Here is a 110,876-nt window from a genome sequence, read left to right as displayed (position 1 = left end):
ACTCATTACCCAACTGGATGATGCTTGATTGTCAGCCAAACAGCCTCCCCCACCCCACTACACAACCCCCTCTTCCCCCACCCCCACCACCACCACCATTTTCAAATTTTTTTTACACTTGGTAAAGAGAAATGTTCAAAAGAAATTTTTTAAAAACCACCTTTTTTAACATCCCAAAGATTTTTCCCCAGGGTTGCACACAGCAATGTCCTGGGAGATTAATCTTCAATTCCTGGAGACTCCAGGCCAATCCTGGAGGGTTGGCAACCCTATCCAGGTACCGTGCCCTAAGAGGGCATTGGCGACAATGGACATCCATTGGATTGGTCCTTGATGATGCTTGGCAAAGTACTGCTGTGGTTGGCTGTTGCCTTCAGCAGTATGGCTGGCAGGAAACTCTCCCACTCTGCTACTAGGCATATTGGAATGATTAACAACCTGTTTGGCCACATTACAATGAATGCACCTTCCTTGGCCATCAAGTCCAACTTGGACCCAGAGCTTCTAGCTCAGAGGTTGGAACACTACCCACTGCGCCACAAGACTGTCCTGCTAAACATTAATAAACTACAGTGTACATTTTGATGTTTAACGTGGCTCATCCATGTTGTCATCTTGTTCGTTAAAAAAAAAACAAATTCCCTAAAGAGGAAATAAAAGGAAGGGGTAAATGGAAGTTACATCGGAGCTGCAGAATTCACCAGCATGGAAACCAATTCAAGGAGAGCTGGGAATTTAGCTGTCCATGTCAGTAAACCCCACCATCACCTGATTGTGAAAATAAAAACAGAAGGTTCATCAGAATTAAAATATTAAAACTAAAATTACAAAAAAAAGAAAAAATTTGTATTAAAAACAAATTATGAATAGAGAAGTCCATGATGAAAAGGCCAGCATTTGTTGCCAACTCCAACTGCCCCACCCAGTCAAATAGCTTCTTTCCCCACCCCACACCCCTCTGCCATTTCCAATGCTTTGAACACTTCTGTTTATTAGTTTAAAAGAATTGCCTTTAAAAACCCCTCAATGCCCCAGTGATTATTCTTCTTGCTGTTGCCCATGTCCAAGAGACAAATCTTCAATTCCCGGAGACTCCAGGGAAATCCTGGAGGGTTGGCAACCTTATCTGTTGCCCATCCTGATTGCTTTTGAACTGAGTGGCTAGGGTTGCCAACCCTTCAGGATTGACCTGGAGTCTCCAGGAATTGAAGGTCAATCTCCCAGGACACTGCTGTGTGTGCAACCCTGGAGAAAAATCATCGGGACATTCAAAAAGATTGGGGGTTTTTTTTTGTCATTTTCTTTGAACCTTCTTCTTTACCAGATATAAATATAGTGAAAATGGTTGGGATGGGAGTTGCAGTGGGGAAGGGCTGTTTGGCTGACAGTCAAGCATCATCCAATTGGGTACTGAGTCTCTTTGCTTTCCAATTGGTGTAGGAAGGCAGTGAAGTCACAAGGATGGATGTGTTGGACGACTAATGGCTGGAGCGTGGGGGCAAGTCCACCCTCCAGGAATACATTTAATCACAGTTGGCAACCTTATGAGTGGCTTGCTAGGCTATTTCAGAGGGCAGTTAAGAATCAACCACATTGCTGTGGATCTGTATATGGGGATATTGTGGGGAAAATGGCATTGAGGTAGAAGATCACTTGAACGGTGAGTAGCTTGAGGGGCTGAATGGCCTTCTCCTGCTTCCTATCAAGTCACATATAGGCCAGGTTAAGGATGACAGATTTTCTTCCCTAAAGGAGCATTAGTGAACCAGGTGGATTTTTATGACAATCAGTGATAGCTTCATGGTCACTATTACTGTGACTAGATTTATAATTCCAGATTTTAATCATTGAATTTAAACCCCACCAGCTGCCATGATGGGATTTGAACCTGTGCCTGCAGGGCATTAGCCTGGGCCTCTGTATTACTAGCCCAGCGACATTAACACTGCACCATCATCACTGCTCCCTGTTGGACTTGCAGCAGTCATTGAACTTAAGAACATAAGAAATAGGAGCAGGAGTAGGCCATTTGGCCCATCAAGCCTGCTTCGCCATTCAATAAGATCATGGCTGATCTGATTATGGCCATAACTGCATTTTCTTGTCTGTCCCCCATAACCCCATCCCACTGGTTCTGAAGAGTCGTATTGGATCGAAACATTAACTCTGTCTCTCTCTCCACAGATACTGCCAGGCCTGATGAGCTTTTCCATCACTTTCTGTTTTTACTCCACAACCCTTGAGTCCCCTGTCAACCAAAAATCTGTCTAACTCTGCCTTGAATATACTCAATGACCCAGCCTCCACTGCTTTCTGTGAAAGAGAATTCCAAACCCTTTGAGAGAAGAAATTCCTCCTCATCTCCGTCTTAAATGGAAGACCCCTTATCTTCAAACTGTGACCCCTAGTTCTAGGTTCCCTCATGAGAGGAAACATTCCCTCAGCATCTACCATGTCAAGGCCCCTCAGAATCTTCTATGTTTTAATAAGATCACCTCTCATTAATAAAATTACATTATTCACCTTATTTAGAGTGTTACACTTGCAGCAGTCATTGAGCAGGAATATGAGCTCATCCAAAACTCTGCTGCCATGTGCACCATCTCGCTCAGCGCCCCTTCACCCCTGCGCTCATCGACTTACGCTGGCTCCCAGTCCAGCAACGCCTCGATTTTAAAATTCTCATCTGTGTTATCCAGGCCTCTTCCCCCCTGCCCTCACCCCACCTCACCCTATAACCACTGCCATCTTCCAAGGTCTCTGCACCTCTCCAAATTCTGGTCCCTTACACACCCCTGATTTCTATCGCTCCTCCCCTGGCGACCATGCCTTCCGCTGCCTGGGCCTTAAGCTCTGACATTCCAACCCTAAGCCTCTCCACCCTCTCTACGTTTACCTCCACTCTTCAGATGTCCCTTAAAACGACCTCTTTAATCTTTTGGTCAACTGTCCTAATATCTGGGAGCAAGCTACTTGCAGATAAAACTGTGTCAGAGCAGTGGGGGGCATTCAAGAAGGAAATAGTGTGAGAACAGGGCAAATATGTTCCCGTAAAGGCAAAGGTGGGGGACCAAGTCTGGAGAACACTGGATGTCAAGGGACATAAAGGTTAGGGTTAAGAAAAAAAGAGAAGCTTATGGCAGATACTGAGGGTTCACTACGGCAGAGACCCTAGAGGAGTGTAAAAAGTGCAGGAGGAACTTAAAAAGGTAATTAGGAAAGATAAGAGAGTATATGAGAAAGAATTGGTTAGTAGAATAAAGGAAAACCCAAAGGAGTTTTTTAAATATATAAAGAGCAAGGGAATAACTAGGGAAAGAGTAGGGCCAATTAGGGACCATAGAGGTAATCCGTCTGTGGACCTGGAAGTCCTCAATGAATACTTTGCATCGGTCTTCACAATGGAAAAGGACGATGCAGATATAGACATCAGGGTGGAGGAAATATTAGAGGAAATTAATATAGAGAGAGAGGTGGTACTAGCGAGTTCAGCAGCCTTAAAAGTGGATGAATCCATAGGCCCCGGATGAGATGCATCCCAGGCTGTTGAGGGAGGCAAAGGAAGAGATATCAGGGGCCCTGGCAGTAATTTTCAAATCCTCCCTGGCCACAGGGGATTGGAGGACAGCTAACGCTAATGTCCCATTATTAAAAAAGTGAGGAAGGGATTACACTTTGAACGGTAGGACCCTGGAAAGTACTGAAGATCAGAGGGACCTTGGTGTGCATATCCACAGATCCCTGAAGGTAGCAGGGCAGGTAGATAAGGTGGTTAAGAAGGCATATGGGGTATTTGTCTATATTATCTGAGACATAAAATACAAGAGCAGGGAGGTTATGCTGAAACTGTATAAAACACTGGTTAGGCCACAACTGGAGTACTGCAGGTTCTGGTCACTACATTATAGGAAGGATGTGATTGCACTGGAGAGGGTGCAGAGGAGATTTACCAGGATGCTGCCTGGACTGGAGGGTCGGAGCTATGAGGAAAGATTGGATAGGCTGGGGTTGTTTTCCTTGGAGCAGTGAAGGTTGAGAGGGGATCTGATAGAGGTGTATAAGATTATGAGGGACATAGATAGGGTGAATAGGAAGGCACTTTTTCCATGAGTAGAGGGGTTAATAGCCTGGGGGCATAAATTTAAGGTATGAGTAGAAGGCTAGGAAGGGAGTTGAAGAGAAATATTTTCATCCAGAGGGTGGTGGGAGTCTGGAACTCACTCCCTGAAAGGGTGGTTGAGTCAGAAACTCTCATAACATTTAAGAACTATTTAGATATTCACTTGCATTGCCATAGCATCCAGGGCTATGGGCCAAGCACTAGAAAAATGGGATTAGTGTAGTCAGATCTTTGTTGACCAGCATGGAAATGATGGGCTGAATGGCCTCCTTTTGCACTGTAGACGTCTATGAGTCCTTTTGTGACTCTGTTTCAAATTTTGTTTGCTAATACTCCTGTGAGTACTAGCCTTGGGGTGTTTTACCACATTAAAGGCACCATATAAATGCAAGTCCCTCTTGTAGGTCATTCAGCCCCTCAAGAGTATTCCGCCATTCAATTAGATTATGGCTGATCTATATCTTAATTCCATCTGCCCGCATTCATTCCATATCCTTTAATATTCTCACCAAACATAAACAGTTGCTACTATAAACAGCTTCAATGCTTTACTTCATTTTTCATTTGTTCTTGCTCTTGCCAAGGGGGCATTTATTACAGATCCCTATTTGCTTTAAGGATATTTAGCCATATGTGGGTTAGGCTGGTTGGGGGCGGTGATGAGTTACATTCCTTGGAGGTTGAGCCAATGAAGGAGTTATTGGGAAGGATGCCAATGTGTTTGGGCAAAGACGGGAGTTTTAAGGAGTGGGATGTGCAAAGATGGGGGGTTTAAGGAGGGAACTCCAGAGTGCGGAGCCTAGGCTACTGGTAGCACAGCTGTGAATGGTGGTGCAAGTGTCACCACACTTTTGGAGGGAAGTAAAGCTCCTTGAGAGGGGGCAGAGGAGATTTACCAGAATGGCTCCAGGGATGGGGGATTTTAGGTAGAAGGTGAGGTTGGAAAGGATGAGGTCATTCTCCCCGGAGCAAAGGAAATTGAGGGGAGATTTGACAGAGGTGCACAAGATTATGACAGGCTTAGATAAGGTAGACAAGGAAAAACTCTTCCCATTAGCTGGTGGGACTAGGGGGGCACAGATTTAAGGTTTTTTTTTTTGGCAAGAGATAGAGTGGGAATGTGAGGAGGAACTTTTTTCACACCGTGAGTGGTAATGACCTGGAACTCACTGCCCAAGAGGGTGGGGGAAGTGGAAATAATCAATGATTTGAACAGGAAATTGGGTGGGGGCTTGAAGGAAATAAACCTGCAGGGCTTTGGGTATCGAGTGGGGGAGTAGGACTGACAGGGCTGCTGCGCAGGGGGCTGGTATGGACCCGATGGGCCAAATGGCTTCCTCCTGTGCCATAAATGATTCAATGACACTAATGGAGGGGAAGTACCTAAGAGGCTGCAGTCAGAAGAACAGAGAGTTTGGCAGAGTTGAGGTTTAGCACTGAGATAGGAAGGTATGAGGCTATGAAGAGCTTCAAAGCTGAGGGACTGGGGTCATTGTGAATCATTAAGGGCAAGAGGTGATGGTCAAATGAGACAGGATGTGGGTAATAGAGTTTTGAATGAGCTGATGTTGAGATAGAGTGAGGATGGGATACACCCAGGAAAGCATCAGTATATTTGACTCTAGGGATGACAAAGGAATGAACTGGGGGTCCTGCCACAAATGGGCAGAGGTGAAGACGGGGGTGTTATGGAGATGGAAGTGGACATTCTTTGTGATGGAGAGGGCGCAGGGTGGGTCAAGTAGGACAGCAAGTTTGTGAGCAATCTGGTACAGTCTGAGCTGGTGAGGACAGAGGGGGATGCGGTCAGTCATGAGGGATTTGTGCTGGACACCAGAGAAAATGGCTTTGGTCTTCCCAATGATTAACTCAAGGAAACTGCGGCTCACCCAAGACTTGATGACAATGAAGAATTCTGGCATCAGTCAGGCAGTAGACAAGAGGTGATGGAGAATGAAGAGACATGTGGAAGATTTTCGTCTTGCACTCATCAGGACAATTGCAAGATTACCAATGTCAGGGTTCTTGCGAGAGTCCTGATGAGTGCAAGACGAAAAGCTTCGACATGTCTCTTTTTTTCAGCAACACTCAAGTTCTGTAGTACCAAACGACTAGGTGATGGAGAGGTGAAGCAAACATTCAAATAAATGTTGGCCCTATGTCTGCAGAGAATGTTGCCAGGAGACAACATTCAGAAGGAGAAGGGAGGGGCTTCCAGCTGTCCAGGGGCAGGAAGACAAGCTCTTGGTGGAATAAAAACAGAAAGTGCTGGAAAAACTCAGCAGGTCCAGCAGCGCCTGTGGAGAGAGAAACAGAATTGACGTTTCGAGTCCATATCACTTCTTCAGAGCTCATTTCTGGAGATGCTCTGGCTAAGGTGATAGATCGCTGGGTCAAAATCCTGGAACTCCCTCCCTAACAGCACTGGGGGTGTACCTACACCACATGGACTGCAGCGGTTCAAGAAGGCAGCTCACCACCACCATCTCAAGGGCAATTAGGGATGGGCAATAAATGCTGGCCCAGCCAGCGAAGCCCACATCTCATGAATGAATTTTTAAAAAGTCAAGAGTAGGCAAGAGTAATGTAGCGCATGTGGTATCGATGGAGGTTTCGATAAGGTTCCACATGAGAGACTTAGGACATAGGTTAGGCCGTGCGGAGTCTGGAACCACATTGCAGAATAGATAGAAAGATGTCTACAAATCCAAACCAGCGGGTAGGAATTAAGGGGAGTGTCTTGCCTGGGGAGAAGTAAAAGATGCTGTTACTAATGAATCTGTGCAAGGGTTGCTGTTATATATCATTGATACAAATGACTTGGACTTGGGAGTCGGAGGAATGATGTCAACATTTGTAGGGGGCACAGCTTTGAGGGATTTAGGCAATAAAGTGAAGGGAACCTGGCATCAAAGTCCAGGGGAAGTGATGCACAAGACTGCTGCCTGCGTGGTTAAAAGACAAATTAAATTGGATAATAGTGAAGTGTGAGATGGTTCATTTTGGCACAAGAAATTGGGGGTCACTCATTGGTTGGAAGGTAAAAAGTTAAAAGGGGTGTGGCAGCAAAGACCAAACCCACGACCGATACCATCCAGAAGGACAAAGGCAGCAAGTGCATGGTAACAGCACTATCTGCAAGTGCTCCTCCAAGTCACTCACCATCCTGACTTGGAAATATATCGGCCGTTCCTTCACTGTCGCTGGGTCAAAATCCTGGAACTCCCTCCCTAACAGCACGGTGGGTGTACCTACACCACATGGACTGCAGCGGTTCAAGAAGGCAGCTCACCACCACCTACTCAAGGGGCAACTAGGGGATGGGCAATAAATGCTGTCCCAGCCAGCGAAGCCCACATCCCATAAGTGAACTCTTAAAAATGCAAATAGGACTAAAAGTAGCAACACAGGTTGATAAGCCCATCAGGAGAGCAGCTAAGTTGCCAGGATTCCTATCTAGAGGAATAGGTTACAGAAGCACAGCACAGTCTGCAGCACAAAAAGGATATTGAAGTACTGAAGATGTTGTAGAAAGGATTTCTTAAGGGTGTTATCAGAATTAACAGGATAATCAGGAGAGAAATCGGGCAAGCTTGGACTTCTTTTCACTGCAAAGAGAAGGCAAAGAGGAGAAGCGATGGGGTTCTTTAAAATTATGGAGGGGTTCTCAATAGGTTAAGTAGAGAAACTGCTTCCACTTGTGGCTGAGTCCAGCACAGGGAGGTGTGGCACAATGAAGAGATCGCCACCAACAGGCCAAACAGAGGATTTCAAAGGATTTCCATGAGAATGGTGGGAATGTGGAAGTCGTAGTCACGTGGAGTGGTTGAAGGAGATAGGATTGAGTATCTAACGGGAGGCTAGATACATACGCAAAGGAAAAGGAGAGAGATATAGGGTTAGGGTGGGAAGGTAACTGGAGCAACAGGAGGCTCGTGTGGATCACAAACGCCAGCATAGGCCAGTTAGGCCAAATGGTCTGTTTCCGTGCTGTAGATTCTGCGCAGTGTTGATCACTGATGATCTCCCAAGTCGCCGTTCCTCACACGTGAAATGGGACAGAGTTTTAGACTCCCGGGCGCAGGGCACCCAGTCTCACATCTGTACCGCCTAATGTCCGTTCCCCAGCTGCAATCTCTGGCTAGGAATCAGGACAGAGAGTACAGCTGATGTTTTTTTTTTTAAATTCTGCCTAGCTCAGGAAGATAATGCAATTCTAGGACTGACCAGGGAATCTGGTCTAGATCCAGCAGTGTGCTGCCCAGTGTTATTACCCAGAAGATCAGCGAGAGAGAGCTGGATTTACTCCTTTTTGAAAGGCACATAAGAAGAATCTCAAGTACAAGCTTTTTTTTGGGAGAGAGAGAGTAAACGAAGGGAATACCTTACCATGGTGAAAACATTCAGTCTATTTGTGCTTCTGGCCATATCTTAGCAATTTTTTTCCCAAGCCACAGCTTCAACCTCTGTTTCAGGTTCATTCTCACGTGCAATAAAATGTTACTGTAAATGGCCCTTTGAGCCCAGTGTTACTGGAAGTTTAGCTCCTTATTAAAATGGAACACACTCAACATTTTAGCATTGATTATTCTAAGTTGAGTAGAATCCCATTCATTAGACATTTAATCATTGGAACAAGCCGCTTGTCATTTTCAATCTCATTTTGTTACAGGTTCAAGAGCCTATTTTATTGTGGGCTCCATTGCCTGTCAATACGTAGCATCTAAGACAACATAGATTGGTTTTCCATTAACGTCCTCCTTTTATGACGTGGTACAATATACACACTGTGCTTCCTGCCTTTGTTAATCATGTTTACTTATCCTGCTTGCACAGGCCTTTGTATGATTCCTCCCCCTCCTTCAGGTACCGAACCCAGGAGGGCGTTGGCCGCTTCCACTGGAACGGTCCACGATTATGCTTGGCAAAGCACGGCAGTGCCTTCTGCAGTATGGCTGCCCAGGAAACCCTCCCACACTTGCCTCCTGCCATCGGGCACATCGGAAAGGTTTACTGCCTGTTTGGCCACACCTTCCGTGGCCATCAAATCGCGGAGTTGGACTCGAAACCACATCTTCTGGCCCAGGAGTAGGGCCACTTGGTGGCGTCGGCAGTCCCTCAGAATCGAAGATGACGTCCGTCAGGCTTGGTGAGACTTCAGGTGACTGAGGGGGCCGCATCCTGGATCCACATGTTCTTCCACAGTTGGGGGGGCACGTTGTTGTTCAGGGGAGTGGAAATCGCAGCCCCGGGTTGGCTTCCTTCTCCTCTCTCTGTCACCGCCGCTCTGCCTCACTGTCCAGTCGCTGAGCCTCGAAGTGGCTTGCGCCTTGATGGACCAGGCGGTGCCATGCTGAGCGATTGGCAGCATTGTCCTCCCGGTCAGTGGTGTTAATGCTTTAGAGCAGCCTTGAGCGTATTCCTTATAACTTTTCCTTTGGCTGCCCTTTGAGTGTTGGCCAATGGAGAGCCGTGAGAAGAGAACCTGCCGAGGGAGGCGGTTTTTGGGCATCTGGACTCAATGGCTCGTCCATCGGAGTTGGCTCCACAGGAACAGGGCTTCAATGCTGGTAGACGCAGCTTCATGGAGGACGCTCACGTTAGTCCGGCGGTCCTCCCATTTGATCCCCAAGATTCGATGCAAGGACCGCTGACGGAAGCTCTTAAGGACCTTAATGTGGCCTCGGTAGACAGTCCACCTTTCGTTGCAGTAGAGGAGGGTGGTCAACACAATGGCCTTATAAACCAGAACCTTTGCTGACTTCCAAAGGTCCCTGTTGTCAAAGACACATTGTAGCAGCTTGAAGAAGGCAGCGCTGGCACAGTTGACTTGGCGTTGGATTTCCTCAGCGATGGTAGTCCCCTGGGAGACGGTGGCTGCCGAGATAAGGGAGGTGTAGTAGGGACACTACCACCATGCCACAAGACTTTCCTCACTATGTTTCAGGCTTTTCAAACACATTTCCTCCTTTAGGTAGCCTGACAATGTTTTCCCAAAGTTGGCCAACAACAACTAGGGGAGAGAAAAGACCCAATGTGCTTCACAGAAACAAAAGAAGCAGAGGTGCCAAAGGGGAAAACCTCCCTTGGGCAGTGAGTGGATAGGATCTGGAACGCACTGCCCGATGGGGTGGTGGATACAGATTCAATCGCAGCCCTTCAAAAGGGAATTGGACAAGTACATAAAGGAGAAAAAAAATTGCAGGGTTTTGCAAGGTGTGGACCCAAAGATTTGAATGGTCTCCTTCTGTGCTGTACAATTTCATGGTTCTATAACCCAGGACAAAGCAGCCCGCTTGATCGGCACCCCATCCACAAACATCCACTCCCTCCATCACCTAATAAGAATCAAAATTCTTATTACTCTAGCACATGTAATGAAGATGATGGTAATGAAAATTATATAACGTGTGGCACTGATGGATCAAAACCATCCTTCATGCTTTTTTGTGTCCCTACATTTAAAAAAATTAAATGCAAATGCACTTGAAAAGGCAGATCTAATCGCAAACTGGTCTGGTACAAAATAAAATAGAAGTGTACAGAAGAAATTCTAGGCTGACACACAGTAGCAGCAGTGCGTACCATCTACAAGATACACTGCAGGAATTCACCAAGGCTTCTTAGGCAGCGCCTTCCAAACCCACGACCACTACCACCTAGAAGGACAAGGGCAGCAGGCACATGGGAACACCACCACCTGGAAGTTCCCCTCCAAGTCACTCACCATCCTGACTTGGAAATATATCGCTGTTCCTTCACTGTCAATGGGTCAAAATCCTGGAACTCCCTCCCTAACAGCACTGTGGGTGTACCTACACCACATGGACTGCAGCGGCTCAAAATGGCAGCTCACCCCCACCTTCTCAAGGGCAACTAGGGATGGGCAATGAATGCTGGCCCAGCCAGCAACATCCCATAAACGAATAGAAAAATAAACAAATAGATGTCAAGCTTCACGTTAGCCTTTAGCTCGTGTTCTGGACTTCCCTACATAGGCTCCTCCAGTTTTTCCTTCTCACTTGCTTTGAGATCTAACTCCGAATGAGATTATGGCCCAGCCTCCCAAGGCCTGCTTCTTGGGCTTGGCACCCATTTACCAGCTCAGCTTTTGAGCTGCCCCTTTATCATTGGAGCAACAGAAGAGTCAAGGCTACCCAAGTCAAGGAAGCTTGATGGGGGTACATTGTGTGACTAAAATTTACATAAATTGATCAAATGGCAGGGAACGGCCTATCATACTAACCCAGAGTCTGTAAGCAAAAAAACGAACCCTCTCCCATCACAGTGAAAATGCTTAAGATGTTTGGCATATCTGTTTAATATAGATCAAATTTGTCGTGAATCACACACTGCTTATTTGGACACCCTAATTATGGGCTTGAATTTGTTGAAACGGGACGCTTGGCAGATCACATCGATATTTGGACTTTCCAACTCCCTTTTCATATTGTTCAATACTTGCTGCATAACTTGCTGGAATGTTAATCCATCTATAGAGTGACAGGATCGATGCTGAATCAGGGGTCTCATGAACAGCACAGCCAAGAGCTGACCCCACGAGCAAGAGCTTTGCATCTATATAGCACCACTGGCGTCATAAAATGTTCCGAGGGGTCCCACAGGTGGGTTGTCAAATGGAATATGACACTGAGACATGAAGACAGATATCCAAAAGCTTGGCCAAAGAGGTAGACTTTGAGGAGCGCCTTAAAGTAGGAGAGAAGGGTAGAGAGTTGGAAAGGTGTAGGGAGGGAATTCCAGAGCTTAGGGTCCAGGTAGCTGAAGGCATGACTACAAAAGGTGGAACGATTATAGGCAGAGCGCAGAGATCTCATAGGCTTGTAGGGCTGGAGGAGGTTACAGAGATAGGGAAGGGACGTGGTCATGGAGAGATTTAATAACAAAGATGAGAATTTTTAAATTGAGGTGCTGTGGGGCCAGGACCAATGAAGGTCAGTAAAGACAGTGGAGTAGGGGTGGGGGAGGCACGCAATGAGTGAATGGGATTTAGTGCAATTTAGGATATGGGCAGCAGTAGTTTCAATCATGTTTATGGAGACTAATTACATTGCACTGTAACTACCCAGGAACAAACGACATGAGTCACACCAAGGTGAGGTGCTGCGAGGTGACCGGGTAGCAAATCCTGAACTCATCTTATATTAACTTAACCATCGTGAAAATATCTCTGATGCTCTAATGCATTCAAACACTTGACGTCTGAAGATGGAGCAGGAATGTAAATCGCAATGATCTCGGTAGAGACTGGTATCTGTTAAGAGGAAATTTGAACTTCCAGTTAATAGCTGAAAAGATGACACGAGGTTTCACGTTTTAAGACTTTTATTGTAATGAGAGACTAAAATCTCTATTGGCTAAACACTACCTTTGTACGTAACCTATACTTTAAACCACAAAACAGAACATTCTCTTTTTTCTTTTAGCACAACCAGAAACACACTTCACAGATATACTTTACACAGTAAAACAATCAAGTCAGAGGGAGTACAGCTGCAATAAGCTTCAAGGGAGTAAGGCAAGGCTGGATGGCCTCTACTTTAATGCCAGGAGTATTACAGGTAAAATGGATGAGTTAAGGGTGAGGATTGACATGTGATATAGTAGCCATCAAAGAGACGTGGTTGAGGGAGGGGCAGGATTGGCAGCTCAACATTCCGGGATATAGAATCTTCAGGCGAGACAGGGGAGGGGGTAAAAGAGGAGGAGGCATTGCATTATTAGTTAAGGAGTCTGTTACTGCAGTAAGGGGAGATGATATCTTGGAGGGGGCATCAAATGGAGCTTTGTGGGTAGAGCTTAGGAATAAAAAAGGGGCAACCACATTATTAGGTGTTTATTACAGACCCCCAGATAGTCAGCGGGAAATTGAGGAGCAAATGTGTGCACAATTTGTCGAAGTGTGTAAAAACAATAACAATAGGGTAATTATATTAGGTGATTTCAACTTTCCCAACATTAATTGGGATAGCCATAATGTTAAGGGCTTGGGTGGAGTGGATTTCTTGAAATGTGTACAGGAGAACTTTTTAGGTCAATATGTAGAGGGTCCAACAAGGGACGGCGCAGTGCTGGGCCTAATTCTGGGGAATGAAGCCAGACAGGTGGCTGAGGTGGTGGTGGGCGAGCGTTTTAGTAATAGCGACCACAACATGGTATAGTTTAAGTTTGTTATGGACAAAGAAATCGACAAGTTGCAAAAAAATGTTTTGGATTGGGGGAGAGTGGATTTTAGTAAAATAAGGCAGGATCTGGCCAAGGTAGACTGGGAACAGTTACTTGTGGGGAAATCTACAGAGGAACAGTAGGGGGTGTTCAAAAAGGAAATGGGGAGGGTACAGGCACAACATGTTCCCTCTAGGGTGATAGGAAGGAGTAACAAGCCCAGAGAACCATGGATGACCAGAGATATTCAGGAAAAGAGAGGCTTTTAGCAAGTACAAGGGAAGCAAATCAGCAGAGGCATTAGTGGAGTACAGGCAGTGCACAGTGGAGCTTAAGAAAGCGATTAGGAGAGCAAAGAGGGGATATGAGAAAGCTCTGGCTGGTAAAAGTAGGGAAAATCCCAAGATATTCTATAAGTATATCAATGGGAAGAGGATAACCAGGGAAAGAATAGGGCGCACAAGGGACCAAGGGGGAAATCTATGGGTGGAGCCAGAGGACATCGCTAGAGTGTTGAATGAATACTTCACGTCCGTCTTCACCCAAGAGAATGAGGATGAAGTTATTGAACTCGGTGAGCGAGACTGTGAGGTTCTTAAGCAAATTGATATAGGGAGTGACAAGGTATTGGAGGTGTTGTCAGGCTTAAAAGTGGACAAATCTCCAGTTCCGGATGATTTGTGTCCCAGATTGCTGAGGGAGGCAAGGGAGGAGATCGCAGGGGCTCTGACCCGAATTTTTAATTCCTCTCTGGCCACGGGGGAGGAGCCAGAGGACTGGAGAACAGCTAATGTGGTTCCACTATTTAAGAAGGGTTGTAGAGATAAGCCAGGGAACTACAGGCCAGTGAGTCTCACATCAGTGGTGGGGAACTTATTGGAGAAATTTCTGAAGGAGAGAATCTATCTCCATTTGGAGAGGCAAGGTTTGATCAGGGATAGTCAGCATGGCTTTGTCAGAGGGAGGTCATGCCTAACAAATTTGATTGAATTTTTTGAGGAGGTGACCAGATGTGTAGATGAGGCTAATGCAGTTGATATAGGTTATGTGGATTTCAGCAAAGCCTTTGACAAGGTCCCACATGGGAGACTTATAAAGAAGGCAAAGGCACATGGGATACAGGGTAATTTGATAAGGTGGATTCAAAATTGGCTTAGTTGTAGGAGGCAGAGGGTGATGACAGAAGGATGCTTTAGTGACTGGAAGCCAGTGTCCAGTGGCGTACCACAGGGATCTGTGCTCAGTCCCCTATTATTTGTCATTTATATAAATTACATAGATGACTATGTGGGGGGTAGGATTAGTAAGTTTGCGGATGACACAAAGATTGGCCAGGTGGTTAACAGTGAGGTTGAGTGTCTTGGGCTACAGGAAGATATAGACGGGATGGTCAAATGGGCAGATAAGTGGCAGATGGAATTTAACCCTGAGTGTGAGGTGATACACTTTGGAAGGAGTAATTTGACAAGGAAGTATCCAATGAATGGCATGGCACTAGGAAGTTCTGAGGAACAAAGGGACCTTGGCGTGTGTGTTCATAGATCTCTGAAGGCGGAGGGGCATGTTAGTGGGGTGATGAAAAAGGCATATGGGACACTTGCCTTTATCAATCGAGGCATAGATTACAAAAGTAGGGAGGTCATGTTGGAATTGTATAGAACCTTGGTGAGGCCATAGCTGGAGTACTGTGTGCATTTCTGGTCGCCACATTATAGGAAGGATGTGATTGCATTGGAGGGGGTGCAGAGGAGATTCACCAGGATGTTGCCTGGGATGAAACATTTATGTTATGAAGAGAGGTTGGATAGACTTGGGTTGTTTTCGTTGGAGCAGAGAAGACTGAGGGGCAACCTGATCGAGGTGTACAAGATTATGAGGGGCATGGACAGGGTGGATAGGGAGCGGCTGTTCCCCTTAGTGGAAGGGTCAGTCACAAGGCGGCATAAGTTCAAGGTGAGGGGCAGGAGGTTTAGGGGGGATGTGAGGAAAAACTTTTTTACCCAGAGGGTGGTGACGGTCTGGAATGCACTACCTGGGAGGGTGGTGGAGGCGGGTTGCCTCACATCCTTTAAAAAGTACCTGGATGAGCACTTGGCACGTCATAACATTCAAGGCTCTGGGCCAAGTGCTGGTAAATGGGATTAGGTAGGTAGGTCAGGTGTTCCTCACATGTCGGTGCAGACTCGATGGGCCGAAGGGCCTCTTCTGCACTGTGATTCTGGTCTTTAAGTAGACAGTCAATTCTCCTGAAACCAGGTCAAGGTGATTCTTAGCTCCTCAGGGCTTACTCCTATTCTTTTCCTTATTCAGCCTGGGAACTTTAAATCTCAGAACTGTATTTCACAATGAGGTTTCCTCCTCCGCCACTCATTTTAACTCCTGAGGAATTTGATCGCAAGCCCCCCATCCGCATTCCTGTGTGGTCAACCACAGCCTCTTGCTGCTTTTAGTTGCTCCCCCTCTCCCTGGCAGGCTAACCTTGTCTGTGTATTTTCAGAAATATCTTAGACCCTTCCCTCTCGTAGCCCATCTCCATGGCAATTTGAATCACATGGGCCTTGTATCCAGGTAGAAATGCTGATTCGCAATCCTTGAGACTCCAACTCTCTTTTACCTTCAAAGTAACTGTACCGTTTAAAGCAGAACTGTTTCCAATATGGCATTTGCAACACTTTCCTGGGACTTTGGAGGCTTACAGTCTGCCCACTGTTAGCACAGAGGCTGCAGCCATTGCCTCCAAAATGTAAACATCTTACACCTTCTTCCCAGAAAAACAATCCCTTTAATCTCTAACAATCAAACCAGCCAGGCTTGCTGCCAGACAAATGTCGGAACAGGTCACATGATACCCTTCATTTTACCTTAAATTAAAGGCACAGTCCAGACATAGCAATCTTACAAACCTCATAATTATAACAAAATACATGCAGTTGAATATTAGAGGGCTTTGCACAGATTTTCTCTAACAATGCTGAGGGTGTAGATCAGAAGCAACTTACCCGCGAAAAATCTGGCACTACTGCTCCCATGACTGACCGTTTAGACTCAAAGTTATGGAGTCAATTATGACACAAGAGGAGGCCATTCGGGCCACCGAGTCTTTTGTCAAATTTAGATGATCTTTTAAAAATTCATTCATGGGATGTGGACATCGCTGGCTGGGCCAGCATTTCCTGCCCTTGAGAAGGTGGGGGTGAGCTGCCTTCTTGAACTGCTGCAGTCCCTGTGGTGTAGGTACACCCACAGTGCTGTTAGGGAGGGAGTTCCAGGATCTTTGGTGGGGGTGGGGGGGAGGTGGTGGTGGGCATGCAAGTGGCCTACTCCTGCTCCTATTTCTTACCGTCTTATGTCTCCTCAACTCCTTGGTCGATGGTAGGGATGCTGACAGAGAAATTGGGGTGTGGGGAGGGCGCTCATGTCACCTTCAGTCTCCCTGACCCCAGCCTTGAGGGGGGAACATCTTGAACATTAGGTCATGTGGCATCGTACCTGGGTGGCCAATCACTTCCTTGGTGAAGCGTAGTCTGTGCATGCAGAGTTCTTCCAATAGGGTCTCAAATCACATCCATTCCCCGTACTCCCTCCTACCCTCAGAGTGTAGAGAGGTTGGTTCAGTCTCCAGCCATGGTGCTCGCAGTGCACCGCCTCCCCCTACAGGTGATCCCATAATAATCAGGTACGATGGAACACCCACTGAACAGGCGTTTTGAGCAGGTTCAAGGGGCCATCTGGCCTACTCCTGCTCCTATTTCTTACATCACATTTATGTACAATGCTTACAACCTTCCTCACACGTATAGCTAGGTAAACATAATTGTCTTCAGCTACCAAGAGCATACTGGCAAGAGAGGGGAGGGGAGGAGAGAAAGCGAGAGAGGGGAGGAGAGAGAGAGAGGAGGAGGAGGAGAGAGAGGGGGGAGGAGAGAGAGAGAGAAAGAAAGAGAGAGAGGAGAGGAGAGAGAGAGAGAGGAGGAGGAGAGGAGGAGAGAGAGAGAGAGAGAGAGAGAGGAGAGAGAGAGGAGAGAGAGAAGGAGAGAGAGAGAGACACACAGGCAGGCAGACAGACAGGCAGACAGACAAACAGGCAGACAGACAGGCAGACACAGAAATTTAGGAAAAAGAAACACACTTTAAACAATTTCCACATTGCCGGGCTGCAGCTCCACAGCCTCCACGGTCCCTTTGTTGGCCTCTCTGTCTGAGTTACTTGTTGGCCATAAGTTACGTTATTACTCAGTGACCATGGCCATTATTACTCACTCTAACTGGCTGTGATATGAATCATGGCGTGCATTTGGCAAGCCGGTGATCTCGCCAGATGAGAACAGACTTTTATTGGTTTTGGCAAGGCAACCTCCAGTGTAACTCATTCTCCACTATCTCCTGCTTTACTGGCACGTTAACAATGGTGCCATTGTTACATCACGACTATGACACATATGCAGGAAATTCGGGCCTGGGCCTCTAGAGAGCACCTCAGTAGGACCTTCCTATAAAGCGACCAGCCACAGCAGACTTGTACCGCCAGACGGAACTTCCCAATCTGCAGATCCTCAACACCGATATCAGCACCAACTTGACTCGAAACTTTTTAAACCCGGTTTCTCTCTCAGCCGCCAGCACCTTCTGTTTTTATTTCAGCTCTCCCGGTATCCGCAGCATTTTGCTTTTACTGACTTGCCGAGGGTTTCACCTGTGCCAACTTTCCACCAGCAAGGCTGAAGGAGATCTGTCAACACCATAAAACACAAGCAGGCTTCATCTTTAAAATCAGCCCACCGATGCACTGGGCACTCACCAAGCTAATCTTCTCCAATAATTAAAAGCATTCTCTCATTCTTTCCCCCCAAAAAAAAAGCTGTAGGTCTTGAGGGGTTGTGGAAACCTGGAGTGCTCTCCCTTAAAAGGCTTGGGTGGTGGGAGGGAGGGAGGGGGTCAGTTTGAGGTTCCAGGACACACAGCAGAGATCATACAGAGCAGAGGCAGATTAACGCAGAGGAGGTACATTTCAAGCATGATTGATGACTGGAGCAGGCTTAATGGCCTGAAGAGCCCACTCCCTGTTCCTATCTCCAGGAGCAGAACGGTCCCTTGCTTCAGGTGGAATCCCCTTGCAAAGTACAGAATCAAACACTCAAGGCTTTTTCACGCTGTACGTGCTGAGAAATTCCTTTTATCCACCTTCGTCCCTTTGAAGGAGTGACATTCCTCACTGTGTAAAAAAAATATACAGCTTGAGTATTAACAAACCTTGAGACCTTCAAGGCACGGAGAGATCGGAGTTTGATAGTTTCCAGGCCTTAGCGCCAAAGACTAGGGCTTTTCACATGGAGCTGCCGCTCATTTCGAGGTGACAGCAAGTAAAAGCCACACTTGAGTCTTGATATCGGTCTACAGCAAACATGGCTTCCATAAGAGCTGGCTCACTGTTACATCATACAAGGTGTCGTTGGGCTGAGATCAGCTCACCACCTTCAGGAAGGCACTTTTCTGCTAACTGCAGTGAGACAGTTTCGAGTCATAGAGTAGAACCAGAATCATCGACCTTGACAGCACAGATGGAAGCCATTCATTTCATCACACCGGCACGGCCTCTAAGAGTTCTCACCCTTTGGCAACAACTTGTATTTATATAGCATCTTTAACATAGTAAAATGTTCCTAGGCAGGTTAGAGAGGGTTATAAAACAACATTTGACACCTAGCCACATGTATTAGAGCAAATGGCCAAAAGCTTGATCAAATATAGGTTTTAAGGAATGTCTTAAAGGAAGAAAGAGGTGCAGAGGGGGTTTAGGAAGGGAATTCCAGAGTTTGATGCCCTATATTACAATCTCCGTAGAGACTGATCGAATTTCCAGCCTTTGGCTGAAGGAATAGCCCGACAAGATTTCACGTTTTAAGACTTTTAACTCTTAACAAATGACTTTAAAAAAAAAACACATTTGACTAAACATATTTTCTTTTTTTAGGCACTTATACTTTAACTATAGAAAGTGACATCCCCCCTGTATACTTATCACGCTGCCCACAGAATTACAGTCCTTTTAGCAAGCAGTCCACAGTTACTTCCAGCTTCCAATGGGTTCCCATATCCCTGCTTCACCAAGCAGGAACTTCGAATGGCCTTCTCCAGACACTTTCCTCAGTTTTTGGAGAGCTCCTTAAATCCACCAGTAAAGCCTGTTTCCTATGATGACTCTTCTCTCTGGCCATGCCAGAACAAATCTCCCAGAATCCTGGGAGGCTGCAAAACATGTCGCTTCAACTGGAGATGCTTGTTTCCCAACCGAGTATCCAACTGTGATAGATTGCAAAGCTAAACAGCCTTTTCTGTCCGGTAACCACAGAAAACATCTGCTGTTATATTCATTGATTCACAAGGAAGCCTGTAACCTGATCTCAAAAATGGTGCCCTTTGCCTTCTTCCCCATGGCAATGTGAAACACATTAACCTTGTATCAAGGAAGAAATGCTAATTAGCCATCTTTGATCCCAACTCCCTTTCATCTTAGAAGTAAATGGACCGTTTACAGCACAACTGTTCACAACCCACTACCCACACCACCTTTCTGGGACTATGGGAGACTTAAGAGTCTAAAGAGGCTGCTGTCATTGTCTCCAAGTGTAAATATCTTGCACCTCTTCAGTAAAACCTCAGCTTTCCTTTGATCTCTAATGATCAAACCACCCTGCCTGCTATGCTGTCAGGCAGACTTCAGAACAAGTCACATGACCCCCTTAATTTACCCTAAATTTAAAGCTACAGTCCCCAAACATAATAACCTTACAATCCTCATTTGTAACTGAAAACAAACAAGTAACAATGACAGGAAAACAAATTATTTTGAACAAACCCCAGGGAATTGTCTACACATTATACATGTTGTGCATTTGTGGTAAAAGAGTCTTGCATCAATGCTGATTTACACGTTTCTCTAGTATATACCACTATTAAACAGAACTTCATGTTTTGCCACAGCTCACTTTAACAGCATTAAAAACTTGTTTCTTTGTTCCACAGATGCCTAATCATGGAAAACAGGCTTTATCTCCTTGATTTCTAATTGAACGGCTTAATCTTTGCTGTCATATCCTGCACCATTCAAATTAAAATTTCAATATCTGGATATTGCAGGGCATTTGTACAATTCCAACTGTCCCAATTCACCTTGATAATATACTGAAGTTTTTAGTATTTGCTGAAGAAAAGACGACATTTTTTGTCTAAGCTTTTTGTCTTGCACTCATCAGGACAATTTGCAAGAAAATACCAAGGTCAGGGAAAACATATTTATACTGTATGAAGAGGGTGCTGATTGGTTGGCAAGTGGATTCTGGTTGGTAGAGGCATTGCCATGGAGAATGCACTAGTTGGTGGTGACTGACAGGTAACAGGCAAGCATTGTTTGAAATTTAAACCAACAGCCTGACTCTGATGGGTCAAGACATTGCCAGAGTGAAGCAGCCTGGCAACGCCTCTACCAGAGTCCACTTGCCAACCAAACAACACACTTTTCGTATATGTTGTTTCCCCAGACATTGGTAGTTTCTTGCGAATTGTCCTGAGTGTAAGGCAAAAAGTTGTGACAAAAAAAGTTTCTTTTTCAGTTCTGTACTATCAAATGACTACTAATTTTTGAAATGATGGGTACTAAATACCAGCTTCCAGGGTACTGGATCTCTCAGGGCTAATCAGAATTTTAATCATATGTGCATTTACATTAGAACGCTTATATCTGTAGTGTTTGTCCACTTCTCTATTCACTATATCAATATTGATGTAGTAATTTATGAAAATTTGCCTGTGCAGCAGCTCCTAAGCAACAAGTGTACAAGGGCAATTTCCATTTAAACGTGATAGGAATTTATACGACAGGATGTAGCTTAAAATACTCTTCTCCAATTATCTCGTGTCCCGTAAAGCCAATTTAGTTTATTACACTTAGCAATATAATCTGAGTACAAAGCTGAGAGATCAACTCTTCTCAAATTATTACCGTAAACGTAGCTATTCTGATCTAGAGCAGCAAAGGAGACATCCAGTCAGCCTGTCACACCTGTGTTGTCTTTGAAAGACCAGTCCAATTAGTCCCACACCCCTTCCAACAGGATGATTTGTAAATAGGTGAACACCATCCAAGATGACCTGTGGGCACTCCACTGGTGCGACCATTGCTCAGAAAACTATTACTTAACTGCGGAGACGCTGCTTTAAGTACTTTTCAAAAGGATATTTCTGAAATTCCGATCTACTCCACATCAGCATGTTCCGCTAATATTCAGTTCACCAAATATTTGACACCTGCCCTCCCAAGGCCAGACTCTCAATTGATGTTTAATGCACCCCAATTGCTTTCTGCTTGCAATTTCTTCCTCCACTGCCAATGGGAATGCAAATATATGGTCCCATTTATGCCAGCCTTCCTCCGATAGCTAGCTTGCCTAAATGATCATGGTCAGTCTTCATGCCAACCTAAAGAGCAGGTACCAGTAGGTTAATCATGGCAGGTGGCATAGTTGAGTTTAATCCTTTCCCCAGGCACTTAATTCTGTCACAGATCACTCAACAGCAGATCAGGAACACCTGTGCTAATGCAGAGGCTAATGCCAACCTGCTGCCTTAAGCAGTTAACTTATTTATAGAACCCCAATATTTCCTCAAGTAAGTCAAACAGGGTTTGTAATCGTAATAGTGCATCTTCCCACATCAATGAATGGTTTAAACCAATGTTGCTGCTTCCTCCAGTTCCACCCATTTTCAAGCATCCTAAAATAAGGCGTGCACAGCAAATCTCAATTATCAACTGCTGCATTCTTCTGTTTCACGCAAACATACCAATCATACAAGGATTGGTAGAGTAATTTGGGTTCTTTATATTTGAAGACTATATAAAGACAATGGTAACTGGGAGGCTGTACAGACATGCCTGACCTGCAAGATTGATGCTCCGTTCTGCCTACAGAGTCATGGGATTATACATCCCATCCTGTCTTCTAGTGGAAGAGATGGGCAGCAGTTTCAAGATGCACCCCCCTTAAAAAGGTACATCACAAGGGCAACTGTTTTCTCCAAAAACTGAAGACATTCATCACCCCTAATCATGGTTAACTACAAACCTCAATGCCTGTAGGCTCTTCCCAACATATTAACAGTTATTAAAACCCAGCAGTTCCTCAAGAGGGTAGATAGATTTAGAGACCATAAATCCGGAAAACCAAAGTCTCCTGCGTTAGAGGCATTCCAGAATCATTCCATTTCACCAAATAATCATCCTGAAACAAGACAGCGTTGGTGTTTTTCCTCTCCCTTTTATTTATAAGTTTTAAAATGTACACAAATAACAACCATATTAAATTGCATTGTAAATAACGTTAAATAGTGTCAGGAATAGAGAACTGTACATTAGACATCGAGACGGAATAGTCAGAGAGCACATTTTTTTTTTTAAAAAAGGGGTGGCGGGGAGGGCAGTTCAAAGCACTGAACATTTCGGCCGAGTTCACATTTAGATGGGTTTCCTCGAGAGGAAAGAGACACAATCCCCACTTACACACACAGAAAAGCCTAGACATCATCGCCGGCAACACTTAACGGCCAAGTTACAGGACATTCCCATTTGCTATTTTATTGCAAACATTAACCCCTCCCCCAAATTTAACTTGTTTCTCTCTCCTCAGAGCAGTCAGTATCATGTAAACATGTCAAGCACTCCTCCATTTAAAAATCACCGAGTTTCTAAGTGCACGTGGCCCATGGAGAGTTACTCTGCGTCGCACCTTATAACAGGTCAGACAGAACACTGAAAAAGGAGCGACCACCACATGCTTCACATAGGCCAAAACTTGGGGAGTGAAAGCAACTGAACTGAGCTGAAAGTCTAAGGCCGCTAATTGCTAAAAAATAGTCCCTTCCCCTGAATCTTGTCAATAGCCAAAAAATACACATACGCACGCACATACATTCATAAGATAGTGTGCAATAAATACAATATAGAACAGGGGGGCGTTTTTGCCATTACTTTCACTTGGATGAAGGCTGGCACCAATATCCATGGCACGCACCTGCTGCCAATCCTCAGCAGTACAAACAATAAAACCGTAGCAGCAGCCGCCTTGGAAAGGAAGGTCCGCTTTTCAACGCAACGTATTCAGTTTTCACGATTCCGGCAACCACTAAAAGCATGGGACTTCTCTTCCTTCTCTTTAGGGTTATGGAGCTAGCCAACAGCAATGACAGCTCACGGCTGACGAGAGCTCCATTTTAATTTCGGACCTTGAACCTCTCTGTCCAGGATGAATTTGGATATAGTATTCAAAAAAAAAAGTGGAGGACAGCACAGTTTAAAATTAAAAAACAGCATTAAAAAAAACACACTGCACTACCCAGTCATCCAGCAGGGAGAGAAGAACATCATCCCTCGAGTCCTGGTTGGATTAATACACTGGTCCTTCATAAGGGACAACATTCAGAGCAACAACGTGCTAGAGACAGATGATCTAGTCTGTAGTCCATCTTGCAGCAACTCATGTGAAGGGATACGCCGAATGTTTGATGCTGCCCTCCCCATCTACCCACCCCCTCTTTTTGCACAAATTAAAACTATGTTACACTGTTTGACATCAGTACTAAAGAAGCAACAGTTTTCACTTTACAATCAAAAAACTCGCTATTTACACAAATACAAAAAAATCTCAAAAAAGTTATTTATGAAATACCAATGTTAAAAAAATCCATGGGAAAATAACTTAGGAATCGCGTGTATTAAATATAAAACCGAAAAAAGTCATCAAGGGGGGGGATGTTAGCATCGGTGCACAGTTAATATCTCAAAAAAAATTTGAGGGTGACATTCAAGTTTACAGTACAGAAAAACGAAATGCATTGTGATTATATATTTCCACTCTGGAAAAAAAATGTCACCAGGTCCAAACCAGTGGGTAAGAATCTTGAAACGAGATACTCGGGAGGGGATAGTAAACCATTTTCTGCTTTCAAGCTGCAAGGTGCTAGAACTGGACCCGTCCTTGCCCACCCAACACTGCCCTCCTCCCCTCTCCCAACCCCCACGGTCTGGCCCTGAAGACGTTTGGCCTTCCGTTCCCCGATGCACACCCCGCCCTGTAATGCAACCCCCAGCTCCAGGTTTGCAATAAGCTCGACAGCTTTTGACGCCAAAAATTTGAGCCGCTGCAGAGCTGGGAGTGCAAAATTTTTAAAAAAAAGATACAAGCTTCCCTCTGTTCCTTTCCCCTTCCGAGTAGGTCATTTAAGATGGAACCGTATTCTAGTGGTAAGGAGAATATGCTGCTACATTTTGAGTGAAGGGATACGCTACTACGACAGATCATGGGACACGCAAGGTCACCTACTGCAGTTGCTGCCCAATTCCAAAACGGGTTTGCCTAAAATCAGCCGAGCACGTGTTTAGTTTGCAAACGAGGGAAGGGGTGGCGCTCCACTCTGCTACATCCAAACATCCGACCTCACCATTCCTCGCGGGAATCTATCCCTCCCCCCTGCCCCATCCTACAGGAACGCTGGCCCTCAGAATAATTTGCAATGAGTTCCAGGACCTCCTTCCAATTTCCTGCTACTTTCCACACAAAGTAGCACCAACCCATCTCCGCAGGGACAGTTTTGGAAAGATGATATTGAGGCATTCCACCACCACCCCCTTTTGGTTCCTAAAGATCAGGGGGGTGAGATGCCGGAAAAATTAGGGGATCTCGAGCTTTGCCCAACGGAGCATAATATCACAGCAAGTAACCTCGCAGCTTTTAGCGGAGCATCCCATCAACTTTCTGTCTGCTGAATTCGCAAGAATTTTACTGAACACCTTTTAGAAAAAAAGAACACGCGCATAGAACACACATACACAGTAGTTATTCACACATTTACACCTGGATCGGAAAACTCCCCTTAGCAATTGCCTGGGTCTAGTTAATTTTTTTTTTCAATGTAAACATTTCAGCGTGCCAAAGCTGACAAAATTCAGCACTCTGTACTCTTTCCTCTAAACTTGTTTTTTTGGATGCTTTGGATCTTGCTCTAAGCAATCAGGTCTCTTTGCTACCTCACCGAAAATGTTTAAAGGGCTTTTCTTTTTTTGGTAGGTATTTTGGCAAGTGTTTCCTCTCCACCTACCTCCACCACCACCACACCACCCCCTTTTATTACTCTCTGGGCAATAGTTAGGCAGGTAACTCTTCACAGAACGCTTTTGGTCAGGCAAGCACGGTTGAGGAAGGTGAAAAACCCATCATAAAAGAGGCGGCCCCGCTGATTGTACTAAAAAGCGCAAGATCCGAGAGAAGGCCACTGGCAGGCTGGGAACCTGGCACCAATGCGGAGCACCAAGTGGAACCCAAGCAGCTAGTGCTGCATTTACAGCTCCTCCAACATGTCCCCTCCAAAACCTTGATATTTAACCTTAATTGCAGCAAGTTTGTCCCAATTTTCTGCTCTTTCCTTTCCCACTGCCAGAAACAACCGAGTGGAGCCACCACCTGCACCGTCTTATTTGTGCAGGATAACAGGAGCCCCTTTGGATCTGCCTGAGCCGTGGTTGTTGATAGGGGAGGGGGAGGGGGGTGGGGAGAAGTGCAGCATAAGCCCACGTTGGCAATTTGACAGCCAAAAAAAAAAAAAAAAAGATTTTTATTTGAACCAGCTCACTACAAAGCTGTCTTTCCAGGTCTTCATCTTCCCCTGAATGTCTTGAACGTCGTGCATTTCAGAACTACCAGGTTACAAGGCTCTGCGCGTGCTCAGATCGTTCTCTGGGTAGTTAAGCAAGAGATGCCAGCACATGGCATTAAGCCCCATGCCCACCTGACGTCAGAGGACTCGCCGTCGAGGAAATGGACTCCAGATGTTGGCAAAACAGCGACGAAAATCAAAAATCACACTGGCTCGCCTTTTTTTTTTAAAAAAAAACAACAAAATGTAATATCGAGTGTTGGTTTGGCTAAATGTCCTTAACCTGTAGATCGGCGAGCGGGGGTGGTGAATGGGAATGTGGCACTGAAATGTTAACACCTGGATTAAGAACCTTCATCCAGATTTCCCTGCAGCCCCACCCTCCCCGAAGTTTTTCTTACTTTTTGAAAGGAAACAGGACCAACCGAACACAATAAAGCTTTTAAAACAATACCCTACAAAATAAATATATACACATTCTTCAAAAATTAGCAGCCAATGCGGTTCCAATGCCACTGGTTTTGTCAACACTATATATATATACACCGTAATACATACATATATGATATATTATATATATAGTTGACACAAAAAGGACAAACGGTTCTGATTGGACACACACACACACACACACACACACACACACACTCTTTAATGAGTGTTTGCTGAAAGATTTCCCCACCCCCTTCACACGAATAGTGCTTCTATTTAAAAATCGTGTTGCTCTTTTTCCTTAAAATATATGCAAAAGAGTTACTTTTTTTTTAAAACATGACAGTCTAGTCACCCTGGAGACAGAGGACAGGCTAGGAAGTGATTTTAACACCGACAAGGAGTTGGAAAATTGAGATTGAATTATTTTTTTTTGCAGTGGAGAAGTAGATGGCCTGAAATAAACTCTTTACGTACAGGAATCGCAGTGTTGTCACCTAAGCCAAGGGCGATTCCAGTACCACTTTGGCCATACCAGGACGCTGAAGGCTACAACTGCCCTCAGTTGCAGTACGAGGTGTTGAGTGCCAAGCCACCTCGGGGCTGGGTTGCTTAACTTAAAATTCATGCTGTGGTGGGGGAGGGCTTCCCCGTTTTGTTTTTAATATACAAAAATGACCAGTCTTGGTATTACTGGGACAAGAGGCTACTACATGTCCTAAAAAAAAAAGGGGTCTTGTCAAAGCCATTTTTAATTATTTGCTTCCTCTTTCCTTCACCTCCTAGCATTTAACTACATTTTGGGAGGTGAGCACGCGCTCTCAGAGAAGGGGAGGGATAGCGTTTGAAAGGAGGGGGAAAACAGACAGGCGGCTTCTTTATAATTGGCTGTTTGTTTGGAAAGTTCGAAGTCCTTGACTATTTGAGGGTGGGGGGCAGAACTTCTTTCCGGGGGTTGGTTTGGGGGGGGTGGGGGGGGGGGGGAGGTGCAAAATTAAATCTGGGTTTTCTTCCAGGAAAAGAAAACTTCCAAACAAGCGGGGGGAAAAAGAAAGTATATAATAAATCTGAGGTGATTGACACAAGATCATTGTAAGCGTGCTCAGAGTGAAATGGAGGCCTTGCATCCTCTATTCTCGCACAAATAAAATAGTGGGTGAATACGAGCCCTGTTCTGATATCCTCCCTGAAAGCTCCATCGCAGTGGTCAATGTTGGAGAAATCGCCCCCATCATTGGCGAAAATCAGCGAAGGAATCTGGAGGTGGGAGAAAGAAAGAGTTCACCGTTATTAAAGCGTTATCCCAACCAATGTTTCCTTAATTTGCATTGCTACAGCAATTGGGAATGTGACGGCAGGGAACAAACAGACCATGGAACAAGCAATGTGCCCTTTAAGATGTGTGCATGTGTCAATCTTAAAGGAACCGTGCAGTGCTACAATCGACCGCACACAGTAAACAGAAGTTAGAGGGGACATCGATTCCCCAGTTCTCTCCTTTCACCCTATGAACTTGCTACATGTTTCCTAGGGAACTTGGTACTCATCCAACTGACCTATGGAGCGTCTCAATTTGGACAGCCAGAATTTGCTTAACCACTGATGGCAAAGAAGTGGAGATGGATCCCGTCTCAAACCAGGAGCTTCCAATTGGAGGGTGGTTCATCGGCTACTGTTAGCAGCAATTTAAACCCCTCCCTAAGCCAGGTTGCGATTAGGAACCTGCAACTCTGGCTATCAGTTAATCAAGCCTGGCCAACCGAACCTGCGATCTTTGGCACAAGCTGGATGCTCAGCAAGTTTATCCCATCAGTGCCATACGGTGATATGGAGGCACCAAGTTTCAAACTGTGCGAAATTAGCCAACTGAAGGGTGAGGCACTGCACGGCGCCTGTGACTGGCCAGTGTCTTTTGGGATGCCAAAGTGAAAGACAATCTTCTGTTTCTAATCAAGGCCTGGCGACTCCTAGTGGAGGTCTGGGTGCAGAGCACATTTACACTCCCAGCACCAGAGGCCCTAACAAGCAGCAAGATCACAGAAACAGCATCACCTCCAATATTCTTCCCAAGCCACACTGCGCCCCGACTTGGGACTGGCAGCACCATTACTTCATGATGCTGAGCCGGGACCTGGGATTCCCTACAGTCCAGAACAGCAGAAGCAGAGGACAAGATGAAAGAGATAGCCAATGGTGCTAAGGGGAAGGCCCACTACCACTTTCACTGGGCAAGTTGAGATAGGGCAACAAACGCAGCCATGCTTGCCTCGTCCGAGTCTCAAAAGAATGGCGGAGAAGATTTGGCTCAGCTTGTCCCACTTCCCCCGCCCCAGTCAAACAGCACCCAAGGCTCAACAATGGTCACTGAAATATGAATCCATACTTATGCAAGGAATCAATACTAAAAAGGCAAGGACAAAGCTATCAGATTAAACGTACACAGGTCCATGTGCTGGATGATGTTGTAGCCTCATTAATTGAGTGGTGCACTCGCTCACTAGAACATGAGGGGGAAGGGGAGCTTCTCAAACCAAGTCAATTTTATACAGGCACTTTAAATGACGAACATGAATTTCACTTGGTAACCCCTCACACACAACGAACCGACGATTTATTCCATGTTTAAGACAACCACAACCAGTGCCACCATGTTGGAAATTTGGAACTCTCTTCCACAATTAGCAATCGACGCTAGATTAATTGTTAATTCGGAGATTGGCAAGCTTCCGTTAACCAAAGGCATTATGGAACATGGCTCAAAAACAGGTACAAGGATTTAGGTCGCAGATCAGCCATGACCTCACTGAATAGCAGAACAGGTTGAGGGGCTAAATGGTCTACTCCTGTTCCAACCGAAGCAGAAAGTGGACATCAGGTATCAGAGGAAGTGCTTGTGGCTACACATCAGGGGAGACTACAGATCTGTGCAGGAAAAAAAGACTGAACCCAAAACCTTATGGAGTGCACAGCTTACTAGCAGCAGCATTCACTATGCTGGCAACAACTTCCAACATTACAGCACTCAATGAACATCAGCTGAAATTTATATTTGATGCTACAGTGTGCAACTTGCACCTTATGAGTCCACAGCACAGAAGGCTGTCTACTACTCCATATATATGTGTTTATGCTCCATACAAGCCTCCTCCGACGCTTCAGCTAACCCCTTTGGCATAACCTTCTATTCCTTTCTCCTGCATGCTTATCTACCTTCCTCTTAACTACTGCTCATGAGCAAATATTATAAACATATACTTAAGCATCCATATTAATTTTTATAGTTGTAAAAGGGCAGTTAAGAGTCAACCACATTGCTGCAGGTCTGGAGTCACATGTAGGCCAGACCGGGTAAGGACAACAGATTTCCTTCCCGAAAGGATATTAGTGAACCAGATGGCATCTTTTCCCACCCCCGCCCCCACGGGGATGGTCACTATTATTGAGACTCATTAATTGAAGTTAAGTTCCACGAGCTGCCATGGTGGGATTTGAGCCCATGTCCCTAGAGCATTATAGCCTGGGCCTCTGGATTATTAGTCCAGTGACATTACCGGTAATGCCACCGCCTTCCCCACCTCATCATGCACATGAAGGAAACTGAAGAGCCACTTACCAAACTACCTGCTGATCGAGGGACACTAGTCACTTTGCCAGATGTTCAAAGGGCATGCTGGTCTGCAAAGGAGACAAGAGTGAGATGATGGTTGTAATGATCACCCTCGCAAAACAAAAGGAGTATTAAGTTTACCAATCAATGAAAGAAGTACACAAATTCAGCTATTTTCAATCAGTTCATCAGCTGGAAACAAAACATTGTCATGTTAGTGAGACCAGCCAACTGACTGGCACTCGCTTCCTAAGCACCACCACCACCCCCTGCCCACGAGCCTGACTTCCGATTCTCCTGCAGCCTGCTATTACTTGGGCAGTTTTGTTTTCTCTACCTGTTGAATTACTTTGTGAATTCCCCCAGGCCAAGTATGTGAAGACGCAAAGACAAAGGCGCCCCCCTCCCAGGTTCAGTGCCCAGTCTCTGTGCTGACCACACATGGGGGACGCACTACCACTGGCCCCAGGAATGGGCGAACGGACAGAGGGGAAAAGACTGGGTTCCTACTCCTGCTCACTATCCAATGAACCGTGCCTGAAACATGCACCTGTTGGATGAGGAAAGAATCAGGCTCAGCTGCAATAGCATGCCGGACAGTTGGTTGGAGATGCAGAGGGAGGCCAATCAGTACCCACTGGACCATACTCCAGCAGAGAGTTTATACCAACATAAACAAAAATGCACACACTTTCTATCTGGAGGAAATTTGGGTTTGAAATAAAACAGGGGGAGGCAGGTGTGTGCACATGTGCATACGTGAGAACGAGTGGGAGAATATGAAATCAAACCTATCGGACATCTGGCAACAGTTAAAGCATTTGGGTTGCTCATGATCCAAGTATTTCTGTCTTTGTGTTGCAACAACTTTGGGGTGCACCACTAGAGGGCCCCAAAGAGCTGTATGATGAGCAGCCTCCCTGCTGCGGTACTTTTACCGCACAGGTCTCACAGCAGAGGAATTAACAATACATGCAGTTAGAAGACAGATCTGTGCAGTAGCAGGCCAATTCACATTCTGTTCTGAACTGCAAAAAAAGAAAAAACACTACTTGGAAGGCAAAAAGAAAAACTTGTGACAACAGCAAAACATTGCAGATGCTCGGAAATTCAAATAAAAGGGCTGAAAATACTCAGCAGGTTTGGCATCAGCTGTGAAGAGAGAAACAGAGTTAACCTTTCAGGGTCAATAATCCTTTCCATTAGTGACCTTTCAGCAGAACTGATCTAGAACATTAAACTCTTGTTTCGCTCTCCACAGATGTTGCTTGACCTGTTTTGAGTATTTTCTGTTTTTAATTACCAACTCGTCACCCTCTCTCTGTCACTTGACTGACAACTTGACAAAACTACTTTTTTTGGCCAACTAAAGATATCCTCTTCTCGCCAGAGGAGAAGTGAGCATACTACGGTTAGCCAAAGGCTGGGGAGAAGGTTGTAAGTTAAAGTAGCCATTCTTTGTCAGGCAAAAATCAAGCTTGGCAGTGAAGGCTTCCAGAGTGCAATGGCCTGCCAGCAATCATCTACACTTATGCTAGTACTGCCATCGGACAGCAGCAAGCATTGATGGCACTGCAGTCCAGCATGAGTCAAAATTCGTGAGGCAGAAGTATCCCTTTGCAAAACAATACAGAAGTTACTGGAAGTTACAACACAACTGCTCGATTTCAACAACCCAACAGCTCCCTAACCCCAGACACTCTTGTGGTGATGTGGTGAAGTGTTGTGTCGCAACTTGCATATTGTAGTCTGGAGCTCTGGACAGCGATGGAGACTCCAATGTTCTTGCCATCAGATGGCTGGCCAGGAATCTCTCCCCGCTCTTACTGCTGGCCATTGGTAAGTGCTGGAAGGATTTGCAGGTTGGTACTCAACCTGTTTGGCCATGTTTGCAAATACAGCTTCCACGGCCATCGAGCCCTGGGATGGGACACGGACCCGGAGCTCCTGGCTCAGAGGCGGGGCCACTACCCACTGCGTCACAAGGCCTCCTCCCAGATAATCTACAAAGCTGTGAACAGTTGTACAAAGGGCAGCTTTCTAGAGGCACGAAAGGTGATACACACGTGCCTTTCCACTCCATCACTAAATGGGTCTCAGTCACTTGTTCATCAACTTCAGAGGAACGTTAAGAATCAGCCACGTGTGGGACTGGAGGCAGGTACAGGTCAGGCCTTACAAATACAGGCTTCCTTTTTTAAAAAAAAAGCCTCATGGTCCTTTTTACAGGTTTTTAAAAAATATATAAAGAATTCAATTTGTGGTGGAATTCAAAGTCGATCTCTGCATTAATCCAGGCCTCCTTTCCCGTGACGGAATCGCAACACCGCCTTTCCATGTCACCAGGCTCTCACGCCATTGCTAATCACAAGATTCAACAGCCAACGCCCTCCCGCCCCCCCCCCACCCTGCCCAAAGTTAATTAAAACGTCACGGTGACAAGGAAATGGTGGCAGCCCAGTCAGTACCTGTGATGCTGAAATGCGTGAAGCATCTTGCCGCGCCGTGAGATCAGAGGAAGAAACGTTGGCGGGAGCGCCTCGATGTAACCTCATGCTCACTTTGCGCTCTCTCTCGGCCCGAGAGATGGGTCTCGGTGAGGTATTAGCTGCAACAAAAGGAAAACACAAAGGCACTTTGTTGAATCGCATTTGTCGCACAGGAGGAAAAAAAAGGGTTTGGTTTTCTGTTCGTCAGCAGGAAACACTTCAGAGATGGCGTTTAACTGGAATGCTCTGCTTATCTGTCTCGACAAGGCCAACTTGTACTGAATGCAGAGCCAAGATGAAAGTAACTAAACCACCTCACAACAGTCTATACACCAAGCACAGTGCTGAGCTCCAGCATTCCCCTCAGAATTAAGTCTTCTACATTCACCTTCAACTCCGTAAAAAGTTTACCAATAAACCTCTTTCCTGTTCTCCTGAAGGTATTGAGCTCTGCCACATGGTTGTTTCATACTCATCCTGTTCAATATGCTGGCCAAATAGCCATACTTTTTAGCTGGGATTCTAGATGCCAGGGGGTGGCAGGGCTTGTGACACATTCTACCATGAAAGGGGGAAGGAGGAGCGTTTTGGTTTCTTATCCCGTCTCATTTGACAACTCACCCACATGCTTTTCCCTGCTCCATAGGTTCGCAGTGGGTAGCCATCAGGGTCAGATGGAGATGGTGGCATAGTGGTGATGTCTAGACGGGTAATCCAGAAGCCCAGGCTAATGCTCTTGAGGACATGGGTTCAAATCCCACCAGGGTAGCTGGTGGAATTTAAATTCAATTAATAAATCTGGAATTATAAAGCTGGTCTCAGTGATGGTGACCTTGACAACAATCAGATCGATGACTGATTGTTGTAAAGGCCCATTTGGTTCACACTAATGCCCTTTAGGGAAGGAAATCTGCCGTCCTTACCTGGTCTGGCCTACACGTGACTCCAGGCCCACAGCAATGCAGTTGACTCTTAATTGTCCTCTGAAATGGCCGAGCAAGCCACTCAGTTCAAGGGCAATTAGGGATGGACAACAAATGCTGGCTTTGCCAGTGATGCTCACCTCCCATGAAAGAGTAAAGGTAAAACAAAAACAGGAAAACAGGAATCCTGGCCAATTTCACACGTCCACAGTCCGGGTAACTGATAGAAGCTAAACCAGTCTACTGTTATGGTGGCTGAGATTAGATAATTCAGCAAACAGAGCAAGGGTGGGTCCTGGGTTTGAGACAAACAATAGCAGCAGATACAAAGAGCTTTTGTTGGAAGGCAGAACTTAAAAAAACTAATTTTCACAGAAGAATTTAAATTTAACTTTAAACTGGAATGCTTATATCACTGGAGGGTAATGACCCAATAGGGTTCTGCGGCTGCCGTGGGTCTGGAGTCACACATAGGCCAGACTAGGTGAGGATGGCAGATTTCCTTCCCTGAAGGATATTAGTGAACAAAATGCATTTTTTTTTTTTAAAAACAACAATCAACGATGGTTTCATGGTCACCATTACTGACATCAGCTTTATATTCCAGATTTATTAAGGTTATATCATACAACCTAAGATCGGTTGTCGGGAAATTACTAGAGTCTGTAATTAAGGATAAGGTGACTAAACAGCATAAACATTCAGCTGGTGGGAGAGAGCCAGCATGGTTTTGTAAAGGATAAGTCATGGTTGACGAACTTGGCAATTTTTATTTGAAGGGGTGACTAAAGTAGTGGATTAGGGACATCGATGGGCGTTATTTATATGAACTTATATCACAGAAGGTTACAGCACAGAAGGAGGCCATTCATCCCATCAGGTCTATGCCAGCTCTATGCTTAGGCAAATCACTCTTTTACAGCTGGCCACAGGCATGACATGCCTCTAATTTCCTGTGTTTCTAAGTGCCATATAAATACAAGTTGCTGTGTATGATGGGAGGCACACAATCATATTCAAGTTTGCTGATGACAACCATAGGCTGCACCTCACTCAGCTCTGACCTCATTACAATCTTGGTTCAAACATGGACTAAAAAGCTGGACTCCAGAGATGAGGTGAGTGGGACTGCCCTTGGCCATCAAGACAGCATTTGACCGAGCGTGACATCAAGGAGACCTAGCTCCTGGAGTCAATGGGAATCAGGGGGAAAACTCTCTACTGGTTGGAGTCATACCTGGAACAAAGGAAGCTGTGGTGGTTGGAGGTCAATCATCTCAGTTCCAAGACTTCACTGCAGGAGATTCTCAGGGTAGTGTCCTAGGCGCAACCATCCTCAGCTGCTTCATCAATGACCTTCCTTCTAGCATAAGGTCAGAAGCGGGGATGTTCACTGATGATTGCACAGTGTTCAGCACCATTCACGACTCCTCAGGTGCTGAAGCAGCCCATGTGCAAATGCAGCAAGACCTGGACAATATCCAGGCTTGAACTGACAAGTAGCATTCACGCCACACAAGTGGCAGGCAATGACCATCTCCAACAACAAGGAATCTAACCATCGCCTCTTCACATTCAATGGCATTAGCATCGCTGAAACCCCCGCTATCAACATCCTAGGAGTTACAATTGACCAGAAACTGAACCAGACTACCCATATAAATACTGTGGTTACAAGAGTAGGTCAGAGACCAGGAATCCTGCAGCCAGTAACTCACCTCCTGACTCCCCAAAGCCTGCCCACCATCTACAAGCCACAAGTCAGGAGTGTGATGGAATACTCCCCACTTGCCTGGATGAGTGCAGCTCCCACAACATTCGAAGCTCAACACTATCCAGGACAAAGTAGCTTGATTGGCACCATATCCACAAACATTCACTCCCTTCACCAACGTACGGTGGCAGCAGTGTGTACCATCTGCAAAGTGGACTGCAGAAACTTTCCAAGGCTCCTTAGGCAGCACCTTCCAAACCCACGACCACTACCATCTAGCAGGGCAAGGGCAGCAGACACATGGGAACACCACCATCTGGAAGTTCCCCTCCAAGCCACTCACCATCCTGTCTTGGAACTATATCGCCGTTCCTTCACTGTCGCTGGGTCAAAATCCTGGAACTCCCTCCCGAACAGCACTGTGGGTGTACCTACACCAGAGATTGCAGCAGTTCAAGGCAACAGCTCACCACCACATTCTCAAGGGCAATTAGGGATGTGCAATAAATGCTGGCATGGTCAGCGACGCCCACATCCCATAAATTAATTTTAAAACAACCTTTAGTGTAGGTAAGTGGAAGGATAACAGAGTAATTAATAGATTAGATGAATATTGAAAATATTTCAATACAAGAAAATGTAAGGTCATTCATTTTGAACTTGAAAGGATAGAACAGGGTACTTCTATAAAATGGTGAAAAGCTAGAAGCAGTGGAGGCCCACTGAAACTTTGTGGTTCCTGTGCATAGATCGTTAAAATATCATGGAACGGTACAAAAAAAGCTAGTGAATGTTGGCCTTTATATTCAGAGCACTAGGAAACAGGGGCTAGAAGTCATACTACAGCTATGCAAAGCCCTGGTTAGACCATACCTGGAGTACTATAAGCAGTTCTGGGCACCATACTTTAGGAAGGATATATTGGTCCTGCGAGGGAGGTGCAGCAAAGATTTAGCAGAATGCTACAAAAGCAAGACGCTGTAGATGCAGGGCATCAGGAATGAAAACAGAAAATGCAGCAAATACTGCAGAGGAAAGTTTGCTGAGTATTTCCAGCATTTTCTGTTTTTAACCAGAATGATATCTGAATTCCAATGGTTTAGTTAAGGAGCGATTACACAAACTACAATTGCATTTTCTGGAATTTAGAAGGTTAAGGCATAATTTGATCAAAATTTAAGAAATTAAGATCAACATAAAGGGTCGATAGAGAGAGAGAGAGACTATTTCTACTGGGGAGGCTAGGACTACAGGACACGGTCCAAAAAATTAGAGCCAGTCCTTCAGGACTTAAGTTGGGAAACACTTCTATACAGTGTAAGCTAGTTAACACACTAAATGGCAGCTGAGGCTGGGTTAATTATTAATTTTAAAATCAGAGATTGATATCTTTTAATACGTTTGGTTAACAAAACTATGGGCAAAGGCAAGTATACAGAGTTAGGTCACAGATTAGTGTTAGGAACTAGAATTAGTTTTAAGTTATATTTGTATTAAAAACTTAAAACTATAGCTTATTCTTAAGTTTTAGCTTTAAGTTTAATTTATATGTTTTATTTGTGGGTTAAAAGGGCGAAACCTGGGTCTAGTTTTATTTAGAGTTTTTCTCCAGGAGAATGTTGCCTGCAAGTCTGTGGGTTTGTTTGTACACCTGCATTTTAAATGGAGGTTTTACAACCCTTGAAGTGGCTTAGGGAAGTTAAAACAAAGTAGAGAAAAAAAAACTGTGCTGTTGCCTGGCAAAGGAGGTTCACGTAGAGAGAGAGACAGAGAGCAGAAAAGCAGTTTGAGTTTAGTTGGTCGGTGGATACCACAAGGTGAGGAAGCTAGACAGGAGAGGGAATTGCAGAGAGCAGGTTTCCCCCAAAAGAAAAGAAAGTCCCAGAAACCAGGGAGTGGGAACCAAAGAAAGTCCCAGGAAGACAAGTCACTTACAAGTCAAGGAACAAGAACAGGAATTGGGAATAGGTCCGGTTCAGTGGAAGTGAAAGCAAGGAGCAGACGGAAAGGCTCCGAATCAAAGAGAAGCAGCTGCAGGAAGCAGCCTGCGAGAAGCCAAAAGATCCGAGAAGACAGCCAAAGGCTAGTGACTCCTCACTATGGGCATGTGAAGCAGTAGTGCTCTGTTGGCACAGCTGAGTATCCAAGAGAGAGTGCGTGGAAGGCAAAGCTTGAATGCACGTGGTGATCCAGGGGAGGAAAATCGGAAGGGGAGGTGGAAACCCTGGAGGTGGATCCTTGTGGAAGGCGTCCGAGAGAAAGCTTCGTTTGGGAGAAGTTTCCAAAGCGAGTTCTTCAAGAGTGGAGATTGGAAACCCTCGCGTGAAAGGCAGAGTTCAGTGAGGCCAGGTGAGCTCCCAGTGCGACAAGCATCTGAGGGAAGCTGATGACATCTCCAGAGCAACTGTTTGGGGTGGCATCTGTCACTTAGTTTCAGAGTGTGGTGTGTCTGACCACAGGTCACCTATTGGTTTACATGGACTGTATAAGATAGCTTTTGTAACTTGTGTCATTCTTACGAATCTGTAAATATCTGTGAAGGTATAGTTGTGGGTGAAGGAGTATTGTAACATAGTTCATCTTTTCTTGTTTAATAAATGTTTTATTCTTATGTTAAAAGTTCATCAGCTGACTCCTGTGACTCTGCTCACTAGCTGTCCTCCACTTTTCTAAACAAAAAATAAAAGCTAGGCTCTATCAAGCCGGTTCCACCCCGATATCTTACTTGTCCAGGAGTATCAGCTGCGATCATAACATTAGCCATAACAGGTAACAGGTTTGAGAGGCGAAATAGCCTACTCCTGTTCCTAATTTGAGAATGGAATTTGACTCCACAACCCAAAATCTGCTGCAACAGTGCTTTCAACTGAACCGAGAGACATGTTGTGTTATGCTTTGAAAGAACTCAACCGACTGCTTAGGATCCCTGAATATCAAAAGCTGTGAATTGCTACCATATTGCAATACACGGAGAGAGAATACTGACCAGACTGCTGTGCCCGAGATGCTTGAGTAGGCAGCACCGCGTCTTGTCCATTCCGTAACCGGTTACCCACTGCCCCGGCCCCCGTTCCGGGTGGGAGGACTCGCGTGGCTGAACTGCGTGTCTGCACCACACGCTCTTCCCGTTCATGCTCCCTGCGCTCACGCTCACTTTCCTCTGGGGTCCGCCCTGCGCCCTGCAAAAATCAGGAAAAAGGTCACTGGCCCCATACTGAATGGCAATGCAATGTATTTTGGTGGGTGTGGGTTTGGAGGGAAAGAAAGGGGAAGGAAATCAAAATGTCAGGAAAAAAGAACGCATGTGCCAATTCCAGTTGACAGCAATACCCAGGCACCAAGAGCATTGGTAAATGGGTTTCAAAATCAGTTAGAACTCTTCAACCAAGAGGCAAAGCAACCAATTCACTTTCCACCCAAACCACTGACCATTCCCTCTTCCATATGCTGACTGTCCAGCTATCCCTTTCTTGAACACTTTTTCCAAGTGTCCCATCTTTTGGCTATTCTCTGTTGATCTTTAATAATTAATTCCCTCTCTATTTTGCTGGCCTATTCCAAACAAAAGACATGATTATATTGTAGTACCTCTTTTCCAAGCATGCAAGGCATTCCTCCATCACTTCGCACACAAGGTTGAGTGGGAAAGGAATGGGGGCCCAGAGCTCTGTCATTCCTCAGATATTCTCCTGTGGGGTGTGCAGATCTAATGCCTGGGACCAAGCACTTACTGATTGATGCCAAACATGTGGTTAGTGTAAGGGGTGGGGGGGGCAAGGCTAGCGATGGGAGAATTTGGGATTTTTCCATGGGAAATATTAATAAAAGGGCGAATTTAAAAAAAACATGGGTGCTGTAGGTAAAGGATGGGGGAAAGCTAGTGTTCAGGGCTATGCTGCACGGGGACTGTTGGTCGAGGTACACGGATTGTCAACACTTGAAGTAAAAGCCATTCGACAACGAATCACCTTGAGGTGAATCACCAAACCCTCTGCATAAGAAGCTGAACTGAAGAATTTCACACTGCAATTACTCAGAGGCATGTGACTTGGCAGCTTAACTAAAAATAAACAAGACAAATCGGTGGCCGGTGACCAACGGGGACGAGTTTCTCTTTACTGTTGGGATGGTTCCTTTTGGATCGCAATGGTTGGGCCTCCGGGTATAAAAGTGGGCTTTAACGTATTACAGCACAAAGAGATCCCTTCCCCATTTAAACACATTACTCTGCTTTCTAAATGTAAAGATATCATTTTTCAGCTTTTTATTTATATGGACAGCAGCACTTCAACATATAATTGTCTATTAAAGAAAAGCTTGCATTTGTATAGTGCCTTTTACAACCATAGAGCATCCCAAGGCACTTGATAGCACAGCCACTATGAGCATCGTAAGGGCCTACAATATGAAAACGGCTAGATAATATATTTTTAAAAAACAATATTGTCGGTTGCGTTGGACAGGACATCAGAGAGAACTACCCTGTTCTTCAGTCCGGACCTCTGTTCTGAAGTCTAATTCTAAAAGATAACACCTCAGACAGTGCAGCACGCACTCAGTACTGTGCTGTATTCTGGGCCTAGATTTTGCGCTCCAGTCCCTTAAGTAGGACTTGAACCCACAACCTGACTTGGAGACAAGTGTGCTGCCCAAGCCACAGCTGCCTCATGGTTAAGCATAGAGACGCCTGGAGGTTGCTATAGGTGCAATGTAACTTTATGTTCCTGCCTGGTATTCCTACAGGAGTTGCTGCAGCTCAAAGTAAGCGTGGTGCACATGAAATGCTTCAAGGCGTCCCAAGAAAGGTGTTGACACTATATAAAAGCACAATTTTCTTGCGGTTAACATTCCAGACGGAAAAAAAAAAATCCGCCAAATTTACACACTTAACACATTTAACAATGTGCCTGCACTTACAAACTTCAGCATGTTCCAATCAAAGACGTAGTCGTATGAGAAGCCCTGTCGGTGGAATAAGTTCCTGAAAAGCTGGCGCAGGTACGAGTAATCGGGCTTGTCGTCAAAACGTAAGGAGCGACAGAAGTTCAGGTAGGTAGAAAACTCAGCTAAGAGGGGGAGGGAAGGGGGGGAAAACAAAAAGATTAGGATCACAGAAACACAAACAGGCCTGTGAAGACCACAGCGATAAACACTATGTAAGAGGATCTGAAGTGATGAGCAATAATAGTGGACAGGGGCGGGTAGGGTGAAAGGAATCAAGGGACGTGGGGGGAAAAGAAAATGCACAGACTTAGCCCACAATCTGCAAAGTTCTCTCCCACCCACCCCACAAATCATATAGCAATCGACTTCAACTGAAAAACTAAATGTTGAACAGAAAAGTTGGGGGGGGGAAGCAATGCAAGGCTTCAGAGGATTGAAGACTGAACGGACTTTCTAGTTCAGAGGATCTGGGAAAAGACTGGCAAGTAGGACCAAGCAATCAATCTAGGATTGCACTGCAGGGGCGTCGACTTGCAAGGTGAAGGAGGAAGAATAAGGGAGCAGCACAGAAATCGGGATAGCTTTAAGTAGCAATAAGAAACAACAGTTCAAATCACCATAAATCTGGAGAAACAAATTTATCTTTTGCAGGACTTTCAGCTCTATCCAATCTATAGTAAAAGCAATGCAATCAGGAAAAGGCACTTAAAAATACTCTGAAAACATGACGACAGCTGTAGGACCAATGTTAAAAAATGCAAAAGGTTAAATTCACCCATGTGCATTACGAACTGTATTTACCAGGAAATTGCCTCCTAGCATTACTATGGGAAGTTGAGACATAAAAATTTATAAGTTAAGGAGCAATTCAGAAACTTGCCCCACAGAATCAGAGCCTGCAATCTCATCGCAACACAGATATTTAAGAAAAAAAAATCACAACAGGAAATGCATACCAATATGTAGTTTATACCTATAGCAACCCAATACATCAGGGTAGGTGAAGCCAGTGGAGTTACTATATATTACTCGGGCATTCAAAAACATTGCAATATTTGGTATTAAAGGACAAAAAAAAAAGCACTGGCCAGAAGAATAATACAGGCAGGCGTTTCATGCCAGCTCAGCAACAGTTCTGCCATGTTAGTGTTGGAACCAGGAATTATATGCAGCTTAATTGTACTAACCAAGACTGAATGAGGAGTTCGGTTCGGCACTTCTGGTGTTAAGACGACATCACGTCACCATGCCTTGCATTCACCGACATTATGTCAGGTTAAAAATGACGGTGACTTCCTTACAGCATGCCTGGCATCAATTCAATTAACAGGCTGCCAGACTCAAAACTGGCGACATGGTAAACTCTCTGCCAACATGGGCCCATCTGTCAAACAGCTCAGCATGCCACTGAAAACCTAAATTGGTTTACTTCTGGGTCAATAGCAAGGCAATTCAAGTAGAACAACCTGACTCTGGAGCATGATTTGGAGGTGTGGAGTAACGTGGAGGAGCCTGTGGAGAATTGCATCAGTGCCCCACTGTAGGCTGTGCTAAAGGAAAATTATCGTGTGAGCTATACCCAAGGCACACATTGTTTGGTGCTGTACAAAGCTATACAGGTCAAAAAGATCAATTCCCCCACGTGTGCTGAGTTCAGAGTTATTAGCTGGAGCAGCAATACACACTCATATTTAATGTAAAAATGGAAAAGCCATGCTGACGCACTCGCGGGTTCCAGGGCACAAAGAAAGGAACTGCAGGAAGGAAATGCCAAGGTTTCTGCTTGCGATCGCTACCCAGTGACCGGGCTGCAAAACCAGGCGCAGCGACAGAATCAGGGCACAACTGGGTTTGACTGCGATGTTTTTCATGATTGACAAGCCTCATCTATGAAGGGCAGCTACCTGGGCATGGCATTGGAGGGACACCAACACCCAGAGTGTCACCAGGAGAGGGGTGGAGCATGGCGGAACTAATCCACGTAGATCTTAAAACCGGCTGTCGTTCCTACATTATGGAACAGCAGCAACCATTTTATACAGGAACCGCAGGCACTTACACGGATAGCTCTTGCACAATACTTCGATTGGAGTCGACATCTTTTTCTCACTGATGCGCTCGTACTTCTGCCGTTTTGTGGCTGCTTTGAGTCCCTGCCATGGCAACGAGCCCAAGTTAAAATACATCAGGACGTAACCCAGTGACTCCAGGTCATCACGGCGGCTTTGTTCTGTGGAGATTTTTTTTATTTAAAAAGTCAGGAGCTAAGATTTACTTAGAATAACTAGCAGTGGTATTAAGGGATTACCCCTCTTAAACCCACTACCCCAAATGTTTGTGAAAAAGCATCTCTCAATTCCCCACATCAAACATTTCTACAGTACTTTCTTCTTGTGTTTACAGCATAAAACTTTGAACAAGACCAGTCAGTCAATCCGGCTCGCCACTTCTTCAGTCCATGCATGGCAACAACTGATGTTGGCATGCATGGACTCCCTCACTTCCCCTCCCACCCACCCAAGATACCAATTTTCTCCTGCTAACTTTTCTCATCCATTAGTAGCATTGGAACCCTCGAATCCCGTTTCTCAGTAGGTACTACATTGGTCACACAACAACCACTTGCTCACCGATGCCCAGATGAGTGTTGATGGAGGCGTATCGTGCTGTGCCGGTCAGATTCTTGTTTTCCCGGTACGGGATATGTTGGTGAGTCCGTGCATCACGGTACTTCTTGGCTAGGCCAAAGTCAATGATATAAACCAGGTTCCCCTTCTTGCCCAAGCCCATGAGGAAGTTGTCTGGTTTAACGTCACGGTGGATGAAGTTTTTGGAATGAATGTACTCAATTCGACTGATCTGGGAAAAATAATTAAGCCAAGAGTACAAAGAATCAAATCATTGACTCAATAATCTGCTCCTTAATACATTCGCCTACAAGGATGCACCAACCTGATCCTTACATTAATTTGCTTCTAGTGACAGACTCTCTCTTTTAAAAAAAACTTGTCACAACAGTCTTGGCCCATCGTTTACCAATGTTTCAGGAACTGAAACCTCTACATTTCCTGCAGGTCGACGTGCTTCCACATTACTGGTTCTGCTTGGGCACTTGGAAATCAAGAAGCAATTCTGCATTTCAAGTTTCAGAATGGTTCTCATTTAGTGTTTTTTTTAAAATGGAAGAGTTTTAAGTTATTAGCACAAGGAAGGAGACAAGTACAGTCTCAGCCCCTGGCCTGCGAAGAAACAGTGTCAACAACTTTGCAGCTAGGAGTGTATGAGCAACATGAAACTAGATTCTGATAGGGTGTAATTGGTGGCTGTGACTGCTGCTTTTGCTTTCCTTGCATTCCATCTCCTGTTACTCAGTTCACTGTTGTTCATCAATTATCATTTCTATAGCTTGAATGAACAGATTTGGTGCAAGGATGGTCTGTCGGCTGTTCCCCAGCATCAGGGGGCAAGCGATAAAGACCTGCATTTATATAGCACATTTAAAAGCGGAAGTACTGATAATGCGCTTCACTGGAGCGCAAGCAGACATCATGGAACTACAGAGTTAACTAAAATTGGGGGGTGGGGGTGCAGAGAGAGAGAGAGAGAGAGAGAGAGAGAGAGAGAGAGAGAGAGAGAGAAGTTGAAGGAGGTTGCAGACGTAGGGATGGAGAGTACATATTAGGATTTAAAACAGGCGTTGTCCGGCTATGAGCTGAGCTAGGTATGTGAGGACAAGGGTAACAGGCAACTCTTTTGAGTACAATCACAGTTCTTGGTTTCCGGGAGTGGGACATGAACCCACAACCTTCTGATTCAAAGGCGAGGGTGCTATGAACTGAGCCACAGCTGACACCTCACTATCGATTGTGCAACTCTTTCGAGTTATCAACAGTTCGCATGTAACTCTTTCGAGTACATTCACAGTTCTTGGTTTCCAGGAGTGGGACATGAACCCACAACCTTCTGATTCAAAGGCGAGGGTGCTATGAACTGAGCCACAGCTGATACCTCAAGGGTAACAGGCAAATGGGACAGAGTTAGGACACAACATAATGAGATTGTGCCAGCACAAATACTCAACCACAATGCATTCTACCCCTCCCCATTTTCCAGCTACATACTAAAATTCTGAAAATCCATACCATCTGGTCTGCAAGGAGGAGCACGGTCTTCAGACTGAACTTGCGCGAGCAGAAATTGAAAAGGTCTTCGAGACTAGGACCCAGCAGCTCCATCACCATCACGTTGTAATCTCCCTCTGCGCCACACCATTTAATCGAGGGAATCCCAACTGCAGATAACAGAACCCAAAAACATGCCAGGTTACCATCAGGTACACGTTACAATTGTAAAGGAAACAGCAAGTTAAAAATGAAAAAAAAAAGTGTTCATTAGAGAGCTGCACAACTGCCAGCAGCTACAAGAAGACTTGGCTGCGGCTTCAGTCACTACAGCATCCACCTACAATCCAGTTCTAAACTGCACAACTGACATGGGTTTGGGGGGGGGGGAAGGTGGGGGGTGGGGGAGGTGCAGGGAAGGAAAATGACCAAGGGGTTACTAATGCCCACAGAAAATCCAAGCTTGTCAGACACATTAGCAACCCTTTTGCAATCAAAATTCAGTGCTGAGCACATTCGTGTGTGCAAACTGCAGTTCAGAATGATGTAATTGTGCCAGCTGGACTGCTGCAGTACGGTTTAACAACATCTTAAAAACAAAACACATGCATATGTCACAGAGACCATGTGCCTGGGCATGCGAGGCTTAGAACAGGAAATGACATGCTGAAATATTTTGATCTGGAAACCCTCAGGTACTGGGATAGGCACTCTGAAGGAAGCTCTGCTGTTTTATTGCCTAGTGATGACATTTTAGAAAAAAAAATATTGTTGAGATTAGTTCCTCGGCATCCTGCATCCCAATAATTTAAAATAGTCAGCTAGTGTCAAGTCAACTGTTAGAAACATTTAGCTTCTCTTGTCATTGTTTGATCATCATATTAACCTTGCGCAGGGTTCGACATTTAGATCAAAAAGCTACGCACATGCGCACACACTCATCCCCCTTTTAACTACCAGAAAATCCCATGCATAGGAGAGATATATATCTGCACAAATTGGGGGCGCAGAGGAGAATCTTCATTCTAGCTAAATCTTATTGCCTTCATTATGGTGGATGATTGTCATAATTTCCTGATTGCACCCCAAAATTATTTCGCCAAATCAAAAACATCACTGGCCAACAAACCCTCCCTGCTGACACTGAAGCCAAATGACCTACTCCCGCTCCTATTTCTTACGTTCCTATGTTCAAGAGACACAGAGTCAAGCTTACACACACACACACCCCTAGTCAAGTCCTTTTGTACAACACCACAAAAACTGATACCATCTGGATACAAAGCGAGTTTTATTTTCAACATAAAGTCAATACCTGGCTAATGACCAAAAATTAACACACATGGAAACTGCACAGTTAGCTGAACTACCACACTGTCATTCCCAACTCTGCAACCCATTCTAATTAGATTACAACATTCCAGTCCTACCATACCTGCCTGTACTCCCATACCTGGCCAAGCCTTTGATCACCAGCCGTCTTGGTGTGCTTTTTAGCACTCAGTTCTGTTAAACACTTCTTTTATCCCCCCTTGTCAAAGGCACTTTGTAAATTTTGTAGCACTGACACTGGGGCAGAGTTGAGAGAGAATCTACCTGCTGCTCAACTTTAGGTTTAATTCCCAGGATATACCAATCTTCAGTCTGCCCAGCAAAAGTATTTAAAAAAACTGAAAAACACATATGCTTGACAAGTCACATGCCATTTTTAAAGGGCTCAGATACAAAATACTGTTAGTTAGCACTTTCAAAATAGAATTTCAATTAAACCCCAAGGAGGGATAAAAGCAAATGCTAAAATTAAAGAAACACAGGAAAGGCTGAACACATACAGGGCAAATAACATGTGAACGACTAAAGAGGTGTGCATCTTTCATCAATTCTGAAATTTTTTCCTCTGGTTTGCTGTGTAATTTTAACATGTTATTTATATTGGTCAGGATTTAATGTAGTCTGGTAGCGGTAAAATGAATTTGTGGAACTCATTTTGGTGCTGTTGGAGCCAGTGTGATGGAAGAGGAAATGAAAACCCATTTCTAAAACATTAACAACCCTTGTACATCCATTTTAAAAACCTCACTATCAAATTATGAACAATGCAGAAACTTAAATACTGCATGTGTTGCATTCAGAACTAGAAAGATCATAGATTGATGGGATAAATTACATAGTACTTAGAGCACAGAAACAGGTAATTCAGCTCAAATAATCTATGGTGCTCATGCTCCACATAAGCCTCCACCCCATGAGCAAATCCTTCCATTTATTTATTTCTAACACATTTTCTTCTCACATAGCTCCTGATATAGTTCATGCCCAAATGCAGCAAGACCTGGACAACATTCAAGGTTGGGCTGATAAGTGGCACTGGAAGAAGCAGCTCCACAAATATCCCCGTCTTCAATGATGGGGGAGCCCAGCACTTCAGTGTAAAGGTTAAGGCTGAAGAATTTGCAACAATCTTCAGCCAGAAATGCCAAGTGGATGATCCATCTCCGCCTCCTCCAGTGGTCCCCAGCATCATAGGTGCCAGTCCTCAGCCAATTCGATTCACACCACCTGATATCGAAAATGGTTGAAGGCACTGAATACTGCAAAAGCTACAGGCCATGACAATATTCTGGCAATAGTAAAGACTTGTGCTCCAGAACATGCCACACCCATAGCCAAGCTGTTCCAGTACAGCTAAAACACTGGCATCTACCGAGCAATGTGAAAAATTGCTCAGGTAGGTCCTATACACAAAAAGCAGGACAAATCCAACGTAGCCAATTACAACTCATTCTATCCTTGATCATCAGTAAAGTGATCAAAGGGGTCATCAACAGGGCTATCAAGCAGCACTTGCTTAACAATAACCTGCTCACTGACGCTCAGTTTGGGTTCCACCAGGGCCACTCAGCTCCTGACCTCAATACAACCTTAGTTCAAACATGGATAAAAAGAGCTGAACTCCAGAGGTGAGGTGAGAGTCACTGCCCTTGACATCAAGGCAGCATTTGACCAAGTGTAGTATGAAGGAGCTCTAGCAAAACTGGAGTCAATGGTAATCAGGGGGAAAACTTTCCGCTGGATGGAGTCATACCTAGCACAAAAGGAAGATGGTTGTGGTTGTTGGAAGTCAATTATCTCAGTCCCAGGACATCACTGCAAGAGTTCCTCAGGGTAGCATCCTAGGCCCAGCCATCTTCAGCTGCTTCATCAGTGACCTTCCTTCCATCATAAGGTCAGGAGTGGGGGTGTTCGCTGATGATTACACAATGTTCAGCATGATTCACAACTCCTCAGATACTAAAGCAGTCCATGTTCAAATGCAGCAAGACTTGGCCAATATCCAGGCTTGGGGTGACAATTAACATTCACGCCATACAAGAGGCGTGTAATGACCATCTCGAACAAGAGAGAATCTAGCCATCACCCCTCGGCATTCAATGGTATTACTATTCCTGAATCCATGATCAACATCCTGGGGGTTACCATTGACCAGAAACTTAACTGGGCTAGCCATATAAATACTGTGGCCACAAGGGCTGGTCAGAGGCTGGGAATTCTGCAGAGAGTAATTCACCTTCTGACCCTCCAAAGTCTATCCACCATTTACAAGGCACAATCAGGAGTGTGATGGAATACTCACCACAGGCCTGGATGAATGCAGCTCCAACAGCACTCAAGAAGCTTGACACCATACAGGACAAAGTAGCCCACTTGATTGGCACCCTATCCACTACCTTCAACACGTACTCTTCCCACTGCCAACAGTGGCTACATCTACAAGATGCACTGCAGCAACACACCCAGGCTCCTTAGATTGCACCTTCCAAACCCACTACCATCTAGAAGGATAAGGGCAGATGTATAGGAACACCACCACCTGCAAGTTCCCTTCCAGGCCACACAGCACCGTGGCTCGGAGCTATATCGCCATTCCTTCAATGTCGCCAAGTTAAAATACTGAACCTCTCCCCAAAAGCACAGTGGGTGTACCTACACCATATGGATTTCAGTGATTCAAGAAGGTGACTCGCCACCACCTTCAAGGCAATTAGGGCTGGGCAATAAAAATGCTGGCTTAGCTAGTGACGGCCACATCCCATGAAAGAATAAAAAAATTTAAGGTGAAGCTAGATAAATATGTCTACCTAAACTACTGCAGCAAGTTCCACATTCTAACCACTCTGGGTAAAGAGTTTCTCCTGAATTCCTTATTGCGTTTATTACCATCTTATATTGATGGCCCCTAGTTTTTGGTCTCCTCCCCCTGTAAAGGAAATATATTTTTCCTGATATTACTGTGGGACACTTTATAGCAGGCTTATGTTTGTGAATATGTTCGTGCGCCTGTGTGAATAATTTAAGTAAACTGCAGACTGCATGGCTTAAATCCAAGAGGTTAAGTGTAAAAAAAAACAGGTATTTGAAATGCTAATGGACAAGCTAAGTAAAGGGGGATTTGCATTTTTAGGTAAGTAGAGAGGTTGTTTGATTTTCAAATGGACACGGTAAGATGTTTACAACTAGCAAGGTAAATAAGGCGAAGTTTATTACCTTTATTTTTCCAAAAGTGCTGGCCGCAATGACAACATAAAAGATTTTTATATTCTGGCATAAGTAAATCCCAAAGGCAGGTGGAAACAATGGGATTTACAGATCAAAAAAGGAGGAAATGCATTTAAAGAAAGATGGAAAGCTATATAGAGGTGGCCATGAGAGATCTTGACTGTGTGAAACGGACTTGTGGAAAAAGCCTATAGCTACGCTAGGGAAGTTTGCTGTTCAAGTAACCAAGGTTGTGTTAAAAAGCCTTTGGAGTTTTACTGTCGAGTGAGAAGGAGAAAGCAGCTGTGAAATCCCTCCCAACAGCAACAGTGGGTGCTTGTAGTAATCTTGCTGGATGATTTATAGATCGAGAATCTATTTTGGACTGTTGCCCGAAAGGGTGTGTAGTTGGGAGTCCAGTTAAGTAGAAATTTTGGGAACTGTTATAAGACTAAATAGCTGTAATCTTGTGGGTGTTTAACTTTTCCCTTTCTTTTGTTAATAAATGTTTCAATTTAATCTTTAAAATCTCTGAAGGTAGTGGTGGATTCATTACTTCTGACTTCAGTGCACAAACGTTCTCATAATAAATACGAAACTGCAACATCGGTGTGATAGTGTGACCAAGTTTCCCTTTGGGATTTGATCAGTCTGGCAAATACCACCTGCCATATCATAACATCCCCAAAAAGGGAAACATCTCTATGTCTATCCTATCAAAGCTCTTCATATTTTGAAAGACCCGTCTTGGGTCACATCTCAATTTCTCTTTTCTGAAGAAAGCGGCCTCAGATTGTACACTTCTTTCCGTCTCTGCAGTCAGAGATCTCTTCCCTTGGATTAGACTCTTAAGCTGAAATTTTCAACTTGTGTCAGTGGTACACCACATCACTTACTTTACCAAAAAAAATGTATAATTTTAAAATTTCACCTAGGTAGGGACTGCAGTGAATCACAAAATCAATAGGGCTTTCTCAGCAAATGTGTGCAGCTTCAGAGAAAGATTCACATTTTTAATAGCACAGGTAAGCAGCTTCAAATTTTGAGGAAAGGCTAGAAAAGGAGTGGGTCGTTTCTGTTTATAAATTAGGAAGCGGACTGGTTGAATTTGGAAGGAAGACTTCTTCCACAGGACTTGGGTGTTAAGGCCAGCATTTGTTGCCTATCCCAATCACCCTCGAGGTGGTGGTGATGAGCCCCCTTCTTGAATACAACCAAGTGACAAGTTAGAGCATTTCAGAGGGCAGTTAAGAATAAACTATTGTTTTAGGTCTGGAGTCCCATATAAGCCAGACTGGGTAAGGACAGCAGATTTCCTTCCTTCACATTAGTGAACCAGATGTTTTTCATAGTTGTTATATATTTTAGAATCAGAGTTGTACTGCACAGAAACAGGCCTTTCGGCCCATCATGTCCCTGCCAGCCATTAAGCACCTATCTATTCTAATCCTATTTTCCAGCTCTTGGCCTGTAGCCTTGTATGATATGGCTTTTCAAGTGCTCATCTAAATACTTAAATGTTGTGAGGGTTCCTGCCTCTATCACCCCCTCAGGCAGTCTGTTCCAAATTCCAACCACCCGCTGGGTGGAAAAAAATGCTTCCTCAAATCCCCTCTAAACCTCCTGCCTCCTGAACTTAAACTCCCCAACTGCCATGGTGGGATTGAACTTGGGCTCCTGAATCAATAGTCCAGGCACATAATCACTGTGCTACTGCACTACAGTTCAAAGAAAAAAAAACTTGCATTTGAGAGTCACAACCAAGTTCTGATTCGAGAAAAACTATTTTCACAGATTGGGGAAAATTGCTAAGTGGAGGGAATAAACGTATCAAAAGAATTTATTTATTGCAGGGAAGCTTGGTGGGGCGTTCTACTGGAAAACCAAGGTGTAATGAAGTGGATAAATTTGTGAAGGAGCTCAAATTCAAAAAGGGCATGGAGAAAATCCAAGTGAAAGGGGCTACGTGGAGCAGAAGCATAATGGGCTAAATGGTCTCTCCTGGTTTCTAGTGGTTTTACAGCAAAGTTCATATATTTCCAAAGGCAGCATCAAGAACAAAAAACAGAGTTTCTCGATACAAACATTGCCATGAACCTCTGGTCGATAAAATCGTGTATTCATATAACATTTGTCTCAACTGACTGCAGGACCCTACCTCAAAAAAAAAATAGCAGCACTGATTTCTGCCCAGTTGTTATCTGGACATAAGCCCTCAATTTTTGCACATATCTACCTTTAAGAACTGAAACACATGAATTTCCTGATCTTCTCACACAGGCAATGCCCCTCCTTGCTGGAATATATGAGAATACTTGTCCACCAGGAGGCAGACAGGCCCATCCTACCCGAGTACAGAAAACCCTTTTAGCACGAGTCTGCACCCGATCCCCTTTCCTTGTGTGTCAGCCATGTTTCAGTTGGTAGCACTCTCACCAGAGTCAGAAGGTTGTGGGTTCAAGTTCTCCCTTCAGAGGCTTGGAAACACAAAAAAACAATCAAGACAACACTCTCAATGCTGAACTCAAAGAGAGTGCTGCTCTGTCAGAGGTGCCAACTTTCGATTAGACATTAATCAGAAGCCCTGTCGTTTTCTTGGGTGGGCAGAAAAGATTCCTTTCTTACTAGTTTGAACAGCAATGGAGTTACACCTGGTGTCCTGGAGAATCACAAGAACAGCTTATCTGGTCATTATCACACCGCAGTTGGTGGGAGCTTCCTGTGCACAAACTGACTGCCACATGTCCTACATTACAAGTGACTGCGCTTCAAAAAAACAAACACTTCACCGGCTGCAATTGTTTTGAGATGTCTGCTGGTCATGAAAAGTGCCACAAAAATGCAAGCTTTTCCTCCACACCCGCCCCGCCTAAGGGGCAAATTGTGACAACTTCTGCCGAGATGCACTCATTCAACAGTTTGAGAATTTAACTGGGACCCTTCAAGTCTACTGCACCTCAGGCTCAAGTACATTTGAATATTTGGCAAAATTATTATTTTTTTTTTTAAAAATCTCTCCAGGACCATGCTTTAGGCTGATTACACTTTACAGAAACTTTAAACAATGGGGTCAATGCAATATCACAAGAAAGGCAGAAATAAAAGGATGGAATAGCAATCCTGGAAATCTGCACTCTGTCCACTGATATGTACAATTTAACAGAAATCAACATAACCATCTCAAGCAGAATTAAATAGTTTCATGTTCTGCAATAACCCAATAGCAAATATTAGCATTTTGCAAAAACGAGAGATACATACATTTTACTTCCTTCATCCTCTCCTCTACCCTGTCACACGCTGAAAGATTTAAAAAGCACTTAAGGGCAGAGGACCTTTAAGATTCATAAATCTTAAATTTTACCCCAAATAATGCCAAATGTGCAGGGTGCTGTTGTATATCATACACAATGTTAAAAACAAATCAGAAAATTGCAAGAAACTTGGAGGAAAGGAGAAACCTTTACTGAATTGCTTCAAATGCAACAAATAAACAAAAGCAGCTTAATCCTGAATGAGCAGCAAAAACATTCAAACACTTTTTGAAATCCTAAAATTCAGAATCGGATTTATTCAACAGTGTATTTGGTGTCTGGGTGATTGTCAGGATGCACTGGTTCAGGCTGGAGATTGTCTCCAATCCACAGAGCAAAGGCCAGAACCTGCTTCAACGCTGGACAGGTAGCATTGGACTAAGTCATTCAGTACATGGATTCGATACATTCCATTTGTCCAGTGTTTGTCGGGCAGTTTCTTTCAGAGCCAGAGCCTTCCCAGGAGCACCAGTGAAGGGGTGAACATAATTATTTCACTCAGACCACAGCCTTCCTTGGGTTTGTCCAGAATTCTGCTCGTCGTCGCATATTATGACATTTTAAATGAATCCAGAATGGAGAGAGAGCACGCACACCGTCCAACCTAGCATCACAGCTTAACCGGCTTATCTCTTAGATGCACACTCACATGAGAGTCCCGAGAAAAAAGTGTCTTCCTTGTAAAAATGCGAAAGGTATCTTGGCTGAATGCAAAGTGCACAAGCATTGGTGAATCTGGACTTCTAATTCCTGTAGTTACGCATGAAACTTGACTGGGAGCTCTTTGTATGGCATGATGCATATGACGAGATTTTGATGTGTGCGACCAATGCAGACCTGTATGAAATGTTTCTCTGCTGATTTAATATAAAATCTTAGATGAACTCTTTTCTCCAAAGCAGGGATAAGTTTCTGGATGATGATGCTGGTTACTAGCTCATTAGACAGGTCATGTCGCTGCAAGAATGCCTTGCCCCAGTGATGCCTTAAGGTATATGTTTTCCCTATACCTAAAGAGAGAGCACCACCTCCAAATTCAGTCATGCTGGCTACAGATCCTTGCTCTTTCTCTCTGATCCAGACAAGCCAACTTTCCAGCAGTTCAGACACATCCTCTTCACCTACCCCTCCAACCTACCCAACTTTTTGGTGACATCAGTCGCACATGAGCTGCATTCTGCTCACCCAGCAACTCTGTCCGCCTCTGGATAATGATCAGCTCCTCCATTACACTGCAGCTCTAATGGGAACATAATTGCCAAACAATTCAATAGCTGAAAAAAGTGTGGCTGAAGGTTGATTCGCTTCCGTCCCACCCACCAAAACTTTGCAGTATAAAGCGGCACTCATGCGTTGCATATTATATGTGGGAAAGGGTCGTTACTCTAAGTAATGTTATATTTGGCTTAGACAGAGTAAACCCTAATTTAATACTTTAAAATAAAGGAGGGCCAGAGATCACACAAGCACAAAGAGAGGTCAAATGTCGACAATAATTTTGACACAGAAATGATAAATGTCTGCAGTACCTGCAAGACGGAAGGAGATACAGATTTGAGGGTTACACAAATCACAGCTGGATGCCGAGAGCTGCAATGGAGGGAGGAGCTTCGTTGTATCAAAAGGCCTTGGCCCCTTTGACTTCACCTGTTCATCCCACCCCCTCTGCCCAAAACGATCCGAGAACTCACCTCCTCCTTGCATCATTTTGTAAAATTTGCTCTCGATGTGGAGTTGGGGGTGTTTCGTTTTGACACATTCCAGCTTTATGGCAACCTCCTCCCCAGTGGCGATGTTTGCACCTGAAATAAAAAAGAGAGACGAGATGATCACTTTCATCAGTGGGAACAGTACAAGGGAAAATTATCACCCCGATCGTTTAATACCAACAGTGAAACGGATCAAAAAGAGGGAGGGGAGACAGGGAGCAAAAAAAAAAGTGCAAAGCGAGGAAAGTACTTTAAAAAAACGTCAATTTTCTACACCACAGCTAATTGGTCATAAGTATTAGGTAACATTTACCAATGCAACAGAGTTTTTAAAAAAGGCTGCTAACAGGCTTGCTGACACTAGCAATGCTTGGATTCAATTTGCTCAGTGTGGTACTGAACAATATAAATCTCAAGGCCCAAGTTCTATCCTTGGTCTATTCTGTATTATCTAGGTTGGTGACAGGAACGCTATATTTTGACTCGCAGTCTTGGAACCAGAACGAGAAAACGAAAATTATCTAGTTCCTATACAGGGACTGAAGAACGTGTACGCATGTGGTTACCAGGATTGAGCTCAGTTACAAGGCTAATTACACATTACCTGCCTGGTTGATGCTGTGAATATCACAGTATATCTGGAATTGAAAGCTAGTCTCAGTAATGGTGACCATAAAACGATCATTGTTGTAAAAACTCATCTAGTTCACTAATGTCCTTTAGCGGAGGAAATCTGCCATCCTTACCTGGTCTGGCCTACACGTGACTCCAAACCCACAGCAATGCAGTTGACTCTCAACTGTCCTCCGAAATGGCCCTAGCAAGCCACTCAGTTCAAAGGCAATTAGTAAAACAACAAATGCTGGCCTTGCCAGTGAATGTCACAGCACAGCAAGAGGCCAGTTGGCCCAGCAAGTCGATGCCAGTTATCCAGTTGCTTCAGTGAACACTGGAACCTTATTTAACAAAGCCAGCTCTTGAAGGGTTTTCAGGTGCAGCCCAAAAGATATCTGTTGTTAAGAAAAAGAGCACTGAAAGCAACCACCTTCCTCAATGAAACAGCTATTATGAACGCTACAAGGGCCTAAAAAAAAATAACCTTCTGGAAGGGAATGCCAACACTAAGCACCTCCAGATACAGAAGACATCTCTTTTTGTAACAATCCTATTGACTAAACATGCCAGTGCCAACATGCAACAAAAATCTCTCTGCCCAAAGACTCCTTCATGTTGCATTTTAGTCCATAAAACCCATGTACAAAAAAAAAAGTTTAAAAGTCAATAGTCCTGCAAAAATAGCAAATGGGATGTGTTCTCCATGGCTTCCAACTACCTTCCTATATCCTGTTCCGTTGCCATTTTGTGTATGAGCTTATGCAATAAAAAAATTCTTTCATGGGATCTCAAGGCCAGCATCTGCTGCCCATACCCAATTGCCTTTGAACTGAGTGGTTTGCTAGGGCCATTTCAGAGGACAGTTAAAAGTCAACCACATTACTGTGGGTCTGGAGTCACATGTAGGCCAGACCGGCTAAGGGTGGCAGATTCCCTCCCCTAAAGGACATTAGGTGAGCCAGATGGGTTTTTACAACAATCAATGCTAGTTTCATGGTCACCAGTACTGAGGCTGGCTTTCAATTCCAGATTTACTAATTGAAGTTAAATTTCACCAGTTGCCGTGGCAGGATTTAAATCATTGCCCCCACAGCCTTAGCTTGGGCCTCTGGATTACTAGTCCAGTGAGTGATAGTACCATTACACTGCCGTCTTGTAATATGGAGGGAACTGCTGTCAGGACTAATCCCATCCTCATCTGCAGCGCACAACCCACAGGAAGCTGCCTTGCAACCGATTCCTGCTTTACGGGTTGTACCTGGTTGCTGCGGTGTCCTATTAGGAACAACAGGTTTTCTTATTTACTCAGACTGCAATTAATTAGAGGATGTGTGTTATCACCAAAACAAGATGGCAAGTCTCTGCGAGCAAGACTGGCTAGGTTAACCTTATACTGGTTTCCAACTAAAAACAAACTGATTTTGTGTACAATTTAGTATTGCACCCGATGCAAACACTGGAAAGTGTACCAAGGTTGCTGCAGATCTGTCACAAGTGAAGCAAAGGTAGAGGTTTGAGGTGTTGAATTAAGATCATACACTGGTACAAATGTGATTCTGGTCCTTTTAAAAACAATGTTGCCACCATGTGATCTTTCATTTATACAACATCTATACACACCCTTAAGACAAAGTGCTCCACAAACAATAGATTCATTTTTGAAGTACAATCATTGTTATGTAGACACATGCCAGTCTACACAGGGTAAATCAAACGACCAGTTAATGTTTTGCTGTTGGTAGATACACAGTGACCAGGTCAACTCCCAGCTCTGACTCGAATAGCAACACGTTATCTCTTTGGTCAATCCAATCAAGCAGATCGGGGCTTAGCTTAACTGAAAGGTAGCAATCGTGACATGGCACAATAACAAGGGAGCCCTACAGCGTGTCAGCCTAGATAAAAGATCTCACATCCCATAGTGGAACTCGAACCCAAAGTAATCCGACTCGGGTGGAGAGCAAATGTCAACAGGGGCTGTTTGGGAAGAATGGCCCGAGAATGCTACCAATTGAGTTGTGCTAACAGTAAAGCTTGTGTTGGCAATGGATTGAATGCCTCCAAGGTTCAAAGAGGAAACTCTTTGTTATCTCTCTTACCATTATGGTACTTTACCTTAGGAAACAGGAATTTTATTCTTCATAGCCATGCTTCCCCCTGACCCCACCAATGCATTAAAAATTTGGCTCACCACTTGTGAAGGGACACAGCTTAGCTCACTATTCAGTGACCATACTTGTGCAATTTAAGCTTCGGAACAGGGGCCGATTTGCTTGCCCGTTTTAGGGTCCAGCTCAGCCTAAGTAAAATGCTCCAAAAATAGGCGCATTGTAATAAATTGTCACAGAGCTTGTCAAAATTTCTATCTCCGTGACAACAGAAATAGCAATCCAGACTAGCTGCGTGACTCACTGGCACTCCAAATGCAATTTAAAATCACTAGTTCTGAAAGGAATTAAGGCAGGGAGCGTGTTCTTATGACTGGTGGCCAGTGGCAATGATGTACGTCACAGTTTTACTTATGTAATATTCCAATAGAGTCTCAAAGCCAGGAAGCTAGAAATTTAAACAACTTCTGTATAAGCCTCACCACTTCTCTTTCTCGCCTTAACATGCTCCGTAAAACCTACCTCTTTACCCAAGCTTTTGGTTAACTGCCCCAATCATCTCCCTACAGGGCTCAATGTCAAATTTTGTTTCATAATGCTCTTATGAAGCACCTTCGGACATTTTACCACATTAAAAACATATCTATAAATGCAGGTTGTTGTTAAAACACATGGGGTACAAAGGGAGCACCTGCCAAAGCTTCTAATTTTAATCCTCACTTCATTGCTTTTCTTCACTTCCACCCCACCTTGCCCTTATCATTGGAATTCTCAGCTCAAGAGGACTGTGAGTGCAGTCGTTGAGAATATTTAAGACTGAAGTTAATAGATTTTCTGGCACTAAGGAAATCAAGGGGAATGGGGCAGTGGGGTTGAGGTGAAGATTTTGGCCGACTCTGAATGGTAGAGCAAGCTCGAGGGAAATATGGCCTATTTCTGACGTTAAGGCAATATCAAGCCACAGGTCTGTGGTTCTTGAAGGAAAACAGATAGAATCTTAGGAGCCCTCCAAACAAAATGAAGAAACTCCTGGAATTCTTTCCAATGTCTTAATCAGTTACTACAAGTAAATGACTGATTGGGGGGGGGGGGGGGGGGGGGAGAGTAATCACCCTTTTGTATAATATGAGCAATGGTTCCACAAATTTGTTCAAGGAAAAATAGAATCAAAAAGAATTTGACCATCAAATTCCCACACAAAAACCAAATGATTACTCAGTTACCATATATCAATGGTCTGGTGATGACTCATGGTGGTAGTCACCAGAACAGCCTTGCAGCACCCCAGACGGATACTGTACAAACCCAGGCAGATAATTCGCAGGCTAGCGGAATCTTATCTCTCCACACCAGACAAGAGCAGATCTGCACTATTCTAGCAGGAGTCAGTGGATAAGGCCAAGCAGCAGAACCACTGGTCGATTTCTCTCCTCTCTGGCTCAACAGTAAAGTATCTTTTAAATGCAAGGCTGGCCAACATCACCCAACTGAACAATGATGGAGGTCATTCTCGATGTCTCTATGCTGTATTAGGCAAAACCCAATGGTTCAAAGACAGATGCCTTTTGGATAAGTGAGAACCAATTCAGCAGTGACCAAATGCTCTCAGAGCTGTGTAAAGTTTATAACACAGGTCTTAAATTATCCTCCCTACGAAGGTGAGTGACAAAGTCAAAAAACAATTTGTACCAACCCTTTTCTCCTCTCATTGGTTACTCTCCTGTGCCTATAAAATGCTCTGCGTAATACATTTATTCAATGAGCAAAGCTCTAGTGTGTTCATGACTTGTACCAGTGGGACAAAAGGTAACTTGGAGGAATTTCTGGTGATTGGCGAGGAAGAACGTGATGTAACATCGAGACAAGATACCCACTGGGCCTTTTGTCCTGTAAGGTGACCCAAGGAGGATTGGAAGACCTGCTTTAAATCTTGCATACAAAGTGAAGATGTCCATGCTGGGTGTGGGGGAGGAAGAGGAAAAGCAGCATTCCACACAGCTGGAGGAGACTATTACTTTCCACAGTGGATTCTGATTGCGAGTTGGCAGGGTGGGTGGTGGAAGATAACAAATACAATTTCGCAAAGAATAGAGAACCTCAAAACCCAACATGACGACTGGAGGCAGTGGCAGATGTTTGAAGATTCTGTCCAAAGGCACGGGATGTAGCAAATGGCTATCTGCTTTGGTAGTCCAAATTGAAATACAACAGGGTAAAAACACTGCAGATTTTCGGTATATGATCACAAAAAAGAGAAAGTATTGTACTCACAAACCTACACAATCCAAACTGTGGGCCCCAAAGTCTTCAAACTTTCCAAAAATAATCCAATTCAACTGATGAAGATATGCTTAAAAAAATCCCTTAGCACAGCTTTACAACAAGAATTCCAAATTGTTCCTTCAAAAAAAAACACAAGGATCTCATTCAACTAGGTTTAAAGGAAACCACTAGATCAGGCGTAACAGTGTTATGGTGGGAAGTGGTGGAGGACAACCATCAGGGTTTGTTCTCATGCCCCTCCAAGCACAAACGTAATGACAATCACTACATTTTGCCAGCTTCCAAAGTGACAACTGCAATTCAATGCAATGTCAGAAAAGCCATTTTGATGAAACAGTGAAATGATGCACAACAGTATGTAATATAGTTCAAACGACATTGCACTTCCAAAAAAAGTCAGTGGGAAGCACTTAAGATGCTGTGTTATTTCAAAAAAAAAACACAACTGAAGCATCATCAGAATGAAAAGCTGCAGGTTTAATGTTCTTAATCCTGGCAGGGCCAAAAGCCACCAAGAGAGGGGAAGGTGTACGAACCATACACACAACTCAACAGTAACACCACCCCCCCCCACCAAAAAAAAGGACAAGGAAGTGCTGTGTGACGTCACTGTGTTGCTCAGTAACAAATAAACAAAAGACCTATCCCCTCAGTTAATAATGCATAAAATCCTAACTAATTACAGGTGAAAATCAGAGACTGTAGTTTCCAAGTCCCTCTTTTTATTACTGTTGTTGAACAGAAACTTGTAGGACAAGTTCCAACATGCCTAGTTATAACTGTAGCACTGCAGCAGCTTCAGAAGGGATTCAGAGGCTCTTTACAACAGGCCCTAACAGGCTGTATCAGAAGAGAACATGCAGCTCAAAGGGCAGTCAATAATAAGCCTTCTGTGGCTCCTTCTTAAAATCTAAGCCTCAAAAATTTAAGCAGCGGTTGCGTATGCTGGTTCAGGCTCACGTAAAAGATCGGACACTGTTGTTTGAAGAGCAAGGAGTTTCACCAATCTCCTAGATAATATTTCCCAGCCCCACAACATCACAATGCGACACTGCACTATCTGAAAGGGTTCAAGGCTTCTGTAACAAAACTAAAATTTATGCTACAGAGAAAAAAGATTTTGCTCTTAATTCATTCACCTCTCAAAATGAAGGCTACAAATAGCAAACAAAGGACATGCCAACATTAAAAAAGTAATAAAAGATGTCTAAATCTTCTGAAATTATGTTGTAAACCTTGACAATTGACAAGTTGCCAACTAAAGTCTGTTCCCATGGAACATTGTGACATCCTCTAAATGTTCAGTTCGGAAACATCAGGCAGCTTTCTTGATTTAGTTTAGAGAAACACTCAGTTAAAGCGAGGGAGGATCTTGTAAGGTGGTAAAGCAAGACCACATATGTTTGCTAATATAGCTAACGGCAGATTAGAAACCATAAGACCACAAGACATAGGAGCAGAAATTAGGCCAATCGGCCCATCGAGCCTGCTCCGCCATTTAATCATGGCTGATAAGTTTCTCAACCCCATTCTCCTGCCTTCTCCCCGTAACGTTTGATCCCCTTACCAATCAAGAACCTATCTATCTCGGTCTTAAATACACTCAATGACCTGGCCTCCACAGCCTTCTGTGGCAATGAATTCCACAGATTCACCACTCTCTGGCTAAAGAAGTTTCTCCTCATCTCTGTTCTAAAAGGTCTTCCCTTTACTCTGAGGCTGTGCCCTCAGGCCCTAGTCTCTCCTACTAATGGAAACATCTTCCCCACGTCCACTCTATCCAGGCCTTTCAGTATTCTGTAAGTTTCAATCAGATCCCACCCCCTCATCTTTCTAAACTCCATCGAGTATAGACCCAGAGTCCACAAACGTTCCTCATATGTTAAGCCTTTCATTCCTGGGATCGTGCTCGTGAACCTCCTCTGGACCCTCTCCAGGGCCAGAATATCCTTCCTGAGATACGGGGCCCAAAATTGCTCTCAATATTCTAAATGTGGTCTGACCAGAGCCTTATAAAGCCTCAGCAGCACATCCCTGCTTTTATATTCTAGTCCTCTCGAAATAAATGCCAACATTGCATTTGCCTTCCTAACTACCAACTCAACCTGCAAGTTAACCTTAAGGGAGTCCTAGTCCAGGATTCTCAAGTCCCTTTGCACTCTAGATTTCTTAATTCTCTCCCCATTTAGAAAATAGTCTTTGCCTCTCTGCTTCCTACCAAAGTGCATGACCCCACATTTCCCCACGTTATATTCCATCTGCCACTTCTTTGCCCATTCTCCTAACCTGTCCAAATCCTTCTGCAGCCTCCCCGCCTCCTCAATACTACCTGTCCCTCCACCTATCTTTGTATCAGCTGCAAACTTAGCCAGGATGCCCTCAGTTCCTTCATCTAGATCATTAATGTATAAAGTGGTCCCAACACTGACCCCTGCGGAACTCTACTAGTCACCGGCCGCCATCCTGAGAAGGATCCCCTTATCCCCACTCTCTGCCTCCTGCCAGACAGCCAATCTTCTATCCATGCTAGTACCTTGCCTCTAACACCATGGACTCTTATCTTACTGAGCAGCCTCCTGTGCGGCACCTTGTCAAACCAGAACATGAACCAAACAGTTCTTACAATGGAGGGCCAGATGACCAGTCCACTTTTATCATCATCACTATCAGAATCAGACACAAATTTCCGTTATCATCATGATTTAGAATCATGGACCTGGCACTGATCCTCAATAGTTTCCTTGAATTTTGTCTAACTAATTAAGTCAGATCGTCAGTTTGAGAATCCTTCTTCAGCACAAAAATGCAAGAGTTCGCATCCCGCAGCTTCAAGTGCGCATGCAGGAGGAATCTACCCACATGGCAAGATTGAGAGTTTGACATACTTCGTGGGTCAAAAGGGAAATATATCTGCAAATATTTGCATAAATAGTAGAGGCAAGTGGCATAGATGCATTTAAGGGGAAGCTAGATAAACACAAGGGAGAAATGAAAAGAATGTTATATTGATGGGGGTTAGGATATGAAGTGGAAAGAGGCTCATGTGGAGCATAAACACCAGAAAAGACCTGTTGAGTCCAATGGCCTGTTTCTATGATGTAAATAGTCGACGCCGGCTGTTACCGATTCCAGGACGGCGTCTACTCGGTCACGATTTTGTCAAGGGTCTTCATCAAGTGACTGCAGAAACAGATTCTTGACACTCAAATCTTTGGACAACATGGTTGCACGACGTCCCACAAGGTATTGGGATCCTGAGTGCAGGATTTACTTCCTATTCTTTCCTTCTATGCTACCATTCTGCCTCATCATTAAAGGTGCTTAGACTCAAAATGTGATGCAGATTGATGGGCAAATGCCATTTTGAATGATTGGTAGTTTTTCAGCCATCTGGACAGCCATTGTAGCTGATTTTACAAGAGTTCTGCCTGAACGCTTGTGGAGCTGCTTCAAGAAGGACACACTAGCGTTTGTTCGATGGGCCTCCTATTGAATCCAGATGCAGTGAAGGCCTTTTTTAAATTCATTCATGGGATGTGGGCGGCGCTGACTAGGCCAGCATTTATTGCTCATCTCTAATTGCCCTTGAGAAGGCCATTGCTGATGGAATTACTCCAGCGCTCATGTCACTGGCACACAGGCTCCACAAGCTCTAAATAGTATGCAGCCATACAAATAACACAATCATGCTTTGAGAATTGACTATTTAGATTTGACAAGGCAGTGTCTATGATTAGGTTCCAATTCAAAGTGATGTCATTTTTGGAACTTTTAACTGTTGACAATTTCACTTGGCACTTTTTTCTTAGACTGGATTCCAACTTACAGGGCTAAGGCTATTTTTCCCCAACTACATAGCCTCAACAGCTCGGACAGCTAAAGATAGAGTCTTTTGCTCAATAAATGAAAACTGCTGAAAATGCTGATTCAAGACAAAAAAAAAATCCCAGTTTGTTCTCTTGATTGACTCTATAACTTAGGTCATCTAATGCGCCACAACCAAAATCAATTCTGGCTGTTTGAAGTATTATAATGAAAAGGGCAGTTACGAACAGTCGGAGGCTGTCCTGTTGCAGTTAATGGTTTAAATTAAATTGACATTTCCACCTTTGGGAAGGTTTGACTGATCATATTGGTGTGAAGAATAATTAGACTTATTTGAAAAGGAGGAATGTGCAGAGTTATGGGGAGAAGGGGAGATAATGGCACTAATAAAACTGCTCAGAGCTGGTGCAGACATGATGGACCAAATGGCCTCCTTCTGCACTGTAAATTCTGTGAATCAGTGAATTCAAGAAAAAAAGTACTAGGTAAATGCAAGTTGTGGCGAATTTTCTCTCTTCAGAAAAGCGTCGAAACTGAACAGGATACATTTCTTTATGTTAAACTGATTTACCTCTAGGGCTTAAGCAACTCAAGCAAGTCCCTTCCTTCACCCGATAGGGATCCTAAGCAGCCACTCACATGCCTCAGTATTCTCTCCATGAAAAACATGGTGAATGCCAGTGGTGGTTGTAGCCTGAGTGCTATCGATTTGAACAGAAAAACGATGACGGCATTTTTGACTTCTACTCATTTTAAAACCATGGATACAATCAAAGTTTTGGAAAAGCAAACATGATTACAGTGCCTCAGGCTTCAATCAGTTCTGTCCTTTTTTTTTTGGCTCTGCTGAATTGCACCATCAACACACTTCCCAAAAGCTACACTGCATCTTGCAAGCATAAAACCAGTTCCAACAAATTTGTCCCATTACTTGGGACTGTCAAGTTTGTACGCTCCTTAATTCAAACACGCTCCCCTCGCATCCACCCATCCTTTTCCAATCACTGTCTCTCTCAATAACCTGATACAAAGCCTCACGTCATTCTGCAGCCTACTTTATTTCCGCCCCCCCCAACCCTTGAGCCAAACAATGAAGGTGATGCTTGTTTTTCCTTCTGGTAACTCCAGCTTTACAGGAAAATGGGTGTGATCTCTTTGTGTGTCCAAATTCAAAGATACACATGTATCCAATCTGGCATTCCAAGCACCAAACACCGTCTGAAAAATAACGCCTCCTTCTCAGTGGAGTGTGACAGCCAAAACTGCCAAGTTCCATTCTAATTAACGCACATTTTGTTGGGCTTCAAACTGAACTGGACTGCACTAAGCAATAGAAGCTTCTAGGACATTGTTGCGCCAAACATATCTCCTGTGCCATCAGGAGGTGTGGAAATCAAATATGACTGCTGGATCAGCATCGGACAGTTAACTGAAAACTGAATTAGCCAAATAGTCTTCCAAGCTTCACTGGCATCATCTTCCAAGCCTCAATGGCTTCATCTATCGGAATGGATAGATTAGAAGGAAGGTCATTGATGAAGCAGTGGAAGATGGTTGGGCTGAGGACAATACCCTGAGGAACTCCTGCAATAATGTCCTGGAACTAAGATGATCGACCACTAACAACCACAACCATCTTCCTTTGTGCTAGGTATGACTCCAACCAGCAGAGTCCCCCTCCCCCCCACCCCAATCATCACCCCCAATTCCCATTGACTCCAGTTTTACTAGAGCTCCCTGTTGCCACATACAGTCAAATGCTGTCTTGATGTCAAGGGCAGTCACTCACCTCACCTTGGGAATTCAGCTCTTTTGTCCATGTTTGAACCAAGGTTGTAATGAGGTCAGGAGCTGAGTGACCCTGGCAGAACCCAAACAAAGCATGAGTAGGTTATTGCTAAGCAAGTGCCACTTGATAGGACAGTTGATGGCCCCTTCCATCACTTTATTGATGATCAAGAGTAGACTGATGGGATGCACAATAAATGCTGGCCTAGCCAGAGATGGCCACATTCTGGAAATGAATAACCAAAAAAAAAAAAATTGCCAAGTTGATTTGTCCTGCTTTGTGTACAGGACATAACTGGGCAAATTTTCCACATAGGCAGGTAGATGCCAGTGTTGTAGCTATACTGGAACAGCTTGGCTAGGGCACAGCTAGTTCTGGAGCACAAGTCTTCAGTACTATTGCTGGAAGTTTTGTCAGGGCCCATAGCCTTTGCAGTATCCAGTGCCTTCAGATGTTTCTTGGTATCACGCGGAGTGAACAGAATTGGTTGCAGGCTGGTATCCGTGATGCTGGGGGTCTCCAGAGGAGGCAGAGATTGATCATCCACTTGGCACTTCTGACTGAAGATTGTACAAAACGCTTCAGCCTTAACTTTTGCACTGATGTGCTAGGCTCCCCCATCATTGAGGATGGGGATATTTGTGGAGCCTTCTCCTCCTGTGTGTTATTTAATAGTCCACCACCATTCATGACTGGATGTGGTAGGACTGCAGAATTTAGATGTGATCCGCTGGTTGTGGAATTGCTTAGCTCTGTCTAACGGTTGTTGCTAATGATATTTGACATGCAAGTAGTCCTGTGTCATAGCTTCACCAGGTTGACACCTCATTTTTAGTTATGCCAGGTGCTGCCTGTGGCATGCCCTCCTGCACTCTTCACTGAAGAAAAGTTGATCCCCTGGCTTGGTGGTAATGGTAGAGTGGGGGTCTGCCAGGCCATGAGGTTACAAATTGTGGTTGAGTACAATTCTGCTGCTGATGGCTCATGGATGACCAGTCTTGAGTTGCTAGATCTGTTTGAAATCAATCCCATTTAGCACGGTGGTATGGCCACATAACATAGGTATCAACATGAAGACGATTTCATCTCCCTAAAGGACCAAACAGATGCACCTGCGGCAAGGAGGTTGGTGAGGATGAGGTTAAGTATGCTTTTCCCTCTTGTTGGTTCCCTCACCACCTGCCAGAGACCCAGTCCAGCAGCTATGGACTTTAGGACTCTGCCAGCTCTGTCCTTAGTGGTGCAAGATGAAGTCCGCCCACCCAGAGCACACCCTGCTTCCTTGTCACCCTCAGTGCTTCCTCCAAGTGGCGTTCAACATAAAGGAGTACTGAATCAGCAGCTGATGGGGGTATGCTGTAATCAGCAGGAGGTTTCCTTGCCTATGTTTAACCTGATGCCATGAGACTTCATGGGGTCCAGAATCGAAAAAAAAGAAATAATATAATTAAAACTATGGCTACAGAAACAAAGCAAAATCATATTTTCTTTTGCAAGGCAAAAGGTTGATGTGCTGCACATTAAAACACTGTAGAACATTAACTTCATTTACGTGCAGCGCTATTGCTTTTAGCAATTCCTACAATTTTAACATCTAAAGCTGACATGGCGTTGCACACCTGTCATCTCGAAGGTGTCCGTCCGTCCACCCACCATGAGGTCTCTCCATCTGCTGGTTTTCCTGAGGTGGGGACAACTGCAAGGAGGAGATTTGTCAAGTCAGATCCTTTATTTGGACGAGAATTTGTCGTCATGTGCAATGGGGCATTTCTTCACTTCTATCTCCTTTCAAGCTAGCTTTTGCAAATGTTAACAATGGAACTTACCTGGAATTAGAGGAACAGGCTTTTTGGAAACCATGCAATTACCTATCAGCCGGTCTGACTCACTTACTGTCTGTGGGTTCTTCATCTGTAAATCAGCCCTTACAATTGCTCATGTTTAACAGCAACATTTAAAAATTGGACTAGATGTATTAGGATGCCCTGAGGTGATCAGATGCCACATAAATGCAAGGCTTTTTTTTAAAAACTTAAAAAATCTGCCACCTCCATTCTGCTCAAACAATCCATTGCAGTTGTTGTGTGGTAAGAAAACGGGAAAGAAAACACATGTAACAAAAACAGAATTCAGCTTTCTCGGTTAGCGTACATCAATTATTCAGATTATGACAGCATGTCGTTTCCCGCGCTGCCCCGCTTTCCATAACTAGACTGTAGAGATTTAGGCACCCCTTAGTGAGATGACATTGGAACCGAATGAAAAATCTGCAATCTGAATGCACCAGGATGATAGCAGCGGTGAGCGGATATAGTCATGAGGAGCCATTTGGAAAAATTAGTGTTATGCTAATTGGAGCAGAGAGGTGGAGGTGTGGAGCAGGGAGGTTTGGGAAAGGTAAATAATGAAAGTTTCGCTCTATTCTTGGGCGAATTGGTAACAAGGGGCAAAAGCTGAGTGTTATTAAAAGCATTGAGGGAGACGTCATGAGAATTTTCTCCCCTTACATGGAGAGATTGGTTTATTAGAAAATGGAATGGATCACCCCAAGTGGCTATGAAAGCAGAGTCAATCGGATAGTATTATTTTTGGGCTGGGCAAGTGAAGAGTTTGCATGAAAATGGAATTTGAAAAGGCGCCTCTGATATAAAACCAGCACTGGCTCAGGCAAGAAACGCCTCGGAAACATTTCCGATTCGGCTCCGATGGAACCGCAATGGTCCCTGCCACACCAGCTGGAACAGCCAGAATATTAAGAGTGAAAATTTTAGAATCAAAAAAAAAAGGCAATAAAAATTAAGCTCCCTCCAACTAAAGCAAGAAACTGATCATTCTGACATATCTGAAGTATTAGAAATACAATTTTTCTGAAAAGGTTTAAAACCATTGCAAAAGCAGGAAAACTCGGAACGTTCACTAGTCCTTGCGAGCCAAACAAAACTGGTAGAGCAGGACTGGGCAGCCCACCCCAAAGAAACTTTCAGAAAATCTCTCCATAATGTGCATTCCATGAAACCACAGCACAGAGAAACCTACCCCTCCCACAAGCCCCTGAAAGCCAGCCAGCAGCCATGCGGAAAAGCGTAGGCTGGGATGGAGGGTGGGCTCATGGGAGAAAGGAGTGGCGGAGGTAGAAATGTGCTTAAAAGAAAAAAAAAGAAAACAGGTTCGATCTCAAACGAAACTAGATCCCCATGAGCTTTATTCTGCCCCCGTTTGCGATCTGCACTCTACTGCAAAAAATTGATAAATCGGGGGGCTGTACAGCACAGGCAACTGCCATTCAGCCCACCAACACTGCATTGACTCTTCCAAAGAGCAATCCAATTGGTCCCACTCCTCAGCTCTTTCCCCATATCCTCGTTTCTGCCTCCTTCAGGAATTTATCTAATTCTCTTTCAAAGGTTACTTTTGAATCGGTATTCACCACCCTATCAGGCACACATTCCAAACTCCAAATATATCACAGTGACTATGCTGTGTCTTCAAAACAACGAATCAGCATCGCATGGGGATTCATTCCCACACAAAAGGGATAGAAACAAAGTACAAGAACCACCGTTGGCCAGAGGCATTCAAAATGCCCTTAGAAAAAGAACAGAACATTCCAGCAGATATAGAGAGTGATACACAGGTACTGGTAGGAAAACTCCATTTTGAACTTCGCCAAACAGGTTATAGGAGTGCACAAATGTTTGTGTCACTGTACTATTGCACAGGTCTCAGTCTAGAGGGTAGTTTGCATTAGGGCAGTCACGCAAGATTAATGGAAATTGAGATTTTGCAATTTAAGTGGGAAAACGGACAGCAGACAAGCACCAAAATTGCCCACATGCGCAACTTACTATAGCAATTAACACAATATATTTCCACAACCCGGTTCACAAAGAATCTAGATGCTGCCTGGCCGGCTAAGTACTTCCAGCATTACTGATTTTAATCTAAAGGGAGTATGTTTTGAAAGAAGTTCTTCAGGTTGGCTCTCAATATTTTTTTATAACACAAGACGTGACAGGGTCCATGTATTTTCCATCAAGTACGAAGAAACTCAGTCAGAATGCAAACCACCAGGGTTAGAATGTCTGCAGTCTCTTAACCTCACCAAGCAGCTTTAATGAGGCAGAAACAGCTACAATTTAGGAAAACTAATGCCTGGCATTTGAGCAGGAGTTCTGAGCTTGCCCCTTACCAAAGCCTCCCCATTCCTGCCTACACATCTCATCACCTGCCCTGTTCAAACCTCCATAATGGTGCAAGGGTCTCATCACATTGTCCTTCCTTATTTGTCACCTTCTCTTCTCTTTCAAATGCTCCACCTTGTTCAACCCTTCTTGCTTCCCGTTTAGAATCCTTGTTCTCTATTGGCCCCAAGCAAGTATCCACTATGGCTCCTTTCTTCCCTCAGCCGCTGCATTGAACAACAACACTACGGTAAAGCTAACCATCTCATCTCTTCTTGCTCTCTTCTGAATTCATCATCCTCTGTATAAATTTCCGGACCTTGCTCTCCCTCTCCTGTGGTCTTCATCACTGGGGAGGCCAATTCCTCATCACTCTTATCCCTTTGCAGCAGCCCCAGGGCCAGTGATGGGCAACCTAGGTGAGTGAGCAGGCCGCATGAGAGGCCCTCCATCTCAGTGGGCTGCAAGGTTGAAACCGGGCAAGTGCACTAACCAGAACCCCATGAATAAGAATTTGCGGGGCGCAGCGATTGAACGGTAGCAGCGCTTCCGATGCAGAGGGGACATACGGCTCAGTCAATGCTGTGTGCAGTCAGCACGCACATGCCCTTGTTTTGCATATGCATCACTTTCGTATAACTGGTAGGAAAAAAACTACACGGATAGAAACCAGCAGAATCTGACAATCCTGCGGGTCAGCGGCAGTCAACAAAATGTCTTGTGGGCCGTATACGGCCTGGTTGCCCACCAACACCCTAGATGAATCCAAAAATCTCTTACAACACATCTTTAAACTCTCAATTGCCAAGTCTTTGACACCATTCCCCCTCTGCAGCTCTCATATGCAGTTCCAACTTTTGACACTCGTCACCAGCGAAACCTATGCTGTCTCTCTCCCTGGTTGTCCACATTGGAACATTCTCGCTCCTCCTCTCCACCCCCACCCCACTCTCATCATTCCCTCAAGTCTATAGGGTGCAGACTTCATATCCTGGCACACGAATGACTTAGGCATGCAGCACCAGATGTGGCTGGATTACATCAAGCTCTACAATGTCTCACTCTCTTCTGCCAAAACCACCCACTACACAAGGATCATCTTACAGAGCATTGACGATCCAAACTTCTTTGCTCCACTATCAACCATTCCTTCACACCACTCCCACAGTGGTCTCAGGCTTTGTGACAAAGAAACCCATCAGGTGTGTCTCTCCTGTTCCCTGCCACCACCCCCCAAAACCACCCAAACCCTACTTTCCCACTGAGTCAAACTCTTGCTGCTCCCCTACCCAAACATATCTCCTGTTTCTTTCCTCTAAGATCACCTGAAGCTTGAGTCACCTCCTGCTTCCCAAAACCCAACCCCATAATGCTCCCTACCATCCAACCTCTCTTCCTGAGGCCCATGTGCGCTGACACTGGAAATGGTTAGCTCCCTCTACTCAACAATGATCATCTGCCTCCCTTTTATCCTTGCCCACTCAAAAAATTTAACAAAACCCTTGACCCCTTTCTTTGCAAACTGTGACTCCATCTCCAACCTTCCTTTCCTAGCCAAGTTATTGGAACTTCAACCCAAGGTCCACACTCTCCTCTCACACAAAAAGAAATCTGATTTTTCACCCTTCTCAAAGCCAAAATGGCCCCAAAGGATAATTTTAGTCACCATGGTGCATTTTACCCTTGTCCTTCCTGCAGGATGTGTCATCACTGATCATAACATCCTCTTCAAATGCCTCCTCCTGCACTATCCTCTATGGGACTCTTTTCCAATCTGGACTATAGCCAGAGCAGCTGTTCAACATATAGATGAGCTGCAATTTCCTCTAGCCCAGCACTGAGAAGACCAAAGTCATGATCTTTGACTCCCACACCCCCAACCGCACTTAAAAAAAAACACCCCCTTCCCCCAGCTAGTGTCTTGAGTTGAACCAGAGTTTGCAATCTTGGCATCTTGCTCAACCAAGCTGAGCTTGTGACGCTACTTCCTCCCAATACAATAACCATCTACTGAACTCTGCAACGTTACTTGCTTCCATCCTTACCACAGCCCATCTACTGCTGAAGCCTATGTACATGCCCTCGATATTATGCTATTTCAAAGCTATTCTAGCTGAACTCCTATCTTCCATGCTTCATAAACTTCAGCTCATCAAAAACTGTTGTTGGCATATTCCCTGCATCAAGACCCGATCATCCATCGCCAGTGACTCTCACCAACCCAGATTGGTTTCCAGTTCCTCCGCAGTATTGCTCATCCAGAACATTCTCCAGCTCCAAAATCCCTCTCGCTGAACTTTCCGTTCCTCTAATTTCAGCCGCCCTTTGTGTGACTCCTCTCCTTTTGCCCCATCATTGGTGGCCGTACCTTACGTTGATGAGGCCCTACGCTCTGGAATTCCCCTTTTAAACCTCTCGGGAGTCTCTTTATAAAGACCATCACAATGAGCATGGTCACTGGTACTAATATCTCCTTTGGTTTAGTGCCCTTATATCTCTTAATTACATTACGCTATTACCTCTGAAGGCAACTTCTTTCCAACATACAAAATTCATTAATTTTGGAGAATATGAAATTTCTTTGTGACCATATTAACCAATTTATTTGAATCCGAAGAATGCCTTCTAAATAGAACAGCACAGAGGGAAACCTAAAATACATCATGTTCACCAATATTCATGCAGTGAAACTTGCCATAGCAACACAATCAGAGTCCTCAACCACAGTGACATCAGAACCCTGCCCCCAACTCTGTATAGGACAGAACTCTCAAGTAAAATAGTTTTACTTCTCTTAGCTGCAGGTGCTAATCCTCTTTTCCTTCCCCTTCCTTGTTTTAATAAAACTAAAAAACAATTCAGACACAATGATGTTTGCAACAAAAAAAAATTAGCAAGAGAACAACTTGTTAGTGCAAATCCTGAACTATCCATTCGGAGAAGCACCTGGGAAGGGCCAAAGCAAAAATGCACCATCTAGGTCGGGGGACTATTTGGATTTTACTAGTACTCGTATTATGCCTAACGTTTTATCCCTCAACCTATATCAATTCCTGAAGCAGATTATCTGGTCATTATCACAGAGCTGTTTCTCCACGCCGCCCCCCCCTCCCCCACACAAAAACAATCCACTCCCCCAACCCAATAATGGTAGTTACAAATCAAGGTTCTACCTCAGATCGAATGCTGTCACTATGATTTCAGTATCACTGAAAAGTGAGAAACTCCCACTAGTGGAAATCAATTGTGGCAAACAAACAGAAGTGGAGAATTTAGTCCTAACTTGGGCACCTGGAGGAGTCCAGCAAGTTAGATTACTCTAGGACAGGCAGAGGCCATGAGCAATTCGATGTGTGAAAGTATTCCACCAGACAGACGTGGTATTAGCTGTGGGCAGCGCTCACAGTCCGAGTCTGAAAGTTGTGGGCTCAAGGCCCACTTTAAACTTGAGCACATAAACCAGGCTGACACGCCAGCAGAGTGCAGAGGGAGTGCCACACAGTCAGAGGTGCTACCTTTTGGGTGAAACACTAAACCGAGGTCCCAACTGCCCTCACGGGTAGACATAAAAGATCCCATGGCGCTATTCTGAAGAGAGGAGGGGAGTTCTCCCAAATGTCCTGGCCAATATCTATCCCTCATTCAACATGATAAAGAGAATGATCATGTGCTCATTGTCACATTGCTGTCTGGAAGACCCTGCTGTTGGTAAATTGGCTGCCGCAGTTCTGACAGAACAGCGATTGTGCTGTAAAGCACTTGGCAATGTCTTAAAGTTGTGAAAGGTATCTAAATGCAAGTCTTTCTTAATCTTGGCACAATTGATTTTTCTTGCTGTACGTTGGCGCCAATCACATTAAATAAACCCCAAGCATAACACTGGAATTAAGTTTTCCAGCCTTGCTTTTTCTCCACCCCTCTGCTGGAGTACAGTTCCATAAGCATTGACACCCTCCAGCATTTCTCCCAAGTGCTCCCTGTTTACGTTGTGAGCCTTGTCAAAGCATCAAAAGGTACATGACCACCTTGGGGCAGCTCCAAACTCACCCATTTTCCCAGCGGGATAGTTAATAAAAGTAAGCACAGACAAGAGGTGAATCTACAGGAAGCCCTTGCCCAAAGAGGAGAAAAGGGTCAAGGAATGTCAAAAGAGACTTTGAGCAAATCACAGCAGCACAGCACAATATTTTGCTTTGCAATTTTAACGCCTTTTCTTGGTGGCGGTGAGAAGACACGAATGCTTTTGAAAAGCCAAGCATCACGCCTTGACGGCAAGAGCAAAGGAGAGTAAATTTCTGACTTAGTCAGGTTGATGTGACGTTTGCTTAACTGCCCTGCTCAACCAAACAAGAACATCCATCGCCAGCTCCTAAAGCTTTGAACCAAACACAAGGCCTTACCCACTATCACAACAGACAGAGCTGGAAAATCAGGCAGCACCAGAATTGAAGCCTCCTGCCCTCAGCTTTACAAATTTGCATGTCACTTAAGGAAAGGGATGCTTTTAATATTTAAAAAAAAACAATTCCAGTGCTTTACGTATTAAAAATAAATCTGAGCTATTAGAACATATCAGGCTGTCAACAGCTTGTGTATTAACAATCAATTATATAGTCAGAAAACAGAGGAAACAAGTCTCAAACTTGCAGGATGTAGACTTTATTCTACACATGTTAATCTGACTAACTCAAAATTCACACTTCATTGACACAATTAAGGGGAAGGAAAATCAGCAGAAACTACTTTTGTTCGGGAGTATTCCTAACAAATGCATTTTAAGGAGGAAAGTTGGAAGAAAATCAGTTTTAATCACCAATAGCAGCCTATAGCAAAAGGTCTCTTTGCTTGTTAAAGCCATTTAGCCTATGTCAATAATTGGAACAACCTTGCCAAAGTGGCCCCAGTCCAAACCACAGGGAGAATGACCACAGGCACCTTTGATTTGCCCAACCACAGGGAAACCCAGTCCCTGCCTGTACCATGGGCAAAAGTCTGCTGGAGCCACCTCCTCTCCAATGGAGCGCACAAGGGTCTAGCATGACAGGCTTTATAACTGACACCTTACGAGTGGCGCAGCAGGGCAGGCAGACCCTGCTTTGTGATCTTCACATCAGCGCTGCAATGGACGGTCTTCATAAACTAAAGAAAAAAAAATCTGGTAAGAGAACAATTTATCAACACAACGAGCCTTGTTCATATTCCTTCCACTTTTAAGGAGGATACTCTGGAGCTTGAAACAAAGCTGAGGATGATCTTATCAAGAAGGGTTTTGGCGGCCAATCCAGTCTTGGGACCAGGACTCTGCAGAGACACAGGCCGCAGAGCAGGGGCATCGCTAACTCGAGAGGGGTCAGGGGTTAGTTTTTGATTCTGAAATCTTGGGTGGGACAGGAGTGGGGGGGGGTGGGGGGGAAGAGAAGCAGGGGAGGGGGGGCGCAAAAGAGGACTAAGTGAACACCACACATCCACCCACCCCGCGGTTCTGATACCCACCCGCGTTTGCATGCTGACAACCCAAGTAACATCCACACAGAGAGAGAGAGAGAGAGAGACACGCACGGAGAGAGAGAGAGAGAGAGAGCCCCATTGCTGTTTAATTATCAAAAGGCAAGTCTTGACAACAGCCATCGACAGACACCGACAGCAACTTTAACAGCTGCTTCCATTTATATATATATATATATAAAAAAAGAGAGGAGAGAACGGGACATCAAACTAGAAGGCACAGGCAACAAAAATATTCCAAAACCCAGATGTTGTTAAATAAAAAAACCCCACAAACCCATTTTTTTTTTAAAAAAAAAATCAGGAAAAAAATTAAATTCACTCCACAAATGAAACAACCCCCAACCAACCCAGGGGGGGGAAAAAACTATAAATTGCTTTTAAAGCAAAATAAATAAAACTAGCTTCACCCACTGATTTTTCTTTTTTAAAATAAAAAAAAAAGCAAGATTTACCTCTCTTCAAAACATGACATGATGATGGTGTCTTTTTTCCCCCCCCAAAAAAAAATATATATATAAAGCACAGAACTTACCCAGATAAATGTCACCAAAGGAGCCACTGCCAATCTTCCTGCCCAGCCTGTATTTGTTCCCAACTCTCAACTCCATTTTTATTTTGCTCTGGGTTTAAAAGAGAGAGAAATGAGGTTAGTTTTTGCGCCTTCTTTTGATTGTTGGGAACCAGCCCCTGGTGACTGCAAACTGCAGCCATTGCTTATAATGTAAAGATGGGGGAGGGGGGGTTGAAGAGAGAGAGAGGGGGAGGGAGAGGGTGAGAGGACAAGGGTTTCTTTCCCCGCCGATTTAACGGGCAAAACGACGCCCATCGTCGCCAATACCCCCGCCCCGGCGAAGGAGGGGGAGCGGGGCCTCTGATCCGCCGGCTGCCGCGTTCCCCCGTGCCCGGGGGAGGGAGGATGGAAGGGGATTGCCGCGCCGACCTACCTCCCCGCTCTCCGCAGCAAACCCCGTCTCTCAGAGACTCGCCATTATTTACAAGGGCCAGCCTGCCCCGCTGACGTCAAGCGGGCGAGCCAGGACCCGGATGGACATCCACCTCACGGGAGGGCGGGGCGGAGAATTAAAGCAACAATTACCGTTGCGCAGCCATAATTCGCAACGAGCTGGGCTTCAGGGTGTGGATGGATTGGGGGGGGGGGGGGGGTTCTAACTCCGACCCAGTGGCAATTGCACCAATGCCACTAGCAACTAATAATCATCTGGGTAGCAAAAGCAAAATACTTGGAGAGATGCTGGCATTGTGGTACTGTCACTGGGCTAGTAATCCAATCTAATGCCCTGGGACAAGGGATAAAATTCGACATGCAGCCAGTGGAATTTAAATTGAATTAACACGTTGGCATGGATTGAAGATTAACTAGCTAAAAGGAAACAGGGAGTAAGCATAAATGGGTCTTTTTCTGGTTGGCAAGATGTAAGGAGTGGTGTACCATAGGGATCAGTGCTGGGTCTCAACTTTTTACAATTTATATCAATGACTTGAATGAAGGGACTGAGGTATAGTTGCTAAATTTGCTGATGACACAAAGATAGGTAGGAAAGTAAGTTGCGAAGAGGACATAAGGAGGCACATACAGGTTAAGTGAGTGGGCAAAGATCTGGCAAATGGAGTAAAATGTGGGCAAATGTGAAATTTGTTCATTTTGGTCAGAAGAATCAAAAGGGAAGCATATTATTTCAATGGCGAGAGATTGCAGAGCTCTGAGATTCAGAGGCATCTGGGTGTCCTAGTGCATGAATCACAAAAGGCTAGTATGCGGGTACAGCAAGTGATTAGGAAAGCTAATAGAATGTTAGTGTTTATTGCGAGGGGAATTGATTACAAAAGTAGGGAGGTTATGCTTCAGTTGTTCAGGGCACTGGTGAGACCATATCTGGAGTACTGTGTACAGAATTGGTCACCTTATTTAAGTAAGGATGTGAATGAATCAGAAGCAGTTCAGAGGTTTACTAGGCTAATGCCAGGAATGAGCGGGTTGTCTTATGAGGAAAGGTTGGACAGGTTAGGCTTGTATCCGCTGGAATTTAGAAGAGTAAGCAGCAACTTGATTGAAACCTTTAAGATCCTGAGGGGTCTTGACAGGGTGGATGTGGAAAGGATGCTTCCTCGTGGGAGAATCCAGAACTAGGGGTTACCGTTTAAAAATAAGGGGTCGGCTATTTAAGACAGATTAGGAGAATTTTTTTCTCTCGGGGTTGTGAGTCTTTGGGACTCTCTTCCTCAAAAGGCGGTGGAAGCAGAGTCTTTGAATATTTTTAAGGCAGAGCTAGATAGATTATTGATAAGCAAGAGGGTGAAAGGTTATCGGGATAGGTGGGAGGTTACAGCTATGAATGGCGGAGCAAGCTTCAGGAGTCAAGTGGCCTACTCCTGCTCCTAGTTTGTATGTCCGTATAATAAAATCTGGAATTAAAAGCTAGTCTCAATAACATTAAACATAAAATGATCATAACCCTAAAATAAAAGCAAAATCTCTGGATGCTGGGTTCTGAAGGAGTCCTTTTGGACTCAAAATGTTAACTCTGTCTCTCCACAGATGCTGCCAGACTTGCAGAGTTTTCCAGCATTTTCTGCTCCTGTATCATAAAAACCCATCTGGTTCACTAATGTCCTTTAGGGAAGGAAAACTGCTGTCCTTACCCGGTCTTGCCTAGATGTGCCTCCAGACCCACAGCAACGTGGTTGACTCTTAACCGTCCTCAAGGGCAATTGGGGATGGACAATAAGTGCTGGCCTTGCCAGGGGCACCTGCGTCTCAAAAACAAATATTTTTTTAAAATACTGCGGTTGCTGGAAATCTGAAATAAAAACAAAAAATGAGAGAGAAACGGAGTTATTGCTTCAGGTCCATGCTTTCGTAATATTTTGGTTTTGTATTAGTGAGTCCTGATGAAAGGTCACAGCCCAGGAATGTTAACTCTTGTTCTGTCTCCACAGATGCTGTCTGACTTGCTGAGTGTTTCCAGCATTTTCTGTATTTTTATTTCAAATTAGAGCACGTTTTGAGCCAGTAAAGGTGGAGGAGGGTGATAGTTAGAACAGAAGGAAAGGAATACTTTGCCTGCCATTTTAATTCTCCACATTGGTCCCACTCTGACCTCTCGGTCCTTGGTCTGCCGCTGTGTCCCGATAAAGCTCAACATAAACTCAAGGAGCAGTACCGCATCTTTCAACTGGGCAATTTACAGCCTTCTGGAATCAACACTGACTTCAACAAATTTAGATCATCACCTCTGCCCCCATTTTATTTCATGTTTCTTTGCTAGTTTGGATTTTTTCCCTCTCATTTGCTTCACTTTGCATTTCGACAGAGCTGTCCTACCATTCACACCTCCTCTAGACATCTTTTGTTTCTTTATATGTCCCATTACTGCTCCCTCTGGAGAAGAAGAGTCATACGGACTCGAAACGTTAACTCTGTTTTTCTCTCCACAGATGCTGTTAGACCTGCTGAGTTTTTCCAGCATTTTCTGTTTTTGTTTCAGATTTCCAGCACCTGCAGTATTTTGCTTCTGTGCCATTATCATTATGCCACCAACCCCCCCATAATGCTTTGAATATGGCACAATGTCTCAAGGCACTTGACAAAGAGAAACTGTTAATGTTACATGGAGGAAAGTAAAAAAGATCTGCATTTATACACCATCCTACCACGTCGCTGATAAATTTAATGTATTATTGCTCATTTCAAGACCATTAAAACACTTTCCATCTCACCGTGAATTTGACCCAGCTCTTTGCTCCAATTTCACCCTTTCCCACTCATCCCGCCTCTGTTTTTTTTTATTTTCCTCTGTGGAAAATCCATGTCTTTACTACACATGGAGTGCTCCAGCAGTTGTTAAAATTATTTTGAGGGGCAGCGCATGATCTCTGGAACTGCAACGGCATGAGTGCTCATTAAATGTCCTTGGCAGTGCTGGGTTTAAGAAGGAACTTGGCCAAAGAAGCAGGCAGTATGAATAGCTTAAAGAGCCTACAGAATCATGCAGCACGGAGAGAGGCCATTCTGCCCATTGTACCTAGCCCTTTGTAGGAGCTATCCAATCTGTCCCACGTCCCACCCTTGCCCCTCAGCCCTGCAAAAATTTCCGTTTGAGTGTACATCCAATTCCCTTTTTAAAGTTGCTGCTTTCACTGCATTTCCCGGCAGTGTGTTCCAGATCATGTCAACTTGTTGTGCAACAAAACTTCCTTTCTCCCCTCTGGTTCATTTGCCCATTATCCTAAACCTGTGTCCTTTGGTTGCCGACCCTTCTGCCAGTAAAAATAAATAAAACAAAAAATGCTACAAATCATAAATTAAAAGCAGCACTCAGCAGGACCCACAGCAACTGAAGCAATCACATTTGACAACAACAACTTGTGTTTATGTAGTGCCTTTCACAAAACATTCCAAGGTTCTCCTCAGGGCAAAAGCAAACTTTTGATACCAAGTCACAGAAGGAGATGACCAAAAGCTTGATTAAAGAGGCAGATTTTAACGGGCGTCTTAAAGGAGGAAAGCAGCCCAATGACTGTGGAACTGCACATTGGCAAAAAAGGACAAACTTGCATTTATATAGCACCTTTCAAAACCTCAGGGTGTTCCTGAAGTGCTTTACCACCATTCAAGTACTTCTGAAGTGTGGTCACTGTCGTAATATAGGAAAAACAGCAGCCAATTTGTGCACAGCAAGCTCCCACAAACAGCAATGTGATAATCACCAGATCATCCATTTCATTGATGTTGATTGAGGGATAAATATTGGTCGGGACACTAGGGAGAACTTCACCCTTCTTTGAACTGTGCCATGGGATCTGAGAGGGCAGATATCGAATGTCTCACCTATAAGGCAGCACCCTCCTCAGTTTTGCACTGAGATGTCAGCCAAGACTTGGGACCAGCCAAGTGTTTGGAGTGGGACATGAACCCTCCTTCTTCTGACTCAGGAGCGTGAGGGTTTTACCAACTGAGCTGAACCCAGCAGTGATGCCTGGAGGAAACAGAGCTGTTTTCCTCGGCTTTCTGAGATTCATTTGCTGTGGTGGTTTTCCTGGCCATTCGGTCATGAGACGTTTTCCAGGGCGTCTTGTTCTTTTTCCCTGCTCCCTTCAATCAAGTTCACTCCCCAACAAGCACACTACATATGGTCAAGATTTTATCCCGACAGTAGGCACATGCTGCTCTAAGTCTCGCTACACAGATGTCGGCAACACTCCTGTGTGAGGTCCAGCCAACAAAATGTTTCTTTCTACATGGTGCTGTCAGTTTTTGCTCCAGCCATCTGATAAAGCACAGATTCTGTGGCCACAAGCGAGACTCCAGGATGGTATGTTGCCTCCCTGGTGCTTGGGTCAAGGCTGTCTCAGAGCGGCTACCGGACACTCTGAAGGGGGAGGGTGTACAGCCAGTGGTCGTGGTACATACTGGTACAAACGACGTAGGTAAAAAAATGGGATGAGGTCCTAAAAGCAGAATATAGGGAGTTAGGAAGTAAGTTGAAAATAGGACCTCAAAGGTAGTGATCTCAGGATTACTACCAGTGCCAGATGCTAGTCAGAGTAGAAATAGCAGGATATATCAGATGAATACATGGCTGAAGAGAAGGTGTGAGGGGGAGGGTTTCAGATTCCTGGGACATTGGGACCGGTTCTGGGGGAGGTGGGACCAGTACAAACTGGACGGGTTACACCTGGGCAGGACCGGGACTGATGTCCTAGGGGGAACATTTGCTAGAGTGGTTGGGGAGGGTTGAAACTAAAATGGCAGGGGGATGAGAACCTATGCAAGGAGTCAGAGGAGGGGGAATCAAGGGCAAGAACAAAAGACAGAAAGGGGAATAAGAGAAGTGACAGGCAGAGAAATCAAGGGCAAGAATCAAACAGGGTCTCAGTGAAAAATAGTGGGAACGGGACAAGTAATGTTAAAAAGACAAGCCTTAAGGCTTTGTGCCTTAACGCAAGGAGCATTCACAATAAAGTGGGTGAATTAACCACGCAAATAGATGTAAACAGGTATGATATGGTCGGGATTACGGAGACACGGCTGCAGGATGACTAGGGATGGGAACTGAACATCCAGGGGTATTCAGTATTTGGGAAGGACAGACAAAAAGGAAAAGGTGGTGGAGTTGCATTGCTGGTTAAAGAGGAAATTAACGCAATAGCGAGGAAAGATATTAGCTCCGACTATGTGGAATCTGTATGGGTAGGGCAGAGAAACACTAAGGGGCAAAAAACGTTAGTGGGGGTTGTATATAGACCCCCAAACTGTAGTGGTGATGTTGGGAATGGCATTAAACAGGAAATTAGAGACACATGCAATAAAGGAACATCTGGAATTATGGGTGATTTTAATCTGCATATAGACTGGGCAAATCAAATTAATAATAATGCCATAGAGGAGGAATTCCTGGAGTGTATACGGGATGGTTTTCTGGAACAATACGCTGAGGAACCAACTAGAGAACAGGCCATCCTAGACTGGGTATTGTGTAACGAGAAGGGAATAATTGGCAATCTAGTTGTGTGAGGCCCCTTGGGGACGAGCGACCATAATATGATAGAATTCTTCATCAAGATGGAGAGTGACGTAGTTGATTCTGAGACTAGGGCCCTGAATCCAAATAAAGGAAACTGATGGTATGAGGCGCGAGTTGGCTATGATTGATTGGGAAACTTTACTTAAAGGGATGACAGTGGATAGGCAATGGCAAATGTTCAAAGAGCGCATGGGTGAACTGCAGCAATTGTTTATTCCTGTCTGGCGCAAAAGTAAAATAGGAAAGGTGGCCAAACTATGGCTTACAAGGGAAATTAGAGGTAGTATTAGATTCAAGGAAGAGGCATATAGATTGACCAGAAAATACAACAGACCTGAGGGTTGGGAGCAATTTAGAATTCAGCAAAGGAGGACCAAGGGAATGATTAAGAAGGGGAAAATAGAGTACAAGAGTAAGCTTGCGGGGAACATAAAAACTGACTGTAAAAGTTTCTATAGGTATGTGAAGAGAAAAAGATTGATGAAGACAAATCTAGGTCCCTTACAGTCAGAAACAGGGGAATTTATAATGGAGAACAAAGAAATGGCTGACCAACTAAATACATACTTTGGTTCTGTCTTCACAAAGGAGGACACAAATAACACACCAGAAATGTTGGAGAACACAGGGTTTAGTGAGAGGGAGGAACTGAAAAAAATCAGTATTAGTAGGGAAATGGAGTTGGAGAAATTGATGGGATTGAAGGCCAATAAATCCCCAGGGCCTGATTATTTACACCCCAGAGAACTTAAGGAAGTGGCCCTAGAAATAGTGGATGCATTGGTGGTTATCTTCCGAGATTCTATAGACTCTGGGTCAGTTCCTACAGATTGGAGGGTAACTAATGTAACCCCACTATTTAAAAAGGGAGGTAGAGAGAAAACAGGGAATTATAGACCAGTCAGCCTGATGTTTGTAGTGGGGAAAATTCTAGAGTCCCTTATAAAAGATTTAATAGCTGACCACTTGGAAAACAGTGGCAGAATCGGACAGAGTCAGCATGGATTTACGAAAGGGAAATCATGCTTGACAAATCTACTGGAATTTTTTGGGGGTGTAACTAGTAGAGTTGATGAGGGGGAGCCAGCGGATGTGGTTTATTTGGACTTTCAGAAGACTTTCGACAAAGTCCCACATAAAAGATTAGTGTGTAAAATTAAAGCGCATGGGATTGGAGGTAGTGTATTGAGATGGATAGAAAACTGGTTGGCAGACAGGAAACAAAGAGTAGGAATAAATGGGTCCTTTTCCGAATGGCAGGCAGTGACTAGTGGGGTACCGCAGGTATTGGTGCTGGGACTCCAGCTATTCACAATATATATTAATGATTTAGATGAAGGAACTAAATGTAATATCTCCAAATTTGCAGATGACACAAACCTGGGAGGGAGGGTGAGCTATAAGGAGGATACAGAGATGCTTCAGTGTGATTTGGACAAGCTGAGTGAGTGGGCAAATGCATGGCACATACAGTATAATGTGGATAAATGTGAGGTTATCCACTTTGGTAGCAAAAACAGGAAGGCAGATTATTATCTGAATGGCTATAAATTGAGAGAGGAGAATGTGCAACGGGATCTGGGTGTCCTCGTACACCAGTCGCTGAAGGTAAGCATGCAGGTGCAGCAGGTGGTAAAGAAAGCAAATGATATGTTGGCCTTCATAGCGAGAGGATTCGAGTACAGGAGCAGGGATGTCTTGCTGCAATTATACAGGGCCTTGGTGAGACCATACCTGGAATATTGTGCGCAGTTTTGGTCTCTTTATCTGAGGAAGGATGTTCTTGCTATAGAGTGAGTGCAGCGAAGGTTTACCAGGCTGAATCCTGGGATGGCGGGACTGACATATGAGGAGAGATTGAATCGATTAGGATTATATTCGCTGGAATTCAGAAGAATGAGGGGGGATCTCATAGAAACCTATGAAATTCTAACAGGTCCAGACAGGGTAGATGCAGGAAGGATGTTCCCGATGGTGAGGGAGTCCAGAACCAGGGGTCACAGTCTGAGGATACGGGGTAGACCATTTAGGACTGAGATGAGGAGAAATTTCTTCACCCAGAGAGTGGTGAGCCTATGGAATTCGCTACCACAGAAAGTAGTTGAGGCCAAAATATAATATGTTTTCAAGAAGGAGTTAGATATAGCTCTTGGGGCGAAAGGGATCAAAGGATATGGGGAGAAAGCGGGAGCAGGCTATTGAGTTGGATGATCAGCCATGATCATAATGCATGGCGGAGCAGGCTCGAAGGGCCGAATGGCCTACTCCTGCTCCTCTTTTCTATGTTTCTATGCTGGAGATCGAGCACTCCGTTGCTGCACTTGTCTATTCAGCTGACTAAAGGAGAAAACACTTAGGAGGTTGGCCACAGGGAAGGAAGAAATCAAATTAAATCTTAAAAAAACACACACACACACGTACACACACACAGAAGAGGCAAAATCATCACAATTTCTTGCTTCTACCCCAACTGTGAAGTGTTTTACTAAGTTGCAGGATGCTGGGCCTATGCCTATCCTTGCAGTTGGTGTGTGAAGATAGAGCCTTCTTCCATTGTTAAAATGACTCATCCGAATTTTAGCCATGAGGAAAGATTGGATAGACTGGGGTTGTGTTTTTTTTGTAAATTTTGGAAGCGAGGAAACTGAAGAGAGAGATTTAATTGAGTTATATAAAATTCTGAGGGGTTGGAATAAAATAGACAGGAAGGACCCTTGGCAGAGAGGTCAATAACCAGTGGGCATACATTTAAAGTAATTGGTGAAAAGATTAGAAGAGAAGTTGAGAAGTAATTTATTTCATCCAGAGGGTGCTGGGGGGCTTGAACTCACTAACAACCAGTTTATGACAATCAGTCAAGCTCGTAATGTGGCTCATTTATACCTGCTAGAAGCGCCATACATTCATACGCAGGGACCCGCTGTCTGCAGGAAAAGAAGCACGTTCAAGTTTTGCACCTTTGTTGAGCTACCTGGGAGCTTGGGGGAGCCTATAGTTCCCCGTTACATCATCGGTGGCAATGCCTCAGCCATTCTGAGTTGACTTGCCGACCAATCAGCGCCCTTGTCTCCTGTACAAGTCCGAGATCCAAAATCTGGCACCCTGGGGGCAGAGGCCAAGCCAGGTTTCAGATTCTCCTGGATTATCTGCCGTTGGATTGGGCGGCATTGCTGGAGGCTCATTGCTGCTCAGCAGAGTCTACCCCCTGCTCCTGTGACCCGCTCGCAGGATTTACTGAAAAGAAATAGATCCCGGTTTTGGTTGGAAGGAATTAATGGGCCCAGTTCTGTTCCCAGGAGGGTTATTTACAAACACAGGCAGATGAGTCCACTAATATTTTATTACGTTGGAAATCTGTGCACAGGATATGTAACAAAGCTCCACCATCCTGACTAACAATGAGTTCTACGGGGCTGCTGCAGACCCTTAGGGAGTGAATCCCTGCGCTATCCCACTGCTGGAACAGGCAGCTCTGTGTCAGATTATGGAGGGCACGGTGGTAGGTGGGGAGGGGAGGGGAGGGATGCAGATCTTAAAGCGCTGGATCTTAAAGAGGCAGATCTTAAAGCACAACGCTCACTGATTCTCTCCTCTGGGATCAGCCTGAGAATGGCCTCTTCATTCCCACGCTTGCTCTATTTGGGTGCAGCACCCAGATATCCCGAGTGAAAAATGTCCAGTTTTCAGACAATCCAAGTTTTCAGACAGCCAGATTTTGAATAACATACCTGCAATACAAATTGTGATTGTTTGAAATTTGGCATTCTTGCATTTGTCCTGATGAGTGCAAACTTTGGCAACATGAATTTCTTTTCCGCAAAATACAATTATGTTATAACGCAGATTATACAGTGTAAAGTGTCAGGCAACAATGGTCTTCCTCTGAATGATGTCCACTTGAGGAAGAAGTGAGAACCCATGAACAAGGCATCAGAGAAATAAGAGAGCCTCAGTGATTCTTTGCACCACATGATGCAGCACTGAGTCCAGTAGGCCATGATAGTCCCAGTCCACTGTGTCGTGTCTGCCAAGAAAGTTTATCTCAACAAGGAATAGTTGACCTAAGTGTTCCTGGTCTTAGGAGCACTCCTGCAAGGGCCACCAAAGACAAACAAACCCCAATGCAGTGTACATGTTCCATTGTAGAGCTTCTAAACCTACCTCCTTTGGTCACCTGCCCTCATATCTCCTCAGTTTCAAACTCCCGTGAAAGCTTGGGATCTTTTACAACAGTAACTTGTGTTTATGTAGCGCCTTTCACTTAGTAACCCATTCCTAGGTTCTTCGTAGGGCAAAAGCAAACTTTGACGCCAAGTCACATTTGATGACCAAAAGCTTGGTCAAAGAGGTAGATTTTAAGGGCTGTCTTAAAGGAGGAAAGAGAGAGATAGTGGGGAGGCGATGATTATGGAGGGAATTCCAGAGCTTAGGGCCTGGGCAGCTGAAGGCATGGTGGCGTGATTAATATCAATGACACTCCAAAGGCCAGAATTGGAAGAGGGGAATGTATCTCAGAGGGTTGCAGGGCTGGTGGAAGTGGCAGAGACAGGGAGGGGTGAGGCCGTGGAGGGATTTGAAAATAAGAGTGAGAAATTTAGAATTGAGGCGTTGCTTAACCAGGAGCTAATTTGGTTCAGTGAGCACAGGGGATGATGGAAGAGCTGATGCGAGTTAGGATCTGGGCAGCAGCTTTTTGGATGAGCTCAAGTTTACTACATCAAAGGTGCTATATATATGCAAGTTGTTGTTGTTGCAAATGGCCATAGTACTTAGTTTTGGTCAAATAACCTAGCAAAACCTCTTGACTGGGTTCCTACCCGAAGAACGGAAATTGGATGAGATTTCACAGGGTTATGCGTCCCCATGATACCTTATCCTGGAGGCACTTTTATCAAAGGAGTAAAAGAAATGAAAGGCAAAATACCTCTACTTGAGATTTTCCTCTTCATTTCATTCTAATTCCAGATGGCGGCTGCCCTTGGTGGAGAAGGCCCAACACATGGGGTACACAAGAGGACTGTCACTGACTGACTGACGATACAGTGAGTAGAGATCAGGATCTATCCTAGCACTCAGTGAGCACTGAGCTTCACCTTTAATGATGTTGAAGTCAACTTTGGGACTGTAATGGACTTTTTTTTGGTTATGTCACTAAGAAATGGATGAGTGCAGCTCCAATAACACTTGAGAAGCTCGACACCATGCATGTCAAAGCAACCTGCTTGATTGGCACCCCTCCACCACCTTCAACCTCCACTCCTTCCACCATCGACGCACAGTGGCAGCAGTGTGTACCACCTACAAGATGCACGGCAGCAACTCACCAAAGCTCCTTCGACTGCACCTTCCAAATTCGCAGCCTCAACCACCTAGAAGGACAAGGGCAGCAGATCCATGGGAACACCTCCACCTGCAACTTCCCCTCCAAGCTACACGCCATCCGGACTTGGAAATATATCGCCGTTCCTTCACTGTCGCTGGTCAAAAACCCGGAACTCCCTCCCTAACAGCACTGTGGGTGCACCTACACCAGCGGTTCAAGAAGGTGGCTCACAAACATCTTCTCCAGGGCAATTAGGGAAGGGCAACAAATGCTGGCCTAGCCAGTGACGCTCATATCCAATGAAAGAACAAAGAAAAAAACAAGGTGACAAGTCAAAGGTCACAGGGCAGAGCAGAACATGAGAATATAGTGATTACTTGACACTACAGTTGGATTGAAGAACATAGGGATGAGAAAGAAAGGTATTGAGTATGAGGATATGGGAAAGAATGAGTTAAATCAGGAGCCAGATTTTAAGGGTACAATATCATAGTGGTTATGTTACTGGACTCATAAATTAGAGGCTTGGACTAATCAATACAGAGAGATGAGTTCAAATCCCACCTTGGTTACTGGGAAATTTAATTAATTTAAAAAATCTGGAATAAAAGCTAGTAACAATGATCATAAAACTACTGGACTGTGGTAAAATTCATTTGGTTCACTAGTGTCCCTGAGGGAAGGAAAGCTGTTGTCCTTACCCAGTCTGGACTAAATGTGATTTCAGATCCACAGCAATGTGGTTGACTCTCAACTGCCCTTTGAAATGGCCTAGCAAGTCACATAGTTGCCAGACAGGCTAAATGGCTACCATGTTACTACATTCTTCTATAGGGCAATAAACGTTGGTCTTTTCAGTGATGCCGTTATTCCATTAATGAATTAAAACCAAGTTAAATTAGGATGAGGTGTAAGAGGTCTTGATTTCAATTTGACTATTTCCTATTTCAATTTAAACCTATAATTTAGAATGTGAAAACTTAAAATTCAACATTCTTCCGCATGATATTTAATAAAGTGAACGCCTGCAAGACTAGAAATTTTAATCCGAAGGTTTCTCTTGTGTTAACCATAGAAAAGTTACAGCACAGAAGGAGGCCATTCGGCCCATCTTGTCCATGCCAGCCCAAGGACACCCAGGTGCCCTTTCTAATCCCACCTTCCTGCACCCGGCCCATAGCCCTGCAGCTTACAGCACTTTAGGTGCAGATCCAGGTATTTTTTAAAAGAGTTTAAAGTTTCTGCCTCTACCACCAACTTGGGCAGCGAATTCCAGACACCCACCACCCTCTGCGTAAAAAAGTTCTTCCTCGTGTCCCCCCTACACCTTCTGCCACTTATCTTGAATCTAGGTCCCCTGGTTCTAGAATTCTCCATCAAGGGAGAATTGTGGTTATGACACAAATCAATTTGTAAAGTATTTATTACGCTCCTTGAGAGGTGGAGGCTTTCTTATCAGGCCTGCATTTTCCCTTGTCTATCGATTCCTCGTACTTCTGGGCAATCGTGTTATTGTTTGTGTCACTAGGCAAGGGCCAAAAAGAAAGTTGGTGTGCAGCTAACACTGTGCGCAGATCGGAGAAGGAGAAAGGGAGATGAACTCATAGACCTGGGAATTCACACCTGAGCAATGGCCTCATTTAGGTCAAACTTGTTTTGCTCAGGTGCTGTAACCAAGGAGAGAGGGAGAGAGAGAAAAAAAGCCCACGAATGAATTTACACAGCAGCATGCGCAGGCCTAAATATATCTAAAAACACAAAATAAAAATTACGTTTCTGTTCTTCCTCCCCCACCTTCTCCCTCCCCTGAAGGCACTGATTCCACAAGTGCTCAATATCCTCTGGTATCTCACCCACAAGCCAAACGCACAAGCTTAGGCAGTACATTGCTGGCAAGCTGTGCGCTACCACCGTCAACAACAACTTACAACAACAACTTATGCATAGTGCCTTTAACAAAATAGAACGCCTGAAGCTGCTGCGCACGAGCATTGTACAAAAAAAGTATGGCCACGTGAGGAGATATTAGGTCAGCTGACCAAAAAGGTGGTCAAAGAGGTGGGTTTTAAGGACCGTCTTAAAGGGGGGAAAGTTAGAGAAGCGGAGAGATGTAGGGAGGGAATTCCAGAGCTTAGGGCCTAGGGAACTAAAGTCACGGCCGCCAATGGTGAGGCAATTAAAATTGGGGATGCACAAGAGCACAGGTATCTCGGAGGGTTGTGGAGCTGAAGAAGATTGCAAAGATATGGAGCCTGGTCCGATCCTTAACTAATTGCCACACACGGCAGGGAGTGGGTCACAGGGTTGCAATATTGAACGGGAAATCTGGCTGATCTCTCTCCCTCCTCTTTAGTCAGTTGATGCTAATTGCCCTCAACTGGTAACCTTGGCTGAGAACAGGTCAGGAAATAATTAAGAAGCATTTATAAAGTGCCTGAGCATGACCTCAGGACCTGCCACCAAACTTCACAACCCATTCTAAAAATTCAGCCTCTATGGTCATATGGTCAGGCACAGCAACCAATCTGTGCACAGCAAGATCCCACAACAGTAGCTGACCAGTTAATCCAGTTAAAAACAGAGGAACTTTCTCCCAGCGTACAAGAAAAATTCAAATACCCGGAATGGTTTCCCGCCACAACCATTTATTAAAGGCTTAGAGATTTATCTACCCATTTCCCGGGCAGACTGTCAGGGAAACTCAATCCGGCGGCAATAGCATAACTCCTAAGAGCTTATTGGGTTCCTCGTATGGTTTCATCAGGAGCCCCTGACATGCCCAGGACAACATAAAGAAACTGCCACACCATTCAAAGCACTGAGAGAAGAGAAGGGCAAATTCCAAAAATCTTCTCTCCCTCCCCTGCTCTACCTATGACACATCATCGAGGCAAAAAGGAAGTTAATATTGACTACAAATGGGGCTCTTTCAGGAACTAAGTCATAAATTAAATAGATGGGGAAATATTTGCAGGGGAATAGGACTAATTGGATAGCTCTTTTCAAGAGCCATCACCAGCATAATGGGCCGAATGGCCTCCTCCTATGCTGTACCATTCAATGCCTCCATAAAGAAAAAGAAAGAATTTGCATTGATATAGCCCCTTTTATGACCTCTGGACGTCCCAAACCATGTTACAGCCAAATGTTTGAAGTGTAGTCACTGTTGTAATATAGGATGTCAGCCAGTCAGCGCACCACAAGCTCCCACAGACGGCAATTAGATCATGACATCCTTCTTAATGCTGTTAGTTGAGGGATTAATATTGGTCAGGGAGAACATGCCCGTTCTTCTTCGAAATAATGTCAGGGGATCTTTTAAATTCACCTCGCAGGGTAGGTGAGGCCTCGGTTTTAATGTTTTATCTGAAAGATGGCACCTCAGTGCTCCACTGGAGTGTCAGCCAGGTCTTATGTTCTGCAGTGTGGTGTACAATTCAGTTTTATATAAAGATTATAATAGGCTCCCGAGTAATGCAGTTTCCAATTCCGAAGTGGCTATACTTCACGTGTGTGTGAGACAGCAAACATCAGCAGGGTATTTTACAATGAGAGGAAGGGTTTCAGTTGAGGAAAATTTGCATGTCAACAGGATAGTGAGCAGAAATAGCGACCCAGACTCATAGTTCCCTCTCAGGGCGAATGGACCCTGGATTCCATCACAGCTCATCCCGCTGCCACTCAAATGAGACCAGACTGGAGAAGCTGGGGCTGTTCTCCTTGGAGAGGAGAAGAAAGAGAGGAGATTCGACAGAGGTGTTCAAAATCAGGAGAGGTCTGGGACAGAGCAGACCAGGGAAAAACCGTCCCCATTGGCAGAAGGGTCGAGAACTAGAGGGCACCAATTTAAAGCGAATGGCGAAAGAACCAAAGGTGATGTGAGACAAAACCTTTTTATTTTTACACAGGGAGTGGTTAGGATCTGGAATGCACTGCCTGAGAGTGTGGTGAAGGCAGGTTCAATCATGGCATTCAAAAGAAAAAAAATTGCAGGACTCCATGGAAAAGGGCTAGCTGAGTTGCCCTTGCAGAGAGCTGGCATGGACACGATGGGCTGAGTGGCCTCCCTCTGTGCTACAACCAGCACTCTATTGTATTTAAGTCCTTAAATTTCCTAATCTGAAGACAGACTAATGCTTGGATTTTTGTGGAATTTTCCCAACTCCGTGATCCTGCCTCTGTCCCGGAGTCCATGAGCCCCATTTTCGTGTCAGGGGGGTGGGCCTGGGTTGGAGATGGGCCTCCCCCACCCCACCCTACCTCCAAGGCAGGGGGAAAGTGGAAATGGGCCCAGAGATAGTGACGGGGTTGATACTGATAATATCAGCTGTTTGAAACAATAAAGAAAGCAATGCAGGTCGTTTTTATGCCAAACTTACCACCCTTCACCCCCCCCAATACACACCCTCACTCCCTAACACTCTTCACCCCCCACCCACGCTTCACCCTACTCTCCACCCCTTCCCACCCTCTTATACTCTTAACCCTTCCATACCCACCCTCACCCCCTTACACTTCACCCCCATACCTACCCTAACCCCCTTACACTCATCCTCCTATACCCACCCTCACCCTCTTACGCTTCACCCCCCATACCCTGTCTCACCCCCTTACACTCTTCACCCTCCCATAGACACCCTCACCCCCGACACTCTTCATCCCCGACCAAACCTCACTGCCTTACACTCTTCACCCCTCCCTCCAACCCATCATATCCATCATCGCCCCCTCCCCTTCGCACTCTTCACCCCCTATACCCACCCTCACCCCCTTACACTCTTCACCCCTCCCTCCACCCAATCATATCCACCATCACCCCTACTCCTTTGCATTCTTCACCCCTCCCCCACCCAGCCTCACCCCCTTAGACTCTTTACCTTTCGTACCCACCTTATGCTCCCTTATCCTCTTCACCCCACCCTTCACCCCTATGCCCACCTTCACTCCCTGGCACACTTCACCCCTCCCTCCACCATCTCCCCATACCCACCCTCACCTAACCTTACATTTTGCATCCTAACCCTTGCCAGCTCTGATTATGAGCGATACAGGTACATCCCCAGGTTACAACATTTCCAGGTGAATTGTAAAGCAGGAAACACTTTCCCTGCCTCCAGGTCAAAGGTCATGAACTCACTCATCAGATGTAAATCAGGAGGCCTTCCTGGTCATGGCCTCCACCATGAAGATCGCAAGGGATCTGACCGAGCCAGCTCTAAAGTGTTGCCAGCAACTTTAAACAACAGGCAGCCAGGGGTCATGACCCACCCCCTTTCCCGTACTGGTGTAAATAGTTGGTGCCAGGAATGGAGGCGGGACTTGTGGAGCCAGGACCCAGCTGCCATTTTCTCCCAGCCCTGCCTCCATTTCGGGCCCTGTTGAGACCATGAAACCATGGTCCTATATTGTGGATAGGAAAAAAACTATTTCCTCCGGTGGGGGGGGGAATCCAGAACAGAGGGGTACCACCTTGAAATTAGAGTCAGGCCATGAAGGGATGATGGCAAGGAACATCTCTTCACACGTGCCTGGCAATGGCCATCTCCAACAAGAGAGAATCTAACCATCTCCCCATGGCATTCAATGGCATTACCATCAATGAATCCCTCATTATCAACATCATTATCAACCACCAGAAACTGAATGAACCGGATCAGCCATATAAATACTGTGGCTACAAGAGCAGGTCAGAGGCTGTGGAGAGTAACTCTCTCCTGACTCCCCAAAGTCTGTCCACCACCTACAAGGCACAAATCAGGAATGTGATGGAATACTCTTCTCAGGCCTGGATTGCAGCTCCAACAACAGTCAAGAAGCTGGACATCCAGGACAAAGCAGCCCACTTGATTGGCACCCTACCCACCGCCTTCAACATTCACTCTGTCCACCAATGATGCACAGTGGCAGCAGTGTGTATCATCTACAAGATGCACCGCAGCAACTCACCAAGGCTCCTGCGCAGCTCCTTCTAAACCCGTTACCTCTACCATCTAGAAGGACAAGGGCAGCAGATGCATGGGAACACCACTACCTGGAAGTTCCCCTCCAAGCCACACACCATCCTCACTTGAAAATATATCACCGTTCCTTCAGTCACTGGGTCAAAATTCTGAAGCTCCCTAACGGCAACGTGGGTGTACCTACTATCTACATAGACTGCAGTGGTTCAAGAAGGCGGCTCATCGCCACCTTCTCAAGGGCAGTTAGGAATGGGTAACAAGTGCTGGCTTTGCCCGTGATGCCCACATCCCATGAAAGAAAATATTAGCTCAGCCATTGTACGCTAGAATATGTTGGAAGAACTGAATGACACACCTTCGGTGCTTATGTTGGGTGGTGCATCGACGAACTGAGCGATTGAGGGGCTCTCTTACACTTTTTGAAATAAACAACAAAGTGGAGCCCAGTTGTAAGTAATTCCAGTAAAAGGGATTCCCTCAATGGCATGGTGTGATTTTGAAATAAAGCGCTGAGTGTTTACAAGCCCTCATGCATAGACGCCTGTATCATAGTCTTGGGCTTCAACTGATTTCACAAAGTACAGGAACGACATGGAAACAGCTCATGACTTTTATCTGAACCCGGCATTTATGCCACACTTAGCAAAAACCAGCTCTGTGCATTTTCTATTTCACACAACATACAGTGGGACTTTGGAGTTTACAAACCGTGCCATCTTTATCCTTGACAGTGGTGGCGAATCTGGTTAAGGAGCTGGAGAGGCTGGGCAGCAGCCTGAACATGATGGTGTGCGAGTAGATTGATGAGCATCATATTGTGACATCTTTACCAAAGTTAAACGATGTCACGCGATTCACAATGGGGAGCTGTTAGGTCATCTTGCCCTAAGCTATTACAGAGTTTTACACTGCCAGAGAGTTATATTCTGCCATGTACGTGTGCTTTTGGAATACATCACGTACGGAATTTTCTTTCGTACGGGATCACTTTTCTCTCTCCGACTTGGGACATTGGCAACAATGATGGCTGGCAGTTTAGGAACACAGGGACAGGAGGTGGCCATCCAGCCCCTCAGAGCTGTTTCACCATTCAGTGTTCTGCAAATTAACGCCATATAACCCACCTTTGCCCCGTATCTCCAATAACTCTGGTTAATAAAAACCAGTGAATCTTGCTATAACCCCTGAGGGGGGAGCCTTAAGCCAAAATAACCAAATTTATTAATGACCTCAAATGAAGAAATTACCAACAGGGTTCAACTTTTTGTAACTTTTACATGAATCAGGGCCAATGCAAATTACACATGAATCAACAGACAAATGATACTTCAAATGAAATTTCACTTTAAATAGTCAATACAAAAAGGATATGTCTTATGCATCCACAAGCACCTGCAACATTCCCCACAGGCACTACATAGTTACACAGTTCCACAGAAATGTTGTTCTTTGTTCATGCAGGGAGGTCAGGAGTTCTATCCGACAATAGCTTTCACCTCCGAGTTTTCACAAGTACAATTCTCATCAGCAAGGCACACTTCTACACACTTCTCCCTCGGATCATGACAGTCCTGATGGTGTAGTTTTCTAGAGTTCCTTTCCAACCGACCAATCAATAACACCCCGGTTCATGGTTTGGCCACTTCTGGGAAAACACCTAGCTCTTTGGCATCTCAGAGCTATTTACACAGCTTTCCAGGTTTTAGACCTTTTTAGCCAGCTCACACATTGCCTCCTGTCTCCCTTTCTGCCAAACAGAAAAACTGACCTCTTCCTGAGAGTGATTTGCTTCTTATCCTCACAAGAGTTCTGTTTTCCTCTTTCTATCTCTGTTCTCTGTGCCTGCAGCTGTGCCTTCACCCCTTCAGCTCCTCTGCTTGTAGCTCTCCTTTGTGGCTGGCCACACGGCTACTATCTTAACTTCCTTCCTGTGGGCATGGCTTCTAGGTTGAGGATTGCCAGGTCACATGGACCAGTATTTCTTAATATTCAAGAAAATTACATTTGATCCCTTTACAATTGATGCAAACTCTTAAAAGTCCTTTTCAAATAGTCTTAAAAACAGTTACAGATTCCTAGATAATTACAAATTTTTCTTACTCTATTGCTTACAGGTCAAATGTTGTTACAATCTGAGTTCTAAAACTAACAATTGATCTTACATCAATTGTGTTTAGTGGAAAAGAATTCCATATGCCTGCCTTTGTGTGTAGAAGTATTTTCTAATTGCAGTCCTGAATGCTTTGGCTTTAATTTTTAGGCTATGCCCTCCCACTTTCCTAGAGTTCACTCAGAATCACAGAACTGAAGACAATCAAAGAAGTTCTAAGCGAAAGAAAGTAGTATTGATTTAGCACCTTTCACAACCTCAGGATGCCCCAATGTGCTTTACAGCCAATCAACTACTTTTGAAGCATATTTGTCGTTGTAATGTAGGGAATGCAACGCCAATTTGCACACGGCAAGCTCCCATAGCTTTTTTTTTTTGTAAAAATATACTTTATTCATAAAAAATCTTCAATCACATTCAAAACCATTTCAAAAACAACATTACAAGGGTACAATCCAGGTTAAAATTTTACAAAATGTATCACCAGGTGCATCAGTACAAACAATATTACAATCATTTACAGCCTTTCATTTTGATCTGTACAGCCCGAGGGGCTCTAAACAGTTCCCAGTCTCTCGGTGCGCTGTGGTAGAAAGGTCTTAGACAGCGACCCTTCCCCATTGCGCCTTTGCGGCAGCTGCCCCAAGCTTTAGTGCGTCCCTCAGCACGTAGTCCTGGACTTTGGATTGTGCCAGTCCGCAACAATCGGTCGGGGACAACTCTTTGTGCTGGAAGACCAACAAGTTTCGGGCCGACCAAAGCGCGTCTTTCACCGAGTTGATGATCCTCCAGCTGCAGTCGATGTTTGTCTCGGTGTGTGTCCCTGGGAACAGCCCGTAGAGCACAGAGTCCTGTGTCACAGAACTGCTCGGGATGAACCTCGACAGCAACCACTGCATCTCTCTCCAGACTTTCTTTGCAAAGGCACAATCCACAAGGAGGTGAACAACGGTCTCTTCCCCACCACAGCCACCTCGAGGGCAACGTGCAGAGGGGGTGAGACTCCTGGCGTGTAGGAAGGATCTGACGGGGAGGGCCTTTCTCACCACCAGCCAAGCTACGTCTTGGTGCTTGTTGGAAAGTTCTGGCGATGAGGCATTCTGCCAAATGACTTTGACAGTCTGCTCGGGGAACCATCCCACAGGGTCCACCCTCTCCTTTTCCCTCAGGGCCTCTAGGACGTTACGTGCTGACCACTGCCTGATGGACTTGTGGTCAAAGGTGTTTTTCTGCATAAATTTTTCCACCAGGGACAGGTGGTACGGCACGGTCCAACTACTTGGAGCGTTCCGCGGCAGCGTGGCCAGACCCATCCTTCGCAACACCGGGGACAGGTAGAACCTCAGCACGTAGTGACACTTGGTGTTTGCGTACTGAGGGTCTACGCACCGCTTGATGCAGCCACACACAAAGGTGGCCATCAGTATGAGGGCGATGTTGGGCACGTTTTTTCCCCCTTTATCTAGAGGCTTGTACATCGCGTCCCTGCAGACACGATCCATTTTCGACCTCCAGATAAAGCGGAAGATGGCAAGCTCCCATAGCTGTGAATTTGATAAGGAGTCGTGGTTTTCTAGTGATGGTTGAGGAGTGGATATTAGCCAGGAGATTGGGAACTCCCTTGCTCTTCTTTGCTATAGTGCCATGGGATCTTACACATCCACTTGAGGGAAGATGGGCCTTCGGTTTAAAGCCTCAACTGAAAGAAGGCACCTCCAACAGTGTCATTACAATGTCATTTCAGGGAATTAGTAGAATTCCAATGACCTCTGACTGTCAAGTGACCAGGGACTCCCAATTTGAATATCTCTAAGGTCAGGGCCAGGTGGTGTAGTAAGCTTTCAGTACACATACACACACACAGGGTAGGACACTGAAACAATGTTTTTTACAGTCATAAACCACATCAATATAAAGTTATTATTTCTGCAATTCTGATCCTATAGAATTAACATGCAAGTACAACTTAGTTGCCTTTTTTCTCACTAATTCTGCATGACTTGTTGCCCAAATTCTTCGTTGTCTCCCCCATTTTAAATTTTAACTAATTGATTTCCTATGGTACGTTTGAACATTTCTCATTAAAAACGTGTCTCCCTTCTGGTAACTGTTTACATGTTTCCGGCTCTCATTGTCTCTGGCCCTCCTTTTTTCTCTCACTTTCTACTATCTGTCCTTCCTTCTTCTCTCACCCATTGTTCCCCTCACTCTTATTTACTTGCACTCACTCTCTCTCCCACAGACACAGTTTCCCTCCCTCTCTCCTCACCCTTTGTCTCCTTCTCTCTCTCATTCACCCACACACACTCTCTCTCCCACACACACACTTTCTGCCATTACCATCCTTGGATCTCTTTCTCTATGACTTTTGTCCCAGTTTTCTCTCTGCCCCCTTTTTCTGTAAGAAATAGATACAGTGGATTTTAAAGAAGATAATGGTATAGATGATTGTCTCTATCACTTGGGCAATGATATGGCAAGATGGACTGCCTGCCAGTTATTTAGAAACAGCTTGATTTTCATTCCATTCAAATCACTGGAATGAGAACGAGCAGGTTCTAGAACGGGTGATACACTCTGACAGATTACTGCCCTTGCAAGCAAGAAAAAAAAATCTATCCCATCATATTTAAATTTTTAAAAAGTCAATACATGACCTTCCCCTCACCTAGCTACTGTGGAACTTTCATGGGAATTACAGCCCAGAATCAGGTGATTCAGCCCAGCTGGTCTATGCTGATGTTTGTGCTCCATATGAGCCTCCCCATACCCTTCTTCATCTAACCCTTTCTGCCCATCCCTCTGTTTCTTTCTCTCTCAAGTGGTTTAGCTAGCTGGCAATTCAGTTCAGAGTATGACTTGTATCAGCAAAAAAATGCACATATTTTCACAGATGGGGCTTTACCTGAAATCATTCTGCTTATTCTTCCTGGTTGACCCATCCCTAATTGCCCTTGAACTGAGTGGCTTGCTCAGTCATTTCAGAAGGCAGTTAAGAGACAACCACATTGCTGGGAGTCTGTAGGTCAGACCAGGTAAAAATGGCAGATTTCCTTCCCTAAAGGGGCGTTAGTGAACAAGATGGATTGTTATGACAATCGATGATAGTTGTCGTGGTCACCATTACTGAGATTAGCTTTTCAATTCCAGATGTATTAATTGAATTTAAATTCCACCAGCTGCCATGGTGGGATTTGAACCCATGGCCCCAGGCCTAGACCTTGGGATTACCAAGACTCCACCATCTTCCCTTCTAGTCTGGATATTTTACCTGTGACACGAACTAAGCCAGTGTGGGGGAAGGGGGTTGCTTTTATTTTATTTTAATTTCTCTTTTAATTTATTTTGGTCCCTTTATTAGGAAATAAACATCCTGAGGCTTGGGTTAAATGCCCATACATTCATCTTACGTAGCAACAAGAAATTACCTGAAAGCTTCCCACGTCCCTCATTGCCTGTCAGGGTTCCCGCCTACACATTAACTTTTAATTCCTGATTGTGCACGCAGCTGATAAATATACTTAAAATATTTCAAATAACCACAATCAATCACCTCTCTCCATAATCAAATTCCAGCCCAGCTTTTAAATGTGCCTGAGATATACACCACTTGTCTGATGTAATGTGTTGCTGTGACACAACTTGCTGCCAGTTTGTTACTGGATTGAGGACGCCCCTCACTTAATATAGTATTTCTTTGTGAAGTTATGATCAGAGAAAGAAAAGAAAGACTTGCATTTATATAGCACCATTCACAACCACAGGATGATCCAAGTGCTTTAAAGCCAACTGAGGTAAAGTAGCAAATGCCAATTTGTACACAGCAATCTCCCACAAATAGCAATGTGATAACAGCCAGATAATCTGCTTTTTTGTTGAGGAATAAATATTGGCCAAGACACTGGGATTATTCCATAATGCTACTATTATGGAATAGTGCCATGGGATCTTTTATGACAACCTGAGGGGGCAGACATAACATCTGAAATGTAGCACCTCTGACAGCACAGTACTTCCTCAGAACTGGACTGGAATGCCAGCTTCGAACTTGTGCATTCAAATGGGACTTGAACCTGTAGCCTTCGGATATAGAGACATGAGGACTACTCCCTGAGCTACAGCTGACATCACTGAACATGTTGTATTCAATAATAGTGTTTGGACATCTTGGAACACGTCTTTCTAGTCTGAGCACATCAGAGAAACACAATAATATTTTGGTGGCAGTTCATTCTATGCATTACATGAGAAGATAATTGAAAACATTCCAATGGAATATAAATGATGCCAGTCCTGATTCCTGGCTTCATCATGCTCATTTCATATCCAATAGGCCAATCCGTTTTCTCAGCAATAAAAATAGAACAGGCTGGAAATATGGAGAGAGAGAGAGAGGCAGAGTTAACATTTCATGTCGATAGCCTTTGGACTTGAAATGTTAACACTGTTTCTCTCTCCACAGATGCTGCCTGACCTGCTGAGAGTTTCCAGCAAGTTTCAGTTTCTACTTTTGATTTCCAGCATCTGAAGTACTTGGTTTTCGTTTTGGTTTTCTTAGCACCACTCACTCAAGGTACACAATTCTGTTTTCACATAGAGCAGACTTCTTTCCTGTTTAATATTACCTGTCCCATCTTCTCTACAGCCTCAAACGTTTTTCTTTGCTTCTTTCCTTCCTCCCGGCCCTGGCTGGCCACATCAAAGCACAGAAGAGAGCAGCAAACGGCTGCAGCCATTAGCAGCATCTATAGAAGTAAACTCCTCCCCGTGACTGGATGAGCTGGTACTGCATGCCAATTAGCTCAATGGTAGCTGTGTTACCTTTGAGTCATAAGGTTGTAGGTTCAAGCCCCACCACAAAACTTGAATGCATAATACAGACTTTGGTGCAGTGCTGTAGAGATGTTATTACATTGTGGGCCCCATTGACTTGCTCTCTACTCTAACAAGAGCCTGAAACAAGGCTTGAAGAGTAGAGAAGTTCTCCCTGTCTCCACCATCACTGCCTAAACACCTCTATAGCTTCACATAAGGGAATTAAATAAATAGTGGGGCTGTGGAGAAAGAGTAGGGGAGTGGGACTAATTAGATATCTCCTTTAAAGAGTTGGCACAAGCACAGAGGGGCTGAACGGTCTCCTTCCATATGGTAACATCTATGACTTTGCTTTTTTTATGGAAATGGCTGTGGGCAGCTTTACTGCAGTATTGGCCTGAGAAACAGTGACCACTGTTCAAATGTAACTGATTGGCTTTGGAGCACTCCAGGACAAGAAAGGTGCTACATAACTGCAAGGTTGGTTAGTTCAGTTGGCCGGATGGCTGCTTTGTGATGTAGAGTGACACCAACAGTGTGGGTTCAATTCCTATAACTGGCTGAGGTCATCCATTAAGGCCCTGCCTTCTCAACCTTGCCTGAGGTGTGGTTAAACTCACCACCAGTCATCTCAGAGAGTGCAGCTCATGGCCCCCTCTGGGATTATGGTGACTTTTACTTCACTTTCTTTATATCAGTAAGTTTAAAAATAGGGGGAACGATCTGAGCAGGAGCTTTACAGAGACATAGAAGATTAGCAGCTTCCCTCATCACAACTGTGCCTCAGGAAATATGCAAGTTTTTTTTCATACGTGCCTGGGATCTGAGTGCTGCTGGCAAGGCCAGCATTTGTTAACCATCCCTAACTACCCTTGAGAAGGTGGCAGTGAGCCACTTTCTTGAACCAACGCAATCCATCTGGTCATCGTCGACAGTTCCTTGAAAGGAGTATGAGGTCTGCCAGGCTTCGTGTGTCCTCAGGTGGCTTAGCAGGTCAACCCGGGAGGCTCGGGTCCAAGTGATGTAGGTACACCCACAGTGCTGTTAGGAAGGGAGCGCCAAGATTTTAACCCAGCGACAGTGAAGGAACGGCGATATAGTTCCAATTCAGGATGGTGTGTGGCTTGGAGGGGAACTTGCAGGTGGTGGTGTTCATATGCACCTGCTGCTCTTGTCCTTAATTCCAGGTGGTAGAGGTCACAGGTTTGGAAATTCTGTCGAGGGAGCCTTCACGAGTTGCTGCATCTTTTAGAGGTACACAATGCAGCCACTGTGTGTTGGTGGTGCACGGAGTGAGTGTTGAAGTTGGTGGATGGGGTGCTACTCAACTGGACTGTTTTGCCTTGGATGACGTCAAGCTTCTTGAGCGTTGTCGGAGCTGCACTCAAGTGGAGAGTATTCCATCACACTCCTGACTTATGCCTTGTAGATGGCAGACAGGCTTTGGGGAGTCAGGTGGTGAGTTACTCTCCACAGAATTTCCAAATTCTGACTTGCTCTTGTAGCCACAGTATTTATGTGAAGGTCCAGTTCAGTTTCTGGCCAGTGGTAACCCCCAGGATGTTGATAGCGATGACAATGTTGAACGTTAAGGGGAAATGGTCTGATTCTTTTTTTGTTGGAGATGGTCAGATTCTGGAAATGGTCATTGCCTGTAATTTGTGTGGCATGAATGTTTCTTACCATTTATCAGCCCAAGCCTGAATATCGTCCAGGTCTTGCTGCAAATGGACACAGATTGCTTCAGTATCTGAGTCGTGAATAGTACAAAACATACAATAGTGCATCAGTGAACTAACCATGTGATGAGGAGGTGGTCAGTGATGAAGCAACTGAAGATGCTTGGGTCTAGGACTCTACAGGATGCTGAACATCATTCCACACACTACTGTTCTGGCTTAACATTGTTCTCCAATTAGAACCTGCACTTGCATTGCATTGTTGTTTCGTTACCACAAGCCTGGAGGTTCCCACTTAAGTCCCATGTTGAGTCTGCGAGAGCTGGGTTATGCCTAAGGTCGGGAGCAGGCAATCCAGGGAATGGGTTATGAGCCTCAAATAGACTATTTCGCATAAAGTTATGTTGCATAACTTCATGCTTTCCAGCAACCAATTAGTGACGTTAAGCAAAGACTTCCTGTACCCCGAGGAACTCCTGCAGCAATCGCCTGGGGCTGATATGATTGGTGTCTTCCAACAGCCACAACCATCTCCCTTTGTGCTAGCTCTGACTCCAAAATCAGGACATAAATTAGGAGCAGCAGTTATCAACACTTTCTTGCATTTATATAGCACCTTTAACGTAGCAAAACATTCCAAGACACCTCATGGGAGCATTATCAAGCTAAATTTGACACTGAGCCACCTAAGGAGTTAAGAGGATAGGTGGCTAAAATCTTAAGACAAAGATGTAAGTTTTAAACAGTGTTGAGAGTGTTGGGGAGGCAGAGAGGTTTACGGAGGTAATTCCAGAGCTGAGTCAGAGGTTTTAGGGATTCAAGGCCCACTCCTGAATTTGGGCAATTAACACGATGCATACTTTGATACAGTATTGAGAAAGTGCTGCTTTCTGGGAGGCACCACCTTTTTTACGAGGGCCCATATCCTGTGGCATTATTTGAAGGGGGCAAGGGCGATCTCCTTGGAAATCACTCCTCCCTGAACACTACCAAAATTAGATTAATTAGCCTTTTTTTGTTATTGTGGGATTATACTGTTTACAAAATGGGCACAACATTTGTCTACATAATAACAGTAACTACATTTAAGTAATTAATTGGCTGTGAAACGTCTTGGAACATCTTGAAGACTTAACAAGGTACTATAACGTGGAAGGTCAAACTTCCTTCAATTTTCCCATTCAGCATCTAATTGTACCTTGGATTCTTTACGCCTTGTTTGGTAGATTATTACAGTAAGGAAATTCTTCCTTTGACTACTTTTTAAATATATAACAAAGTAATTATTGGTTTACCACAACTCTGCCATTTAACATTTATAAACGAGTCTTTATCGAGATGTAATCATCTTTTTGGGTTTTTAACCCTTGTCAAAGACTTGGAGCAGCAGAACATGGAGCTACGAAGCTAGGAATTCCCCCTCCCCCTAATGAGTTCACAATCTCAATTGTTTCATGGATTGGAGGCAAGAAAGCAAACTCATCAGTTAGCTGTGTTCCTCTCCGCAGATGCTGCCAGACCTGCTGAGTTTTTCCAGGTATTTTTATTTTTGTTTTGGATTTCCAGCATCCGCAGCTTTTTGCTTTCATCATCAGTATGATGCTGAACTGCAAACATTAAGACTACTACCAAGGAGGAGGAATAAAATGAACCACAGTTCTTCCCTCTATGCCATGAGTCCTGGAGAAAGTGGTGTGTGGTTGGGGACACAGGGTAAAGACAGAAGCAGGTTCAGTTGTGATGCACCCCACAGACTCCCTGCTCACAATGTGACCTTCCAAGTATAGTCAGATGAGATACCTAAAGGCGTTTGATGTCTGTAGATTTGTACCCTAGCCTGTAAAGATTTAGAAATCGACACCGTTTAAGTATTTACTTTACCTCCGTGCCTTCTGTATTTGAATTGGCCAGGGTTAAACCTAAAGAACTATTGACGCATTAGGTGAAAAAATTTGGAACCAGCATGTTAGAAGTTAATCACATCAGGAGGTCGTCAGACAAGGAAGTGCTAGTATAAAAGCAAAAAAACTGCGGATGCTGGAAAACAAAAATAAAAATAAAAATGAAGAGTCATACGGACTCAAAACGTTAACTGTGTTCCTCTCCGCAGATGCTGCCAGACCTGCTGAGTTTTTCCATGTATTATTATTTTTGTCAAGGAAGTGCTAGTATCTTGATTAGCCAAAACATTGGAAAAGGCTAAATGGGTAAATTGATGGCTCCTGATCACATTAACTGTGGGCTGAGTGAGTATGTCTCAGGTTGTTCTGAGAAAGGTTTTGATGTTTCAGGGTTCAAGTCACTGAAAGAAAATAAAACAATTTACATTAATATCCTCCTCCTTCAGGTACCATGTCCGAAGGGGGCATTAGCGATCATGGATAAAAGCAATAAACTGCGGATGCTGGAAATCCAAAACAAAAACATCTGGAAAAACTCAGCAGGTCTGGCAGCATCTGCGGAGAGGAACACAGTTAACGTTTCGAGTCCATATGACTCTTCAACAGAACTAAGGAAAAATAGAAAAGATGTGAAATATAAGCTGGTTCAAGGGGGGTGGGACAGGTAGAGCTGGATAGAGGGCCAGTGATAGGTGGAGATAACCAAAAGATGTCATAGACAAAAGGACAAAGGCGTTGAAGGTGGTGATATTATCTAAGGAATGTGATAATAGGTGACATTAAGGGTAGAAAGCAGGACGAGCAAGATAGCCCTAGTGGGGGTGGAGTGGGGGGAAGAGATTGAAATAGACTAAAAGGTAGGGATAAAACAACGGATGGAAATACATTTAAAAATAATGGAAATAGGTGGGAAAAGAAAAATCTATATAAATTATTGGAAAAAGGGGGATTGTAAAGGGGGTGGGGATGGAGGAGAGTGTTCATGATCTAAAATTGTTGAACTCAATATTCAGTCTGGAAGGCTGTAAAGTGCCTAGTCAGAAGATGAGGTGCTGTTCCTCCAGTTTGCGTTGAGCTTCACTGGAACAATGCAGCAGGCCAAGGATGGACATGTGGGCATGAGAGCAGGGTGGAGTGTTGAAATGGCAAGCGACAGGGAGTTTGGGTAATGCTTGCGGACAGACCGAAGGTGTTCCGCAAAGCGGTCACCCAGTCTGCGTTTGGTCTCTCCAATGTAGAGGAAACCGTATTGGAAGCAGCGAATGCAGTAGACTAAATTGGGGGAAGTGCAAGTGAAATGCTGCTTCACTTGAAAGGAGTGATTGGGCCCTTGGACAGTGAGGAGAGGGGAAGTAAAGGGGCAGGTGTTGCACCTTCTGCGGTTGCATGGGAAGGTGCCGTGGGAGGGGGTTGAGGTGTAGAGGGTGATGGAGGAGTGGACCAGGGTGTCACGGAGGGAACGATCCCTGCGGAATGCTGACAGGGGGGATGAAGGGAAGATGTGTTTGGTGGTGGCATCATGCTGGAGTTGGCGGAAATGGCGGAGGATGATCCTTTGAATGCGGAGGCTGGTGGGGTGATAAGTGAGGACAAGGGGGACCTATCATGGTTCTGGGAGGGAGAGGAAGGTGTGAGGGCGGATGCGCGGGAGATGGGCCGGACACGGTTGAGGGCCCTGTCAACCACCGTGGGTGGAAAACCTCGGTTAAGGAAGAAGGAAGACATGTCAGAGGAACCGTTTTTGAAAGTGGCATCATCAGAACAGATGCGACGGAGGCGAAAGAACTGAGAGAATGGGATAGAGTCCTTACAGGAAGCGGGGTGTGAGGAGCTGTAGACGAGGTAGCTGTGGGAGTTGGTAGGCTTGAAATGAATATTGGTGGACAGTCTATCACCAGAAATTGAGACAGGCCAAGGAAGGGAAGTGTCAGAGATGGACCATGTGAAAATGATGAGGGGTGGAAATTGGAAGCAAAATTAATAACTTTTTCCAGGTTCAGACGAGAGCATGAAGCAGCACCGAAGCAATCATCGATATACCGGAGAGAGTTGTGGGAGGGGGCTGGAGTAGGACCCTACATCATATCAACAATTTCCCTGGCCCCAACCGCCTCCTCTTCACCATGGACGTCCAATCCCTCTACACCTCCATCCCCCACTGGGATGGTCTGATGGCTCTCCGCTTCTTCCTCAAACAGAGGCCTGAACAATCCCCATCCACCACTACTCTCCTCCGTCTGGCTGAACTTGTTCTCTCACTGGACAATTTCTCCTTAAACTCCTCTCACTTCCTCCAAATAAAAGGCGTGGCTATGGGTACCCACATGGGTCCCAGTTGTGCCCGTCTCTTTATGAGGTATGTGGAACATTCCTTGTTCCAGTCCTACTCTAGGTAGAAGAGGTAGGTTTTGAGCACCTTAAAAGGAAGAGATAGATAGAAAGGTTTAGGGAGGAAATTCTGGAGTCCAGGGCAGAGGCAACTGCAGGCATAGCCGCCAATGGTGGAGCATAATATCTGGGATACGCAGGAAAGGACAGAATTAGAGGCTGGCAGAAATTTTGGAAGGATGGAGGAGATTACAGAGATAGGGCCAAGGACGGATTTGAAAACAAGGTTGCAAATTTTTTAAATTTTAAAATGTTCCAAAAATGCAGACAAAGCAGTATCTAGTGGATGCACTCCAGCACATGACACTGAGCTGAGAAGAGGGAAGTTATGTCCTTGGCCCAAGGACTGAATGGGTTATATGATTCAGATCTCAAGACTCTAGAGTGTAAAACTGGTCTATGCCAGCAGTACAAAATAGACTGGTGGCAAACTGGCAGCCTGTTATACACAGCATTAAATTTTATTTTCCATTGACTTGGAAAATATTGCCAAGCTTTTTAATTTCAAGCCAAATAAAAGAGACACCTGGAAACAGGGGAGGAGGAGAAGACAGAAGATGGTGGCAGAGTGGTAATGTCACTAAACTAATGATTCAGAAGCCCAGGCTAATGCTCTGGGGCCATAGGTTCAAATCCCACCAAGGCAGCTGGCGGAATTTAAATTTTACGGGGTCATAAAATTCCACCCTAAGTTATAGTTTCCATGAGAATAGAGGGGACGGCATTGGAAAGAGAAGAGAGAAATGCAAAAACTTGAATTAGAAAGAGAAATGAGAGAACTTGGATTGGAAAGGAAAAAGTTAGAAAGAGACAGAGAATTGGAAAGAGGCTCAGACTATCAAGACTTTTAGAACCTTAGGGAAGTGATTCTGATGGAAGAATTCAAAAATAATGACCCTTCAGGAATGACATCCCACCTGGAAGAACAAAGTGCTGTATTGCTGGAAAAAGAGACCAGCGACTCTTGTTGGATGTATTCCAGGTTGCAGGTAGAATGGGGGTTTTATCATAACCTGCCAACTGCCCCTACCCCCACACTCACCATGAATTCTCAATGGGAGTAAGAATTAATTTTTTTACCTTCCATTGAGACATCGTTCACTCTGAAGTTAATGTGTAAATAAACAAACAGATCAGAGCCCTTTAATACACACAGCACTATTAACTAAAAAAAAAGTAAACACAAATCCTTAAAATGAGAAGGTTCAGAGTTCACCTGGCTGATTCCTGGGATGAACAGATTGGCTCATGATGAAAGGTTGAACAGATTGGCTCTATACTCATCGGGGTTTAAGGTGTTCTTATTGAAACATAGGATTCTAGGGGAGCTTGACTGGCTAGATGCGGAAAGGTTTCCCCTCATAGGGGAATCTAGAAATAGAGGCAGTGTCAAAATAAGAGCTCCCCATTTAAGACAGAGATAAGTAGGAATTTTTTCTCAGAGGAGAGTTAGGGCCACACTCAAATCATGCATGATCTTATTGAATAGTGCAGTGGGTTTGATGGGCCAAATGGCCTACTCCTGCTTATAGTAATCAAACAATTCAAGTTCCATTCCCTCCCCCTCCCCATGTACAATACCTCACACAAGGTTGTGTGCTGAAAACATCACATTATCTTCAAGAGACACAGGCTCAGTGAGACACATTGCTTTCTAGTTTTACGTGTGACGTGCTCCTGGGAGGTGTACCAGGAGCAGTAGCGCATTACCTGAAAGTGAATGAATGCAACTTAGTCTGCTGATCTCCATGTGTAGGAGCAGTGACTCTGGTTGGATGTATTCTAGGAAGTTTCAGCACATAACCTCTAACTGCTCCTATACCCACACACACAATTGGTTGGCTAGCATATAGTGAACAAACTTCCTATCTCTCCAATTTCTCTAGAAGGTTCCAAATTGGGGCCTGTGACAAATGCTCTTGCAAGTCATTTCATCTAGCACTACTGCTGCTTTTCTTATTTTACAACTCTTATAATAGTTTGGTAGTACAGAACTTGAGTATTGCTGAAAAAAATGAGGACAGAATGAGCATGCCCATACATTGCACATTTTTCAACAAAAACTTGAAGGGGGTGGGGAAGAACAAGCATTCCCTGGTTCATTCTCCATGTCAATGCTTTGACCAGAGTCAACCTGCCTGGTTTGAATTTGAACAAGAACTTGGCAGTTAATTATTCTCTGGTGCATTTTCTGTGACCTCTATCAGAGTCCACTTGCCAAACAATCAGCATTCTCTTCTCATGCAGTATAAATTGTTGTATCCTCTCCTATTGTTATTCTTGCAAACTGACCTGATGAGTGCAAGATGGAAAGCTTTGACACCTTGTCTCTTTTTTTTAGCAATACAGAATTTTATGTTCTTCCAGGTGGGACCTTATTCCTGAAAGGACACTATTTTTGAATTCTTCCTTCAGAATCACTTCCCAAGGCCCTTGGTCTTGTTCAACCTTCATTGATCTATGCCACCTATTAAACAGAATTTCCTTCTCTCTAGCAAAGTCCACATAAGACTGGCCCTGTTCCTTTGTCATATTTCTGAATTTGTCTGTAGGCCTCTGGTACCAACTCTCATGCATTGAAAAGAGCAGTCTTTGAGACAGTCATGAGTGCTCTTCTGAAAGAACTGACTACACCTCCAAAACTTTCCCCATGTAAATACTGTAGGAGCATAGCCCAATATTGTTTAGGCCAATTCAGATTCATATCAATTTTCGTGAAAGTACATATCTACTCCCTTCTCACTAAATTTAGGTGCCAAGTGAATATTATTTTGTCACAAAAAACTACAAGGAGCTTGCTCTAGGTCAGCCACTCCTTTCACCACTAATTCAAGCTCTTGTACACTTGAGTCTCTTTCCAACTTCTCCCTTTCTAATCTAAGCTCTCATTTCCTCTTCTGATTCAAGTTTATGCATTTCTTTTCCTTCTCTTTCTAATTTTATCCCCTCTATTTCAGTCTTCTTTCCATTCATTTTTTTAAATTGGCTACTTCTACTTGAGCAGTAACATTTCTCCTTTTCCCTAAGCTTCATGCGACAAGCCAATTCTTCATTGATCGCTGCCTTCCTACCTCCTGATTTTTTAGCTGACTGCTCCCTGCTCCACCCCTCCTCCCAATTGCTCTGCAAAAGCCTTCAAACTCTCTTTTCTTATTTTTTCAAGACAGTCACAAATCCTCTCTCTTCGCAAAGGCCTGAGAATCAGAGGTACTCGTGTTGATTTCCACTGAATACAGTGAAAGCAAATGTGAAATCTTGTTTGTTTATATTCTGGACAGTTCAAGTGTACCTACTTTCACAGCTTAATTCAGATTGATCGCAGACAAGCCCCCAATTTTGTTGTGATCCCTATGTAGATCAATAAACCAAAAAGAACAGAATTTACTGAGCAAAGCCAATGAACGATTAATGGATAAGGTTTCACCTTTTAAACTTTTACTTTATCAAACCAGAATCAACAAGCGTGAATTAACAGGTTAATCAGTCAACAAGCTATAAATTACGCATCATAAGAGATGAGGCAGCCCACTGTTTCTTTCAAGATTTTGATCTTCCTCAGGTAGAATCCAATTTAGCCACCGATTCTCATTCAACAACAGCTCTCACTGAGTTTCATGATCTTCAACAAGATGCTGCACTTCTCCAGATCCTTCTCAACTCTACTCCATTAATTGTGTTCCTCTCCGCAGATGCTGTCAGACCTGAGATTTCCTAGGTATTTTTATTTTTGTTAGTTTTCCCCAGTTCCCTGCTGGGCTGATTATTGCCTTAGATGATAGCTCAGCCCAAACTCCCACACTGCCCTTTCCCTCTATGGCCCTGCTCGCAGCCCTGGACTCCCACAAACCATGGATTCTATCAGAGATGATTGACAAAAGAACCAGAGCCAACATGCAGAAAAACTTTATGCAAAGAATGATTAGGATTTGAAATGCACTTATAGTTGATATAGATCCAATAGCAGCCTTCAAAAGGAAATTGGATAAATACTTGGAGAGCAAATTTCAGGAGGAGAGGAATGGAGGAGGACTAACTGGATTGCTCTTCAAAAGACATGGTGTTTTACTCTATGATTTTAAGTGATTTAACACATTGAAGTTCTATGATAACCAACAAAATATACAGAAACCTCATTTCTCAGCTTCAAATAAATATGGTTCACAATTGAAAATATTATTTTGTATGCTAGAGTTAGTTAAAATTCCAGCTGGGTTCTTCAGATAGTTATTTGCGTGGTAACTTTTATCCAACTGCAAAAACGATAGCAGCATGACTGCACATAAACAAGGCAGCTGACTGGACTGTGGGAGGCTTTATGCTCTGTGCATGTCCTATTGTGCGTGTGTGTGTATATATATATATATATAGATATAATTTTTAAAACAGGATGTTCCAGATATGAACTGTACATTGAACTTAATTTGAGCAAACACCAGACTCTCGCCCCTTCTTTCCCCGACCCTTAAAAGCTCCATGCCTAACCTTCCCCTCCCCCACTACAATCTTAGACCCATTTAAAATCCAAATTTAGCATTAGTAATTGCTACATCCAGATATGCATAGATTTTGCTTTTAACCATGGTAATGTACTGATATACAGACCCTGGCCACTGTCCTAGGTTTTTAAAATATGTTAGTAACAAGGTACATAGCTTTACAATTTCAAAGGCAAGCCTGTGTAAGTAACAGGATAAAACAAACACAAGAGTTGAAAGCTAACCTAGGCAGTTTCTGTGGTGGGAAGGAACAGTATTCTAACCATTCCATTTTCTGTTGCTTGACAGTGGGCAGCCATGAATGAGGGGAAATAAAGATACTAGATTGTATAATAAATCTTTCCCCACTCCTGATGTACATCTGTTGCCTGTAAAATACTGAGTCTCACATTCCAAACTAAGTATAGCTCTATGCATAGCTTTATTATTAATATCCAAGCTCAATGGTATGGACTTGCGAGGAAGCAGAGTCAGAGGAATCTACTGACCGCCTGTTCAACACAAACTTATAATCAGTTATTAACTGGTGGGGACAGTTTTAAAATAAGGGGTCTCCCATTTAAGATGGAGATGAGAAGAATGTTTTTCTGAGGATTGTGAATCTTTGGAACACTCTTCCCCAGAGCACAGTGGAGGCAGGGTCAATGAATTTTTTAAAAATAGAGGTAGATGGATTCTTGACTAACAAGGGAGTCAAAGATTAATGGGGGGGGTAGGGGGAATGTGGAGTTGAGGCCACAATCAGGTCAGCCATGATCTTACAGAACGGCAGAAAGCTCGAGGGACCGAATGGTCTACTCCTGCTCCTAATTCATATGTAACTGTGCCCTAGTTCTATATTCCCCCATGACAGAAACACCTGCTCAGCATCTACCTTGACAGGCCCACTCAATCTTATATGTTTCAATAAGATCACCCCATCATTCTTCTAAACTTCAATGAGAGTAGGCCCAACACACAACCTTCCCCTAAGGCAATTCTTTCATCCCAGGAGTTGACATTCTCTGAACTGCTTCCAATGCAAGTATAAACTTCCATAGGCAAGGAGGCCAGAACTGTACACAATCCTCCAGGTGCAGTCTCACAAATGCCCTGTACAGTAGTAGCAAAACTTCCTTATTTATATACTCCACCCCCCTTGGAATAAAGGCAAACATTCAATTTGCCTTCCTAGTTACTTTCTTTACCTACATGCTAACTTTGTGATTCATGTACTAGAACACCCAGGTCACAGTGTACTGCAACATTCTCTCACTAGTTAAATAATATTCTGCTTCTCTATTCTGTCAAAGTTGACAACCTCTCAGGTCTCTTATTCCCTCCTCCTCCCCACCCCCCCACAGTATGCTCCAAATCTTTGCCCACTTACCTAAGTAAATATCCAAGCTGGCATATGCAGAATAGCAGGGTGTAGAATTGGGTCCAAAATTCACTCATTCACTGCTGGATCAAATTTTAAGATATTAGGATGGACTTGCTCCCTATTGAACCTATTTACATTGGTTGGAGAAATCTAGGAATAGGGGACAGCCTAAAAATCACTTTCTGGAACA

The 110,876-nt window shown here is 44.5% G+C and overlaps 1 protein-coding gene across 3 annotated transcripts; it reads right to left on the bottom strand.

Moving 5' to 3' along the window:
- Positions 1-26,745: 26,745 nt before the first annotated feature.
- Positions 26,746-98,803, bottom strand: LOC144669275 (casein kinase I). 3 transcript variants are annotated; one of them, XM_078531605.1, is made up of 11 exons: positions 98,670-98,803; positions 74,639-74,726; positions 53,780-53,890; positions 44,260-44,408; positions 42,748-42,976; positions 42,177-42,347; positions 40,091-40,239; positions 38,160-38,352; positions 32,516-32,655; positions 30,054-30,115; positions 26,746-27,697 (listed from the first exon to the last, which is right to left on the bottom strand). In XM_078531605.1, the coding sequence occupies exons 1-10, from the start codon at positions 98,787-98,789 to the stop codon at positions 30,083-30,085; spliced, it is 1,383 nt and encodes a 460-aa protein (XP_078387731.1). In that variant the 5' UTR covers positions 98,790-98,803; the 3' UTR covers positions 26,746-27,697; positions 30,054-30,082. The 3 variants fall into 3 exon arrangements, with proteins under 3 accessions (XP_078387731.1, XP_078387733.1, XP_078387732.1); XM_078531607.1 differs by lacking the exon at positions 98,670-98,803 and adding an exon at positions 75,203-75,224; XM_078531606.1 differs by lacking the exon at positions 98,670-98,803 and adding an exon at positions 75,052-75,129 and having other exon boundaries at positions 74,639-74,728.
- Between the last annotated feature and the right edge of the window lie 12,073 nt (positions 98,804-110,876).

The sequence above is a fragment of the Cetorhinus maximus genome, chromosome 29, assembly GCF_964194155.1.
Source record: "Cetorhinus maximus chromosome 29, sCetMax3.hap1.1, whole genome shotgun sequence".
Classification (NCBI taxonomy): Eukaryota; Metazoa; Chordata; class Chondrichthyes; order Lamniformes; family Cetorhinidae; genus Cetorhinus; species Cetorhinus maximus.
This window is presented reverse-complemented; position numbering and strand designations above follow the sequence as displayed.

Excerpts from the sequence above, each read along its gene's own strand:
- LOC144669275 (XM_078531605.1), bottom strand. The coding sequence starts at position 98,789 with ATGCTGCTAATGGCTGCAGCCGTTTGCTGCTCTCTTCTGTGCTTTGAT. Across the intron at positions 53,891-74,638 it reads CTTTGGTGACATTTATCTGG|GTGCAAACATCGCCACTGGG; the intron begins GTAAGTTCTGTG and ends TTTTTATTTCAG. Across the intron at positions 32,656-38,159 it reads ATCTCGGGCACAGCAGTCTG|CTAATACCTCACCGAGACCC; the intron begins GTCAGTATTCTC and ends CTTTTGTTGCAG.